The sequence below is a fragment of the Miscanthus floridulus genome, chromosome 16 (assembly GCF_019320115.1).
Source record: "Miscanthus floridulus cultivar M001 chromosome 16, ASM1932011v1, whole genome shotgun sequence".
NCBI lineage: Eukaryota > Viridiplantae > Streptophyta > Magnoliopsida > Poales > Poaceae > Miscanthus > Miscanthus floridulus.
Window position 1 is genome coordinate 113,654,262 of NC_089595.1, and position 144,179 is coordinate 113,798,440.

At 44.2% G+C, this 144,179-nt stretch overlaps 2 protein-coding genes, 1 long non-coding RNA gene and 2 pseudogenes across 4 annotated transcripts; 2 read left to right on the plus strand and 3 right to left on the minus strand.

Moving 5' to 3' along the window:
• The first annotated feature begins 9,012 nt into the window (after positions 1–9,012).
• Positions 9,013–10,259, plus strand: LOC136511321 (uncharacterized; annotated as a pseudogene).
• Positions 10,260–31,670: 21,411 nt separating this feature from the next.
• Positions 31,671–34,130, minus strand: LOC136513659 (uncharacterized). 2 transcript variants are annotated; one of them, XM_066507623.1, is made up of 3 exons: positions 33,831–34,130; positions 33,636–33,715; positions 31,671–32,018 (listed from the first exon to the last, which is right to left on the minus strand). In XM_066507623.1, exons 1-2 carry the CDS (start codon positions 34,032–34,034, stop codon positions 33,653–33,655), a joined length of 267 nt encoding a protein of 88 aa, XP_066363720.1. In that variant the 5' UTR covers positions 34,035–34,130; the 3' UTR covers positions 31,671–32,018; positions 33,636–33,652. The 2 variants fall into 2 exon arrangements, with proteins under 2 accessions (XP_066363720.1, XP_066363719.1); XM_066507622.1 differs by having other exon boundaries at positions 31,671–32,146; positions 33,831–34,127.
• A 1,181-nt stretch (positions 34,131–35,311) lies between these two features.
• Positions 35,312–39,818, minus strand: LOC136513875 (uncharacterized). The gene is made up of 4 exons (XR_010773464.1): positions 39,329–39,818; positions 37,123–38,184; positions 35,820–36,014; positions 35,312–35,704 (listed from the first exon to the last, which is right to left on the minus strand). It is a non-coding gene; the product is annotated as an uncharacterized lncRNA (long non-coding RNA).
• An 834-nt stretch (positions 39,819–40,652) lies between these two features.
• On the minus strand, positions 40,653–71,669 carry LOC136511322 (homeobox-DDT domain protein RLT2-like; annotated as a pseudogene).
• Positions 71,670–87,776: 16,107 nt separating this feature from the next.
• LOC136511323 (uncharacterized) lies at positions 87,777–88,283 on the plus strand. Its single transcript, XM_066505432.1, has one exon. The coding sequence runs from the start codon at positions 87,777–87,779 to the stop codon at positions 88,281–88,283; it is 507 nt and encodes a 168-aa protein (XP_066361529.1).
• Positions 88,284–144,179: the final 55,896 nt, after the last annotated feature.

A 144,179-nucleotide genomic window follows, 5' to 3' on the forward strand; every position in this document is an offset into this window, starting at 1 on the left:
ATGACATGACCGGACGCTCTGTCATAAGTGACCGGATGCCGAACACCCAGAGTCTGGTCATTTTCAGTAAGCTCCCAAAGATGGCAAAACTTGACCAGACATGTCCGGTCAACCTTGACCGGACACATCCAGCGTCCAGTTAGTTACCCTGACATTTGTGCAGGTACATCAGCTCTGACCGGATGCATCCTTCTAGCGTTTGGTCAGTCAGAGGCCCAGCGTCCGATCACATGACCGACGCCAGGTCATTACTATCATGCTTGACCGAACACGCCGGTCCCCCAGAGACCAGCGCCCGGTCAGTTGTAAAATAGCAAGACTGACTCTCTATCATCTCTATCTCCTTCACCCTTGCTCGAATGTGCCAACCACCAAGTGTGTCATCTTGTGCACATGTGTTAGCATATTTTCACAAATATTTTCAAGGGTGTTAGTACTCCACTAAATCCTAAATGCATATGCAATGAATTAGAGCATCTAGTGGCACTTTGATAACCGCATTTTGATACAAGTTTCACTCCTCTTAATAGTATGGCTATCTATCCTAAATGTGATCACACTCACTAAGTGTCTTGATCACTAAAACAAAATAGCTCCTACATTTTATACCTTTGCCTTGAGCCTTTTGTTTTTCTCTTTCTTCTTTTCCAAGTTCAAGCCTTTGATCATAACCATGCCATCACCATTGTCATGATCTTCGCCATTGCTCCATCACTTCAAATAGTGCTACCTATCCATGATCACTTTAATAAACTAGGTTAGCACTTAGGGTTTCATTAATTAAGGATGAGGAAGGGAAAACTTATAAAGATGATGTACCATGATTCCGACCGCATCGGGGGATGCCCCCGCACCGGGTACACAAAATCAAGGGGGGCGCCCGCGCTGTCCCAAGAAGGCTCCATCGCCTCCTTGATGTGCTGCGTGACTTCGAAGGAGGAGAGCGCCTCCTCGGCAAGCGTCATCTCGTCGAATGATGCCCCGAGCGCCATTGCGTATAGGGGAAGCACGCACCTCATTAGTGGCGCCACCATCCTCGCACGGTAGGTGCCGATGATGCCCAACCCTTCAGGCCCCTCTCCTTCAGGATTCAGATGGTGGTGAGGTGGTCACAAATCCTCTTCTTGTCCTTCTCTGAGACACCCCACTTCCTCCATGAGTCCGGAACCTCCTCGACTAGGCACCCGGTGAACTCTGGCAAGAGGGTGGCTATGTCGTTCTTAAGATAGAACCAAAGCGAATGCCACCCTTTGTTGGAGGTTGACAGACATATTGATGGGTATTCACTGATCTAATTGTTCTAGAGTTGGATGCCAGCACATCCCATCAGCGTGTTCAGCTCATGCTTATTCTCTTGCTTCTTCTAGAGGGTGACGGTGAAGAAGTACCACCACAACTCAAAGTGGGGACTGGTCCCCTAGAATCCCTCACACAAGGCGACGAACGCCGCCATGTGCTGGATTCCATTGGGATTGAGGTGTTGTAACTCAATTTGGTAGTAGTGCAGCAACCTCGGGAGAAATTTGTGGGTGGGGGTGGCAAATCCCCGCTCATGGAAGCACATGAACGAGATGATGTAGCTGTCGGGCAGCGACAGCACGTCCTTCTCACTGGGCAGCCACCACTCCTCGGTGGTGGTCCGTGCATAGAGAAGACCACGACGGACGAGGCCCTCCATACGCTGGAGGGTGATACCAGAATGGCACCACGGTTCCATTAGAAGATGGGGGTGGGTGGATGCAAACTCGATGGCGGCTGAGACGCAGATGCGGGGAGCATAGGCGATTGGTGATGGAGGTTGCAGATGCAAAGGCAAGGAGGCAAAGTATGAAACCCTGGGGGCGAACCTTTTGGTTTTATAGGGGCGATAGATGTGAGGAAACCAACCATCCACCTAGATCTCTGCGTCTATCATGATCCGCCACAACGTCACACCGTGGGATATGCACACGCAATCCCTATCCTTTTCTTCGAAAGATTCACTGGACGTTTTGCCTCCCCAGGCGGACCAGAACACATTACAAGTAAGAGTAATACGATCAAAATACACATCTACGGTCCATCTGGGCCTAGGAGTTCGATGGTTGGCCCATTAATGAGTCCAACAGCCGCTCCAAGCACCCTTACAATAAGGGATGGATAGGGCTAGGCCCCGCATGGGACCAGTGCCTAGGCACACGAGTGCCACATGCATCTTGGCCCATGATTGAGTCTCAGCCAGGCTAACCCTGGCCGGATCCCTGCGAACGGGATGCCGGACCCCAATCAAACTATCTAGCTAACAAACCACCAAATCTTACAACCATACCCACGAAGGGTCCGACCTCAGCAATAAGGAATCATCGTCTTCAGGACACGCCGTGGGCAACAATGGAGGGCCAGGGCTCTTAGAGTCCTCTTTTTCGGAAAAACCTCCAAAGAAGTATTCTACTCCTCCGCAGGCTCGGGGGCTACACCCACCGGGTGTGCTCGTGCATACCTGCTGGCAAGTCAAAAAAAAAACCCAAGCCATTCTACTCGAATCGCCTGGGGGCTTGGGGGCTACTGTCGAGGACCAATACTAGGGTACCTGAAGAGAAGGAGCTAATGACCATCAACATTGATTCGTTCGCGCGATCAAGAGCGTGGCCATGGGCCCTGCCTTGTCCGACCCTTGAGGGTTGGCTCTGCCTCTACTGACTCCCGAGGGCTGGCTCCCCTCGCCCGATGTCTGAGGGCTGGCTCCATCTCATCGAACGTCGGAGGGCTGGTCTCGCCTCGCCGGACGTCTGAGGGCTGGCTCTGCCTTGCTCGATGTCTAAGGACTAGCTCCGTCTCGCCCGAGCCCCGAGGGCTAGCTCCACCTCGCCCGACGTCTGCGCGTGACTCCTTTATAATGACGCGCGCAGATAACGCATGGCACTCAAGTCAACCATAATACTGAGGACCCTACCCTGCACACCTGTAAGAAAGTACCGTCAGGCCATGCCAGAAGGGTGCTTCGTGATCTTCTAGACATGTCAGAGCCCAAACAGTGTTGTAGACGCCGACATTTGCTTTACAGTGTTGTGGGCGTCGTCATTTGCCCTCGGGCATGGATTCTTACGGAAGCTCACGACAACCACTACGGTCCAGAAGGAAACTCGCATCATCCACAGTAACTGACGTGCAGTCACTGTGCTACCTGCTCCCTATATGGCCGTTGATCAGCACCCTGGTCCGCCGCGCCGTCCGCCGGTGCGGGATGGGACGTGACAACCCACTGACAATGCCAGGACATGGCATCATCAGCGGACAGACGCCCAGCGTGGCCCTGTCAGGGTTAGCGGACATGCGCCCGGCGTAGAGCTATCTCTGTCATCGCCTGCCTTGTCAGCGGGGCCCGCACAGAGGAAAAGGATGACCCGACGTCCTTGAAGGACTTCCTTTGCCTCTCATTTTCCTCTTTTCTCCTATCTGTAATCCATGCTCTCCCTTGGCCTATAAAAGAGAAAGCAGGGCACCCCACTAAGGGGATCGATTTGACCACATCACATATCACACCACATCACATCATATCAGAATCACTAGCATCGAACCTCGAACACATAGCTGAGCAGCGACCTAGCTCTCGGCATCTATTTAATCTTTTCATCAGAGACCTAGGACCTGTCCCTCTCTCGTCTGTTTGTGACTCCTACTACGAACTTTTCAATGCTAATAACACGAGCAGCAGCCATGAACTGGACGTAGGGACCTTGTGTCTTTTTAGCATACCATCCAGGCTAGACGCGCAATCACACAAATTCACTCGTTGGTGCTTACTCGAAACACCGACAGTATTATTCGTTGATTTGTTGCGAGAGAAAACACCGTTCGTTCGCTGAACTAATACGGCTCATAAGACCCGCTAACAGAGCCAAAGTCACAATGTAACTTTGCCTTGGTCTCCACTCTCCAACTAGCATCTAACGGCTGTACAGATTTCTAGGTCCACCAGCCCACACAGCATGCACAGTAGAGCAGCACAAAAGATTCTGACAGTTGAAGGTAAAGCAAAAATGACCGGCAGCAACTCGCTCTCAAGAATAAACTAGCAGCCACCAAATAATATTTCTAAAAACACAAATAACTTTCTACATTTTAGTTCACATCTATATCTACATTTTTCTTTTTTCCATATTATTTCTCTGTTCGCCTCCGCTTGATTTTTTAATTGTTTTTATTTTGCTGAGTTGAACGATTAAACTAATGGTCTAACTCATAAACCGGAATCCTGAACAGTTTACTGTCTAATCTAATCTAAATAAAAGTATAATCTCGATAAATGTTGACATGTGAAAAATCGAGAGAGGTCTATCATTTATCATGAATTTGACTGATGGTTTCTACGACTGATAAACCGACTGAAACTGATTTGTTGTGAGAGAAAAACACTATATCATAGCTGATAAGTTCAAACGAACAGACCATGCTAGTTATTATTAAACATGTAAAAATTCTCTCCACACATTTTTTTAATAATGAATACGGAGGGCTATTCCAATACATATTGGGTCATGCCCTACATATATCATATATGACTCCGACACATGACAATGCTTATTCAAGTTAAAACAGCTTGCATCTAACGATGATACAGAGTCTGGTTCCTAAACATGATTTCGTTGCATCGCACCGGCACATTTGCTAGTAAATAATAAATCTATAAACTAAGAGGGGTTTCTTGATCTTGATACGTTTTCAGAATTTTTTATCTTTTATTTTTTATTTTTCTTTTTCGTTTAGTGTAGTCCGCTTCATTTTTTTAGTCTTCATATTTTTTTCTATTCACTTAGATTAGGGAACCTGCCCTTCAGATTTATTGTATATAACTAACTTGGTGAACATAGAAACTGTCTCTACTCGTCTGCATACATCCTCATGTTTTATATATAACGTATGCAAAGTTTATTGAGGTAACCTAGATAACTAAAAATTCTAATACAAATAAATCTCTTTGATCCTAAATACATGAATAGTAGACCTGAGCATTTTGCGGGTCAAGCCAAAAAAAAATCCCGCCCATGACCTTTCCACTGGGCAAGTCGGGCCTAATTTTTCGCGCCAGGTCCGGGTTTGGGCGGGCTGCCCGTGCATTTTATATTGTAAATTAGCAAGAAATAGTGTTTCGGGCTGGGCTCGGGCCAAGTAAAAACTCTCTGGGCAACGAGATCTGTGCCCAGACCCTGTCCAGTAAGATTCGTGAGCGGGTTAAAACCCATCGGGCTCAGGCCAGGCCCACGGGCTAGGTCGGGCCGGACTCAATTTGCTCAGGTATAATGAATAGGAATCTATCCCAACAGAAAATTGTAAGAGTATAAATAATATAAGTCCATAAATAAATAGAATTTTTTTTATCTTGGTATGTTTTCATATTTTTTATTTGCTTTGTCGTTTTCCTTTCTTTCATCTGCTTCGGTTAGCGGAGTCGTTAATTTTCTAGTCTTCCTTTTTCCATCCGCTAAAATGTATAGAGCTATTTGTATTGTTTTTAGCTATATTACTTTGTTGGCTACCAGTTTTATTTTTGACAGTGAGCTGTTGCCGGTCATTTTTGCTTCACCTGCAAACTGTCGTAATCGTTTGTTTGAAATCGCTTGTGCTGGTCTACTGTGCGTGGCCTGGAAATATGTTCAGCCGTGAGATGCTAGTTGGAGAGTGGAGATCGAGGCAAAGTTACATTGTGACTTTGCTTCGTAAAGTCACTGAATCCGGCTTCGAGGCAGGGACGGACCATTAGGTACTTTTAAATTTTATCGGGGGCATAAACAAACGTCAATCAGGGGCATAATAAACAAACGTCAATACTTTCCCTATACACTACTTGAATAAACAAACGTCAATCAGGGGCATAATAGACTATTTACAGAGAAACAACATATTTCTGGAGCTAGAGCTAGACTGTGTGCCAAACAATAGCTCTACTATGGAGCCGTTCTATAGTGGAGTTAGTGGAGCATAGCTGTAAAAACGAAAGCGGAGTAATCCTGAACACCTCATCGATACTTTCCCTATTAGATCAGGTGAGTCCCACTTATTATTAGAAAAAAAAATACAACCAACAAATTCTCACGAAAATATGTGGGAGTCCCAAACTCTCTATACGAATTGTGGCACTAGTCAAAAATAGAAAAAAAAAATCTGCCATACCTGACCTTACGCCCAGACCGAGGGAGTATTTTTTTTTTTTTTTTTTTTTTTTTTGTAAATTTCACATCTGTTTCTGTCTAGAAATGCATTTTTTGTGGTAATGAGGAGGGAGTAACCGTTAGGCATTGTCCCTTTGCCCGTCTTCAGATGCAAACGGCGACAAATGTCTCAATAATTTTCCCTTCCAAAGGGAAAGGGCAACATTCAATCTGTTGTTTCATGTTTGGGCATTATCAGTGCTGCAATCTTTGAGCCTGAGAATACGAGGCAGTATCCTCCGGTTCTATGCACTGCACGTCTGCACCCATGTACCCTGTTCCATTTAACTTACTTTGTTTACAACTCGAAATGTTAACGGGGAATTCCCCGTCGGGGTTACTGTCCAATCCCCGTCCCTATGGGGGCAAATTTTCCCCGTCCCGGTCCTCGTGAAGGCTCATAGGGAGCACTTCTTCCCCATCCCCGTCCCCGCTCGGGGATTTAATCCCCGCGGGGATCCCTATCCCCGCAACACGTGAAGCACGCTCGCCGCCGCCGTCGTGGACGCCATCGACGAGCACCTAACAAAGCACGCCATAGTTCCACCTCGACTGCCGCGCTCGCCTCTGCTGCCGCCGAAGCCGTCGAGCTCGCCTCTGCTGGTCGGATTCGGAATAGAAAGAGGGAGAGCAAGACGGAAGAGGCCACGCTCGCCGAAGCTGCCGACGGCAGAGGCGAGCTCGAGGCAGAGGGAGAGCAAGACGCGGGGTGCCCTCGCCGTCACCGCCGCTCACCGCTCTGCTCCCCCGTTCTCCCTCAGATCTGCTCCTCCCCGTGGACGCAGGTCGCAGCGCCGCCGCACGGCCGGCCGAGCCGAGGCCGCTGCCGATGACGCCCCACGTCTTGCTCTCCACCTCGCCCCACGCACCTGCTCTGCCCTCTTCCCCTCCTCCGCTCTCTCTCTCTCCTCCGCGCTCTTCTTCTTCGCCTGGGTCACCGCAGAGCGAGAGAGCGAGATTGAGGACGGGAGCGTGCTGCGTGCGAGAGCGAGAGAGCAGCGGCGGCTGCGGCTGCGGCTGGAGGACGTGAGTGCCGGATAGGGAGTTGAGGAATTAGGGTTGGATGGCGCGTTATATATCTCCGTGACTTATTGGGCCTTTACATAGGCTAGCAAGCTGCCTGTTGCGTGCTTCACTGCTTCGCGGGGATCGGGGTCGGGGACCAGGCAACCATCCCCGTCCCCGCCATCCCTGACGGGGACAACATTCCTACCAAATTCTTCTCCGTGGGGATTAATTCTCCTCCATCCCCGTCCCCTAATGGAAGAATTCACCACGGGGAATCGGGGATCGGGTCCCCGTTGACATCTTTATTTACAACTAGGCCTGGATATAGCCAGTTCGGCTCGATACGACTCAGCTCGTTATAGCTCGTTATACAAACAAGTTACTCCCTCTGTCCTATATATTGAGTCATTCTGAGAAGTGGCGCTTGTACCAAGGACATGGATAAAGGACCTGCATACCCCTAGTATCCAATGATTCCATCAGATAAAAGAAGTGTGCTAGTACAACCGACAGCAGATAAATTAAATGTGCATGTATTCTCCACCACCGCACTGAGTTCTTGAAAACCCACTACCTACCGTGATCAAGGCCATCCACTATAGAATATTTATACATAAAAAATGAACCAACCCATGAAAACATCTCATTCACTCGTTTGAAAAACATATTACCACCAAATCATAGCGCCAAAACAAGAGGCGCTCTTTTTTTACACGCACAAGGCAAAACCAAAAATTTAAACCAGCAGGCGCCATTTTCACTTCTCTGGATATCAATCCACTGCCCAGGGCATCCCTTTCAACCAGTCCACATTCCACTTGAACCATTCTATTTCCATGGCCATAGACTTGAATGCAACACCAGAGGAGGAAGGAGAACAAATGCCAGATCTGGACAAGGCACCAGGCGAACAAGATGTCCATGATTCCTTCCAGGTAGCAGTCAGGTGAACATCATGAAGCTCAACTTTACCTCATGTCTCCCTTGAAGGTACAGGTCTGGCTGATGAACAAGTTGGAGGGGCCAATCATAGAGGAACAACAAAATGATGTTCAAGGTAAGCACATCTGGTTCTCTCCCAAATTAAGTTTGTACTTGTTCTAATTTTCTCTCTGATTCCTCTACTAAAATGAGCGTGCTTCGATTTTTTCCTCGTTTCTCTATCTCCTAAATTGAGTGCAGCAAGGTAATTTTATGACTTGTTGGATTAGAATTGTGTGTAGCAAAGGTTTCATGCCGTTGAAAAAGGTAGAAAAAAGTTTAATCTTGTATGACTATGAACTGTTCTCGTGTCCTAATTTAAGGCACTTAAAAGAAACATTAAGGTTGCACTTAAAAAAATTAAATTGATGAGCATGGCAGCAAAGGTAGCAAATAAAAGTAAATTTTTGTACCATGTCAACAAATATTGCACTGCTAAATCGATTCTTGTCCATTATTATTCCATCCATGTGAACCTAATTAATATTATTCCTTTCTCTATCATAATTCAAGTAGGGGTCAAGATTTTTTACTTTTTACTCACCTGAAACCACCAGACAGGTCAATATTTTTTATTAGTACAGTCCAATTTATAGGGGAGGATAACTCACAGGTGCACTTCAAATTGATAATAGAAGGTGACAATGTTGGCTACGCATTTGATTTAAATGATACGCAAGAAGGGGCACAAGACAACCTGCATGCGAGTGCATATTTTCATTAGTACCAAGGCATGTCAAAATGTATCCAAATCTATGTATTGACAATACGCACACATGATCAAATTTTTTTGGTAGGCGATGACGACATTCACTAACCGGATGAACAAGATGCCATGGAGTTTGGTGTCTACACAGATGGTTTTGACGTCATATTTGATGAAGAGGAGTTGCCCGACTCAGATGACGAACAAGGTCGGGAAACCCAGCAAGAAGCAGCATCAAATACGACCAAGAATTTGACACAAAAACAAAGGCAAGACATATATGAAGATTTGCTTCGGCATAGCAGTAATAGAAAATTAAAAAGAAGCAGCACAACACTTATTGCTGCAAAGTATGGTGTCCATGTGCGTACGGTACAACGGGTATGGCAGAGAGCTAAAAACGCAAGGCACAAGGCATACCAATAGATATCGGATCAAAGAAACCTAAGAACGGCGGTCGTAAAAAAATTGAAGTGGATCTCTCAAGGGTCATTGATATTCCCTTCAACAGAAGGGATACCATAAGGTCACTAGCCATTGCCCTCGATGTCAACAAAAGCACTTTACACATGTGGTTCAAAGCTGGAATGCTACGACGACACAGCAGCTCACTGAAGCGATATTTGAAGGAAGAAAACATGAAGGCAAGGCTACAGTGGTGTCTCTCTATGCTAGATAAAAGTACTCTGCCACATGATCCAAAGTTCATTGAAATGAAAGATATTATCCACTCAGATGAGAAGTGGTTCAATAGGACCAAGAAGAATAAGACTATGTACATGCACCCAGATGAAGATGACCCACATAGGACAGTGCAAAACAAGAATGCCATTCACAAAGTTATGTTTTATTCAAGTATTGCAAAGCCTAGGTTTGATGATGAAGGTAGATGCTATTTTGATGGCAAGCTAGGCATTTGGCCTTTTGTCCGAGAGGTACAAATCGTTGTCATTTTTTACTTTGGGCATGTAAAATAATTTTTGATGTTGCATTAATTGTCATCTAAATTTCAAGAACCTACACAAAGAAGGAGTGGCAACAGGCCAAGGGGCACTCCAATCACAAAGACAATGAAGGTAGATAGACGCACAATGAGATCTTACATGATCACCTACCTGCTACCAGCTATAAAAGCCCGTTGGCCTCAAGAAGATAGACACAAGACAATATGGATTCAACAGGACAACGCGCCTTCGCATGTACTAGCAGATGATGCAGAATTTGCTGCTGCAGTCGCCAATACAAGCCTTGATATACGCCTTTTAAACCAGCCTGCTAATTCGCCTGATTTGAATTGCCTCGACCTTGGTTTCTTCAATTCTCTCCGTTCGTTAACAGATAGAATCCCATCTAGAAATATGGATGACCTCATCTAGAATGTGACTACAGAATATGAAACCTATAACCCAATCATTCTAAATCGGGTGTTCCTGACACTCCAAAACTGAATGATAGAAGTTATGAAAGACAATGGAGGGAATAAGTACAAGATCCCTCACATGAATAAGGAGAGGCTAGAGACACAAGGCATGCTTCCTAAAGCTCTTAGTTGTGATAGGCACCTAGTTGAAAGGGCTTTAGAATTGTTGAGCAATTAATGGGGGCTTTCATGCAAACTAGCAGCAAGGATGCTTTTGCGTTGGTCAGCAAGTAATGCTGATGCAAACTAGCAGCAAGGATGCTTTTGTGTTGGTCAGCAAGTAATGCTGATGCAAACTAGCAGCAAGGATGCTTTTGTGTTGGTCAGCAAGTAATGGTGTTGTATAGATGCTTTTGCATTGCTCAGCAACTAAAGCTATTGTATATGTAACCATGGTTTACTTTGTGTTTGTTCATATTTGATGGATTTATCATTGTGCTATCCACTTCACATTGCAAGCATGACAAACACAATAAAATAAGGCACTGCACATAAACCATTACTCCTCCAGAGTACAAGCAACCAAAAGAGCATTAGTACGTTCTACATATTGTTGCAATCATGCCTAAACAACAGCAGCAAAACACTACTAGGGCCTATGTACAATCAAAAGACCATGCGAGAGACAACTTGTGTACAGCCTCCATCACAAGCAAAAGGCCTCCACTACGATCTTGGTAATTTACGCCTAGTGGTAATAATGTTTGCCACAAAACATCTGTTAACGCACACTTGAAGTAAGTGATCGGGTGTGTTACCTATTCTTCATAGTGAGTCACTTTCCACCTGCGAATGGCCACGCAAATCCACGCCATCATGCACCCAGCTTGCCCCATCGTCCGTTGACATATCAGAGATGCTAGCCTTTTGGTCTCCAAGTTCGTCCTTGGGGCTAAGGTTCTGCTCCATGTCCTCCTTGCCTCTATTGTTCTCCAACATTTGCTTAGAGGTGTCCTGCTGCTCCTTCTCCTTAGACCATGTCTTAGGATCCTTCTCTTCCTTGGTAACAATTTGCCTTGCACGTTCTTGCTCCTGCTCCTGGGATAAAATAAGCTGACGCCATTCATGAAGCATGCGCCTGCACATAGTATGTACAAATGGTTATTAGACAGCCATCCTGAAGCCCGAAGGCTAGCTGATTACGCAACAACTAGTATATTGCCCATGCTAACGCTACGACGATAAACCATGTTGACATCTTAAAAGAAAGCAGCACCGTGTAAATCTACCCCCTATAATATACCAGTTAGAATAAATCTACAGTCATACAATAAATGTCTGCTCCACAGTCATGACCTATGCTACATCCACACCCATGAATACCCATGTTTATGTTTATAACATGTGACTTTATAGTTATAGTAAAAAATTAAGATTGTAGGATAGTAGACTTTATATGAAAATTATTTTGTTGCTGAAATATGTTATATAGAAAAGAATTGATAAGATAAACATGTGTGAGTGTGTCTGTAAGCAAAAACTAAACTTACGTAACAGAAAAATATTAGATTTTCTAGAAGAAGGTAAAATTGCATTTACAAAGAAACAAATACTCAAACTAATTTTTTAGCTCAACTAAAAACAAAATGATTTATACGTAGCACACGCTACAAATTTGGTATGTGAAACCGCAGATAACAACACAATATTTAACAAGGAGTCAACAAGATCACTCATAATTTACAAATGGGAAAGCAAGTGTCAATAATTTCCTTAATCTCTGGATTCAGAGAGAAGAGGTTCCGGAAAAATTCAATGTGATATGAGCATAAAAACATAGTGTTTTGAGCAACATTGGTATACATTTACAAACTCAAAAATAATTAATAATTTGAAATTTCATCATCCCAATATTTCCTTATTTATGCATCTGGTCGTCTTATTGAACCCACAAGCCAATCCATTGTACATTTATTATTAGTTGAATCCATGGGCTCACATGTACCATCAAACAGAAATTTAATCGACCATGTTTTCATATTCAGTAAACAAATTAAATCTGCAAGGACAGTTACTCCAACAAGTTAGAAAAAGATGGGACAAAATCCAAAAAACAAAAATTAAATTACATTAAGGAATTATCCCATTTAGTTTGACCTGCAAATGGCATTGTATCAAAGAAAGTTAATCTTCCAATCTATCAAAGTTCTCTATAAGACTTCCAAGGAAAAAAAGGCTTGGGACAAATGCAGATACAGGTTAAGAAACATATTTTCTCTCACTAAGCCCGCAAACCAAGGCATCTCATGGAATATATATATGGTACTTAGCTCCCACACGTTCTACTTGAAACTACTGAGGTAGGGTATGCTGGCATCACTTGGCAATAAGACTGACCTCAAAAAATAATTGCTTGCTAACACATAGAGCATACCCTAACTCTGAACTGAAAAATTCAACATGTATCACCTATGTAGGAATTCAAGATAAGACTGATTTTCTATTTTCTTCACTTTAGTAAGATCCCGCTAGGTAGATAACATATATGATTCACCTTGTGTTTTGATGTGCTAGCATGAGCGGAACCGGACTATCATTAACAATTTCAGGCACGAAACCCCAAATCCATATTGCAGTAAGAAGGAAAACTCATCTTTCCTTGTCAGTATCTAAAAGAGCCTAATTGTAGTGGGTGGCCTTGATTAATGATCTCTAATTAAGCTTGCATGCTCACTATTTTTCCTGAAAGCAACAATGTTCTGGCTTTTCCAAAGTGCGAATATACAAAAGCTCTCCGAAAACACATTATGCAACAAATCTTGATTTACAGCTAGGCGTAGTAAGCATTGGCATAGTGCCAAAACATTCTTTAGCCTAATGTCACATCTAATCAGATGCATCATTAGATCACGCCTTTCCACTCTAGCTGCATAGGCATACTACCAAAACAATACATAATAGAGGATTGAGCAGTGTATAAAAAGAAGGAAAAAGAAAAGAGAGAAACATTCTCCCCACAACCCAAAGCAAAACATGCATATATATATCCTTTAATCAAAATTCATTGAGACATACTTTCGGTCCATAGTGTTTGAAAAAAATGGCTTTACATGATCAGGATAGGGTTATCAGTTACCCCTCTAAATAAAAAAGAGGTCATTTAAGTATGGTACAAAGTTTCACTCACATACTAAAATACTTTGAACCTGTCGATGGGGAACCCTATGGGCCCCCATAGACCATACTGCAAGGAGGTAGGCCTTGGTAATAAGGCCTACAGCCCAGTCACCAAGAAGAACGCGGAGCAAAGCAACGTGCAAAACCGAAACTCCAACTCAAACTATACAAGGAAAGGCGCCCGAAGCGTAGCTTAGGACTCTGACCTTGTATCCGAATAGGACACAAACAACACCTGGACTATAAAGGGCTGGCGAGGGTACCCATTGTAAAAGGAGAACGTATACCCGATACTCAGAGCAATACAACGCAAATAGGCTAACGCCAAAACTGGACGTAAGGTTAATACTCGACCAAGTCGAGGGCCTGAACCAGTATAAATCGTGAGTCTCTTTGCGTAACTGCCGAATTCCACTATTTGCCGAAGCCCGAACAACTATCCTGGGTACCCCCGTGGTAGGCTATCGGTGGTAAAACATCGACAGCTGGCGTGCCAGGTAGGGGCTTTCGATGAATTTTTTCTCGAGAGTTCGGCGGACCTCAACCTCAAGATGACCTTTTCAGCGAGAACAACCTTTGTCTTCGGATCCTAGATCTGCAAGGCTGACGGTGACGGCAAGCTTCGTACCCATCTCTGAGAAGAAAAAGAATTCGATGACGAAGTTCAATACAAACTCGCCGAGAAGATGACGAAACTCTCAACTTCGGATACAACTCAGAATAAGGAAGAAAGCAGATACGAAACCGACTCTGAAAAAGAGATACAACCCGATTCCAAGATAATCTTCACGACACAAGAGCCAAGCCTAATTGGACTCGGAGACACAACAACAATCGCGAAGGGATACGACCCGTACAACTCAAAGAAGAACTTGGAAACTTACGGACTACGCAACGTGGCATCAGTCTATCAACACTTTACCCAAAACAAGATGAACTCAGCAAGAAGAATACTCCTAGAGGGAGCACAAGAAGGGATGATCATGACAGTGACCCCGCAAGATTATGTGGTGCATTGGCCAGGTTCTTTCACCTCAAGCAAAGTCCAGACTGGCACGCGCGTTGAAGAACTACCTTATCAAGAGGGAAAAGAACTCGGATCTAGTTCATAAGCTACAGACAACTCAACCAAACGAAGGATGGAATACCGTACAAGAAGAGCTCGGAATAGGTATACTGTATACATGGCAGAGCAGTTAGAACAATCTTTGGAACCACCACAGATACCAGATATAAAATCTTCAGACAAATCAGAAGGCAACATCTCACCAGATGAGAAAAGCGACAGCAACGAAAATGATGAGCAAAGACTAACAAGGCTAAAGAAGAACAAATTGAAAGCTGGAAGGAGGAACCGGGCTAAACAAAGGAAGCAAGTCTGGAATAAATACAAAGCGGAGCTAACGGAATACAACAGAAAGAAGGTAGAAAAAGAAGCCACAAAAAATACAAAAAGGGAAAGAATTGAAGAATTAACAAAGGAGTTGTACACCCTCACGAATAACGAGAAAGCAAAGGAAGACCAGAAGAAAGAAGTTGGGGGATCAGAAAAATAACCCGGCGAAGAAATTCCACAGGAGCCACAAAGGGAGCAGCCACCCAAAAAATCGAATTTTCAAAGGATAGGACCAGTAGAAAGTGGTAATATCAATGGAAGGAAGGAACACTACTCAAAGCAACAAGAAAGAGACAAACCAGAATTGAGCCAACGCTACCAAGAAATATCAAGAAGATTTGACAAAGAAGATGACTACGGAGAGTCTGAGTTAAAAGAAGATAGGTCTTATTACAGAAGAGCAAGATCGCCAGATTACGGAAGAACAGAACCATACGACAGATTCCCTTGTTTCGTAGGAAGACTACAAACTTTAAAGCTACCGCACAAGTTTAAACCAGCAAATCATTCTAAGTATGATGGCAAAGTCGAACCAAGACAATGGCTAAGGGTTTACTCCCAATCTATTGAATTAGCTGGAGGAGACGACGACATCAAGGCTCTATTCTTCCCAATGGCCCTCGAAGCAATGCCGCTATAATGGTTTGACAAATTGAGGCCAAGATCAATTAGGTATTGGGAAGACTTGCAAGAAGCTTTCTACAACAACTTCGCAGGCATTATTACCCATCCAATGACTACAGCCGAATTGAAAAGAGTAAAGCAAAGGAGAGGAGAAAGTCTAAGGGAATACTATAGAAGATTTAGAGAATTCAGGGCTCAAGTCCACGACATTACTGATAGGGAGGTGATAGAGGCCTTTGTAGAAGGAATCTGGGCAAACTGGCAATACAAGGACTATTTCAATGAGAACCCGAGAACAAATGAAGACTTCAAGAGGGTTGTTGAGAAGCTAATTTTGTCAGAAGAAAGAACTCAGCACAGATTTGCTAGGGACAACCCAGAGAATAGAAGACCCGATTACAGACAGCAAGACAAAAGACCAAGGCAGGACAATATGGTGGCAACCATAGACAACAAAAGAAGATACAATGGCAATGGTAGCAATCACAATGACAACTACAACAATAGCAACAACCGTAACGACAGCGGTTACAATAGTAATAGCAACTATCAGAGTAACAACTACCGAGGAAGAGCACCGAAAAACATAGAAAATATGCCGTGTCACATACACCTAGGGGCGAGACACAAGTTAGTTGAATGCAGCACTTTTCAGCGGCAATTCATGAAGAGAGAAAACAAGAATCAAAACAACTCGAAGCCAAAGCAAGAAGAATCCAAGGAGGAAAAGAGAGATGAAGGAGATTATCAAAAACCCCAATGCCAATTAGTGGTGATATTTTCAGGTGTTCCTAACACACGAAGCAAAAGACTAGAGAAACTAGCTCACCGAGCCATCATGGCAGCTAAACCAGCCATCCCAAGATATCTAGATTGGTCAGAGTACTCCATCCACTTCACAAGAGAAGACCAATGGACCAGTGCAGCAAACGTAGGATGCTACCCGCTGGTACTAGGTCCAACTATCGTAGGAGTAGCAGTAACTAAAGTACTCATCAATGGAGGAGCCGAGCTTAACATAATTTTCACAGATACTCTCAAAAGGATGAATCTGGATTGTGAAGGTCTAATGACACCCACAATCACACCATTCTATGGAATAGTACTCAGCAGAGCAGCTATGCCCCTCGGACAGATAACCCTACCCATCACCTTTGGCACACCAGACAAATACCGGATGGAATTCATCAAATTCGAAGTTGCAGACTTTGAATCATGCTACCATGCAATACTTGGGAGACTAGCTTTAACAAAATACATGGCAGTACCACATTATCCATACCTACTGCTCAAGATGCCAACAACAAAGGGCGTATTATCATTGAAAGGAGATCTAAAGAAAGCACATGATTGCGACGTACAAGCAGTACAAGTATCCGAAAGATTACAAGATATAAAGGAAGGAAAGGAGATTGCAATGCTGGCCAACGAAATGAACCCAGATGAGATTAAGATACTGGCTAAGAAGCCAAGCAACTTCGCACCACCAAAAGAAGCCGCTACCAAGACTATTGACCTACTGACTGGTGATCCGGAGAAGACGGCAATCATCAGTGTAAATCTAGACCCCAAATAGGAACTCATGCTCACCAACTTTCTTCGGGACAACAAAGATATTTTCGCTTGGAAGCCAGCAGACATGCCAGGGGTCCCAAGGGAGTTGGCTGAGCACATAATTGATGTGAACAATGGGTCCAAACCCGTTAAGCAGAAGTTACAAAGATTCGCTCCAGACAGAAAAGCAGCAATCAAAAAAGAGATCACCAAGCTCATGGCAGCAGGATTCATCAGAGAAATAATCAACCCAGATTGGCTTGCCAACCCAGTCCTAGTAGAGAAGAAGAATTCAAAAGAATGGCGCATGTGCATCGACTACACAGACCTCAACAAACATTGCTCAAAAGATCCATATGTCCCACCAAGGATTGATCAAATCATCGACTCGATAGCAGGATCAGCTCTGTTATCCTTTCTAGATTGCTAGGCTATCATCAAATATCCTTAAGAGAAGAAGACCAAAGCAAGACTTCGTTTATTACACCCTTTGGGGCATATTGCTATAAATCAATGCCTTTTGGGCTAAAAAATACAGGGGCAACATATCAAAGAGCAATTCAAACTTGCTTGGGGAGTCAAGTCAGAAGAAATGCAGAAGCATACATTAATGATGTAGTAATCAAGATAAAAGAACCAGGATCATTGATAGAAGACCTCGAGGAGACTTTCAAGAATCTAAAAGCATGGTAGTGGAAGCTAAACCCCACAGTGTGTTTTTGGGGTACCATCAGGACAACTACTCGGGTTTCTAGTCAGTAACTGAGGAATTGAAGCAAGTACAAAGCAGGTTAAAGCCATCATGGATATGAAACCTCCAAAGAAAGTTAAAGACATACAGAAGCTTATAGGATGCATGGCAGCACTCAACAGATTTATCTCTCGACTAGGAGAAAAAGGGCTACCTTTCTTCAAATTATTGAAAAAGGCAGAAAATTTTGAATAGACAGAAGAGGTAGAAGAAGCATTCCAAAAGTTAAAAGAATACTTGGCATCATCACCAGTAATGACACCACCAAAAGACAAAGAGGACATGATGCTATACATTACAGCAACCAAGAACGTTGTCAGCACAACAATTATGGTTGAGAGAGAAGAACCCGGACACGCATACAAAATGCAAAGACCAGTCTATTACATAAGCGAAGTACTAACAGAATCAAAAGTGAGATACCCACATGTGCAAAAACTACTTTATGCAGTGTTGATATCATCAAAAAAGCTGAGACATTATTTTCATGAACACAAGATTACAGTGGTAACCAATTTTCCACTTCAAGACATTCTACGCAACAAAGATGCAACAGGTCGGATATCAAAATGGGCAGTAGAACTCGGTGCTCTCAACCTAGACTTCAAACCAAGAACAGTAATCAAATCTCAAGCATTATCCGACTTCATTGCTGAATGGACAGAAATCAGTCAAAAAGAACCCGAACCAATACTTGATCATTGGAAAATGTATTTTGACGGTTCCCTAAAGTTAGGAGGAGCTAGACCAGGAGTACTATTCATATCACCAGAAGGGAGATAGTTAAAATATATGCTACAAATACTTTGGCAGGCAACTAACAATAAGGCAGAATACGAAGCATTAATACACGGTCTAAGAGTTGCAAGCTCACTTGGGATCAAAAGACTACTTGTCTACGGTGATTCAGCTGTAGTAATCAATCAAGTCAACAAGGATTGGGATTGTACAAAAGATAATATGGATGCGTACTGTGCAGAAGTCAGAAAATTGGAGAAAAATTTCCAAGGGCTCAAAATTCATCATGTACTAAGAGATTCCAACATTGCAGCAGATGTGCTAGCCAAATTAGGATCAGATAGAGTAAAAGTACCACCCAATATATTTGTAGAAGAACTCACAGCCCCATCCATCAAACAACTCAGAAACATAGAAAAAGAGAAGGAGACAACAGATCCAATGGAAATAGATCAAGCAGAAGAACCAGACCGGTCAAGACAAATCATGGTCATACAAAGTGATTGGAGACAAACATACATTGATTTTATCAAAGAGAAGAAACTACCAGAAGACAAAGCAGAAGCAACTCGGGTTGTACGAAGAAGCAAAAACTACGTTCTGGTGGGGGATAAACTATACAAAAGAGCAGCATCATCAGGAGTACTGCTTAAATGTGTTCCGACAGATAAAGGAAAGGAAATCTTGGACGAAATCCACTTAGGATGCTGTGGAAATCATACAGTCTCTTGGACACAAGTCGACAAAGCATTCAGAACTAGTTTCTATTGGCCAACATCACTCAAAGATGCAGAAGAGCTCGTCAGAACATGCAAGAATTGCTAAATGTTTGCTAGGCAATCACATGTGCCAGCTCACAACTTAATATGCATACCGCCGGCTTGGCCGTTCTCATGCTGGGGGATGGATCAAGTCGGACCACTAAAAAAGCAAAAGGAGGCTTTGAATACATATTTGTGGCAATCGATAAATTTACAAAGTGGATTGAATACAAACCTTTGGTCAAATATAGTGTAGAAAAGGCAGTGGAATTCATACAAGACATCATGCATAGGTTCGGCATGCCCAACAGAATAATCACAGATCTTGGTTCACCATTTACAGCAAGAGAATTCCAATACTGGGCAAGAGATTGTGGGATAGAAATCGACTTTGCATCAGTAGCACACCCGTAGGCTAATGGACAAGTCAAAAGAGCAAATGGACTCATATTACAAGATTTAAAACCAAGATTATATGAAGATTTGAAAGATTATGGTGGAAAATGGATCGATGAATTACCAAAAGTAGTATGGGGTCTGAGAACCCAGATCAGCAGAGCAACTGGATACTCACCGTTCTTTTTAGTCTATGGATCAGAGGCAGTACTACCAGCCGACTTAATATGGCTATCTCCAAGAATAGAACAATATGAAGAAGGCGAAGCAGAAGAAACAAGGTGGTTAGAAATTGATTCAATAGAAGAAATAAAAGATAGTGCAATCATACAAAATACAAGATATCAGAAAGGGTTATGAAGACATTATGACAAAAGTACTCAACCTTGATCACTAAAGCCAGGGGACTCAGTACTATGACTAATCCAGAAGAAAGATGGACGACACAAACTACTCAGTCTATGGGAAGGACCCTTCATCATGAAGACAACAATAGGACCCGACACATATGAGTTGATGACTCTAGATGAAATACCTGTAAAGAACACTTGGCATATCAGCCAGCTCAAAAGATTCTACAATTAAGTACAATAGATTGTACTAAAGTTTCAAGAGAAATAAAATAGAGATTATTCAAGAAGAACAACTTCAAATATGAGCCCTGTCCAATGGACAGAACCAACCCATAATTAGGTTGGGGAAAAAGGGGCTTCCCTATTAATAGCCAACTCAGAAATAGTTGTGCTACACGGGCAATCTTGTCACTCAATCATATGGAGATGGTCTGACTGACGACCAACGACCAAATAGCTTCTTGGGTAAGGAGACCCAAGCTAGCATTTATCACTCTACCATAAAGAGATGGTACGACTGACAGCCCTGTCCAACGGACAGAACCAACCCGTAATCAGATTGGGGAAAAAGGGGCAGCCCTGCAAACAGCTCAACCTAGAAACAGTTATTGCTATACGGGCACAATCGCTTACCCCAAGAGCTAGTACGATTGCTTACTTACCCTACAAATAGCCAACCTGGAAACGGTTGTGCTATACGGGTCTGGTCGCCTACCCCAAGAGTGGTACGATCGAATACTTTGCCCAAGAAGCGGCACAAACACTCCGACAACTCGGTCGTCTACCCTAAGAGTGGTACGATCGACTACTTCGCCCAAGAAGTGGCACAAGCACTCCAACAGCTCGGTCGCCTACCCCAAGAGTGGTACGATCGACTACTTTGCCCAAAAAGTATCACAAGCACTCCAACAACTCGATCGCCTACCCCAAGAGTGGTACGATCAACTACTTCGCCCAGAGAGGGACACAAGCACTCCAACAATCTGGTCGCCTACCCCAAGAGTGGTACGATCGAATACTTCGCCCAAGAAGCGGCACAAGCACTCCAACAACTCGGTCGCCTACCCTAAGAGTGGTACGATCAACTACTTCGCCCAGAGAAGGACACAAGCACTCCAACAATCCGGTCGCCTACCCCAAGAATGGTACGATCAACTACTTCACCCAGAGAGGGACACAAGCACTCCAACAACTCGGTCGCCTACCCCAAGAGCGGCATGATCAACTACGTTGCCCAAGGAGGGGCACAAACACTCCAACAACTCGATCGTCTACCCCAAGAGTGGTACAATCGACTACTTCGCCCAAAGAGCGGCACAAACACTCCAAACAACTCGGTCGCCGACCCAAAGAGCGGTACGATCGACTACTTCGCCCAAGGAGTGATCTACAGTACAAATCAGTTGATTACCCCAAGAAAAGTATAATCAACTCCATCAACTCTACTACATCACAAGAAGAAACAAGCTATGGCAAAGCAGAAAAAAGCCACAAGGAAAGACAGGGTGAAACTTTTCCATATTATTCAAAGACATCTCAGAAGAAAAAGAAAGACAGGTCGAAGCCTACTCATTTCAGTCAAAGACAAATTCAAAAGTAGGGCAAAGCCTGATCATATTTTCAGAGACAAGTATATATTACAAGAAACCACAAGTTCATTACACAAAACATCTAAGGAGCTGGCGGCACAGCAGGAAGCACATCCATCTGTTCCAAGATTTGGTCTGTAAGACCACCAAGCTCCACCTTCGCCTCATCCCATCGCTACGCAAACTCTGTAGTCACGGAAGGATCTACAATCTGCTGAAGCAGAGCATCAGGAGTGGCAACCCGGATGAAGGATATAACATTGTTTACACAACGGTAAAAACCACCCTTGACAAACTCAAAAAATCGAGTTGACAACATCGGGATAATGCCTCTCAACCCTTGAGCAAAGTCCTCCTGGCGACAAACAACAGCAATAATAGGCTTCACAGCTTCATAAAGAGCCCAGAATTGATCTTGGGCACCTGTCAGCTTAGTTTGGAGAGCCCAAAATTGATCATGGGCAGCTGCTAACTTCTCCTACAAATCTTGCACTGACTTCAAAGCCTGAACAAGGTCACGATCAGCTCTAGATCTAATCAGCTTGGCCTGAGCAAATAAATCTTGGGCATCTTTCAATTTGATATCAGAAGAACTTACAGACTTGGCTTGATTTTGAGAAGTACGGAGGGTATTGACCATCTCCTCTCATTCTTTCTGCCAACTCTCCTTATCCTTAATAAGAGCTAAAAAGAAAGCAGACAAAGAATTCAAAGAAAGAAAGAAAAAATAAGGCAAAAAAAGCAAGTATGCAAAGAAAGGAGAACCCACCAGTTTTTCTTTCTTCAACACGGAGACCTCATTCTAAGCAGCAGTAACAGCCTGCAAAGATGAGTTGCGCACCTTCTTAGCCTCAAGCATCTTAGCATTGAGGGCGGACTCCATCAGAGCACGCTATGCCTTCTCATAAGTTAGGACAACTTCAGTCCGAGCCAGCTCATCTTCCTTTCTTTTCAAATTGGCTTCAACAATGGCAATAAATTGCGCCTCATGAGGACCGAACAAGACATCCTGGTCTTGAAATAAAGACTGCAAAGTAAAAATATGTGAGACAGCAGCAGAAAAAACCAATATCGAAAGTTAAAAAGAACTCGAATACCTTGAGTTTGGCGCCATACGCGCCTGAGAAATTCTCCCACAAAGAAACCAACTCAGACAGCCACTCAACATGACCGAGTTGGACCAACTCCTCCCCACCCTGAGTTAACAGGAGAGTACTTGGAGTAGAAGTCAAAGGCTGGCTGACACTAGAAGTACCAGTAGCATCCATAGCAGCAACAGACAAAGGATTATTATCAGCCAGCTCCCCATTCACTGCATCCTCCCGAGCAGCTGCTTCGAGGTTGTCCAACAGGGACAACCCGATCGGCAGAATAAAAGCAGCAAAAGGGTTGCCTAAGTTCACTTCAACTCGGTGCTCCATTGGAGGAGACACCGGAGTTCCAATAGCCTCCTCCTCAACACGCGGAGCAGGAGAGGCAATACGTGGAAGTGAAGCTACAAAGAAAACAACACATCAGATAGAAAAGAAAAAACCAAGAAAGTAAGCATAAACGGGAAAATAACTTACCAGTAGTAAAATCTTGTAGAGGTCCACCAGCATCAAGAGCCAGGGAAGAAGAAGTATCCTCAGAAGGCCTACATTCGAAAAAAGAGCTCAGGCCAGTCAGAGAAAAAAAGCAAAAATGGCGAATCAGAAGACAAGATAAATATACTTACTTGATAACCTTCTTAAAGTTTCCAGCCACCCCTGAGAAGCCAAGATTCAGGAGAGGCACATAGAACAAATCATACTCAACCACCTCAAAGGAGGGGATTGGGAGGGCCTCCAAGACAGAAGCAGATACAACTGTCATAGAAGGGGCACAAGGTGTCGATTTCCGACTATAATGAAAAAAAGCAATTCAGTTATTTAGGAAAAGAGCAAAAAGACAAGCACAAGAAAATTTACAGCAGAAGACTTATGGTCGAGTGATCAAGGGGACCTCATCCTCAGTCTCCACCTCGCTCAAGACAACAGACCGGCCTTCTATCAAGACAACAAAAGCTAGGATCAGTAAAACAAAGCAAACCAAAAGACAGAGGCAAAAACAACACAGGAGAAAGCACAAGCTCACCTACGAGAACATTACCTGTTGAGGTAATCTGACGAATTGAACGTTGCCTCTTGGGTAAAATATGCTTAGCTGCAACCTCTGACTTCTGCTTCCTGGATGACAAGATATATTGAGTAATTCGAGGATCGGGAACATACTCAACGTAGGAGTGGTGACCTTCAAATAAGCCAGTAATCAACCTGGCAGAAGAAGAACCTAGCCCGGTAGCAGCAACTACCATAGGACCGACAACAACATCATCATCTTCATCTCCTTCTTCAGCGGGCTCTTCAACAACAGCCCCGCCACCACCAGCAATAGCTATCTCAAGCTTAAAAGCCCGACCAAAACCCTGCAAGAGAAGAAGAAAGAAGTCAAAAACAGAATACGAATTACAAAAACCCAAAAGAACTCAGAGGAGATTACCACTTACCTCAGGAGGAGGATGAGCAGCATCATACTCTTCAACACGAGCGGGCATCACAGAGACCCCACCCAGAATACGCCCCAGGCGTTCAAGAATGACCTCCTCAGGCAACTCGACATCAGGAACAAGTCGGGAAGGATCTAAGGGCCCAGTATATTCAAAGCCGTAATGCACCCTCTGCATAAGAGGTTGCACCCGGCGACGCAAGAAACTAGCAACTATATAATTGCCACTTAAGCTTGCCTGTTTAAGAACTGCAACTCGAGCGAGTACAGGCTTTAGAGCAGCACGCTCAGCAGAAGAGATTTTATCTTTCCAAATAGAGAGGGGAACGGGAAGAACAGAAAGATCATGAGAAAAGGAAAGAGCAGGTTTTGAAATATAAAACCACTTCTCCGCCCAATTCTTGACAGAATCAGAAAGGGTAAGAGAAGGGAAAGAAACTCCCTGACAGGATTGGATAAGGCAGCAGCCGAGAAAAGGAGTATTATTTCTGTCTGACAAACGCACATGGAAAAAATGACAAAAAAGAAGAAGATTTGGAGGAATTCCAACGAAAACTTCGCAAAAATGCACGAAGGTAGAAAGAAAAAGAACCCTGTTAGGGGTAAGATGATGGATTTGAATCCCATAGGATCCAAGAAACTCAAGCAAGAAATCAGACGGGGGATAACAGAGCCCCGCCCGCACAAAAGGAACAAAAAGAACAGATTGATTCGGAGTGGGAGAAGGGACATCGTGTTCACCAGGACCAGAGAAATTAGAGAGACATTTCTCCTAAAGAAGGTCATGAGCAACAAGCAGATCCAACTCTGCCTTCGAAGTCTATGACTTGGGGAGTTGCCTCTGCATTTTCCGCATCGCAACAAATTCGGTGTTCTCGATCACCTTAAGCGACGCCTCCTCATCGATAGATTTGCCCTTATTCTTGCTCTTGTTCTTTGCCACCATCTTAGAAAAACAAAGACAAGATTTGGATGGAAATAGCAGGAGATCAAAGGCACAACGGAGCTAGGGTTTTGGCTGTGATTGGGGAATTTTTTACTGCAAAGGCAAGTTAAGCCAACAGTAACAGAGCAGTTATCTTTATACAAGAAAAATACGTGGCCCATGAGGCCCAAAATCACGCAGATTGCCCGAAGAGGCCCTTCAAAGTTACCGTTCCATAATTACCGTGCACACAAAACAAAAAGGCAACGGTCCGTTCAGACTATAACGGATACATGACGAATTAACACATTCACAAGGAGGCAACCAGGAAAGAAGGATGCAACAAGTCAGTCATGACAAAACACCACAGTACAAACATACAAAAGAGCTCGTCCACATCAATAAACAACTTGGTCACAGAGCAGAAAGGAATATTTTTTCATTTCATCAAAGGTACATTGAGATTACAACAAAATACAAGATCTGATGAATTCGACGAAGAAAGCAAAGGAAATCATTCAGCACGAGGTTGTAACCCTCGAACCAAGATTTGATATTACCAGGCAGGATAAAACAACTCGAACGTACTTTTCTCCAAAGGAAAGGCGCACATCCAAGATTGCTATAGGTGACAGAGAAGGCACCCACAAGTCATCCAAGATTGACAACGACAACCACGTCAATATGGAAGAACCCGGCACCATCTCTCAACACGTGCTGATCTGTATTGGACTGAACCTAAATGGCATAGCAGAAGAATGAATAATGGTTGATCTACAACGGAATGTCAAAGAACAAGCCAGAACACGCGCCAATCATCACTGTAAGAAGAACAAAAAAGAAAGGGCAGGCACTAGAAGATGAGGCAACACAACATGCATCACTCACATCACAAGTCCTACACCATTTGCCTCAATATCTCTTACAGCTAAATACCACCTCGAGACTAGCCTACTACTAGTCTCTATCACAAGACCCACAACATTTACTAGCAGAAGAAAACAGAAGAAAGAGAACAGGCCTAGAGGCTCGTCAAGCTCCCAAACTATAATATCCATGACTACAAAAAGAAGAAGAAGAAACTGCACAACAGGGTATCAGCAACAGGCCATATTTATAGCATAATTCAGATGCACATATGCCAGACTCATGGAAGAAAAAAGAACTCTAAAAGGACAACCATGTGAACCACTGCAGAGCCAGGACTTCAGTAAAAAATCAGATGTGACTAGACCATCACGAAGGAACAGTACATACCCAGAGCAACCACAGTACAAGATAAAGCATATCCAAGAGAATATCCCACAGCAGCAATACAACCCATGAAGACACATTGAATTCTCCAACAACCAGAATGACAGCAGCAATAAGCAGCCGAACAAACAACTCGGAGACGTGTGAAGGATCACATACAAAATTACAGTGTCAAAGGATTATAGTTGAAAAAGAACTCGAACGGAGAAAAATTATAAATCTCACTGATCGAAGACAAATACAAAGGTTATAGACGGCCAAACAGGACCGGATAAACTCAGACATAAGATAGAGACAAGATTCTTAAATATTGCAACAAGGAACCTAGTGGCGGCAGCAGCGGCAGCTCGAACGCAGAAGAACAGATAGAGCAGCATGATCATTACCAACCAAGCATAAGCCCGGGGGCTGCTCAACCTCACACACCAATATATCTACGAATGAAGAAATAATTGAAGAAGAATTTTCCTACTCAAGGCAGAACCACAACCAACAAAGAAGGTATTTATAGCAAACCAGAGGTAAACAAGGCTAAAGATCACAAGAAAGAGAGAGGAAAAGAACAAAAGAGCAAAACAACAAAGGCAAATAGTGCCCAAAAGCAAGATTCCTAACAAAAAGTAAAAGAAGACGCTCACTCATGGCTATACAAAACCCATCCGTGACCAGCAAAAGACAAAGACCAAAGGAGTACAAATCAAGACCCTTCTTCCGGCTTCTTTTCAACAGAAAAAAACCCGGAGAAGGCTCGGGGGCTGCAAGTACCTACCACAAAAAACATATTTTCAAATTTTTTGACCCTCCAGCTTTTTTGTACCAAAAAAACAAGAGGCTCGGGGGCTACACTCACTCGCTGCACTCAAAGGAAAAAGAAGCCGGAGGACATCAAGCAAAAGTGCACATCAGCCAAAAGAAGAATCAAAGAAGACCATCTCAAGATTTCACTTCAAGAAGGACCCGGATCAAGACTACAACAACTTGGCCCTTGAAGCTCAATCATGAAATGCTCGGGGGCTTATCGATGGGGAACCCTACAGGCCCCCCATAGATCATACTGCAGGGAGGTAGGCCTTGGTAACAAGGCCTACAGCCCAGTTGCCAAGAAGAACGCGGAGTAAAGCAACGTGCAAAACCAAAACTCCAACTCAAACTATACAAGGAAAGGCGCCCGAAGCGTAGCTTAGGACTCTGACCTTATATCCGAATAGGACACAAACAACGCCTCTCAGCGCCTGGACTATAAAGGGCTGGCGAGGGTACCCATTGTAAAAGGAGAACGGATACCCGATACTCAGAGCAATACAACGCAAACAGGCTAACGCCAAAACTAGACGTAAGGTTATTACTCGATCAAGTCGAGGGCCTGAACCAGTATAAATCATGAGTCTCTTTGCGTAACCGCCGAATTACGCTATTCGCCGAAGCCCGAACAACTATCCCGAGTACCCCCGTGGCAGGCTATCGGTGGTAAAACATCGACAGAACCTGAAACAGTAAAGCACAAACTCACCTGATGCAAGAATTTCATTCTTCAAGACCATTGCTCAACTTACAATTTCTTTATCAATGACTTCTCAAATGCCCTGGCATTAGTGTGGGAAACAATATGCTTTTAGTGTATTAGGCTATTAGCAGCAAAATGAAGGAGCAAAAATTGCCCATGAAGGGATCAAACCTAGTGTGACGGAACTTGCATAATTTGAAATATTGGCATTGTAGAAATATCCTACTCCTGGATCTGAACGGCTGCTAGGAAATTAAACAATTGAGTCCCAGAATTTCATTTTATATTAGTGAATGCAACTCTACTCAGATAACTCTCCGATACAATAATATGAGCAGCTATTTCTTCCAGGCAAATATCTAAGAAAATATTATCATGGACTGCATCCCATATTGCTTTGTCCTTTTCCATCTACAATTATACACATGCATGTTAAATAAGCAATACATCATTATCTTTATAAAAAATGAGCAATAAATCAGTAAAAGGATTACTGGGCCCAGTAGTTCCTGAATCCATTGATAGGAAGTCAGACAATTGACAGAAAAGGCTCATATTGAACATAAGAAAAAAATTACATCTCTTCTGTGCTACTATTTGCAAATTGATAAAAGTAATCACATCTCGCATTGAATTGAGTTGAACTAATAAAACAAGCATGTGGACGAGAGATCTACAACAGACCACATAATGCCATATATAGTGCTACCAAAGTGAAGATTGACATAGTGCAAATTGATTTTCTGTAAACTCCAATGACCAACAGTCACGAAAAAAAACCCTCCAATGATCCACAGACATGGAAAACTGCACATACGTGGAAAGATTATATTAGAGTACAGAAGAAAGAACAAACCTTCAATCAATGGGTGTAGGCCTTGGTACACTGGATCCCCACTGCTATGCGCCTAGGAAGATAAAGCAATCTACGGCAGAGGGAGAGAGATCTGGGTGGGGGAAGTGGTGGCCTGCGGACTCCGGGTCCGAGCAACGCGCCGCCGAGAAGTTGGAGTAGAGGACGTCGTTGTCGGGGGCGCGAGCATGATGTCATCGCGAAGTGCTGAACAGCCTCCTCGAAGCGGCCGGCTGCGAACGCCGCGTTGCCCTTCACGGCCTCACCTTCGCCTTGTCCGCAATCATGGCGGCGGCTGGTGCTTATTGGTGTGCGATCCGGCTCCAGACATCGACACCCGGCTGCGAACGTCGCGTTGCCCTTCACCTTTGCCTCGCCCGCAATCGCGGCTGCGGCCGGTGCTGTTTAGCGGGCTCCAGATATCGATACCGCCGTCTTCCTCATTGAGTCATTGGCGTGACCACGGGGCAGCGCCCGCGCGGCAACCCCGGCGGCGCTGGACAGGGTGGATGTGGATGGACGTGGGGCGGCGGGGTGGATAGTGGTCGAGGGAACAGAGGCGCGCGCAGATTGCGGAGGGAAGTGGGCGGACTGGCGGTTGCCATCTCTAGGGCTGAGGAGGCGACGGCACGGAAACTGCATACTGGCGCCGATCATGCGCGTGGGAGGTCCGCAGGAGGGCGATGGATGACAGACACACTAAACATGAGCCGTCGGATTTAGATGAGTAATGAGAGAGAATGTCTAAGAGATAATCTGGCGCATCTGTTTTAATGGTGTTATATTTTCTGGGTGCATTCATGGGCGTGGATGTAGCATAGGTCATGACTGTGGAGCAGACATTTGTTGTGTGGCTATAGATTTATTTTAATTGGTGTATTATAGGGTGGGGTAGATGATATAAAACTTTATGGTCTCGTACTCAGTGACGTCCAGTTAGCAGGTTTACATAGAGGTCATTATCATTAGCTTAATCAGATTAGTAATTAGTTGTTTAGAATTCTATACTTCTTGCTTTCAAATTTTGGTAGTATAATAAAATTTCTTCTTATTGTGCCCTTTCCAGTCGTTCGCAATGGTTCCTCAAAAGAAGTTCAGAGCATGTTCTGATATTATTTAGGTGTGTTTACCATAGTCTTGTGCGACTACTTTTTGCTTCTTAATTGCTACCAGATAAGCTCAAGCAGGTGATGCCGATTATTCTGGTTCTTGCTACTAGGTAAGCTCCAGCAGGTGATGCTGACCAAAGAAAATAATTTCATACACTGCTTTTTCCTCATCTCCTACTTTCAGAAAGAATGTTTTATATTGCTTCATTAATTATTCAATATTCATAATAGATTGCTGCAGGGATTGTAGCTTGCTCAATGGTATTTGGATGCTTTTCTCTTATGTCTCATACATCTTTTTGTATCAAGATCCAAGAGATAAATACTTTAATTGAAGATGTTTTGTTAGGTTCCTCAGTTAGTGAAGATGGATCATCGTCTTCCATGATTGGAGATTTCAAGACAAAATCAGGAAGATCCATTACTTACTGAAGATGCCACTACAAATTATCAGTGCACCAACTTTAGTATTTTAGTGCTGGCAGCATAAACATTCATAGTTTGCAAATAATTAGTGCTGGCAGCATAAAATGGCTTACCCCAAACCGCGACGACCTTGGCTCGAGCACACCCAGCAATGGTGCTCACAATAATAAGGTCTTGTGGCTCTATCTCGGGCACAAATTCATCGTCGCCAGCAAGTAAAGAAGAACTCTCATCACCTCCTTCTTCAGGCGAATCAGGGATCAACTCGAACTGATCAGCTCCGCCTTCCTGGGTATCTTGAGCAAAATCTTGACCTTCAATGGCAATGCAGTTCCGCTTTCAGTCCCACAAGTTCCAGGACGACGATCTCGGCCACGCATGCGAGTTGCAGGCCGCATCCCTCGGGTTGATTGGATCCCCAAGGCGCGCCTCATCTGCAGGCGACGGAGGAATCCACCGGTCCCGTGCGGCCCCTTGCACCCTGCCATCCGACGAACGCCTTGGCCGCACGCTGTAGCCCGTACGTCGGCAAACTGGGCGGGCCCATGCCGCCGCCGACGGACACGACGTGGATCTGAACGGAGGGGCCGCCTCCTGGCTCCCGGCTGCCGTAGCACAAATCTAGACTGAGGGTCCCAAGTCCTGACTCCCGGCTTCCGTGGCGCGGCGGAGGACTTGGCCGGAGGAAGCCAGGGCGGAGGAGACGAAGATGGCTTAGATTCGTCGGCTCAGCTCCGGCTGAGGAAGAGAGAGAGGGGCGAAGCCGGGCGGGACAGAGGATGGTGTCGGCCGTGTGGCGGTGGACGGCAGGCCCCAGCCGTGCCGGCGGAGGTGGTGGCAGACCCGGCGGTGACGTGGCAGAGGTGGCGTTGGTCGTTGGAGGAAGTATGTGCTGTGGCCAACACAAGTGAAGGGATAAGGCTGGGGGCGCTGGGTGAGTGGACGTGGACACGGATAGCTGTCGGTACGGTACCTATTTTTATACCTGTAAGGCTGACCTATATGGAGACCCAAACCCAAAATAGGTCATGAATGGTACTGTATCAGTCTCCAACAGAATACCTATATGCGAGACCTATTTTGAGTTACAGCAGAGGTACAACCCAAATATGAATATCCTCTCTCCTGGAGACTTATTTGCAGAAAGAGTTCTCTTTTATGTCCTGTTGTTGGAGAAGACCAAAAATAAGTATTGAACCCTTTACCTGTAGCGCTACCCAAATATGGAATGGATCTTGTATTTTAGGTGATGTTGTTGAAGATAGTCTAAACATACCTCAGCGACACCAGTTTCCGGACAAAATTTGAATCCTTAGGATGACTCTTTTTCTGAGACGGAGGGAATAGAAGACTAGCTCGGCTCAGCTCGTTAGCGAGCTAGAGGCTCGTGAGCCAAAGCATAAAAAATACAGTAACAGCAAACACATCACTTGCATGAATGAAATAAACAATGTAAAGATAAATTTAACGATGGAGAATATAAGATGCACTAACGAACAATTCCATTCATCCATACACAGCTTACAGCATCATTGACTGGTTTTTCCGAGTGCATATATTTTGAAAACCTTGACTGGTTTTTCTCCCCATATCTTCATTCATTGCAGTACCAGTTTGCAAACTTAAAAAAAAAATGATTGGCTATAACAAGACTGGAAAGGGCTATCTGAAGCTTCAGTTGATCAACCAGAGGGAAGATTTCTCACTCAAACTTTTTTCAGGAGGCCTCTTGAAGGTAATAAAAAAAAGATGCATTCATTCATATCCCCCATCTTCTGAACTTCTTATTTTCCAGTATAAGTCTGAATTTTTGAAGAAGCATTCATTCATGTTCTCCACCTGAACAAAAATCCACTTATGTAAGATTCAAGTTGATTGATGTCTCCAACAAGGTAGCATTTGTGAATCCAAAGGCACCAGTGTAGCCACGTTTGGCTCAAGGGAAGTCTTGGAGTGAAGTAGGCCTTCTGTCAATATCATTCCAAAATTGCGACAACCGTTTCAGTAAGACAAAACATTGCACAATGTGTATGTTTTTTACAAGATATTATTTTAGTATTCTGCTCTCAGCTCAACTTTGTATCGACAAAGGAGAACATACATTGTGGAAAAAATTAACTACAGTCACCAATATAAGAATGCGACTATTATCTTTGTTTTTACAGATGACAGTCACCTAGACAAGTAGCTATGATATTACAGAAGCAGTTCCGTTTGTTGAATGGGGTGAGGAAAGGAGATAACTCGTGCCATTGATTTCATTTCCGATTTCACTACTAACTTCCCTGAACTTAGATTTGCTCCAATTTCTTTAACTGGTGCGAACTCAATGTTATGCAGTGGCATAACTCATATTTGCATCAATTTCTAGACATGCCAATGTTATGTACTCTTTCCATTCCAAATTGTAAGTCCTTCTGGCATTTCTAGATTTCATTAAGCATAATCAGTCCAGAACAATAAACTGCAGATACTTTGGACTCCTTATTGCAAAAAAAGAAAAAGAAAAAAAGATACAGTTCCATGCTGCCACAGTTGTTCAATATCAGACATAGTCAAATGCAGCCAAGTATGTTCGATGTCATATTGTTGTAGCTTCTAAAGATTGCATGCCATAAACAAAACATACATTATTAGTTCTTACTTCACTGTTGCAGCACTTATACCTGTTAGGCTGTTACCTTCATGAGTCAGTTAATTAGCCATTTCCCCATTAAATTGTAAATGGTTAAATGTGGGGAGGACCTAAAAATCTATGACTGATACTGTTCATAAGAAAAGATTCATTGTCACAAATGAATCATAAAGAATAGCAGGTAAGGTAACAACTGTCACTACTAAGTCAGCACACATTTAACACTAGTACACTCCTGGTATTGTGCCACTGGTCCACTACACGGTGAAAGGAGTATTTGTGATAATTTAGCTGAGTTTTTCTCTTTTCAATTCCTTTTTTGGCTGTACCTAAGGATTTGAAAATCTCAGTTCTCACCACCTAATATACTAGTTTGAATGTTCTCAGTTGTCAACATTTTTTTTTTTTCATATGCCAATCTCATAAAGCAAATCCTATTATTTAGCATTATTCCAGAGTCTGGAACAAGAATGCTTTCCACAAAAGGGGTCCAACCATCAAGAAGACCCAATCTACTTAAGAAGAGCTGTGGCTATAGGTGTAACTCTACTTCTGCCAAATCAGGATCTCAGTCAGCAAATTAGCAATACTTAATGCAGTCACACATGAACTGCACCCAGAAGACACAGAAAAAAAAACATATGTCCACAAAATCTTATGATGATACACATTGGACCAATCAACTCCTCGAAGCTAGCCTTAAACAGAAGAAACCAAAGTATATTCGTTGCTAATGCTACAAAACTAAAAAAAAGAGTCCACAGAAGCAGAGCCAGGACCCAGAGAGGCAGAGATACACACTAGCAGCTATTAGTGCGTACCATTGGGTGGCGCGATCTTAGGGGAAGGGCGGCAGCCGCAGCATGGCGTGCTCGGTGTCCACCGGGTCCGACCGCGAGATCTGCAACAACACCCCAAAAATCCCAGAACCAGAACCCTCCCTAGATCAGCAACTTTGCACGAACAGGAGATGCAACGAGGAACAAGCACTGGCTTCGGCCAGGAGATGCACGAACCGGGTCGGGGAGGACGGGCTTTGTGTCGTCTGCGGCGGGCCGGAACGGCGGCTTTCGGCTCTTCGTCGGCGCCCCGGAGGAGGAGCACCTCCCAGTGCTATCCGTCGCGGCCACGGTGGGGTTGGAGCCAGAGCCACCGGAGAAGGGGCCCGGGACCGCCAAGGGGGTCACGAAGGCACACGGCCTCTCGCTTCTGGTGGACATGATCCGGGGAAGTGGTGGATCACCAGTTGGGCGGCTCACTTCGGTCTAATATTTCAGATCTGAGGATTTTGGTGCCTGAGCACAGCCGTCTTCAGCAGTTCAGCACTGCTACTGCCTGTTTCAGCAAGTCATACACAGCAGTCAGATAGACAGAGACTCGTCGTGCATTTGCTTCCTCTAGAAATGAACAAGGTTGGTTTCGCGAAAAAAAGAAATGAACAAGGTTGAGCTTATGCTTGATCATGTATGAACAATACACCAAATCTAAGTCTTACGGCAGCAGCACCATAAAATGCCCAGAGAGCACAGAATGTCCAGATCAAACTAGAAACAATAGCAGCATATTTATATAATTGGGCGATTCTGAAATCTCGAAGTAGCGAAGCACATGAAACAAAGTCATCTGGCTGTAAGGAGTGTAAGCTAATACTACCACATGTCGATCCTGTTCCAGGCATTTGCCCTCACGGCTCACACTGCTGTGTAGGATGACAAGCTAGTTTGCTTTTGATTTACCATTCCAATAGACACAAGCTATTAATGCGTACAACCCAATATGATACACAATTTATTATGCAAGTTACAGAAATATATCTCGAAAATCCACATAATACCAAAAATAATAGGTTGCCATTCTATAATTTTTGTTCTCCTGTAAACGAAATCTAAACAAAAAATAATAGGTTGTCATTCTATAATTTTGTTCTCTCGTGAAATGAAATCTTCTATGTTTCCATTCTTACGCGAAGTGAAATTTGAACGTCGTTCCTAGTAGAACGATATTTGTTTTAGGAGAATAATCAATTTCCATGAGAATAATCATTTTTCATGGTACACAAGTAGAACGATTTCCATTAATCATGTTTTAGTCTTTTTTTTCCCTAAAACAAAGAATCATGTTGAAAAAAACAAATTATTGCTCCACTGTGTGATTTATTTTTCATAGAAGAAAGCCACAGGCAAAGAATACAATATAAGTCAGCAACAAGAATGACATAGTACTAATTTTTTTGAGCAACTGTGACAGGCACTCTGCCCTTTCATTATAGTGTAGGGAAGCAGAAAATAGTTTATATACAGTTCCAACAAGTAAATTAAAGAAACCAACTAAGAAAACAGACAAAGTACTAGAAACTAATTGACAAATATATATTGCCCTGTTCGCTTGGCTGATAAGCCATGGCTGGCTGATTTGTTGTGGGAGAAAAAATATTATTCGTTCGCTGAAAAAGTACGGATTATAAGCAAGCAAATAGGGCGATAATAACACACTTTCTGCAATTACACATCCATTTCTCAGTACATGGAGAAGGTGTCCACTTATACAACTTACTAAAGTTACTACACTTATACAGCTTATCAAAGTCCTGATCCTCATTCTCGCAGGTGGTCCACGTTCCATCTCCGAGCAGCGTATGCAGAAAATAATGCATCCAGCTGTCTTGTAGTTCTTCTTCAATGAAGTACAAGTTGAAGCTTACAGTCACACTTTGAAGATCTGTGGCGTTTGCGAGCACGAACCGCAAGAAGCGGAGTTCGCAGCCAGTTCCCGTCATTCCCCTGAAATCTGCTTTGCGGAAGTTAGGTAGAGAGATATTGCTTGATTCCCAGTGGTCTGGATGGTTGCAGGTGAAACTGAAAGCTTCATCACCTTCTGAGTTATATTCATCCTGTTGCAACATGAAACCATGCATATTGCATGGTTTAGTGAGATGGAAACTCTGGATGAAACAAATATATGCTGCAGGCTTGTTTAATTTGGAGTTAGGATAATGTGCTGCTCACCGTCTTAGGGCAGATATCTGATGCGTCTAGCTGTAGACTGAGAGATTCGAGATTTTTGAATCTTGTGAGGAGACCTGCGACCCCATCTCCAAAGGAATGGCGCTCACATATAGTACCAATGCTAACCAACAAAGACGTGACTTTAGGAAGCTGTGGAATCTTATCTTTGATCAAGTCAACTTGCCGCTCATCTCCCTGACGATCAAATCAAGGGTCAGAAAAAAACAGATGCAATTAAGCAACACGAGAAGGAATATTATCAGCAATAGATCAGATTTGAACTTTGCATCTAGCAAAGCCAACAAATTGAAAGAGTGTGAAACAGACAGTGCAAATAAATGCCGCAGTCTCACAAGATATATACGTAACGATGGAACTAAAAGAGGATGCACGAGCAGGCATCTGACTGATGAACTACAACGCTTAAGGAGGCAGATACTAGAACTATTTGATCCGTCATCGTCATCGTCCTCGTCCTCCATATGGGTGAGCAAGTCGATCTTTAAGCGCCACACGCGCGGCAAAGGGTCGTGGATCAAGGCTCTGTTACAGACATAAGTGAGGTCCTCGAGCCTCGGTGCCGAGACCCTGAGTGACTCGTGATAGCAGCACTCGTCGTTCTCAAGATACAGGAGCTGAGTGACTCGTGATAGCAGCACTCGTCGTTCTCAAGATACAGGAGCTTCGGGGTCCTCAGTTCCAGCAATTTCATCCCCTCAACAGCCTCCATGGACAGCTCCAAGAGCTCACCGGTGTCGAGCACCAGCTCCTTGGTCCCGGCGTGCAACAAGTTGACTCACATCATGCGCAGCTTCTGCAAGCTTGGGCAGCACACCGATGACAAGAGGCGAGCAAGAAGGTGGCCACCGTTAAGTAATTTCCGTTAAGTAGTTTACTGCTCCCTAGTGTGAAAGCACGGTAGGGGAAGGCGACATCGAAAAGGCTCACTGCTGTGGTACTGTAGCCACAGCAGGGGCAGGCGTCGAACGGCTCTCCTGCCACACTATAGTCACAACAGGGGCAGACGTCAAAGTCAACCCTGCTATCACATCTAGTCACTGTAACAGCATGACGGCCTGACATGTCTGTATACTAGGATTAGATTGGTAGAGTTGTATATATAGTTTGCCACTGCAGTAAAGAGAGCGAGTTCAGTTTTGCTATTTTCTCTGGAGAGCTCCGGTCAACGATGGTGCTTATGTTGTGTGTGTGCTTTGTTCTCTCCCTTCTGCTACCTCTATCTATAGTGTATGCTCGGCAACGATAGTACGTAGTCGATAATGCTGGTGAGTGATCGGCTCACCTGTGCCGGAGGGGCTAACAGCCACTGCCCGCTGCTAACTCCACGAATTCGAGCTTAAGGTCCTTGAGTGATGTGAACACCGCGGTGCGTGGGAGTCGGACTTTTGCGCTGCTTAACCCCAAACGCATACACTCCAGCTTTGGGGAGCTAGGAAGAAGCCCATCAAGATCCATTACAGGCGTCCTGTTGTCTAGTGGCAGCAGGCGAAGGTTGAACTGGAAGCCCTTCACTTGGTGATGCATGGCGTACCGAATCCACGCCTCAGCTGCTTCCATGGCGGGCGTCAGGAGTTGTTTGGCTGTTGCCTGCGCGGTGGTTTCGGCTGCGGCTGCAGCTACAATACCCGAGTGCTGAAAAAGCCACCGCCGCAGCGGCTGCAGGCCATGGACAGCGGGATCTTCACTTCGTCGATGCGGGCTTCCGATGTCGCACCCGCTCGCTGCTCCAGTACGTCGTTGACGATGGCGATGCACTGTTGGACGTCGCCGGCCGACTTGAACTCCGGCCACCCGAAGAAGTCCAGGATGGGTAAGCGCTTCCAGAGGCCGCGCCACCGCTTTGACTTCCGATGTCGCACCCGCTCGCTGCTCCAGTACGTCGTTGACGATGGCGATGTACTGTTGGACGTCGCCGGCCGACTTGAACTCCGGCCACCCGAAGAAGTCCAGGATGGGTAAGCGCTTCCAGAGGCCGCGCCGCCACTTTGACTTCCGATGTCGCACCCGCTCGCTGCTCCAGTACGTCGTTGACGATGGCGATGTACTGTTGGACGTCGCCGGCCGACTTGAACTCCGGCCACCCGAAGAAGTCCAGGATGGGTAAGCGCTTCCAGAGGCCGCGCCGCCGCTTTGACAGCACGCTCGTGCGCACCAGCTCCCTCACGTTGAGGTGCGTCCACCTGAGGATGAGCTCACACAAGTCGTCATCCAGGGCGCTGATCCGATCGTCGCCGGCGCCGTCTTGGTCAGCGGTTGGGCTTGGCAGCGGCGGCGTTTGCTTCACCTCCTTCTTCATGGACTGCAAAGGCCGCCGGATGGGGAAGCAGGCAAGCAGTAGCGGACCCTGGATTTGAAACAAGAGTAGCCCTAGTCAAAATTTCATGTGCAATACCATTAAAAAAGAGTTCGGTGATACATGGCTATAAATTAACCAAATTACGATAATACATTTAAGACAAGGTTGAGCTTATGCTTGATCATTTATGAACAATACACCAAATCTTACGGCAGCAGCACCATAAAAAGCCCAGCAAGCACAGAATGTCCAGATCAAACTAGAAACAATAGCAGCATATATATATATAGGGAGAGGCTATTCAGTAGCCGGCTACAGAATAAGTTATTCTGTAGCCACCTCCATTTACCATAATTTTATATACTAATTTACCGTAATGTCAATACATATTTACGATAGTTGAGTTACTATAACACACGGGGGATATTTACCATAACGTTATATTAAACCACTTAGTAAGGAGTTACTATAATCTCGTAAATTAACATAGTAATTATCGTAACTCAAAGTGGCTACAGAATAAGTTATTTTGTAGCCAGCTACAGGATAGTAGTTGTATATATATATATATATATATATATATATATATATATATATATATATATATATATATATATATATATATATATATATATATATTGGGCAATTCTGAAATCTCGAAGTACATGAAACAAAGTCATCTGGCTGTAAGGAATAAGGAGTGTAAGCTAATACTACCACATGTCCACATGCCCATCCTGTTCCAGGCATTTGCCCTCACGGCTCACACTGCTGGGTAGGATGACAAGCTAGTTTGCTTTCGATTTACCATTCCAATAGACACAAGCTATGAATGCATACAACCAAATATAATAGACACAAGCTATTTGTGCGTCTGACCCAATCCAATCAAAACATAAGGAAACTCCTAGAAGGATCCCACCCCTGGTGCTCTATCACTATAAATTCCTAGAAGGATCCACCCCTGCCCTGGTGCTCTATCACTATTCACTCCACAGGAGTTTCGACGAACAGCTACCGTGCGCCCACGCAGCAAAGGCAATCCCGGTCTTTCAAACAAGCAAGCAAAGGCAATCGCGGCTCCAGTTGAATAAAAAACTGCAGCACCCAGCGAAAACTGGTGAACGGGGAAAAAACGGCATGGATTGATGAATCGATCGATACGTCGAGGCGATTCCTCTTACGGTCTTACCTAGCAGGCTGACGAACTGGTGGGAGAGGAGAGGAGCGCGCACGCGTGACTCCGTGTCGATGTGGCGAATTGGCGATCGGAATGGGAGAGGAGCTGTTGTTGTCTTGTTTCTTTCTCGCGCCGTGGAAAACAAACGGATTTGGGGAGGGCGGACGGGGCGCGCGCCTCTGGTTTTCTTTCTTGGAGCGTGGGAAAGATGGAAAGATCACGCACGGCACGACCAGGGGCCAAGGCAGGGACGGGCCAGAAGGAGGAAAAAAATTCGGTTGCAGTCTGGCTGCACCCTCCGGCCGTGCAAACTGTTTGGATCTCGCAATTTGGTCTGGAATTGTCAATGGTGGTTTTACGTTTGGGCCTAATTTCGTTGCGGCAGCTCGTGGGCTCATGGCAGGTCCATCGGCCATCGCCACCTGCCGACCTCATACCGCTGCACTGCACTGCTGCTATGCAGCAGGCCAGCAGCACGCGCTCCTCGACGCTCGCAGATGCCGGTGACAAAGGCTATGTTTGGCTGGGTTTTTGGCTTTGGCTTTTGGTCCTAAAAGCCAAAAGCCTAATTAAAGGGGCTGTTTTTGGAGGCTGCTTTTTCAGAAGCAGCTGCTTTTCTGTAGTATATTTTTGAAAGCTGGTTTGACCCCGCTTTTGGATTTTGGCTTTCTGCTTTTCAAAATTGGTGGAATAAAAAGCTCTTCCATAGTTGTTTCAAGAGAGATAAAGATAGAAGGTATATTTTATACTTGTTTAACCAAACAGCTTTCAGATTTTCTACAGCTCACAACCCACAGCAGCTTTCCCACAGCTCACAGCCCACAGCAGCTTTTTTCCACAGCCACAGCTCAACCAAACAGGGCCAAAGGATGCTCTCTCGTTCTGGACTTGTGCAGGTGACATGTGACAAGGATGGATGCTGCCTTTTGTCGGATGGCTTGTGGGTGCTCCTGCTAATAATAAGTGTTGCATGTTTTGCAGTACCAGTTGCAAGTTGCGTCGACGCCCTATTTCAATTCAGACCCAACTGTAAAACCAACGGTTTACTGAAATTTTTACTCCGTGGTAAAAGAAAGTAAAGCAAACGAACTGAAGTTAATGAACTCATTTACATGGGGTTCATCATTGTGAAATGTGAAGCAAGCAAATAAACCCCTCCCCTTAGCATCCAACAAACCATGAAAAGATTTGAGCGACCGAGCCAAGTGCAAATCAGACGTGCACTTTCCACAAACTTGCGACGGTAGATTTGAGCGACCGAGCCAAGTGCAAATCATCATTCAACGATCATTACAGGAATACTCAGCCACTGGAATCTAATCTAATCTATGATCATAACATCTCAATGAAAAGATGGATCACAGGCACGAAACACCAAAGTAACCAAAAGTTCGAAATCATGGCAAATGGTTGCGGTAAGGATTCAATTTCAGGCACAGATAGAGGTTCACATTCTAAAAGTTCATGACGAATTACTGGACCTAACCATTCTCAAGATTATGTAACTACGATAAGTCATCCTCAAAGCACAGCTAAGATCAGGAAGATGTAAGCTTGTGAGTATTAGGGTTGGTACCGACAGTTTGAGGTAACACCCACTGTGGGCCTATAATGGTCTTCCTCGCGTATTAGGGTCGTACGTTGTATACTGTTTTGTGACAACCGTAAGAGAACGCTTCCAATGTATAACAACGAAAAAAAGTAGCTGAAGAACAAAAAACAGACGGCTGATTGGACCATTCTTTTCAACTTTTGGTAGTTGGTATGTATGTATACACCACAAATGACCTGATTCATGTAGGCCGATCTTCTAATGTTGACTGGCTTCTATCTAATAACGAGCCACAACACAGTTTAGAACTGGCAGCCTCTTAAATAGTTTGTCAACTCAGCATTAGTGTTGGTGAGCCCACCAAAGCCTCCGTTACATCATTTACCACAAGCCTGCACAACTTCAATCCACTCTCATCATTCACTATACTCTGAAGAATATGATGATGTATCACCTTCATCCTCATCTGCGTTGGCTGCTCCATCTCCACCATCGTCATCGTCGTCGTCCCGAATGTCATCATCCCCACCCATCTCAACATCGTCATCCTCATCACCAGCAGGATCTTCAGCTTCATAGTCCTCTCCATCCTCCTCACCCTCATCTCCTTCAGCATCCTCATCGTTATCGTCACTCGCATCATCCATCATTTGTACAGGGCTGGACTCCGAACTGTCCCTTGGATAGACTGAAATCTGCTCATCATATTCCTCGTTCATAGGCTCACCATTTTCCTCCTCTGACTCATCAGATTGAGAGACCGAATTGTCATCATCATCCTTGACATATTCCCTTCTCTCCAAGGCCCACTCTTCTGCACCTGAGCTCTCAGGAGAATGCATAATGCCAGTGTGATTTGCCTTACTTAACATACTAAAGCTGCCCAATAGGTTTGCCTTTGGAATTGATCTGGCACTGAGCTCGGATGGTTGCCGAGGTCTAACAGTTCGAGGTCCACAGCCACGGCCACGGTTACGCCCACCGCGTGCATTCTTTCGAGGGACTCTCCCATAGGGCACACTATTGTCATCCCTGGACTGAATCCTGGAAGAGCTGCCAATACCCCTGGGAATCCTACCACCACGACCACGAGATCTACCTCCCTGTCCACGACCTCTACCTCCCCGTCCACGACCTCTACGACCATTGCTGTTAGTTAGCAACGCTCCATCCTGTTGATCAAAATCAATAGGTCTGAACTGTTCGATTTCTTGTTTGTTCTTATTAATAGAAGGGCGGGCCTAGTGCAAGCAGTAGTGTCTTACCTCCTGTGACCGGAAGGTCCCGGGTTCGAGTCGCGGTCTCCTCGCATTGCACAGGCGAGGGTAAGGCTTGCCACTAACACCCTTTCCCAGACCCCGCACAGAGCGGGAGCTCTCTGCACTGGGTACGCCATTCTTATTAATAGAAGGATATCTCGGTGGAAGCTTCAGCAAAGTGAAAAAGAAACAAAATCATGTCACTGATCCAGACATAGCAGATCAAGAGAATCAATTACCACATGTAGTCACCACTAGTCTTTTGATGCAATAATAATAAGCCATAGGGCTCACCATGAAATCTCCAGCTTCTTGCTCCTTATTTGAACCCAACTTTGGATGAAGTGTGTATGAGATGGAAGTATCCAAGTCTAACAATCTTAAGGCGACAGCAGCGGTAGTGTCAGGAACCCATGGAAGTACAGTGGCAGATGCAGAACCTCCAACTGAATTCTGGGTAGCATCTTGTGTTTTTGAATTAAGCAACTCAGTTGTCGTTTCAAAGTTAGATGATAAGTAATCTCGCTTTATTGCACCTTCCAGCACACTAAGCATCTGCAGAAATATGACATGGCAGGATTTAGATACGCACACAAAATTTATACATAAACTTTGATGATAAATTAAAATCAGGCTTCTTAAACCATGCTAATTCTCCTCTTACACAATAGCTATCCAAGTCTGTTCATAAGCGTATATAGTGGTGTATACAGTGGTGGAAGTTCAATACATTAACAACTTAGTAATAGGTGTAACAGTGGTGGAAGTTCAAAAGGGCCAAGGTGGACCATGGGCCACCTCGTCAAAAGAATTTTTTTTGAAAGTACTACTTGTACTCAATTTCACCATTCAATTGCCAAGAAAATACTAATTTGGGCCCCTCTTTCCTTTGGTCTTGTTATAAAATGGTATCTTCTCCAATCCTTTCCAGACTCCGCCACTTGAATTATACAGCAAACAAATATAGCAAAAAAAAACATGAAATGCAACCTGCAAGACTTCTTCGGCAGACGATGCAGAATACAACTTCACACCCCAAGATTTTCGATACCCATCCATCCAAAAAGGTAGGAGAGCTTCTGCCGGTACTGAAGCCTGTAACACGCAATCTAACAAGTCACACAAACAGCATTTTTTGCAACAAGCAAAATAAATGTCACTAATGAATGATCATAAAAATGTCACTTTACCTCAATGGTAGCTAAGAGCAGCCTCAGCAATCTCAATCCTACGGGTACAGAAAAGTCCACAATTTGCGTCTTCCAATTAGGATCTGTTCTCTGTTTTTCTTCACATTGTGATGAGTGCTCCAAGAAATTGTGAATGGGTTTGAATGCCTTGTGGCAAGAAGAACAGTGCCTTTCTTCAGCTAAGTATATCTGGTAGCAATGGTCACAAGATTGAATCAACTCAGGGCACCGCTTCTTTCCATATTTCATGGCGTATGTGGATTGGTGACCATAGCACTCTCTCCACATCCATTTCAGAAACACGGAAGCCCTTTTCGAGATAGAATTTTTCTCGGCTTCATTGCGCCCAATCTCTATCTTGAAAGTATCTGAATATGCCATAAGATTATCAGAAGCAACACCAGAAAGGGTACTGCATGGACTTCCAAACTCATTGTTGCAGTTTGGACTTTCATTACTTCCATTTTTCAAAGTCCGTCCAGTTGTGTGTTCTAAACTAGCACACTTTTTCCTCTCAACAGCTTCCTTAAAAGTTGGCTCGATACTTTGCAACATTGAGTGCAGATGTGACTCACGGATGCCACGAGTATCAAGGGAAGCTACCAAAGCATCAAACGCCTGCATTTTTAATCAGAAATCACGTTAAAGCACCAGTATAACAGGATCTCACATCATGTAGTCAGTCAAGCTAACTTCTTAGTAACCACTCACTATGTGTGTGTTCAATAGTCAACTTACTAACAGGTTTTGCTAGGAACTGAACGAGATATCTGCAGTTACTGCCAACAATTCAAAACCCTATAAACAGTAATCTTCAAGGACAACCAACAAGGAATCAGATATTAAAAGACATTCAGAATCTCGTATGAATCATAACTATCTGGAACAAGCAAAACTAGGCACATATAATTTCATAACCAGCGGAAACACAGGTTTCCCAATGAAATAGTGCTAAATGCCAGTAGTATGACCCAAACGTTGTGCCTAACATGACATGGACAAACAAGCACAAAATCTTAAAAGCGAAGCATTTTATAATATCAAATAAGAAGCAAACTTAAAATAAGAGAATGACAAGTTGACAATTAAAGCATTTCAACAAAATATAGATGGTTCTTGTCAGCTATCAAATACCATAACCCCTGATTCATCCAACTTCAATGTTATACCTTTGACCTTCTAGAAGAAAACAAACACCATAAATCCATAATCCCCACCATTCAAAGTTGATCTAGTGTCTAAGATTGCAGTTCCCGCCATTCAAACTAGATCTAAATACCTCCCAGAGGTTACATAAAATACAAACCAATTAACACATTGAAAGATCAAGAATCATCAGTTGAACTACTCTATTTTAGAGACCTCTTATTGAGAGTATTAGTTGATGAAATTGCAACTAAGATTGTTTTGAGGAAACAACTACCTCAGATGAATCAATGACCCTCCAGTATCCATCTCTAGATTCAAAAAAGATTCTTCCCGAACCAGGGTCATAGGATGATGAAGATGCAGAAAACTGCCAATACCGGTTCCGTCTCCGATCTTGTCCAAGGGGTAGCGATCTGTACACGTAAAGCTGTTCTGCCTTGTGACCTATTAAGGATTTCAACTGAGATCTAGTTTTCTCAGATGAAGCATATTGCTGAACAGACAAGCTTTCGGGGTTAATACTCAATTCTCGGCTTACACCATTCCGCTGATGAAATACATCACCAGTAATAAGCTGGTTCTGCTTGTCAACAAGCAAATCATTGTTCGTCAAACTGTCATTTCCGTTATTGTTTTTAATAGGGTTATGCACTGGCGTAAGGGTACTTTCAGCAGCATTTTCTTGATCTGTATCAACCTTAATACCCACACAAGAATCATACTGTGTCTTACTAGTAAAGTCAGTCCCTTGTACGCCTCTTATCAAGTTGTGCCTCAGCCCACATTTGTTTTTTTAAAGCACTTGCTGCTTCAAGGCGTTCCTGTAAAGTCCTCTTATTCAGATGATGTTCAATGGGAAAATAGCAAGATAACAAAATCATAATAGAAACATTACCTCCAGAATTGCACGGATAGAATTTCCTTCAGTGGCAACACCAATAAGCGCAACCAAAGCATTGAGGCGTTCGTCCACACTAAGATCACAGTAGTCACCCTCAGCTAGCCCCTGTACCCAGGACTCCCCTTGGTTACTTTCGTCTATCTCAGTGTCCTTAGCATCACCTCCAACTTCTGGATCAGTTGAACTACTTGCTTTACTGTCTAAAGTATGCAATGGTAAACTTTCACTAGATTTAATCTGAATGCTTGGTGACACTGATGTGTTCATCACACTGTTTGATTCTTTCTTTATGTCACCAACTACTGTACTTTGTGCACCATATTGAGCTCCAACTAGGGGAGACTTGGCATCCTTGTCCTCAATATTCACGTCATCACCATCAGCGTCATCATCAGCATCATCACATTCAGAATCCTCATCCCTTTCAGCCTCATCCACGTCCTTCTCCACTTCTTCACACTCCGAAAGCGCATTCTGAAACACCCTGATTTTTTCACGTGCTGCTGACAACACAGCCTCAGAGTCATCTGGGTCCTTTCTGTAAGGAGTTTTAACACAATATGTCGAAGGTGCCGTTCTTTCAAAAAGCTTAGTGTCTCTCGACAATGCTGCAGATATAGATGCCTCTGGTGTCTTACTTGTTGTAAGGTCTCTCAGTCCAGATTTCTGAAGAGAAAAAAGAACAAACCAAAATATGTTCCATTAGAAATAACAGGTCAGTACAATCTAGAAATTTGTTTGATGGGGATATACCTGGATCTTTTCTGCGACTTCCAATATCGTGAGACCTTTGCTCCCTTCAAGTGACAGTACATGGAAAGCAGCAAACTTTACTGTTCCAGGTGTCAGACGGTGTCGAGACCTGCGACGATTAGTATACCCTCTTTCTTTCATTAAAGCAGCAGCCTTTACAGCCGCTGAACCATTTCGCAGAATGGAAATGACATCTACACCATTACGGCCCTTTAAAAAAAAGCACGAATTGATTAGATATTTTGGGAAATTTCCATCTTGTTTATACGAACAGCAAAAGGAAACAGTTTAAAAAACAAGTCTGCTGCAAATATGCAAGATGCAGCTATACTTTTTTGAATTGTCATGAATGGAACACATACACCTGTACTTAGAATTGAATCCAGTCAATTTCAAGTAAATTAACCCAAAACCTTTCTTACCATAACCCTGCTACTACCAATGTTCAAAAAGGCGGTACTAGGCGCTCGCCCAGGCGCGCTTCAGCGCTGGGCGGAGGGGTAACGCCTCGCCTAGGGGGATAAGCGGAGAATAGGCGCTGCGCCACCAGATCCAGAGCCGCGCCGCCCGAGGGAGGGAGCTGCGCCACCGGATCCATTGCGGGCCGCTTCCTCCAGGCCTCCCTCCTCCCAATCCAGTCAGATGCGCATCCGTTTCAAGGAGAGGGGAAGGGAGCAGAAAGGAAAGGCAGGCCTTGGGTCGTGATGGCGTGGGGAGTGCGCGAGGCGAAGCTGCGGCAACGCTCGAAGGCTGAGCTTGCGGCCTGCCTGCCTGCAGCCGGACTCCACCGAGAGAGAGAGAGGTCACGGGAAAGAAGAGAGAAGAAGGTCACGGGAAAGAAGACGCACTGCTCGGGTTGTAGATGAGATGTGGATAAGACAGCGATTTTGTGACTTGCCCCTCGACTTTGTAAAAATTTCTGCAATTTTTCTTGCTATGATTTCCTTTACTGATTTCTTACATTCTAGTCCCTAGAACTTCTATTTTTTCACAAGATACCACTTCTATTGCTGTAGGAACTTCTATTTATTCAGTATTTCAGCTACTACATTTATATATTTATTCAGCTATACATGCTGAATGCAAATTTAGCAAAACACCTAGAAAAACACCTTGAAACGCCTAGGCTAGCCTAGGCTCGCTTAGGCTCTAGGCCATGGGTCATTGCCTAGAAACCGACTAGTGCCTTCTTGAACATTGGCTACTACTGGTGATCCACTTAACACCTATTCATTCCCTGGAAGTGCTAACAAACCCATTTAAGACCTAAATCCTTAAGGCAACAGATACCAGTCTCTAGTCAGCTTTAAGACTCCAAACAGTAATGTGTATAGTATATATGAGTTTCTCATAAAATGGTAGTTTTCGAGCAGATGCCAGTGGCATCGTCCAATTACACCTTCCCTCTGCATGGGATCACATTTTGGCCATGTAAAATCGAATGGACAATCTAGTCCGTCAACTATCACCCATGGACCAAATGAAGACTTGTCTGCTTATCAGTCCAGGAAGATATGCTAATTAAGCCTTGAAGCACTAATTTCACATGTTTTCAACAAAAGAAATTAATACATAAAGCAATGACATTAAAATAAGCCAGAATTATATAACCGTTTATTATTTCGCCTATCCACAATTTTATGATGCCCCTCAACATGGTGATTCCAGATGCCTAAAATACAAGCAGTGTGAATGTCTAACCCCCCACCCCACAGACACCCATTCTCAAATAGCTATCGTTTAAGAATGCGTACACTAACTTTTACACCTACTAGACAAGAGAAACATACTCTCAGATCATTATATGTTTGACATATCCTGCTATTATAGGATGTAGAAAAAGTAACTGTCAAAGGTGTGTCTTGAAGACAATGACATTGCCTAAACGACAAGTAAACAAGAATGGAGTATTGGCTAAGCAATACAATCATGTTTTCTCGAAATTACTCAATGAAATATAAATTACTCCACATGATTATAATATAACTGTCAAAGTATCATCGAGGTTCACAACGGAAACAATACCTCGTTATCTTCGCGATGATGGACAATTTCAGCATCGCTTTTCTTTAACTGAGGCCCGAAACCAGCACATAAACCAAATTGGCGCAATATTTCAGGCCATGTAAGAAAGTTCAAGTGGCGCCTGCCAGTTAAGTATGTTGATGCCCCAAGCATACGCCTAAACAAGAAATGTTTTTTCATTAAAAAATCATCACTATCCTTCAAAAAAGAAGGTTTTAGAGAACCAGCAATTCTGAACACATACCCCTTCAACAATTTGTGGGTGGCCACCTCCAGGATTAGCAGAACTGCTCTGATTTACGCCTAAAGCAACTGACGGAGTCCGGGCAACATCCTCAATATCTTTAATGATAGATTTCAGCAGAGCAACATGCAATTCACCTAAGAGCCTTGAATCCTATCAGATGAATAAGAAGAAGAATTGGTTATGGCACACATCTAAATCCATGAAATGGTATAAGAAAGGGTTCAAAGATATGATGAAACAGTCATGATCCAACAATCAAATTTTAGTTTAGTATGGAAAAGGAAATGTAAATTATATCACTCACAGGAGTTAAATGAGACAGTGCATGACATCATAATATGCTGATATCTTTACTCAATGAAACAAGTAGATGGTACAAATGAAAAAGCCTAGGACCATGTCCCTGTCCTAGTTGTCATCAAGATATAAAATGAACCAGCATCATGTCATCATATCAAGACTACCTTCAACATGATATGCTATATCAAGAACTTACATAATCATGAAGAGCCTGCACGAACTCATCCAATGTGAATGATGGAAGCCCAAGAACATCACCAAAGGTAACAAAAAACTTCCAAACCTGGATTTCATCAACAACACGTTCTATTAGAAACATAACGAATAAATTCTAAGACGTGATACACTCTTAAGATACGCAAATTCCATGATGCAGTAGCAGGATAGCCAAAAAGTAGCAACACAAGGAGAATACATGATCCAATAGAATCATAAATCACAGCAACAGAAAAATGTACTTTCAAAAAGGACAAAGCAGAGACATCAATAGGCCTATTGAACTTCTGTATTCTAGTTTCTGTCCACTGAATAATCTTATCTTAGGAAGGGAAGTACTTTCTTACAGAAAGAGCTATGTCGAAAATTATAAAGCTTTTCATAACCACTCATTGTTTCCAAAGGGGAAAATGTACATTCTAAAGATCAGGAGGTACCATCAAAAGGTTTCCAATAATATCCTCGGAAGCTGCCCATGGTTTTATTGAAAAAGGCACCTTCAGTCTCACAGTTTCAGGAGGAAACTTTCCCAGCATTCCTGCAAAATGGAAAAATCAAAATTTCTTACATCACATCAAGCAGTGTACGTGGTCCAGAAGCACAGATCCATGAATGTGGAGTGTACCTCTAAATGAATCAAGCTGCTGTAATGTGTCACTATCAAGAGAAACCATCGAGGGCAGCCCTTTACTACGAGAGGCCAGTTCTAATAGTTCTAAGCGCTCATCTTCCATCAGTTCCATACTCTCTCGCGCGATTCTACGTGCTGTAGCCCTCTCATTAGCAGCCTTCTGCTTCGCAGCTTCTTTCTCTCGTCGAAGCTCCTCTTTTTGTCTTAGTTTTTCAGCCTGTGCATGCAACAAATTGTGAACTAAACAGTGCCAGCGTACTAGACTTAAAAGTCTGCAGCTTACTCAATTTGTATTACAATAAGCTGCAGAAACTAGCGAAACTTACTCTTATAGATTGTTTCTGGCATAAACTTCTCCATACGCTTGTGTTCACGTCTTTGTTCCCTTTGCAATTTCTCTTCTTCCCTCTGTCTTTCACGCATCAACCTCTCCTCTTCCTTACGTCTCTCACGATCAAGTCTCTCTGTTTCCCTCCGCATTTGTTCTTCTCTCTGCAGAAATACGAAAAAAATTAATAATGCATCATGAAAGGTATGCATGAACTTTCTTAGTGCAACTAAGGAAGACCTTTCTGTTCAGCAGATCTTGCTTCTCAAGCTCCTTTCTGATTCTCTTTTCATGAGCCTCAACCTCCCTAGCAATCTTAGCTTCCTCATTATGCTGAAGTAACGATAGACAAAGATAAAATTATATAAAAACGTAATAATACAAAAGAAGACGTTTAGCTGAAATTTGGCTGCTGCTGCTGCTGATGCTGATTTGTTGTGAGAGGAAAACACTGTTTCTACGCTGAAAAGTACTGCTGAAGCAGTGCTGAAAAACAGGGCATATATCCACAAATGCAGCGAGAACATACCTTGCGCTTTCTGTCCACACGATATGTATCATCATCATGATATCCCATTCTTTCAGAGGATGCAAGGGAGCTTTCGAATCCGGGAACTTGAGGTATGCCAAATTGGCCGTGGATTGGAGCTGGGCTAACATTAATATTTGACAAAGCCCCCTCATGATCTGTCAATGCAGATGCAATGGGCGATCTGCCACGTTGAGCCAAATGGCTAGAACCAGATGATTGACTGTGAAACGTATAGCCAGGTGCCTGCTCAAGTCCATGTAGAAAGCGTGAACCTGTAGACAGAGGAGCTACCCTCAAGTTTGACGCCTCTGCTGGAGCATCATAGAAGCGCGACTGGCTTGCCCTCTCATATGTGTCACTTGGCTGCTCAGGAAGAAACTGGTATTCATGTACTGCCTGTGAGCCAAGATGAGAAGACCCAACCAAGGACTTTCGTTTCCCTGTATTTGGAAGTAAAGGGTCTGTGGTAGGCAAGAATGCCGAAGCCTACAAAGGGGAAACAGATTTTAAAGTTTAAACTGATCCATGATTGGATTATTTAAGAAAACAATAACCTCATCCAGAACAAAAAGCAGCGGACAAAAGAGATAGATTAGAACTCAAAAACTCCGAACAATGCAAATCCATGAGGTGTGATAAAGTATAATATAATCATGAAACCAATGTACAGTAACAAATCTAACGAAAAGACTATGCTCTATAAAGAGAGCATATGCACATATGGTGTCCATTCCCTTCAATGCAACAATATGCATGAAATGAATAAAACATGCAACACAGCAGCGCATGACTCGAATACCATTACAGCGCATATCTTATTAGAACAAAAACACTATTGCACAGCCTTGGCTTACGGAAAATGCCAAAAATATCATTAACTGCAAACTGCAGCCACTATTCCAGTGAAAAGAATCCCTATGAGAAGGCAGATTGATGGAAACAACACATAGAAAAATGGATAGAGTCTCTATTTATGTCATCTATTCAAAGACAAGGAGTCGATGAAGTGGTAAAAAAAACAAGCATTTGTCTGCAAGCAAACTAATGCATACCTTCATGGGTTTGGGATCATGCCCAGAAAACATCTTGGCCTCATATGATCGGAAGGGCTGCTTTGGTGGCTCAGGAACTGCTCCAAAACATTCAAAATAAATAGCAGAAAGTAAATCAGCATAATGTAAATAAGGCAAGAATACATCGGCAACAATTCAGATTTCAGACTCTACAAAACAATCTGCGTCGAAACTTTCCAACGCTATAAAAAGACATAGTAAAATAGAAATCTGAGTCTATATCCACTACATTTAATAATAAAAATATTTGAATGACAGTTGGGTGAGCTTGATAGGTCTACACAATAGGCTTCTAAATCGGTCTTATGTATGTATTGTAAATTGATTTGAAAAATATATATTAAGGCATCAAATATAACGCATCATGAGCACAAGGTTCTTACCGATAGGTGCGCCAAATGCACCAGGAGGAAGTGGATCAAATTCAATACCAAGCACTGGCCCATCATCCCTCAAAGGTTCCCCTATAAGTGATTCTACAGAATCGATCACCCGATGCTCCGCTTGCGTAAGGTGCACTGGTGCCATGTGAGGCAGCATAACTTGTGGTGGCTCATAGTATCTCCTCCCAATCTCCGGCACAGATAGCCTAGGCACAGCCGATGACCGGCCAGGCCCTCTCCTGGAATAGGGCGGCAGCTGCTCACCATAGGTTCCAACAGTCCCCAATATCATCTCGCTGGGGCAATGGAGGCGGAAGCACAGGCGGCGGCGGCGCTATGACTGGGACGCTAACCTCCTCGTCCCTCAGCTGCCTCTTGGCCGGCGGTTTCCGGTCCTTGAGCCGGCGGTGGCAGAACCACATCTGCAGCTGCCTGTCTGTGAGGTTCAACTGCACCGACAGCTCCGCCCGCTTCGTCTCGTTTGGATACGAATCCTCTACGCAAACAAAATCCCCATGAAAACCACACGCATAATTCAATCAAAAGCTCGCGAAAACAAACCCCCAAAACATTCAGAATCATCAGTAGTCGACGCACCTGCATACGTCCTCTCAAGAACCTCCAGCTGGTAGGGCGTCTTCATGACGCGCTTCACCGGTGGCTTCTCCCCGGATCCGGACGCGCCAGGTGAGCTACTCGCACCACCAACGGCCGCGGGGACCGACGAAGGGCCGGGACTTCCCCATCCCCACCGCCGCCGGCGGCCCGGAGCCCCCGTCGTCGGAGGACTCCATCTCCGACGACCGTAACCCTAGATTCGCCTCCACCAGACAACAAAACACACACGCGAAGACCAGGCCACACAGAAGAACAACAACCACCTAATCACACGCTACGGCGATTTCCCCCAATAAATACACAGGCACCGAGCCCGAAGCGAGTCCGCGGCTCGATCGGCGCCGCGAATTCCACCAACGAGTGGAAGCAGGTAACGTCGCAGCGCAAACGCGAAGTAAGGATCGGTGGACGCGCCCCAACCCGGACGCGGAGAGTAATAGGGACGCGGGCGCGCGCGACCGCGATGAGGAAGAGGAGCAACAGGGGAGGCCACAGATGCAACTCCTCCTCCTCCCGAATTGGTCAGGGGTTTGGATCGCTTCCATGCTAATAAAAACCTTTTGGATTTGATGCCTCCGACTTTTATTACTGCCTTGCTGCTGCTGCTGGCGTTTGATGCTCTTCCGTTCCGCTGCGCTGCCTGGGGGAGTAGTAGTAGTATCCTCCCTTTTTTTCCCTCGATGCGGAGTAGTCAGGCTCAGCAGCCAAGGAAAGAAAGGGAGCAGTGATGTGGATCTGTTCTTGGAGTGGTGTGGATTTCGTGCGTGCGCGTTGTGAATCTCGCGGCGGGCTGGGACGTGCGCGCGTTCATCGGTTGGGGGTGGTTGCGGGCTGCGTTCCTCGTTCTCGTTCGTGCGATGAGATCGTAGAACTGTTGGCGGATCTTCTGTGGCGTGGGGCGCGGAATGTTTGTGGCCTACGGGGCAGCGGGGCCCGGTGGGTGGCCGCGCTTCGCGTACCAAAGGGTGCCCGACCGGTGGACGAGTCTGCACTCGATGGTCTGCGGGTCTGGGCAGCCGTCGTGGTCCGTGGGACCCGGGGGCTGGTCGAAGTGGAACTTTCACGGATCGTGACTGTAGGAGTGGTGTTGTACGACTGTGTACAAAGCTTGGATTTGGTTGGGACGAGGAAAGGAAAGTACTCCATGCACTTCTTCTACATTTAAGTGCCTTTTCTATATTCGAGTGCCTAATTTTTTTTGTTGTGTTCAGTCAATATATTTTGTTGCTTTATCTCCGAGTCTACACTTGCGTGCTTCGTGTTCCTCCACCTTCATCCATGTTCCTCGCCTCTCTCCCCCCGTCAAATTCATGGCTGCCAAGGGCCCGAGGTTTGTGACGATGACCATTGACCAATAAACTAGATCCGATGACCCCGAACCTCCTCCGACGAGTCGTATTTGCCGACCCTAAGCCAGGAAGTGGTTAGAGTTTTGAGGCTGTGGGTTTTTATGTTCTACGGATGTAAAGGGAGCTTTGGGGAGATCAATTGTGATAGTGGTCGTAGGTAGTGGAAGAGGCTGGTTGGGCGGTGCTGGTAGCGGGGTAGTTGATCGGTAAAGAAGAATAAGATAATTGGATTAGTGATGATGGCAGCGGAGACGGCATGGGAGAGCGGTGGAGCCGAATGGGGAGAGGTGGTAGGGGGCACGAGGTTGAAGAAGGGTCGGTTGTGCATTAGTTGCATCCATTATATTGTGGTTTGAGAGCGAGGTCAAATGTCTAGACGTGCAAAGAATAGGAGGAAATAAGGGGCGTGAGGTGGAAATAATGGGCTATCCATTATTGTGCTTGGATTATACCAGGTCTGTAAGGAAAGAGGGGTGTCATGAATGCCGACCATGGCTAACTCCTTTAAAAAAGAGAGGGCGATGGAAAAAATAAGGGATCTCCTCAAGGACACAAAACGAAATATATAGGAGGAAGATAAGGGGGGTTGGGGGAATCCTTTTTTTTGCTTGGACTAAGCTAAGACCACGGAAAAAAGGATGTGTCATTGTAGTACTCTATTTAAGCAGGGAGGAGGATAGCTAGGGAGGTAGAGGAGAGAAAAAAATATGAGGACAACAACCCACATGCAAAAGAGAGAAAAGTGACCATGAATTAGAATCGGGGTTGCCAAATAGCTACGTTGTTTTTTAAATGTCTACATGAATGAAACAAGGCTAATGCTTAGTGCTCAAGATAAAAAGGATATGGCGTAAGGGTTTCCGCAATAAGCATTCATAAGCAGCTCATATACAACAAATACAATATTAGAATAGGTACCTATATAGTGTGAACTTGATTCCATGGATGTGTAGTTCCCTTGTACGGAACCTGCTTCAAACAAAAACAAATCACGCTTTATCTCTTCACCCTTCTTCTCTTTCTTGCCGTTGGCACTATCGTCACGATGAAGAAGTCATTGTCACTGTCCTTGCTTGGAACCCCAACTTCCTCTGCCCTAGCTCATCGTCAGTCGTCACCCCCATCCCTGTGGCTGAGCCCCCACCGAGCCCCTAGATCTAGGCGAAGGAGCCTATAGCCTAGGAGCTGAAGGAGCCCATGATGATGGTGCCCTGGGTGGACAAGTTCCTCACACTCGCGTGCTCCAAGTGGCCAGGTTTCCAAGGGCGGGGGCGAGGGGCTCCATGCTCGTACCAGATCTGGCGAGGAGGGAGTCTAAGGAGACAGCACATCCCTGCTGGCAAGGCGGGAGGAGGACGTGGAACCTTGGAGGGGGATTTGAGCAGGGAGGAGGGTATGAGCGGCGGAAAAAGGAAGGTGGGATGAGAGAGGGGCCAAGGGAGGAGATGAGTGTGGGAGAAAGAAGGTGGGTGAGGGACGATGTTTTTTATTCATGTGGGTCCCACCTATGGATTCAGGGTATATGGATCTATGGGCCTATTTGAATTCTAGTGGAGTGTAGAAGCTAGCTTCTAGAATCTCTTAGGAGCTCTAAACAGTCACAAACTTTCACTCAGCTTATACAATCTAGAGAGCTACAGATTCTACAATCTTGGAAGCTGGTCTAACCTAGCTTCTTGCAACTTCTGGACATTAAAAGATAATTCTACCCCTTCCTATTGTGACTACACAAGCATAAAAACAAAGAATAATGGTATTTTGGTAATCTAACCCTGTACAACAGCTTACCTTAGCTTTTACCAGCTATGAACCAAACAACCTTTTCCATCCAACCTTTATAATCCAGATTATAGCAATCTAGCTTTTAAAACCTAGCTTCTATAGTTTAGGTCTTGTTTGGATGCACACCTATCCACATCAATCCACATGTGTTGAGGTGGATTGGAGTGGAAATTAGTTTAAGTTCCACTCCAATCCATTTCAACACATGTGAATTGAGGTGAATACATGTGCATCCAAACAAGGCCTTAGGTGGTTACCAAACAAGGCCCATGCATTGTGACCGATTTGATCAGTTTAACAGATGAAGTCACACCGTTGTATATAAATAGAGGCGGTTCCAAAGTAACGTACTATATGATAAGGATACTTGAGTGAACTACGGTGGTAGATTTTCTATAGTGGAATCAGATATGAGGAAGGAGGGCAACTAGGAATCTACTCATAAGTAGTTGAAAATTGATACCCATAATATATGGACCTACTACTAAAGTGACATAAAGAAGTATTTGCCTACAATATATAGAACTATGGATTTGGATGGCCTGGTCTCAAATTTAACACACAAAGGGAGCTGATGCACATGCACATCTACTCATCTAGACATCTAGTATCCATCCCTGGTTTCTGTCGTTCGGGTTAGAGTCTTGCCTGCATTTAGGCTTTAATTTCTGTGAATGTGCACGCTTGACGCTTGTATTTGCCACAACTTTGGTCCAAAGTTCCTTCACTCCATTCCTCTCTAAATCTCAACCTCCTCATGTTTCATAAAAGGACAGTGTCATCATCACTTCTCCCTTGATGCCATGGCATGATTGTGCTCAAGGCTCGACACTAGGGCCCTTCATCCCATCATTTGCTTAAAAAAAGCTCTACACAGGTGCCGGCATTGCGTGCCGTTTGAAGTCTTGTACACTAACTTGGCGTCTGTCAGGTGGGCTTTCCAGTCTTGCTGCCCGTCAAGCGCTTTGTTGGACTGGGTTTGGCATGCTTCGATCCTTTTCTACGCGCTCCGAACAAGCACGCCATGGCGCTGAAATGGCAATGTGAGTGTCATATCTAACACGTACTTATCCTATCCTATGGTGTCACTCATCTAACTTATTTTACTTGCAAGTATCAACTTGTTTCTCGCTATTTTGGTGTGGTGTACAAATGTAGTACTTATTTCGCTTGCCCTATAACTTACACGCATGTTATCTATCGACCAAGAATTCAAAACATTAGGAGCACACATGCATTTCAAGCTCAACAAGTTGTAGCATGAAGTTGTTGACACAAAAATATGGCGATGTGATCAACACACAGGAAGCCAAAGGATCTGAGTGAAACAAGACCAGAGATCTACTTGGCTTCAACATAGAACCAGTCGATTCTGAAAACCCAACGACGTGCCAGTCAATTTGACTTGTAATTGACAAGAAGAGAAAATTTTATCAGTAATTTAAGGTGGAACATGTCGGTGTTGCACCAAACAGTTCCAAATATACGGCTAGATAGCCGATTCAATAAGGCTATCGACTAAATAGTTGATATATGGCGTATCCATGAAATGAAGATCTTTAAATCAAGGATTATCAGCTAATATTAAATGATAATGATATGAATCAAAATAACCAATGCTCATGGATCATAACAGATTTATGATGACTGATTAATCTAAACAAAAATAAGTATAATACACCCAAATACAAAATTAGGAGATCTTTGCTTAAAATTCCAATATATATGACCAAATGGTCGATTGATGTCATCGATCGATTAGAGAATTGATAATCAGTAAAGAAGCGATATAAGAAAGCATCATCAGCTAAATGGAACATGATCGATATAAAGCGTCGAGCCAATAAGTTTGATGAAAAGAGTATAACATGCGAACAAATCGACTGTCTAATACAAATGAATCTACAAACAGTTTGAATCTAATCTATTATCATCAACAGTGAGGTTCGATCGGATCAATGCAGCTATGATAATAATAACAAACTAAAGCCAAAGAATCTATAAAACCATCTATATATTGGCAGATTCATAAAAACATGCTATATGCGTGAGAGTATAGGCAAATCGGCTAAAATAGCCGATGCATGTAAGGAAAATAGACCCTAGGCCTATTTACTTTGGATTTTGGTGTTGGATGACCAACACAACCAAATTGAACTAATGAATTTGCAAGTAATTGTTTTGTAGTTCAATAGGGTGCAAGACGTGATTTGGACGAAGGCGATATGATGATCTCATGATTAACACCATAAGCAAGACCCTAGAAGCATAAGAGAAGACCCAAGATATCAAGCATAGATATCAAGCATAGTCTAAGCACAAAGGTAGAAACCAAGTCAGACGCAAGATCGCAAAGAAATGAGCTCGGCAAAGGCGACCAGATGCGACCCTTATAGGGGCTGGACGCGTCCAATCAGTTGCTCGGCAACAGCAGGCGTCAGCAGCAGCGACCGGACGCTGAGCGAGGTAGTGACCGGACGCATGGACTTCACTGTTTATCGTTGCGGCAATAATTCAGCGTGACCGGACGAAGCGACTGTGGACGACCAGACGCGCCAAGCAATGGCGTTCGATCGAGTCTAGAAAGGTTTCAGAGCAGCGCCAGCGCAATCGGACGCGTCCCATCAATGATGACTGGACTCAGCCCAGAGTCTGATCAAAGCGAGCGCTCTAATGGTCGGGACGACCGGACACGTCCGGTCAGGACGACACACGCGTCCGGTTAGTAGCAGAAAGCTGGGTTTCGTTCCCAGCGTCTACTTTCTCCATGGGGCTTATAAATAGACCTCCCAACTGGTCGTTTGAGATGAGAAGAGCTGAGGAAACATACCAAGGGTATTGATACACCATTTAGTGATCTTCGCTTGCATAGTGCTTAGTGATTCATTAGGTGATTAGCGTAGGTGCTTTGCGAAGTGCTTAAGTTGATTAGACCACCGCTTATGCGCTTGCTCTTGGTTTAGGCCTAGTGTTTAGTGAGGTTTGCATACCTCTTATCACTCGGTGCTTGCGCGCACCATTGTTGTACATTGGAGGGGCTTGGAGTCTTGTGAGATCACACCAACTGCGTTTGTGGTGTGCCCGCCACCGTGTACCAAAGGAAATAAGGCCTATGACGTTTCGGCCGGAAGCTTGATAGTGAAGATGACGGGGAGCATCCGGGAGAGGCTTGCCGGAAGGCACATCAGAGACCCACTTGCGTGTGGAGAAGGCCCGAGGCTATCCACAGAGTTACCCGACCAGGAGCTTGGCTCTTGCGAGGGATTCCTTGCGAGGGGCTCTCACAAGGACTAGGGAAAAGCTTACGCGCTTCTCGATACCTCGGTAAAAATACCGGAGTCGTCGACGGGATTTTGCATATCTCTACCTTACTCTTTAACTTCCGCATTTATATTGCAATCTTGGTGTGTGCTTTACTTTCCTAGTTTAGTGAGAGGCTAGTTGATAGGTTTGAAACCTAGGTTGCATAACTCCTTTTACGGTAGAGATAGCAACATACTAGCAAAACCGTAGTTGCACATTTAGATAGTTTATCTTTTGCATAGGGTTTACTAAGGGTAGAAAAGGAGGCCATAGTTTAGAGTTAGAGTTTTAAGTTGCCTAATTCACCTCTTCCCTCTTAGGCGTCATGATCCCTTTCAATTGGTATCAAAGCCAGTTGGCTCAATTTGGATCTTTGGCTTCACCACCGTTGAGCCGACGCTATTTAGAGTGGTTGGGATGGATACCTCTAGGCCTCCGCACTTTGATGGCACTAACTTCCCCTACTATAAAGCTAGAATGGCTTGTCACCTTAAGGCGGTAGATTTGGGTGTTTGGAGAGTCACTCATGACGGGATGAAACCCATTAAGAATCCCGATAAACCCACAAAGAGTGAAGAAAAAGAATTTTTTTCAATGCTAGAGCTAAAAATTGCTTGTTTGAATCTTTTAGCATGGATGTGTTTAACCAAGTGTTCACTTTAAATACGGCACATGAAATTTGTTTAAAACTCCAAGAGCTCCATGACGGCACAACTAATGTCCATGAGCAAAAACATTGTCTAGCTAAACAAAATTATGATTCCTTTAAAATGAATGATGATAAGCTTGTTCGTGATATGTATTCTTATTTGAATCTAATTATCAATGAGCTCCATTCAATAGGATTAACAAAGCTAGATGATGCAGACATCGTGAGGAAGATCATCTCCATGCTACCACAAAAGAAATACGCAAGCATCATCACCATCCTTCACAACATGGAGGACTTGAGCACCATGACCCCGGCCATAGTCATTGGCAAGATAGTGGCATTTGAAATGTCACGCAAGATGAGTCAAGAAGAAGCCTCTTTATCAAGCAAAGGCAAAGCTCTCACATGTAGTGAGAAAAAGAAGATGAAGGGCAAGCAAGTTGAGACAAGCTCAAGCTCAAGCTCCTTAAGTGAAGATGAAGAAGAAGATGAAGATGATAACGACGAAGAATCAAATGATGATGATCAATCTTTCTCCTCCACCTCCGACCTTGATGAAGAATATATCAAGCTTATCAACAAGGTGAAGAAGATGATCCAAAAACTCAATATCAAGGGTGTGCCCATCCAAATTCAAGATTTCATCTTCACCAATCAAAGAAATAAGCAAAGAAAGAAAGGATGCTATAGATGCGGCGAGTTGGGACACTTTGTGGAAGTTTGTCCAAATAAGACCACACCCAAGACAAAGAAGATGGTGTGTAAAGGACAAAGCCCTCACATCAATAAGGTCATGGGACGATTCTTCAAGTGAAGAAGAAGACCACCACAAGAGACGCGGGCACAATCACTCATCATCAAGCACCTCACGTGTGTGCCTTATGGCGCGAGGTAGCAAAAAGCCTATCCTTAGTGATAGTGATAATGATAGTGATATTGATGATGAGCTACCTTCATATGATGAAATTGTGCAACAAAATCTTAACTTTGCTAAAGTTTGCACTAGTCAACAAAAGAAGCTTAAAAATTAATAGAAAAACTAGATAGCTCACAACAAGCTTATGCTACTTTGCTTGAACAATATGAAACTTTTGCCAATCTTAATATGGAGCTATCTACTAAAATTGAGCAACTTGAGACAAGTGCAAACACAAAAAATTGCACAATCAATGATGAGCAACTTGTAAAGAAAAATGAAAAATTAAAGGAAAAGTTATCTAGCTCATAAGATGATTATAAAAGTTTGCTTGCTAAAATAGAAACCATGTGCAAACAATGTGATGAGCTAACTAATAAAGTTGCTAATCTTGAAGCTGTCGGTACAACCCCCACCGAGGCACATAAAAAGAAAGGTTCAATTTTTGACATGCCTAAAAAGGATGCCTCTACTTCTTGTAATGATTTATGTTTAGACTCACCCTTGTGCAACCAAGTTTGTGTTGAGAAAGTTGTTGTAGAAACATGCACATAAGAGGCCGCAATAGAGAATAAGCAACTCAAGCAAGAAATGGCTCGCCTCACCAAGGACTTGACTCAAGTGAAATGCAAGACAGAGCAAGCCTAACTTCATCAAGATAACACTGTCAAGGGAGTGAAGAAGCTAGATGAAAGACAAACCGTGGTTTGTTACGTATACCACAAGGAAGGCCACAAGTCCTATGAGTGTAAGGTGAAAAATGGGGGAGGAGAAAAGAAGAAAGAGAAAAATAAAAAGCAAACAAGCAAGCTCACCAACACCTACACCAACAAGGTGGACAAAAATGTCTCCATACCTTATCTCTTGAAGAAGAAGAAAAATGACAAGGTGGTGGCCATCAAGGTGAATAAGCAAGCCAACAATGGGGCCAAACGTATTAGAGTGCCAAAGGAGATCATTTCCAACATGAAGAGCACCAAGAAGGTTTAGATTCCGAAAGGGAAGTGAGAAGTCCGATGGACTTTGGGGAATTTAGAGACTTAGCAAAGTATGGGTGCATTTCATGGGGTGCATCACATTGGATCATGTCAATTGCTAAGTGGGTTAGTGAACACTATGGACCCAAATTCCTCTTCCCATGTTAGGTAACTAGATTTAATTTCTTACAATTTCAATTAGCATCTAGTTCCTTTTCATGCCTAGGTTTGCATTTGCATGCTTAAATCCTTTGTCTTGCATACACTAGGTATATCTTATGGTAGGCTTGCTTGGTTTCACTCTTAACCCTTGGAGCAAACCTACATGGTTTAAATTGTTTAGGAGCACGACACATAGCTTGTTTTACAATTATTCATCTAATATGTGCCAAAGTCCAAATTATAGATAATTTCTCCCGAATATCACATTTGAAAAATGATTCTCATATTCATGTGATATCATCTTTCAAGTGATATTTTTGATTCTAAAATAAATGTGCATATCTCCTACAAGTATTCCATACTTGTGTGCACAAACTTAGGAGGAGGTTACTCTACAAGTTGGATGCTTTGAGACTAACATATTTTCAAGCTTATCATGTGTATAGTAGTCTCATTGCAAGGAAAATGGAGTCCTCGGAGTTAAGCATCATACTTCAAATATCCACCACCTATTACAAGTGGTATAAATCAAATTGGTTTCCATATGTGGTATTTCTAAACCGATATCATCATGTTGATTTTACTTTGGTATTTATATGCTTTCTCCATGCGTTATATAGATTAAACTCCTTTGAGCATTAATTTGCAAATTATGCATAAACTATATTCTCCATCGTATGTATGCATATATTTAGGGGGAGCTTAGTCTATGTAATGTGAGAGTCAAATTTGGTGACCTATTCCACTTCACATACAAAGGATCACAAAGTTTGACCCTCCCTTGTGCTACTAATGTCTTTTTTTTCGGTGTTTGATTCCAAAGGGGGAGAATTTGTAGGACCAAAAGCAAGCTCGATCATAATAATTTACAAGTGATAATGATAATAATTTACAAGTGGTAATGGTCCAAGAAAGGGAGGATAGTGGATTATGGAGTTAGGGGGAGACTTAAATCCATAATGCCACATGAAAACATTTGTAAGGGCAAGATAAGTTTCCAAAGATGTTTACATGTGGTATCTTTTATCATCATATAACCTTGCCCTTTGCATTGCATCCTATCAAGTAAATAGTTTTTAAATTCCAAAATTTTTATTATTTGCTTGCTTTGGTCGTGTTTATCATCAATCACAAAAAATGGAGAGATTGTAAGGAAAATGGACCCTAGGACCATTTACTTTAGATTTTGGTGTTTGATGACCAACACAACCAAATTAGACTAATAAATTTGCAAGTAATTGTTTTGTAGTTCAATAGGGTGCAAGACGTGACTTAGACGAAGGCAACATGATGATCCCATGATCAATACCATAAACAAGACCCTAGAAGCACAAGAGAAGACCCAAGATATCAAGCATAGTCCAAGCACGAAGGTAGGAACCAAGCAAGATACAAGATCGCGAAGAAACGAGCTCAGCAGAGGTGATAGGACGCGGCCCTTATAGGGACCGAACGCGGCCGATTAGTTGCTCGATAACAGCAGGTGTCAGCAGTAGTGATCGGACGCTGAGCGAGGTAGTGACCGGATGCACGGACTTCACCATTCATTGTTGTGGCAATAATTCAGCGTGACTGGACGCAGTGGCTGTGGACGACCGGACGCGTCAGACAGTGGCGTCTGATCGAGTCTAGAAAGGTTCTAGAGCAGCATTAGCGTGACTGGATGCGTCCGATCACTGATGACCAGACTCAGCCCAGAGTCCGATCAAAGCGCGCGTTCTAATGGTCAGGATGACCAGACGCAGCCGGTTAGGATGAAAGCAGCGTTCGGTCAGTAGCAGAAAGCTGTGTTTCATCCCCAACAACTACTTTCTCCATGGGGCTTATAAATAGACCCCCAATCGGCCATTTGAGATGAGGAGAGCTGAGAAAACATACTAAGTGTGTTGATACACCATTTTCGTGATCTCTACTTGCATAGTGCTTAGTGATTCATTAGGTGATTAGCGTAGGTGCTTTGCGAAGTGCTTAAGTTGATTAGACCACCGCTTATGTGCTTGCTCTAGGTTTTTAGGCCTAGTGTTTAGTGAGGTTTGCATACCTCTTATCACTCGGTGCTTGCGTACACCATTGTGGTGTGGCCGCTACCGTGTACCAAAGAGAACAAGGCCCGCGGTGTTTCAGCCGGAAGCTTGATAGTGAAGACGGCGGGGAGCATCCGGGAGAGGCTTGCCGGAAGGCACGTCGGAGACCCACTTGCGTGTGGAGAAGGCCCAAGGCTATCCACAGAGTTACCCGATCGAGAGCTTGGCTCTTGCGAGGGATTCCTTGTGAGGGGCTCCAACGAGGACTAGAGAGAAGCTTACGCGCTTCTCGATGCCTCGGTAAAAATATTAGAGTCGTCGACGGGAGTTTGCATATCTCTACCTTACTCTTTAGCTTCCGCATTTACATTGCAATCTTGGTGTGTGCTTTACTTTTCTAGCTTAGTGAGAGGCTAGCTGATAGGTTTGGAACCTAGGTTGCATAACTCCTTTTGCGGTAGAGATAGCAACATACTAGCAAAACCATAGTTGCACATTTAAATAGTTTATCTTTTGCATAGATTTTGCTAAGGGTAGAAAAAGAGGCCATAGTTTAGAGTTAGAGTTTTAAGTTACCTAATTCACCCCCCTCTTAGGCGTCACGGTCCCTTTCAATACAGTCATAGCAAACAAACAAAGTACATATCTTGATCATGAACAAGACCACTAATCGATAATCTTTAATCTAAAGTCTTATCAGTGAGGTTTGACCGAATTGATGCAGCTATGGTAGTGTTATTAGATTAAATCTCATTAACTATTGAGTTTATTTAAGATTAAAACATGTCTTTGGATGCATACTATGTTTGATTGGAATAGAGATAAAACAGTCGATCTAGCAGAATTAAGCCATCAATTATAAGATTTAAAGCATGACCAAATCAAAGGACGACCAATTAAGATGATATGATGCCGATCTATCTCTATCCCAATTAAGGGATTTGTTATAATTAATAAAACATTAATTATAACAAGATCGATAACTAGTGAATCAACCAAAAACAGCAAGGAAAACCTTACTAACCTTAGCAGATTCGATAACTGGTGATATTGTATTAAACAACAAGTTATTTAACACAAGATCGATAACTTTGATCTATATTATGATTCGTAAGAGATCAATCAGCTAATGCGGCCTTACAAACTACGATATAGATCGATAACTAACTTATATTATGGCTCGTAAAAGATCAATCAGCTGATGCAGCTTTACAAGCACAATACAAGTTGTGACGGTACTCACAAGCAAACTGGAGATCGATCAGTCGATGCTGCCCTGTTTGCTGAAGAACTCATCGAGATCTTCAGTACTCCTACTCCTAATGCGATGACGAAAACCGGAAATATTGTATTGATTGAGTGTTCGTCCTTTGTACAATAACCAGGGTCTAATATTTATACCCGGAACCCAAATATGAATCCTACTCAAATACGACTCATTACAATTCTTGGAATAAAAGAAAACTTCCTAACTTAATAATAACTTGGACCCTAATTTTTCTTATTTGTAGAGTCCGACACATCTTCCTGGCGCCATTCAAGCATAGCCCATTAACGCCGTCTGCCGACGTCATCTATAAAATAGCCAATTCTGACATCATATCTAAATCAGCTGATACTGATTCACATCTAATTGATTTCTTGATGACACAATCCTAGAAGCTTCGAGTTCTGCGTTCTTCTTTTCAAATTTTAGTGTAAACATATGCCTCCAATTTTAGGATAAAAAATGATTTTATTCCAAAAAAATTTTATCTGCTCACCGTGTTGCAACTGCTCATTCCGAAATATACGCGTGACTCCTGATTTCTCTGGCCGAATACTATATAATACCCCAACAGTATCATTTTCAACTTGCTCGGCCTACTTACTTTCCCTTTTTATCTTGAGCAAGCATCAACAGTCAAAACCGCCACCACCAAAGCCTTAACCCTAGCCGATCTTCTGCTCTGCCAAACTACTGTTCAAGCCACCTTTCTACAATCTTCCTCAGAATCAGATCCATTTTGGCTATAATGGCAACCAACAATCACGTTCCTGAGACATGCCTTCAGATTTGTCTTTTAAGTATTAGCCACTACTCTGTATTTTCCTTTCTTCTTAAATTTATCTCGACTGGTTTCTAGGAAACGAGGAACAAAATTTTGATTTCATCAGCTGTTGTTCCTAATACCTATTATCTTGGACCTATGGGTGATCCTGATCCATCTGATTTTATCAACCAAGAAATCAACCGAATTCCCTTCAAACAATCTATAATAGATTTATTTTTCTAGAACACCAAAACTCCTTTTAGAAACTGGCTCAAAATGCCTAAAGGATAGAGAGATTGGTTCCATAGGGTATCAGAAAAGAAAGCTGGAGATTGAGAAATTTCTGATTTAAACCAATGCTTGACACTCTCACTGTCTGGAATGGAGAGAAATGATTCACTTCTGATCTCTGCATCTTATTTTTGGTCCAACACTTTGAATGCTTTTGTTTTTTGTCACGGTCCAATGACCATTGCTTTGGTCGACATCTATATATTAACCGGCCTTAGAATAACAGGATCAATGCAACCTTATGATTTCTTAAGTGCTGGATCCAAGAAATTAGCCAAAATATCGGACTGCACAGGATGGGCAAGTTAATTTTTAATCATATTGGGGATGGATCGACTATTGATGATAGAGAACATGTAGCTTTCTTAAATATGTGGCTAACAAAATTCATCTTTTATGGGTCATCCTGTGGTCTAACCTATAATCATAAATACTTGGCAGAGCGTTTAGCAACCGATAATGAAATCCCCCTTGGAAAATATTTGCTAGGATTTGCTTATCATCTGATGCACCAAGTAGCTACCCAATTGCTGAAAAATGATCAATGCATACCATCAGTGGCCCTTGATGGTTGATACAATTATGGCTGAATCTGTACATGCATAAGATTGTAAGACCCAATCTCAGGAATCTGAGCTTCACTTCTTTCAACTTTGCTAAAGATTATAAAGGAAAAGAAGGAAGAACTCAACAGTGTATGAATTATGGTGAAGCTGCATCAGCCATAACAATTGCCGTTGATGTAGCCCACATTTTCAAGAAATTTTATAGAGGGTTTGATGCAAACATCTTGGCTTGGCTGTCTTATGATGAAGATGAAGATAATGAACTAGTTCTACCAGTTAAATTCCAGTTTGAATTAGGCTATTCAGATAAAACAGCTGCTATAATTTTCTGTTGCATCATCAAACCATGCGTGTTGCCTACCAAATTTTGCCATGGTTGTGGCAAAGTGGCTACTGGTGCCTTTCTCCCAGATAATCTTCCAACTTATGAATTCTATAACCCCTCTTTTGTGGCCCATCAATTCGGCCTTGGTCAACTACCCCCTCGGCTATTCTTTAGAAATACTCTAAAGCCAAGAGAAGGTATCAGTGAAATAATGGAAGCTTCTAGAGTCTTTCAATTGGGGTCAGATCTTCCTTCTCTTTGTCTACATGAATGGACAAGAGCCACCTTCTCTTCAAACATGTTTTGACTCCTGGTGGCAAGAATGACATTTTCACCTCTTCTGCAACTCAATTCATTCTAACTGCTTAGCCCTGGACGACAACTTTGCTTCTGATAGTGAGATAACTCACCACTTTCCTTTTAGAAGGATTATCAAGTTCTCTCATCTAATAAATTTTTTGTAGGATACCGAATTTGATCCCTCAAATGTGGACAGGAAAGGGCATCTCATAAAATATTATCCACCATGTCCAGCCTCAAGATTGGGATCAACTACACCCACTCTGAAAAAGTTGATGAAAACCCCAGTGACCCCAGCAATACTCACGTATCAGTCTTCAAAATGCAAGGCAACACAAGGTGTAACTCAGAAAACCACCACTGGAAAGAGACTTTGTAGAATAAAATCATCAATTGCTCAGATAAATTAACTTATCTTCCCTCTTAAGATGATATTCAACTTTTAATTCAATTCCTTTCTTGCAGTCATAGACTATTGTATCTCAATCTACTTTGGGTGCTAAACTTCTGTCCTAGGCACTTAAATCAGCATCCGCTAATCTCTCATTGGCTAATCCTCCTAAGGAGCCGATTACAATTGAAGCAACTAATGTCCCTGACAGATCCCAAACGTAGAAGATGAGAACCTCTCTACTTCACCATCTGATACGACCAAGGTATCTCCTTAAGCCTTTAATCTTATGCACTCGTCACTCTTCTCTGATCCTTTTCTTTTACCAGACACCACCTAGGAAAACATCTCCACAAGAGCAAAAATCTGACAACTCACTAGTTGAAGAAGACCCTATTGACACTAATACTCAAACTGTCGATTCTTTAGCTTGATAAACAATCGATGGTAAGAAATTTATATGCTCATTTTATCCTTCTATAGCAATCATAAACTGAAAAGCTTCTTGATGCCTATAGACTCTAGCATTGAAAATCCAGAGCCGATTCATCCGGATGTCGACAAATCATCGGCTGTTCCTTCTCCTCAGCCAGGATCTCTTTTAGAAAAGGTACTGTCTCCCTCTCACCATCCACCTCATTGTCAACTCTTTTTCTATTTCTAATAAGACTCCTTTTGTTCACATAGAGGCAGTTAACTCTCTAGTTTTGAGCTATTCTTTTAACTTTGAGGAATATATAGATGAAGGCGAGATAAGCTCATCAGCCATTTCTTCTCAAGAAATCTTATCAGATGAGACAAAAAATCGACTAAAAGACATGATGCCAATGCTGATGAGGACATCGCCACACTGGACACACCGACGCCATGGTCTTCCCCAAGTTCCAATTCGTTCCCAACTCAGCTGCCATGTCGCCCTCGGATTCAGCAGACACGTCGTCACTGTTTCGGTCATAACTTCCTCATACGACATCGAAACGGGCCGTTCTTGGATGCGTTGGAAAGGGGACGACGACGCCGTCGTTTTGGATCTGGTCCCAGCTCCAGAAGGTCTGTGGATCATTCTGTGTGACCACGGCAAGGTGCTGCGTTACCTATTTGGGCCAACTTGGCCATGTATCGTGTCGGGCCTTAAGCCCAAGTTGTGGGCGCCCAACCCCTGGCCGTCCCCAACCCTAGGTCGAGTCTTAGACTATAAACACAGCCGCCGCCGCTGCTACACAATTAGGTTTTGTTTATAGTTTAGTTTTCCATCGAGAAACTGAATCGTTCATTATAACTGTGGTGACAAATCCTTTTACAGTGATCCAGGCCCCCCGTTTTTGATCTCCTCCACTGTGTCGATTAGTCCTTTGGAACCGAGTTCTTGAACCCTCTATTAATATTCGTGTCATTCATATTTGCAATTTCAGATTGCGTGTTTTACCTTCTTGCTTGTGCTCTTCGATTCGCTTACAGGAAAAGCCTTCTTGGCGAGGTCAATCAAGTTGTGCTTGGTTGATAACCAACGGAGCAGTGGTGTAACGGTTGCAGGGTTCGAATCGTGTCTGATTTGAAGCCGGATCGCCAACGTCGAGATCTCCACAAATCAAACTTACCGGCTACCTCTTGGAAGATCGGGCCTGTACTCATCAATTGGTATCAGATATTTCAGGTTTACCGCGAGGTATAATCTCGTTTGCCTTAGATTCATATTTGTTCATTACCTAGAGTCCACAAAAGCCCAAAAATATTTCAATTTCCGCTGTCCTATCGCCCTTTGTGCCTTTGCAATTTCGTTTCAGATTCATGTTGTTGAGTTTGTGTCCGTGGTCGAGTCTTGTTGCTGGTCGAGAGGAACATAGCCAATTTGGTCCAGGATGTAGATCCAATGAGAAAAATCTTCTTAGCCATTAAGAATGATCTGTCCCCAAATCTTGTTGAAGCCTTGATACCTCTGTCCAGGATCGAAGATCAAGCTCCCAAGGTGAAAAATGTTCAAAGAAATCTGACTGACCATGAAGCTTTGATGGCTAAGAAGAACTCTAACAAATAGGAAGCCAAAGAATTAGCACAATTGATCGATAATCTGAAGAATTCTTCTTCCAAAATTAAAACAGAACTGACTCAGCTGAGAATTAGGCGTGCTAAGCTCGAACAAGAACTAGAAAGTGTGAAAGCCGCCATTGACCGTCATGAGTCTAACTTGACTCAGATCCCAAAGGCCATCAAACAGAAGAAACAAGAGATGCTGACCAAGGTTAAGGAAGGCAAAGTTGTTCGCAACAGTCTTAAGAGCATTCCCAGATCAGCCGAGGAAGAGACACAACAAATTACAGAAGTTGATGCTATTCTGCTGAAAGCACTAAGAGCAATTCATGATGCTCTTAACTTGTAGTTTATGCTCTAGCACCTGTAATATATATTCTGTGTAAACCTGATGATAACTGTACTCTTCCTGCTGGTCTACTGTACTTCTTGGTTCAGATAGAATAACCGATTTAAATTAGCCGATTCCCGATTCTGACTTTACTCTGACTTAACTGAATCTGAAAACGGCTCTTATTGTAAAAACCCTTCAAATTCCTTCTTAGTCATCAACGCCTTGTTCCCCTCATTATTAGCGAAGTGGCGCTTTCCCTTCCATTAATTGTGGTTGCTTTCACACATTCCAAGATATCTACCATCTCGCCTTCGTGGCTATTAATACCAACCAAGGGTCTCAGCCTCAAACACATCTATATCTGAAACCGTTTCTCATTCTCTCACGTCGTTCTACCTTCAAGAACCCTATAGCGGTTTCTTCTTCTTCCCCACTCAAGATCCAAAGCGAAACCCATAGCTGGCGAAGACAACCACGACAAGCAGTGTGTTGACAAAATTCACAGTAAGTAGTATAAATATTAATAGGTTTACTTAAAAATGTATTACGGAGTACATGATTAATTTAATGATACTTATCCCATATCATAAATGTTAGTTGCAGTGTGTTGATATAAGGACTAGCTAATATGGTGCCCGCAGGCAATTTACTGTTAGATGCTCGCAGAGCAAATTTAAGGGAGATACGTTTGCCTCGTAGGTACCTAGATTTTTATCTTAGGCGTTCATATAAAGTTTAATTATAAATTACTATTTTTTTAGAAATACCAAAAATGACACTCGAGTGTTCCTTTCTCTCTCAACATTCGATTCCTCTCCCTCTCATTCTTCTCCATCTCCGGTCTCCCCCCCCCCCCCCCTTCTCCCGCAACTCCGGCGGGCCTAAAAGAGGCTCGGAGGAGGCAGGTCGGCCAGACGGTGGGGACGTCGGGAGGGCGACGGTTAAGGTTCTGGCGTCGTAGGAGGCGATCAGGCCAGCTCAGGGCACGACGCCCATGGCCATGACGGCGAGGGGAGGGGGGGGGGGCTGGAAGAGGAGGCCGCCGCGGCGGAGCTCCGGTGAGACCCTACCATGCCATGCGAGGCGGTGGGCGGCGATGACGCGTCGGGCTTGAGGAGGAAGAAGCTGTGAAGAAAAAATCTAGAGTTTTCGGCCTCCAAAACACTGAATGCCCTGTAGATAGACTTCTTTTTGTTTGTTTTTTAGTGTGGCCACACCCGCTGGCATGTACATAGATCCGCCCCTGGTGCGTGGTGTGTTTAGTTGTTTGTCCCACTACTAGTTGTTGAGTTTTACTTGTCGGTGGTGTTTCTTTTCTTTTCTTTTCTGTAGCCTCGCGGGACTGAAATTTCTGCTATATCAATATAAACATGTGGTGTCAATGCCGGTTCGTTCAGAAAAGGAAAAACATCAAAAGTTTGGCTAGCCAAATAAACGAGGCACACCCACTAATTAAGTCCAAACTGGCTATAGCAGCGCAGCGATCATCTGACGGTACATGCATGCATATTCACTGACGCGGAGCACGCAGCTCGCCTGGCCTTTTGTATCGTGGAAGTGGCCAGGAATCAGGATGATGATCGGTCGGAGACTCTGCTCCGCCGGCTAGCGCTGCGTGCTCGCATCTGCCTTGCAACACACTCCACGGCGACCTCGATCACATCTGAATCCATCCGCTCCCATCCAGCGCGCCCAGCAGCAGCACCCTCCCTTCCTCGACCGCCTGCGTGCGCGCGCGGTGGCACGTCGTCCTGCGAATCCATCGGGTTGCCCCGCCTCCACTCCACCGTACCTCCTCCATCTCCAAAGCTCCCCGCTCGCTCGCGAACGCACGACGTCGTGTCACGATCGGCCTAGCTTCTGGTGGGCACAAAACTCGCTCCATCGGTCCATCGTAAAATCATCGTAAGGTTATTAACGATCAGTGTAGGCGGTTTGCGTCATTGCAGATATAGCCTGAACCGTCCAAATCCTATGCAAGACAGACAGTACTCTGGACCCTGCTGCTGCTGATAACACGAGAGGCGGCGTCGCCAGAAACTCCGTAATCTCTCCGTTCCAAATTATAAGTTATTTCAACTTTTTTACTGAGTAAAGTCATTCCAAATTATGCAGTACGTATGTACGCACCTAACCGAGATCAATCGATAATTCGATATGATGTCAATTGTCAATGTATACGTACGTATTCTCGCTCGCTCCATACGTGGTCGATGAGTGAAGGGATAGGAGAATTGCTGATCTAGGCAACCAACCTGGTTCCAGATTTAGATATTTTCATCTCATCTGATCTCTACAGCACCCTGCACCTGCACCTCTGCATGCATGCACGGCGTCGCTGCTGTACTCAGATGGAGAAGAGAACACACGAGCGGAAGTACCAGGCCGGTACGGTCTCCAACAACTAACCTTGATCGTTTTTTTTATAACATCCATGATCGCATTCACGCATGCATATGATTCTACTATATATTTACCCACTTCTTCTATCTATATCTCATATGTGTAAGGAAAATAGACCCTTGTCCCATTTACTTTGGATTTTGGTATTTGATGACCAACACAATTAAATTGGACTAATGAATTTGCAAGTATTTATTTTGTAGTTCAATAGGGTGCAAGACGTGACTTGAACAAAGGCGACGTGGTAATCCGATGATCAACACTTTAAGAAAGACCTTAGAAGCACAAGAGAAGACCCAAGATATCAAGCAAAGTCCAAGTACGAAGATTGGAACCAAGCCGTGCGCAAGATCGCGAAGAAACGAGCTCACTGAGATGACCGGACGCTGGGCAGAGGATTCGGCAGACAGGCGACCGGACACTGGACCGGACACTGACGGCAACCGACCGGACGCAGGACAGCAGCGTCCGATCGAATACAGTAAGGTTCCAGAGCGGCAAATCTGCGACCGGACGCTGGCCAGCGTCCGATCAGTATATTGCTGACTCAACGGTCGGGACGACTGGACGCGTCCGGTCAGTAGCAGTTTCGCGGGAATTCGACCCCAACGGCTACTTTCTCAGTGGGGCTTATAAATACAACCCCCAACCGGCCATTTGAGAAGTGTGGAGCTGAGGAAACATACCAAGGGTGTTGACACGCCATTTTAGTGATCTCCACTTACATAGTGCTTAGTGATTCATCAGGTGATTAGCATAGGTGCTTTGCAAAGTGCTTAGGTTGATTAGACCACCGCTTATGCACTTGCTCTAGGTTTAGGCCTAGTGTTTAGTGAGGTTTGCGTACCTCTTACCACTCGGTGCTTGCGAGCACCATTATTGTACATTGGAGGGGCTTGAAGTCTTGCGAGATCACACCAATCGCGTTTGTGGTGTGGCCGCCACCGTGTACCGGAGGGAACAAGGCCCGCGGCGTTTCGGCCGGAAGCTTGATAGTGAAGACGGCGGGGAGCATCCGGGAGAGGCTTGCTGGAAAGGCACGAGGCTATCCACGGAGTTACCCGACCGGGAGCTTGGCCCTTACGAGGGATTCCTTAAGAGAGGCTCCAACGAGGACTAGGGGGAAGCTTGCGCGCTTCTCGATACCTCGGTAAAAATACCGGAGTCGTCGACGGGAGTTTGCATATCTCTACCTTGCTCTTTAGCTTCCGCATTTATATTGATTACTTTACTACGGTTGCGGTAGAGATAGCAACACACTAGCAAAATCATAATTGCGCATCTAGATAGTTTATCTATTGCATAGGTTTTGCTTGGGTTAGAAAAAGAGGCCATAGTTTTGAGTTAGAATTTTAAGTTGCCTAATTCATCCCCCCTCTTAGGCGTCACGGTCCCTTCAATATGCCTAATCTTTTTTTTATTGTTGTTTTGACAACATATAATTTTATCATTGTTTGGCTCTATAAAAAAATATATAAATTGTTTCTTGTGAGTTATCATTTTAATTGTACTAGTTGATTGTATAATAAGATGTTGCCTGAAAATTTCTAAAAAAATAAGGCGTCTCAAATAGAACAACTCCTGTATTTGCCACATGCATAGAAGTATGTTCAAGCCAAGAATAAGACATTTTTATAAACTCCCTCCATTCTAGAGAGAATACAACTCTAGCCTTAGTGCTAAGTCACAAACCATCTTCAGGTTAACTAAATCATAACACAAATGCACTAGATGATATCAAATAATAAGTATCATTAGATTCATCATACACTACTGCAAACCGAAATTTCTCTTTCGGTGCGAAACTGACAAAAAAATATGCAAACCAATTTTCCTGCCGGTTTACAGAGTACGGACAGAAATAGACCGACGAACAAAAGCAATAGAAATAGAGAAATTCCATGTTGTTGTACTAATATCCCTGTCGGTACACCAATTTTCCCCTCGGTATGATGCCGATAGAAAAATTACCGGCCACCGACAGAAAAAAAAATTGGCACCATGTCTAGGATTCTATCCTATCGGTGAAGGCAAAACCGACGGGGAAATTTCCGTTTCCAGTGATATGGAACATGGTATATTTTCATTGCAGAATTGCTATATGTCAACCGGTTGAAATCTGGCTTTGCCTCAACTGATTTCTGGGTCGTTGGATCTGACGCGTGTCCGCTAATGTGCCTCTCTGTCTCTTTCCGTCGTTTTGTTTCCTTTTGTCTGTTGATTTTTGGGACTCACGCTCGAGATTGGAGGGTCCGTTTCCCCCTTCTCATTCATTTCCTCTCGTCTCTCTCCTGGCGTTTCGTTCCCGTCGGTGGCGACCGGCGATTTATCTAGGGTTGCCAGGTTCGGCCGTCTTCCCCTCTTCTAATCTCTTGTGGTGCTTGTAAATGTTAGTTGTTAGGGTTCGTCGGATGATTATTGAGCTATGTGGTTGTGTTGTTCGTGTTTTTTTTTTTTTTTTTTGCATCTGAATCTCTTTTCTGTGGTGATGGATGCGATGTTGTTTCGTGGTATCTCGCCGGTGGTTTCATCTAGGGGGGATTGGGGGTTTGCGTTGCCTTTAGCCGGGGATGTCCCTTGTCGATTCGTTGATGGATGCGTCGTTGATTTCGGGGTTTCTCGCCGGTGGTTTCATGTAGAGGGGATTGGGGATTTGCTTCGCCTTTTACCTGGGGATGTCTCTAGTTGATGGATGCTGCTGTGCGGTTGCGGCATTTTTTGGCCTTTAGTGTTCGTCAGATGTGCCTTGTTTTTGTTTGGGGTTTTGAGCCATCTGCGATGTGGCATGTATCCTGTTGTGGTTTGTGGATGGGGCTTCGTCATTGTTGGGTTTGTTGTCAGTTTTCTCTCTCATGGCGGATGATTCGAGTGTAATCATGATAGTCTGTGTAGCAGCGCGCCGGCAGGAACATACTCCGTATGGTCACGGCCACACGGGCACACAGCAGGGTGGCAGGCTGCACCGCTAACAGATCGCCGTGACGCGAGCGTACGCACATTGATTGGCAGCACGCCGGCAGCCAGGAGATCGGCTGCCCTAGTAGTGCTGTGGCTGTTGGCTGTTGGCTGTTGCCGCATGTATGGACTGTTGCTTCTAGCACATTCTACTGTTGCTACCGTTCCTTCTGTATAGCACGTTTTCAGCGGTGGGACTATTTACCTTAGCTACCTACAGCTCCACACATGTCATTTAGTATTGCAGGTTTGGTTCATATACCCCGCTGGATTAATATTAGAATGTGTTTGCCTTCAAAAGTTTGTAAGATATCTTAGGTTATGACGCGTAATATATGTTTATATGTCAAAAAAGGAGAGCAAATGTTTTAAGTGTTTTAGTGATAAAGATAGTTGATGGTTTTATTCAGAAAAGAGCTTGTATTGTCATAAAACATGAATAGTGTAATTTGGCGCCAGATGGCCAATACACCTGTCGGCCTCTCGAGAGCCGATAGGACTGTCGGCACTCCCAAAGCCAATAGGGGCCGACAGGTCTATTATCAGCGCCAACAGACCGGCTTCGGCTGCCACGTCACCCCTATCGGCTTCTGGATTGCCGACATAAGGCTGTCGACCGTCCATGGACCTACAAGGCCTCTATCGGCTTCCCAGTGGCCGACAAAATGCTGTAGCTACACTTTTTATATAACAGCTTTTAGATTTGCAATTAATCATTAAAAAATATTATTTTTTAAAAAAATTCAGTTGCAAGCGTTGTATATTATTACTTAGTGGTTGTATATACTATAGGCATGAGAGGCATATGGAATTCAACATATTGTTATTTGCCATGTGAATGGCGCTTCCCTAATGGCAATGCACGCTTCGTTTCCGAATGCTTCCGTTTGGACATGCGTCGTGCATTAGTGGCCAGAGGCACAGTTCTTAATTATCTAAGTAAGAGCTTGGAAGAATAGACCAATGCATTATGTTTGTACATTATGTAGTAAAATAGACCAACACCTTATATAGACTTTTTTTCCTAAGGTTCTTATTACGTTAGCATGAAGTTCTGCTGAAACCTCATCTAGAATAAATATATATACTTGTGACAGCTAATAGCAGCATACACATGTGAACATATTATTTGAAATATATATTATTGTAGTTCTATCTGAATTGCAACATAATGATTAAACTAGTCAATTTACTTGCAAATGCACAGGCCAGACATCTATGTTTTGTTTTTTATGATGTGTACTTCTAGCTGTCTACATGTGTTGTGTGTTTTAGGTGACATCCAAGCAATAGTTGCGCAGGCGTCATAATTTATGTCCTTTAAATTGAGGAGGAGGCTTTCTACGATTTGGCAGATGCAAAGCATTTTGCGAAGACATCATTCATCTTCGTTGGATTTTTAGCCTGGAATCTTTAAAAGAAAAATAAAGCCATTCATCATAAGAAATACATGTAATTAAACCACTTTAAACGTGGTGGCTGCCAGTCTCTGATAATATATATTTGTTCATTAGCCTGGTTTTATATATCTAGCTAGACCTTATTTTCACATTACACTACATAGTAACTTGTTGCGGTTGGTGGGTTTGTGACAATAACTTCATCCAAGTGTACGAATTTATTCTTCCAATATATAGTGTATAATCTCTAGCTCCATCTTATTAACAATATAAGGCAAGCAACACACCAGTTACTCTTTTTTTTCACACACACCATTTTATATATATGGGCTACAATACAAAGAAGCAACTATATATATACCACCAATGCGAATGACACAAGTGCTTATATGTAGACTAGAGACTATAATCTATAGGCATGAGAGGCATTGGGAACTCTGCTCTCACATAGATCCATCATCACCTTGCGTGTAGTTGTAGATACGTACGGCCAACACCCAACAGTGCATCCAAAATAGGGACGCTCCTGCAGGATCCCATGTGCTGCAACCCTGAAATAGGCGCTCCTCCAAGACCATTGGCGTCCAGTGCGTTCACTGTGTGCTCCTCTATCAAATCACGTCAAAAACGATTATGTATAGATACAAGGTAAATCGTGGTCTGTCAATGCTAGTTGTAGTGGCCCCCTTTAATTTGCAGCAGGGACTCATCCGGCATATGGTTCTGTGACAGACAGTGTGAGGCTTTTCTTTGAGAAATGAGTTGATCCTGCAAAATGGCTTACCATGGAGTTGTTCTATGACGAACAGATTGATCTCCCGATGCAAACCAAACATACCGTTGCGACCAGGTTTGGAGTTCAGATCAAATCATTCCACGTCAATCCGTCCTGTATACCAAACAGGGTGTAGTGTTATCAACGTCGTCCTAACTGAGCCTGCACATGTGACGTGGCAAAGTCGCATATCTTGTAGCAAATGAATTCTAGTGATCTTTTTACCCTGAATCAAAGCAATTTTCTTGGCACCTTGTAGAATATATCGCATTTACATTATTACTTCTACAATATTGGAGACATGAGAAATGATTACTTATACCCCCTTTGTAAGTTCCACCTTTCCCATTACATTTTTAGCCAAATTTATAACCAGGTATGGGTGGATCCTTCGATGTGACATGAATGGTTACTGATCAGCTGGCTGTTCATGCTTTCTAGCTCTTCTTAAAAGATATATAAATAAAGCTTAGGGTAAAATCTATAAAAGTTCATATTTATTCGGTCAAAGAATATAATTTCCATGTGAATATTCCTAGCAAATAAATAATGTAGCGATGGCTTTAGGCCAAAGTGCAAAATAAAATAATAAAAAATGACACTAATGGTTTTAAACTTGGCATGGACATCCTTGCTGTGCTAATTAATCCCCTAGCTTCGTCCATCCGTGCAACTTGGGAACACGCCAATAACTGCTATGCTTCATTGCGTGACTACCATATCAGAGTAAAATATCACGATCCAATAAACTTTACGTTTACACCAACTCATCGGAGACTTAGGCTGTGTTTGGCATAGCTCCCAGGGCTCCGGCTCTTCCGTGAAATCAATGTAGCAGTACTGTAGCACAGAGCCGTTTTGAATTTCGAGACAGAAAATGAACTGAGAAGAGGAGGAGCCGTTGGAACCACGATTCCGAGCTTCCCCGGCTCTGTGCTACAGTGTCAGGCCGGGCCATGAGAAGCCCCTCCAAATGGGCTCTTATTCATTACCCTGTTTTTATAGATATCAATATCTCCTTGTTTTTGTATATGTCTCACCTACATTTATATAGTTGCCGGTCGCAGTTTAGCTATTAGTGACAATAGCAAAAAAAAAAAAAAGTGCAAGAATTTATCCAGCCAGCAATATAATGGCTGTCCAATCCTCCAGTGCAATTAAATTGCCACATAGCAACACAATATATATGCGCCACAATAGATGTAAGCAACACAATAGCAGCGTGTGAATGAGGAAGACTCTACTGGCTGTACTAATTTATATATAAGCAAGAAATGCATCAGGAACTCAGATCTTACTATGGTCTCACTAGGGCCAAACTTGGCAGGTGATTGCAGAGAGGCTGCTGCTACCAAGTCTCAAGCAATGTAATGTTGCTATCGAGCACCATTATGCTCGAAGCCTACAAGTTTTCACAGCATGCCGCTTCGCGGAAGTCAGTATGATGACAAATATTTCCACACTAGCGTCACGCCGTCACCTGCAAAGCGCCAAAAACGTCACCATTATGGCAAGCTTAGTATAAATTGCTGCATTTTTATTAACTTAATTATTTAAGATGAGAGACATGAGGAAATGCATGGTAGGATGGAATTAAAGAAATGTGGAATTGTTACTGATAAAGTACAATTCTTGTTCCACCATTTCTATGGTCTTTACAGCTGAAATAACCATGCCGCAGGGTCCTCGAAGAGGCACGAATCACTAATTATCAATACAGGTTGCGTCTTTGTCTTGTTTAGGGCATGTACATACAACGCGTCGCCGAGTGCCGTCTGCATCCTGTAGTTCTTGCACCAAACACCCTTGTATGGCGAGGAGATGGTGCCCTCGTTGCCTTGTGAGGCGACGGCAAGGGCTCATGCTCCAAGACCATATCGCCAGCTAGAGGACCACCGTGTACAGGTTCGTCGTCTCGAGTCGACGACGCTGATCCTACTGTGGGCGTGCTCGGATCCAGGTTTCGACGTGCACAAGATGGTTGTTGCGGCCCACAAATCCATCCCATCTCTCCGTCTGGTCAGTGGCAACAGAGGCGGCGATGGCGGCCCACACCCTTGGTCGCGGAAGGCAGCTCGGCAACTGGAGCAGCAATGGTGGCCTGCCCCGTTGTTCGCGGCTTGGGCGCAGCGGCAGCACCCATCACCGCCGGTGCCAGTCACGGAAACCTCATTCCGGTGACCCCGCCCTGTCGCGAGGACCGCGGCAACAAAGCCTCCCACCCTCTTGTTGTACCGCCGCCGCCTAGGCTGGATCCACGAGCTCGTGTGAGTGCACCGGTGGGACAACGCGGCCAGTGTCATCTCAACACTCCTCAGCAGTAACCGAAGGCCCGACTCGTGCTACAAAATGTTCATGGCCCCTTGACCCTTGTCGAATATATATTCAGCGTTTATTTCCTTATAGGAGATATCAGAAATTATTCCTTATACTCGGACTCTTTGTAAAGTTCCACCTTTCCCATTATATTTATAGCCAAATTGCTAACCAGCTACATTTGGGTCCTCAGCATGACATGAATGGGTATTGATAAATTTCTTGATGAGCTAATTAATCCACAAGATTCTTCCATCTGTGCAACTTGGGTATACGCCAATAATAACTGCCATGCATCATTGCACGACTACCATGTCAGTCAAATACACGATCTACTGATCTTTACACGTTTACACCAACTCATGAGAAAGATAATTATTGATTAGGCTGTTTCTGTACATATCCATCTTCTTCTTTTATATATAACTACTACTCTTTAGCTGGCTACAAAATAACTTATTCTGTAGTCACTTTGAGTTATGATAATTACTATGTTAATTTATGAGATTATAGTAACTCCATACTAAGTGTTTTACTATAACGTTATGGTAAATATCCCCATATGTTATAGTAACCCAACTATCGTAAATATGTATTGATATTATGGTAAATTAGTATATAAAATTATCGTAAACGGAGGTGGCTACGGAATAACTTATTTTGTAGCTGGCTATGGAGTATACTCTCCCTATATATATATATATATATATATATATATATATATATATATATATATATATATATATATATATATATATAGGGAGAGTATACTCCATAGCCAGCTACAAAATATATATGTGTGTGTGTGTGTGTGTGTGTGTGTGTGTGTGTGTGTGACTACGGGAATCAGGAGGTAGGAGGTGGCAAAGCCTAAAAAACCCTTGGCAAAGGGTTTGCCAAGTGTCAACACTCGGCAAACGACACTCGACGAATTTTAGTCGGCAAACAGACTTTGCCGAGTGTTTTTTGTCGGGCACTTGGCAAAGACTTCGCCGAGTGCCGAAAAAACAGTTGGCAAAATAAAAATGCGAAAAAACCCAAAAATAATAGCAAAAAAACCACAACATTTTTTTTTTCAGGGGAGGCCACCACCGGCCAGCGCGCGCCCGCCTCCATCGAAGTCGCTGCATTTTTTGCGCAAAATCCGCGGCTCACGCGGCCGGCGGGATTCGAACTCACGACCTCTCCCTAGCGTCTCTGCTGCTCTACCACTGCGCTACACTATCACTTTGTTTAGATTCCGTTATCTATCCTCATATATTATACTAAACCGAGAGTAAATTGTGTGTTTAAGGCCATAAACGAATTCAAATCAAAAAGTAGTCAACTACAAAGTTTTATAACTTTTCGAGATCTACAATTTTCATTTAGGAAGTTTTTCCATCCGAGGTCGTTTGAAAAATTCGAATTTCAAATTTGAGAGATTCAAACGTAGTTTTGCATGATAAGATGATTTCAAATCAAAAAGTTGTCAACTACATAGTTTCATAACTTTTGGAGATCTACAGTTTTCATTTAGGAAGTTTTTCCATCCGAGGTCTTTTGAAAAATTCAAATTTTAAAATTTTCAAATTCAAACGTTGTTTTTGTATGACAAAATGATTTCAAATCAAAATGTTGCCAACTACAAAATTTCATAACTTCTCAAGATCTACAAAGTTTATTTTGGTCATTTGTTCATCCGACATAGTGGTAGTAACATTGTTCATAAATCTTTTATATCTCTCTTCTACTTTGATGAAACTTATATGAGAGATATGAGAGATGTAGATTTTATGAACAACGTTATTGTCGCTTTGTCAAATGAAAAATGACCAAAATAAACTTTGTAGATCTTGAGAAGTTATACAACTTTGTAGTTAAATTTTTTTTCATTTGAATCCATTTAAGGCCTCAAAAATTAATTCAAAAAATTAATTTGCCGAGGGCAAAAAAAAATGCACACGGCAAAATGCCTCTTTGCCGAGTGCCAAAACAAAGGCACTCAGCAAACTCCATCTTTGTCGAGTGCTAGAAAAAAGATACTCGGCAAACTGAGAGTAAATTGCTTGTTTGAGGCCCTAAATGAATTCAAATCAAAAAGTGGTCAACTACAAAGTTTCATAACTTTTCGAGATCTACAATTTTCATTTAGTAAGTTTTTCCATCCGAGGTCGTTTGAAAAATTCGAAATTTCAAATTTGAGAGATTCAAACGTAGTTTTGCATGATAAGATGATTTCAAATAAAAAAGTTGTCAATTACATAGTTTCATAACTTTTGGAGGTCTACGATTTTCATTTAGGAAGTTTTTCCATTCGAGGTCTTTTGAAAAATTCAAATTTTAAAATTTTCAAATTCAAACGTTGTTTTTGCATGACAAAATAATTTCAAATCAAAATGTTGCCAACTACAAAATTTCATAACTTCTCAAGATCTACAAAGTTTATTTTGGTCATTTGTTCATCCGACATAGTGGTAGTAACATTGTTCATAAATCTTATATATCGCTCTTCTACTTTGATGAAACTAATATGAGAGATATGAGAGATGTAGATTTTATGAACAATGTTATTGTCGCTTTGTCAAATGAAGAAATAACCAAAATAAACTTTATAGATCTTGAGAAGTTATACAACTTTATAGTTGAAAAGTTTTTCATTTGAATTCATTTAGGGCCTAAAAAATTAATTCGAAAAACTGATTTGCCGAGAGAAAAAAAAATGCACACGACAAAATGCCTCTTTGCCGAGTGCCAAAACAAAGGCACTCGGCAAACTCCATCTTTGCCGAGTGCCAGAAAAAAGACACTCGGCAAACTGAGAGTAAATTGCTTGTTTGAGGCCCTAAATGAATTCAAATCAAAAAGTGATCAACTACAAAGTTTCATAACTTTTCGAGATCTACAATTTTCATTTAGTAAGTTTTTCCATCCGAGATCATTTGAAAAATTCAAATTTCAAATTTGAGAGATTCAAACATAGTTTTGCATGATAAGATGATTTCAAATCAAAAGGTTGTCAACTACATAGTTTCATAACTTTTGGAGGTCTACGATTTTCATTTAGGAAGTTTTTCCATTCGAGATCTTTTGAAAAATTAAAATTTTAAAATTTTCAAATTCAAACGTTGTTTTTGCATGACAAAATGATTTCAAATCAAAATGTTGCCAACTACAAATTTCATAACTTCTCAAGATCTACAAAGTTTATTTTGGTCATTTGTTCATCCGATATAGTGGTAGTAACATTGTTCACAAATCTTATATATCTCTCTTCTACTTTGATGAAACTAATATGAGAGATATGAGAGATGTAGATTTTATGAACAACGTTATTGTCGCTTTGTCAAATGAAGAAATGACCAAAATAAACTTTGTAGATCTTGAGAAGTTATACAACTTTGTAGTTGAAAATTTTTTCATTTGAATTCATTTAGGGCCTAAAAAGTTAATTCGAAAAACTGATTTGCCGAGAGAAAAAAAAATTGTACACGACAAAATGCCTCTTTGCCGAGTGCCAAAACAAAGGTACTCGGCAAACTCCATCTTTGTCGAGTGCCAGAAAAAAGACACTCGGCAAACTGAGAGTAAATTGCTTGTTTGAGGCCCTAAATGAATTTAAATAAAAAAGTGGTCAACTACAAAGTTTCATAACTTTTTCGAGATCTACAATTTTCATTTAGTAAGTTTTTCCATCCGAGGTCGTTTGAAAAATTCGAATTTCAAATTTGAGAGATTCAAACGTAGTTTTGCATGATAAGATGATTTCAAATCAAAAAGTTGTCAACTATATAGTTTCATAACTTTTGGAGGTCTACAATTTTCATTTAGGAAGTTTTTCCATCCGAGGTCTTTTAAAAAATTCAAATTTTAAAATTTTCGAATTCAAACGTCGTTTTTGCATGACAAGATGATTTCAAATCAAAATGTTGCCAACTACAAAATTTCATAACTTCTCAAGATCTACAAAGTTTATTTTATTTATTTGTTCATCCGACATAGTGGTACTAACATTGTTCACACATCTTGTACATCTCTCTTCTACTCTCATGAAACTAATATGAGAGATGTAGATTTTATGAACAACGTTATTGTCGCTTTGTCAAATGAAGAAATGACCAAAATAAACTTTGTAGATCTTGAGAAGTTATACAATTTTGTAGTTGAAAAGTTTTTCATTTGAATTCATTTAGGGCCTCAAAAATTAATTCGAAAAACTGATTTGCCGAGGGCCAAAAAAATGCACACGGCAAAATGCCTCTTTGCCGAGTGCCAAAACAAAGGCACTCGGCAAACTCCATCTTTGTCGAGTGCCAGAAAAAAGGCACTCGGCAAAGACGCATTTTGCCGTGTGCCGAAAAAAAACACTCGGCAAAATACATCTTTGCCGAGTGCCTTTTTTCTGGCACTCGGCAAAGATGTATTTTGCCGAGTGTTTTTTTTTTGCCGAGTGTATTTTATTTGGCACTCGGCAAAGACCATCTTTGCCGAGTGTCCAATAAAATACACTCGGCAAAACCTCCGGCACTCGGTAAAGTGCCGGTTTCCGGTAGTGGTGTGTGTGTGTGCGTCTCTCTCACCTGCATATATATATATATATAGTTCCCGGTCACAGTTCGCGGTTATTCTGTTACAGTAGCAGAAAGGTTCAAGTGTTTATACAGCCAACAATATAATGGCTGTTCCCATCCTCCAGTGCAAATTAAATTGCCCCATAGAATTGAAACACAATATATATGTGCCACATATATGGAAGCAATACAATAGCAGCGTGCGAATGACGCAAGTAGTCCTTACTGTATGCATATCTATTGGCCGTACTTACTATATATAAGCATGAGAGGCCTCAGGAATTCAGGTCATACCCAGGATTTTGATTGATCCATCCCACATGTACCAAGTACCACAGTTGGCCGGCAATTGGGGAGGCTGCCGCTGGCAAGTCTCAAGAATGTAGTGTTTCTGGTGTGCGGCTCGAAGGTTACAAGTGTTCATAGAATTGCGCTGCACCAAAGTAGTCATGATGGCAAAAGTTTCCAAAGTAGACACCACAGCGTCACATATAGAGCGCACAAAGCCCACATACATGGGAAGGTTAGAATAAATTATTGCATTACTATTAACTTACTCAAGAGGTAGGATGATTAAAGAAATGCGAAATTGTTACTGATATGCTACAATTCTAGTTCCACCTTTTCCATGGTCTTTACACAGCTGAAATAAATAACCGTGTGCGGGACCCTCAAAGAGACATGAATCATTATGTATAAATACAGGCTATACACTTGTTTGTTCTTTAGGAGCTAGTTGGATGATCTCCTTAAATAAAACCATACAAAGTTCTATGGGTAACAAGCTCTATAAACTTCATGTCATTTAATTTATTCAGTCAAGAATATAAGTCAGTACAGTTTGTCTCATTATTAATTGTTGGATTGATGGTGTGTAGTGTAGGATATATAGCATCCACGTGATGATCCAAATTATTTTGTAAATGTACTCATTCTAATATTATGGTTGGCTCATTCCACTTCATCAAGGAACCTATATAAATGAAAAACAAAGAATTGAACGTATATCACAGTAGCTCTACAGTTTGAAATAAACAAGAGGCGTAGTACTGATTAGAGAACCTGATGAGGTCACACTTATTGGCCTTGCTGATTGGCCCTTGTACAGAGATCAAGACTCAAAGTAGTGTTAAGGTTTCACATGCATGCAGACTGATTGCCATGTTTCCATCAAAGAAGCAGTCACAAACGCTAAGCTGCTGTTTGGTTCTACAAAGTCAACGTTAACGTAAAGATCGATGACCGTTCCACAGCGGTAATGGGAAGGGAATAAATTATTTTCTGTCTTGTTTGGTTTCACAGAATAGTGCCTATCACTAGATGCCTAATCGTAGTACCAACCAACCATGGTCTGTTTGATGTCAGCTTCTAGAAATGCTTTCTTGCCACTATGTTTTTTTATAACCAAAAAATCTTACTAAGCTTTTAAATGCAATACATTTTGTAATATTTACACCGGTAGAGAAACACCTTTTGATCCACTTCAAAATTTAGCTTTAGTCCTGGTATTTTTCGCGCTCGGAACTAGAGAAACCTTTAGTCCCGGTTGGTAGCTTCAACCGGGACTAAAGGTCCCTACCCAACGGTTACTGCGGCAGGTTTTTGCTGCAGGGGACCTTTAGTCCCGATTAAAGCTACCAACCGGGACTAAAGGTTAACTTTTACTCCCGGTTGGTCTCTCCAACTAGGAGTAAAAGTCTACCCGGCTGGAGGCTCCGTCCAAAATTAGAAAGGGAACTTTAGTCCGGGTTAATTTATCACTAAAGCTCTACCGGTCGATCGATCCCGCGTCACTTTCCCGGCAGCAACCTAAAAGCGAGATCAGATCATCAGATACATGTCCTGTCGCCTGTCATCAACCAGAAATAACACTGACATAACAGTAGTACCACTGTAAACTAAAAGCGAGTGGACTGTGGACCCTTACATCAGTGTCTCATTAAACTACACTGACATAACAGTAGTACCACTGTATGCAAACACCGACGTTTGTAGCTTCAGATTGCAGTAACTTCGTGAACAGCGGTCAATGACCAGCTGTTTGCAGTGACATTACCTTTAGTCCCGGCTGGTATTACGAGCCGGGCTGGTATTACGAGCCGGGAATAAAGGTAATAATTTCGGGCATTTACAGGAGTCGGGTCTAAAGGTCCCTCCCCTATATAAAGCGGCCGTTTCTTCTTCCTCCTCACTCTTCGTCTTCATCGCCCATCGCCACTGCCGCCACCGCCTGCCAAGACACCGCGCTCCATGCGCCTCTTCGACGCCGCGTTGGTGCTCTTCGGCGGTCCGCCTCCTCCTCCCGAAACACCTCGCCAGCCTCCTCCGCTTCGTCTTCCTCACGCGCGCGTGTCGCCCAGCCCCGTCCGGCTACCAAGAACCTCCGCCGCCGACCCCATCCGCCTCATCCGTCGCCGACACCGACGCCGTCGCCTCCCCCCCGACCGGCCATGCCTCAGGCGACGCCGTTCCGGCTGGTAATACCAAACGATGTGAAGTTATACTAAAACATGACACTTTTAATCTTGCCTATTTCCAGTTGGTGGTTGGAGATTTAGTTTTTCTCTCTTGTTTTTTTTCCTGTGCTGCAGGTTGAACGAGTTTCTCACCAAGACACGTTACAGAGTTTTGTTGTCAAGTCTGAGAACCTTGAGAAGCAGTGCCTAGCAGAGGCTGTCAGCGGAATCCGGTCTCCACCAACAGATAGCACATGACCAGGTCTTCACGGTTGGCACCACCTGCTCTCGAATCGCCCGAGGCTGTCTAGGCCATGCGCCCGAGTCATCAGCGCCATGCGCGCACCTCACGACTTCGGCGCCCACGCTCGAGCGGTCACCACGGCATGTAGATCCGCTTAGCACGCGCCCGCTCTCGCCTGTACGTAGCTGGCCAAAGGCCACTGCCACAGTTGTACTATATATGTAAATCACCTGAGAGCAATACAAGTTGTCCAGTTGATCTATACAATTCTACATGGTATCATCGTCCTAGGTTCCTACACCAAATCCGTCAACCACATCTTCTTCCACTGCTCCAATGGCGCCCGGGTCCAACCACTCTGGCGTCTCTAACTCCTCTTCTGATGGTGGGTTATCCGTCGCCCCCGCCTCTGCTTCCGCCATCTAGGGCATCTCGATCGGCCACCACGTTTCGATCATTCTCGACATGGACGACGCCAACTAGGGCCAGTGGCAGCTGTTCTTCGAGTCCACCCTCGGTAAATTCGGCCTTGAGAGTCACATCCACTCCACCACTCCTGCTGAGGACCACGATGGCGAGTGGCGCCGGGTGGATTCCTGCGTCGTCAACTGGATACTCACCACCGTCTCCAAAGGTGTCTTCGATATTGTTCGCCGCGACCGCCATGACGCCTTCTCCTTGTGGCACGTCGTCGAGAGCCTGTTCTAGGACAATGAGCTGCAGCGCGCCGTGTTCCTGGAGACTGAGCTCCGCTCTCTCCAACAGGGTGACATGTCCATCAATGACTACTCCACGAAGCTAAAGCGGCTTGCCGACCAACTGTGCGACATCGGTCACCCCGTCTTCGAGCCGAGCCAAGTGCTCAATCTCCTCCGTGGCCTCAGCCCCAAGTATCGCTACGTCAAGCCGGTGATCACGTCCAAGTACCCGCCGCACTCCTTCCAAAGCGCTCGCTTCTTCCTCATCCTTGAGGAGCTCAGTGCCCAGCATGACGCCAACACCGAAGCCGGTCAGGCGCTCACCGTGACCCATGGCGACAACAACAACCACGGCTCCTCCAACTCGGTGCACGGCGGGAACAAGGATGGGTCGTCTTCCTCCACTGCTCCTCGCACCAACAGCGGTGGCAACAATCGCTTCAACAGACACCAGGACCGGCAGCATGGCTGTGGGCACGGCAATGGCGGTGCGCTGCGCTCCAACAACCCCAATTCCACCACGCAGTCCGCGCCATGGGCCGTGGGCTACAATCCCTGGAAAGGCATGGTCCAAGCCTAGCCCATGCCCTTCCAGGCCTCGAGAGCTGGCGTTCTTTGACCGCGTCCGCCATTCAACCCGCAACAAGCAATGACCACCACGCACCCGACTACGCCCACGAACGGCGGCGCGTTCGACACCAGCGCGCTCTACGTCGCACTGCAGTCCGCCGGCGTTCCACAGCATCCACCGAGTGCCTCGGAGTGGTACTTCGACATGGGTGCATCGTCGCATATGTCCTCATCCTCTGGTAGTTTTCCTTCCTCCTCCCTTCGATCATCATCCTCCATCATTACAGTAGGCAATGGTGCACGGCTGCCAGTAACGCACCAGGCACATACTATCATCCCTACTGCTTCTACTCCTCTCCAGCTGCATGATGTTCTTATTTCTCCCCACCTTGTCAAAAATTTGATCAGTGTTCGCCGTTTAACCCGCGACAATAATGTTTCTATCGAGTTTGACCCCTCTGGTTTCTCTATAAAGGATCTTCCTACCAGGGCGCCGATGCTCCGATGTGATAGCGGCAGCGATCTCTATCCCCTCCGTCTTCCACATCATCAAGCTCTCACTGCTTCATCAACAGCAGCACTATGGCACCAGTGGCTGGGTCATCCAGGACACCCAGTCACCTCTCAAATTTTACTTAATTTTCCCTTTCAATGTAACAAGTCTGATGCACATGCATGTTCCTCCTGTCGGTTGGGGAGACATGTTCGCCTTCCCTTCACTGAGTCTGCATCACAGAGCTTTTTTCCCTTTCAGCTAGTACATTCAGACGTATGGACTTCACCTATTTTCAGTCATTCAGGGTATAAGTACTACATTGTATTTCTTGATGATTATAGTCATTACGTCTGGACAATTCCACTAAGAAATAAATATGATGTTTTAACCACTGTTCATGCTTTCATCTCTTATGTGCATACACAATTTCGTCTGCCTATTGTTGCCTTTCAGTCAGACAATGGCCGTGAGTACGACTCTACCTCCATGCGTCTGCTCCTCTCATCTCTCGGCACTCAATTGCGGTTATCTTGCCCTTATACTTCACAGCAGAACGGCAAGGCCGAGAGGATTTTATGAACTGTCAATGATTGCGTTCGTGCTTTACTAATTCACAGTGCAGCACCCCTACCATTCTGGGCCAAGGCATTGGCCACGGCGACGCGACTGATCAACCGCCGCCCCTGTTGCGCCATGTGCACTACGACTCCGCACCACCTGTTGTTCGGCGTCGCACCATCCAACGATGAGCTCCGCATCTTCGGATGCCTATGCTTCCCCAACATGATCGCCACTACGCCGAACAAGCTTGCAGCACGCTCCACCAAGTGCGTCTTCATCGGATATCCGGCCGACCACTGTGGCTATCGCTGCTACGAGCTATCCACGGGCTAGGTCATAATGTCGCTTCACGTGGTCTTTGACGAATCCATCTACCCCTTCTGCAACTCTGGCATGGTTGCTGCTCCAGCACCTCCAGCGGTGACTGACGATCCACCGTTCACGCCGTGCGGTGACCACGACGGGCACCGCTCGCGACACCATCAGACGCTGACTGTTCCGGCCACTGACGGAGCACCATCTTCTCCACTATCAAAAGGAGGAACGATGTCGCCCACCGCTTCAACACCATCGGCTATGACATTGTCCACGGCTACACCAACCACGGGCACATCAGCTGCGGCCCCCGTGATCGCCGCACCTGGTCATCCGATGGTCACTCGAGCCAGGGTTGGGATCCATAAACCCAACCCTAAATACGCCATGATGGCTTCTGAGGCTTCAACGACCATCTCTCCGATCCCTAAGAGCGTCTGCGGCGCCATCAAAGACCCCCATTGGTTTGCCGCTATGAAAACCGAATTTGATGCGTTATAGGCTAACAAGACCTGGACCCTCATACCACAACCTCTAGGCGCTCGCGTGATCACCGAGAAGTGGGTCTTCAAACACAAGATGAACCCCGACGGCACCCTAGAACGCTACAAGGCTCGATGGGTTGTGCGCGGGTTCAATCAGCACCCCGGCATCGACTTCGGCGAGACTTTCTCTCCGGTCGTGAAGCCGGCCACGATCCGCACCGTTCTCATGCTCGTGGCGATGTACAAATGGCCGGCACATCAACTGGATGTCTCGAGCGCCTTCCTCCACGGTAATCTTCAAGAACAGGTGTATAGCCAGCAACCTACTGGGTTCGTTGATCCTCAACGCCCCAACGATGTCTGCCTGCTGTCGCGCTCCCTCTATGGTCTACGGCAAGCACCACAAGCGTGGTTTGAACGCTTTGTCGGCCACGTGACCAGCCTCGGGTTCATCCAGTCGAAGGCCAATTCATCCCTCTTCGTCTACCACCGCAACAGGGCAACGGCGTATTTGCTGCTCTACGTTGACAACATGATCCTGTCTGCATCCTCGATGTCACTCCTTCGCCATGTCATCACACAGCTCCACGACGCCTTCGCCGTGAAAGACATGGGGCCAGTTCGACACTTCCTCGGCATCAACGTGCGACGCAACAACGACGGCTTCTTCCTCTCCCAGTCGGTGTACGCTGAAGAGCTCCTGGAACGTGCTGGCATGGCCAACTGCAACCCCGTCGTCATGCCCGCGGACACCAAGCCGAAGGCATCTGCTGCTGACGGGAAGCTGATTGCCGATGCCACCACTTACCGGAGTATTGCCGGGTTGCTGCAATATCTGACCATCACGCGACCAGATATTGCATACGCCGTGCAACAGGTCTATTTGCACATGCACGCGCCGCGAGATGTGCATCAGACGATGCTCAAACGCATCATCCGGTATGTCCAAGGAACAACAACACTCGGAGTTCAGCTACGCGCCATGCCGTCGCCGATGATCACCGCCTACTCCGACGCCGATTGGGCGGGATGCCCGGACACATGGCGCTCCACGTCTGGCTTCTGCGTTTTCTTCAGCAACTCGCTTGTCTCGTGGTCCTCCAAGAGGCAAACCACGGTGTCGAGATCGAGCGCGGAAGCCGAGTATCGTGCCATCGCCAACGCCGTCTCCGAGTGCTCGTGGCTTCGACACCTCCTTGGCGAGCTCCTGTGCAAAGTACCACGTGCGACAGTGGCGTTCTGCGACAACATATCATCGGTCTACATGTCTCGCAACCCCGTACATCACCGACGCACGAAGCACATTGAATTAGACATACACTTCGTTCGTGAGAAGGTCGCCATTGGTGAGCTCCGAGTCACGCACGTTCCTAGTGCGCGACAACTCGTCGATGTGTTCACGAAAGGACTGCCTTCGGCGCTCTTCCTCGACTTCAGAGACAGCCTCTCCGTCACCGCAGCCGACATCGAGACTGCGGGGGGGGGGGGGTGTCAGCGGAATCCGGTCTCCACCAACAGATAGCACATGACTAGGTCTTCACGGTTGGCACCATCTGCTCCCGAATCGCCCGAGGCTGGCTAGGCCATGCGCCTGAGTCATCAGCGCCATGCGCGCACCTCACGACTTCGGCGCCCACGCTCGAGCGGTCACCACGGCGTGTAGATCCGCTTAGCACGCGCCCGCTCTCGCTTGTACGCAGCTGGCCAAAGGCCACTGCCACAGTTGTACTATATATGTAAATCACCTGAGAGCAATACAAGTTGTCCAGTTGATCTATACAATTCTACAGAGGCTATCAAGTCATACTGCGAGCTCCGTGTCCTACCATATGAACTGAAGAAGACTGTCGTGTTCTGAGCTCCCTTTATTTTCTATCTTATACTCTTGTGGATTGGTGTGTTTGTGTTCTTTTTTCCTCACAGAACAAATGATAGATGATTCACTTTTTAATATATCTCAACAATCGCTTCCTAGCTTTGTATGATCATGCATAACTTACTCTTGGTTGATATCACGAGCATACTTGAGCTGTGGCAGCAGTTATTCATCGAATACTTGCTTGTTCGCAGCAGTTCACGGCAAGTACTTCTGCATCGTTTGAGATAAAATTAACTAATCATCAATTGAAAATAGAAACACAAAAAAAAGAAAAAAAAGACCGGGAGGCCTCTTTAGTCCCGGTTGGTATTACCAACCGACCTTTAGTTCCGGGCGAGAAACCGGGACTAAAGGAGGGACCCTTTAGTCCCGGATTCGTGCTCCCGGTTGGGGACTAAAGGGGTTCTCCAACCAGGAGTACAGCTTGTTTCTGTACTAGCCATACAGGAAGCAGCACATAGTCATTACAAACAAATAATCACCACACCCACACACTAACCATACTCTGTTTCATGTCAGGTTCTAGAAGGGATTGCACAAATGACATTGAGTAATATTTAGGGATGGAGGGAGTATCCGTCTCATGGCCATGCGATCCAGTATGTGGCATGACACGTCACCATCCAAGTTATGCATTGCACACGTGGATCAATAACGGAGACTGTATCCACCTAATTTTTTCTCCGAATTTACATCCAAAGTTTGAAAATTAGAGAGACGGACATTTTAGGCACAAGATAAAGTGGGTCCCAATGATCAATTAATAAGTTGGACTATACATGGGAAACTTATTCATATATCAGCTAAGTTCTATATATATATCTTCATCTCATTTTCATGTCTCTTATATATAGTTATCTGTTGCGGTCAGGTGTGGGGCAATTGCACACAGTAGAAGTCATGTCACTCATCAAGCCAACAGTGGCATTCCTCTGGTTCCGTCTTCCTGCCCCTGTTCGTTTGTCTTATAATCCGTATTTTTCGGCTTATCTTTTTAGCCGGAACATTGTTTTTCTCTCAAAAAAATCAGCCGAAATAGTGTTTCAGCTTATTTTTTCAACGAAACGAACGGGCCAAATTCCCGCAGAGCTACAGTGTGTAATACACCGTCTTATATGTACATACGCGTTATAATAGAAAGAAGCAACAATATATAGCAGCCAGCGTCGTGGATGAGAGTAGTGGTTACAGTATAGGCATGGAAGGCATCCGGAACATAGCTCTTAGTAGATTCATTCGTTGATCCACCGCAACGTACAGTGGGCTCGAGTGCCTTTCCTGCAGCTGCCCATCCACTGAATGCCTGGAATGGTCGTGCTTCCATGGTCGACGATACCTTGCTCCTCACTGCACTATCACGGCAATGGTGCATTACGTGGAGATAATGTCACCCTGTGGGTGTTGATTCTGGGAAGTAAGAAGGCCTGGCCGCCAGGGGCACTCTATTCTGGGACCCAAAGAAAAAAGAAAGTAGCTATGCCTTATTATATTCTATATACATAAAATTCATATATAGTCAGTTTAAAGTATATATAGTTGCCAAGTGAATATTATATGACTCATTAGTATTTTGATGTTTCAGTGTAGCATCATGACCCAAATAATTTTCAATGGCAATTTTGCTACTACCTATATACGTTGGATGCTAATCTGATGGCGATGGTTCTACCGAAATCAGGCTTTGTTGTGCTATCTCCAAATAACTATTAGCAGTTCATTTAGTGAGATCCGATGGTTAAGATCATCTATTACTTCCTATGAAGTAATATATGAAATATATATTTATTTATGAATTGATTTGTTAAAAATAGATAAATAATGAAAGTTTTAGATATAAAAATATTTTTTTGATCTAATTGATACATGTATGATCTCTTTAATATGTAAGCCTTTTTTACTTTGCAACTAAACATTTCATAATTTAATTAGTGTAATTAACATCTAATGTACGTGGAACCATTTGATTAGCATGCACGTTCTCCGGTACGTGACAGCTACACACGTTGTAGCGTTCTTCATTCTCAACGTCTAGTACCTGACATGCAACATGTTTTAATTTATAAGATACTCTTAATATGTATTTTAGCATCATATTGTATACATAACGAGCCTGCTAATTTTTTCTGTAGTAGTATCCTAACGTTACTGGTATATAACTTGACCTCATGATAGGTTTATATATATCTTGACATGAGAGTGATTATTAATATACCAAACCTAAAAAACTATGCATAAATATTTCAATGCGTACAATTATTTGTCAAAAATAAATTAAAATATCTAGAATAACCTTTTCTGTATAAAAATTGAGCCGCGTAAGCATGAAAAAGTGGCGTGACAACTTTCCGTGCCTTGTACTTGCATGACACACAAATATAGAAAGGGATGGGCCCCACTTCTGTGTAAATCACGGAGGGGGAAGGGTTCCTCTGATTACAGGATGTTGGTAGATTTTTCTTTATTTTCTTACATTATTTGTTTATTTGATGAATTTAAAAAATCTAATAAATCAATGGCTCAGATTGCTTTGAAGTATTACCTCTTACTAGGTAATGGGTGCAGTGTACCATAGCATTGCCCACTCATGGATCCACGACAACATAGAAGTAAGCTGTCTCTCTCCATCGTTAGCTTGATCCATCATATCCTAGCAACTATGCATTGTGCTGCTCCGTCCCTTCACAAACCATTTAGTGGGACATAAAAAATTAGAGCTTCGCTGGTGTTTTAATTGTAACGAGAGCTTCGATTGTTGGCTACCCCGTGCATTTCTACAAGCAAATTCACGAGTTTATTTCCTATTAATGTAGTGTATATTTTTTTCAGAGCTCTTAATTGACCCACTCCCAGATACGTTCAGCGATGATGGCTTTTGTGTCAGTGTAGAATGTGTCACTGAATCATAGGTGCACCACAACAACTCATTTCCATATTTTACATCTTTGGAGGCTGCTTAATTAATCTTCTTCTCCTGTACTCCTATTGAACCATAGATGGATGTCCAGCTGATCTGCATTATGCATGTTTACAGGCTAAGCATTGAAACTTCTACCAAGATTTCTTCGGAATTATTCCAAATTTGTGAGGAGAAATAATTATCCTATATACATTGGAGTACATCCGATTAACAATTTAAATTTAAGACAAATTTTCTTGGGCCGAAAATTGTTAGACAACATGGACTAGTTAGTCATGCTATATCCTGCTTAAAATACTTACTTTGAACCTGCGCAATAGAATGTGTCTGGCTTATTATTTACCCTGTGCAGGTAAACAGTTATCCACGTCAAGATTGTTGATGACTATGGCCCGACAATTCATGCCGTTCACCTCTCCTTTATAGTTAATAATTAGAAATCAACCATCGCATTCATGTCTGGAAATGAAGTACAGTATGCCAAAACAGCACAAAGGAGATACCTTAATCAGTGACCTCCAATTGAAACGCGTCACTAATGTCAGATAAGTGACGCGTGTAAGCTGAACGCGTCACTAGTTAGGTGTCATCCATCGTCAGGAAACAAAACGCGTCACTAATGACAAGATATCAGAGACTCTTCTCCACAATACGCGTCACTAGTAACAAGAGCTGTTATCATAGACTCGTTGGGAGGAAACTCGTCGCTCCTAAAAGATCTCGGACCTGAAAAAATTATCAAATATTCCTAAACTGAAGAGTTAAGTCCACCGGCCCCCCTCCCGTCCGGATCCGGCCCCCTTCCCACTCACGGACTCGCCCATTCCCGTCCTCTCTCTCTCTCACCTCTCCTTTCCGCAACTCCACGTCACCACGCCCCGCTTGCCGCCGCCGCCTGGTCGCCCCTTCTCCTCCGCCCGCCATCGCCACCCTCTCGCGCCTCTTCCTCCGCCCGCCACTACCACCTCTAGCATCTCCTCCTCCACCTCCACCGCTTCTCTTCCGCCGCCACCATCTCCCTCTTTCTCCTCCAGATCTGGTTGGAGCCTCCGCCTCCTTGTGCCAAGGACAATGGCTCAGATGGGGCTCAGGTCGGCGAAGGCAGGGGTCCCTACCGACAGCGGCGCATGTGCCTGGGCCCGTATTGGTGATGTTGTGCAGCCTCCTTCAGTGACAGCGCACACCCTACCAGCGACGGCGGGTGGGCCCCCGTGCACCGGCGGCAGTGAGCACCCTCCCCATCCCATCCCCCTTCCCCACAGCACCTGCTCATGCAAGGTCTGGGAGACCATGGACGTGCCTTCAGCCGGACTGTCTTCAACGCACATGCCTAGCAGGTGTTCGGCGCAATGCCTGCAAGACCACCTGACTTTGGCGTCGCAAAATTTTCTATAACTTAAATTTGTTTGAACTGCAATGTCTATGCTAGCTTATATTTAGATTTGTTTTCGCTGCCAATCTGGTCACCAAATAAATGCAATCTGTGTATGCCTTTGGCAGTCATGGTTTGATTGTGGTCACTCCTCAAATGTGTTTTATTTTTTACATGTGTGATGCTGTGCCATTATAACTTTTTTGCAAGCTATCTCTCACTCATAAAAACATCATAGTCTATATCTTTTTGTTTACACCAGGTCATGTCGAAATTCATATGGCTCCTTATTTTCACATATCTGCAACATTGTTTACATATTTTCACAATATCAGTGAGATTGGCAGTTTAACCAAACAATAGTGGTAATCCTCCGGGTGTAGTGTAGCTACAACACACACACACACACACACACACACACACACACACACACACACACACACACACACACTCTTTTCATATATGCTACAATGCAAAAACCGACTTGTGCAGCACATAGTAGCATTATGAATGGGACAAGTCCCTGATATAGACATATCTAGTGGCTATAACATAGGCATGATAAGCATCAAGAACTCATCATCAGCTACAATGTTTGTACATCTATTGCACTCCAAATAGCGTGTCTCAAGCGACTATCCTGATGTGCGCCCATCTGCTTATGAAAACCTGGGGTTGGTGACGACTGGCCGGTGCCTTCAAAGTTAACAATGTCCCGTACCTGCAAGTTGGCCAAAGGAGTGCGTATTGTATTGGATCCATTGTATCCATCTGAGCGGTTCTTATCAGCTCTAGACTTTAATGACATGTGATTCACCAATGGACTAAGCAATGCAAAATTCCAGAAAATTAATCAAAATTGAAGCTACCGATCTCAATACCCAAGCATGAGATGCATGTGCCAGGAAGTCAGCTCTTACCAAGTTTGCACATGGTGTGTGGTTGTGGATATCACCAACGGTTGTCCCAACCTACTATCCGGTGTTATGGGGACAGTTAATGTAGATAAGACGTTGACTATTGGTAGTTATTACCTAGAAGCTAGAGGCAGAGAATCCTAGACAAACCAAGACCTTATTAGTGTTAGCCCACCTGTTGATCATTCAATTAGATACTAAATGCTATGATGGAATTAGATGTCAAAGGGATCAGAAATTAGGAGATTTTCTTGACGGACAAAAGCAAAAAGTAATCAATAAATGGCACAAAGTCCTGTGGTGTTTATCATCTTACAGGCAACCTTAAAGTCCTAATATAATTCCCATGTTGCTTCTATCGCCTGAAACATAGGTACACGACAATAACTGCCATGAGGCGTTGCACGCCTGTCATCTCATCTCACTCATAAACATGATGATCAAATCTGTACAGCGTCAAAGTCCACACTGGCTGGGTGATCCGGCTTACCACATCAGCAAAAGTGACAAAAATGTAGCTGAGTTATTGTTTTCTAAAGTAATTTTGTATTTGGCACGATAAAGCTGGCAATTGGATAGTTGGTCACCATATTGGTGGCAAAATAATTAGAAATCCCTAAAAAGAATGATGTTCAAACCAAATCTAGTTTATCCAACGAAGCTAAAAAATAAAGGAAATTTAGTTATCTGGACAAAAAATGTACACAGGTTATTCATTGTTGTCCAAAAACAACATGAATGTATGTCTTAAATCTGAATTACATGCTACGGAAATATATGCGAGATAATTAGAAGCATTAAATCATTGTTATCATCTGTTGAAGTGCACTTCAATTTGTCATCATCTTTATGGCAAAATAGTATGCATTTTTCAATATCGTCCTAGTTAATAGAAAAGCATTTGGGGATGTTATGTGTTCTCTTCAATTATATTCGATCATGATCAGACCATCATGTGTAGGCAGGGTGGAATCAAGCTATACATTAGCTAGGCAGTTTATTGCTTTATTTAAAAAATGCAGTGCAATTACTATTTTATGTCCTCTCTCGGCTCCTTCTGGTCTGAGGATATATAAACACACACATCCCATCAGCACCTTTGCAGAGAAGCAACACATGCAACTCAATAATAGTGTTACAAATGAGTGGCGTCCATCAGTTGATCACACAGATCCATCAACACCTGATCTATAGTGATATAGGCATGGGAGGCACCGGGATCAGTGTCCAATGCCTAGTTACAATACATAGACACAAGAGATGCTAGAAACTCAGTTCTGACCTTGTCGGGAATCGATATTAGCGATACCCAAAGCAAGGAAGTTAGCACCCACATTGACTCCTCCGAATGGCTCGAGACGTATTAAAAGGTCTCGCCCAACCTCAAGGCCACGGGGCTCCATCTCGCCCGACCCCAAGGGCGCGGGTTCTGTCTCGCCCGACCCTTTGGGTGCGGGCTCCGTCTCGCCCGACCCCAAGGATGCGGGTTCCATCTCGCCCAATCCCTTGGGTGCGGGCTCCGTCTCGCCCGACCCCTTGGGTGCGGCTCCGTCTCGCCCGACCCCAAGAACACAGTTTCCGTCTCGCCTAACCTCGAGGACGCCTTCTTCTCTCTCTCTCTCTCGTTCTTCTACTTTTACTCCTCTGTAACCCGTGCTTTCCCTTCGCCTATAAAAGGGAAGCAGGGCGCCCCACGCTAGGGGGCGAAAAGAACATGAGATCAAAACACAAGAGCATGACACGAGCACACGGCTGAGCGGCAATTGAGCTCTCAGCACCCGTTCACTCCTTCCACCAGAGACTTGGGACCCTTTACCTCTTTCGCCTGTTTGTAACCCCTACTACAAACCAAGTGCCAGTACACGAGCAACAGTAAACTGGACGTAGGGACATTCCGCCCAAACCAGTATAAACCCTTGTGTCCTCCAAGCACACCATCTGAGCTAGACGCGCAAATACAAATTTACTCATTGCTGGTCCAAAAACACTGACAGTTGGTGCGCCAGGTAGGGTCTTTTTGCGTGTTTCGACGTCCACGTCAGGCCTCGGATGACTAGTCACGGCGTCAGCTGGGTCCCAGGCGCGCACGTGCGCTTCGGGAACCTGGACTTCATCATTATGATGGAGGGAGAGTTGGTGCAAGTTCCCGCCGCCGTCCAACCCCTCCACTCCACCGGCCTCACACACGATCATTGAGGCGCTTGAGGAGCTGCAGCTGCACGCACCGGAGGCCCGCACCCCCAGGAGCGACTAGCTCCTCGGCTTTGATTACGGGAGGCTAGAGCGCCAGCTCAGCGCCTTCCTGGGACCCCAACCGTCCTGGGAGGACCTGCACCGCCTCACCTTCTCGTTCACTAATGTCATGACGCAGCTTGCCAGAGGAGAGCTGCTCTCCTCGGAACACCTCATCCAGAGCACCTCGACAGCGCTCCCATTCGGTCTGCGCCATGCCGCAGAGACCGTTAGCCACCTTGTGGTGCAGAGCACGCCCCCATCTTCTATGAACGATGAGTTCATGGGGATGGCCGAATACGTCATGGAATCTTTCCACGACCTCCTTGTGGGAGAATTAGAGTCGCCCTCTGACTCTGACTCCAGCAGGGAGAGCCATCACCCCTCGTGTGAAATTTTCATGGCAGGTACCCCCGAGGGATACATCAAAAACATCCACGAGGGAGGGGCTACCCCAATAGATGACCTCAACGACAAGGTCGAGGGGGATACAGGGGCCCCACCTTGCCTATGGGTAGTGCAGCTAAGGGCGTGGCATTAAGAGCTCAAAGAAGCACGACTTCAGCTCAAGCAGGAATGCGTAGAGCTCGAGCGCCACGGAGACGGTGGGCGTGCGTGCACCGTGGCCCGTGACATGAACCGGAGGATCATCGAGGATGATGAATCCCTCCCACACTTCACCCAGGCAAGCCAGAATATCGCTGCTGCGATGGCCTTTCTCTAGGGGCTTCTGGGGCCCATGATGCTTGAGGATCGTCGGGCCCATCGTGAGATTCGCACGCTACTCGAGCATGCGGCGGCACAGCAGGCCAAGAGCTCATTGTCTCGATGACGTGAGCTCGGTGCCAGCCGGCGTGGGCCCTCAGAGCGACCTGACAGGGATGTATCAGTCCACCAGGTGTAGCGAGGTGACAGGGTGCGCGGCGTGATCCCAGTGCATGAGCGCCTCGGCCTCCACCATGACGTGCGCAACACCCTAGATGCCCACAGGCATTTCTGTGGTGATGAGAGGGAGGAGGCTAGCCACAGCTACCACCCTTATCGTGGCGGATGCTATGACAGCGGCGAGGATCGAAGCTCGAGCCCCAACTTGTCGGGACCTCAGGCCTTTGGCCGACACATCCTCCACGCCGTCTTCCCACCGTGGTATCGAGGGGAAGGATGGTGGATTTCCGATGCTGGATGGCTGCCTCATGATCTTCGGAGGATCGGCGGCCTATGACTCCAAGCGCCACCAGAAGCTTGTGCGCCGTGAGGTCTATATGACCAAGCTAGCTGTGCCTTTCTTCCTCTGATGGTCAGAGTCCATCATAACCTTTGATCGGACCGACCACCCCAAAAGCATCCCACAGCTGGAAAGATACCCGCTCGTGGTCGACCCGATCATCGACATGAAGCGACTCACCAAGGTGCTGATGGATGGAGGCAGTGGCCTAAACTTCATGTACGCTAAAATGCTCGATGCCATGGGCATCGACCGATCGTGCATCCGGCCAACCAGGGCGCCTTTCCGCGGCATCATGCCTGGAAAGCAGGCTGTGCCACTTGGGTAGGTCGATCTGCCCATCACCTTTGGGAATCCAACCAATTATAGGACGGAGACCCTTACCTTCAAGGCGGTCGGGTTCCATAGGACCTACCACGCCATCCTAGGACGTCCATGCTATGCGAAGTTCATGGCCGTCCCCAACTACACTTATCTAAAGTTGAAGATCGCTGGTCCATATGGGGTCATCACCATCAGCACCTCCTTGCAGCACTCCTACTTGTGCAAGGTCGAGTGCTGCGAACACACCACAGCAATTGTCGCCTCCAAAGAGCTTGCGGCCATCAGAGAGGAGGTCATCGAAGAAGCGCCCGACCCTAAGCGGTCGGCCAGGTCTTTTGAGCCTGTAGAGGGCGCCAAGGAGGGCCTCATAGACCCCAGCGGCTCCAAGGGCAAAGTGTTGTGCATCGACACTACGCTTTGCTCTAAATAGGAAAGCGTGCTCATCGACTTCCTCCGCACCAACAAAGACATCTTTGCATGGAAACCCTTGGACATGCTAGGCATTTTGACAGAAGTCACCGAGCATGCCTTAAAGATTAGGCCAGGCTCTAAGCTATTGAAGCAGCGCCTGCGTCGCTTCGACGAGGAGAAACGCAGGGCCATCAGCGAGGAGATTACGAAGCTTTTGGCGGTTGGGTTCATCAAGGAAGTATACCACCTTGAGTGGTTAGCCAATCCCATTCTTGTATGAAAAAAGAGTGGAAAATAGAGAATGTGTATTGACTACATGGGTCTCAACAAAGCGTGTCCAAAGGATCTGTTTCCTTTTCCACGCATAGACCAAGTAGTCGACTCGACCTTAGGGTGCGAAGCCCTTTGCTTCCTTGTTGCATACTCTAGGTACCATGAAATCATGATGAAAGAGTCTGACCAGCTCGTGACATCTTTCATCACCCTATTCGAATCGTTTTGCTACGTCACAATGCCGTTCGGTCTGAAAAACATGGGGGCTAAGTATCATCGTTTTATGCTCAAGTGTTTCAGTGACCTCATTGGGTAAACCGTTGAGGCCTACGTAGATGACATCGTGGTCAAGTCCAAATGGACTGACCAGGTAGTAGCCGACCTAGAGCAAACCGTCATGAAACTCTGAGCAAACAACATCAAACTCAACCTCGAGAAATGTGTTTTTGGGGTCCCAAGGGGTATGCTGCTGGGTTTTATCATCTCTGAGTGTGGCATCAAAGCTAACCCAGAGAAGATCTCGGCCATCACGAGGATGGGCCTGATTCAGAACATAAAGGGGGTACAGCGAGTTACAGGGTGCCTCATCACGCTCAGCCATTTTATCTCGCGCCTTGGCAAACGAGGTCTCCCCCTCTATCGCTGACCATTTCAAATGGATGCTCGAGGCCCAGGAGGCACTTGACAAGGTCAAGCAGCTCCTAATGAAGGCCCTGATCCTAGTCCCCCCGACCGATGGGGAATCGCTTCTGCTCTACATTATGGCCACCACACAAGTGATCAGCGTTGTCCTGGTGGTAGAGCAAGAAGAAGAGGGACACGTCCTCAAAGTGCAGTGTCCCATGTACTTCATTAGCGAGGTCTTCTCTGATTCCGAGACTCGCTACCCCCAAATCCAGAAACTCCTATATGCCGTCCTTATCGCCAAAAGGAAGTTGTGTCACTACTTCGAGTCACATCCGACGATGGTCATGATGTCCTTCCCTCTCGGCGAGGTCATCCAAAACCAGGATGCCTCTGGAAGAATCACGAAGTGGGCACTCGAGCTAGTGGGTCAAGGCATTTCATATGCCCCTCAGATGGCCATCAAGTCCCAAGTGCTGGCTAATTTTGTTGTAGAGTGGACCGAGATCCAAATGCTACCAGCAGTCATCGACTAAGAGTATTGGACGATGTACTTTGATGGATCGCTGATGAAGAAAGGCGCCAGTGCGGGGCTAGTCTTTGTTTCGCCCCTCGAGGTACGCATGAGGTACATGGTTTGCATCCAACTGCAATAGCAAACTATGTTGTGCATAAGCTATCATTTGCATCATATTTTACATTTCTGACACAGTATGCAGCACCTCATAGGAGCATGGATGTAGGGGGAGCCCCATCACTTTCACTAAAATATGAATCTTGGCTTCTTATGCCAATTTGAGAATTCAATTCTCTATTCACATACTTAGGGGGAGGCTTTACACCCATGGCTCAAAAATCTTAGTATTTCTTTCATATCTTTTGTAAGCTCTAATTGGGTTATCATTAATCACCAAAAAGGGGGAGATTGAAAGTGCAATCAAGCCCTAATTGTGGGTTTTGGTGATAATGACCACGCAATTAGAGAACTAATGAGATTTATCGAGATGACTGGCAGGAAATTCATGTTCGAGGATGCTACACAAAACAGAGGAGCCCCCAATTACAAATGTAGATGGCTTCAAACTCAAAGGAGGTTTAAATTCTTTTTATATTTTGAATTTGAATATAGGAAAAGTCATACTATAAAGGGGGACACAATGCTTAATTTAATATGTGCTACCAAGTGCTCAAACATACACATGCATCCTTAGATTCACAGCCAAGATAGTCTACACAACACTCTTACCCTTGCTATCTTGCGTGGTGCGACACTGCCGCACTTAAAGAGAGGCACTGCCACAGTGCGGCACTACCGCACTTGAGCCGTGGCACTGCCGTGACTTAAGTGACCGTTGGGGGCTGGGGGTATTTATACCATTCCCCTTCCTTCCCAATGGTACTCTACCTCTTCTTTCTCACTTTAGCACGCCCAAAATAGAGCAGGAGCTATCTCTCTCTCCCTCTATTGTTGACCTCAAGCCTCCAAGCAAATTCATTGATTTCCCCATCAATCCTTGAGGGAAAAGGGTCCAAAACTTGATTAGAGAGCTGCTCCATTGATTCCCCAACTCTAAAGAGCACTTGGTTCACGTTTTGGCCGATGGTTGTGTTTGTTACTCTTGGAGCTTGGCTCCTAGCCGGCTAGAGCATCGCCCGTGGAGCTTGCCAACTTGTGTGGTAGCCCTTGGAGGTTTATAACCATCTCTTGAAACTAGTAAACTCACCCCTCATCTCAAGAGTTAAGTCTCTTGACTTGAGAACGAGGAAGGGTTGGAAAGCCCTAAGTCTTAGTGGCTAACCTCAATAACGTGGAGGTAGGCAAGCCTTGGTGCCGAGCCAAACCATGGGATAAATCATTGTGTCACTTGTGCTTGATTTACATTACTTGCATGACATATTGTGGTTGAGGTGATTTCTAGGGTTTCTAGTTGATCTACTTGTGTGTGGTGTTCATACTAGTTCTAGCTCTTGATCTGTGATTGTCATTCCTATAGTAAGCTAGGAAATTTCTCCGATCTAAGTTTTTGTTCATGGATTTTAAACTATGACTCGAAGTTGTCTGCAGGTGTGGCAGTGCTGCTGTTCTAGCCCGATAGTGCCATCCTCTAGAGCGGTAGTGCCGCAGGGTGAATTTGATAAAAGTTTGAGTGTTTGTTTTGACATACCTATTCATCCCCTAGGCCAACTAGAGATCCCACAAAACGGTATCAAACTCAACCCCGAGAAGTGCGTTTTTGGGGTCCCAAGGGGTATGCTGCTGGGTTTTATTGTCTCTAAGTGCGGCATCAAAACCAACCCGAAGAAGATCTCGGCCATCACGATGATGGGCCCGATCTAGAACATAAAGGGGGTACAATGAGTTACAGGGTGCCTCATCGCGCTCAGCCACTTTATCTCATGACTCGGCGAATGAGGTCTCCCCTCTATCAGCTTTTGAAGAAGGCCGACTGCTTTGAATGGACGCCCGAGGCCTAGGAGGCACTTGATAAGGTCAAGCAGCTCCTGACAAAGGGCCTGATCCTGGTCTCCCCAACCGATGGAGAACAACTTCTGTTCTATATTGCGGCCACCACGCAAGTGGTCAGCATTGCCCTGGTGGTAGAGCGAGAAGAAGAGGGACACGCCCTCAAAGTGTAGCATCCCATGTACTTCATTAGTGAGGTCTTTTCTGATTCCAAGACTCGCTACCCCCAAATCTAGAAACTCCTATACGCCGTTCATATCGTTAAGAGGAAGTTGTGTCACTACTTTGAGTCATATCTGGTGATGGTCGTGATGTCCTTCCCTCTCGACGAGGTCGTCCGAACCCGAGATGCCATAGGAAGAATCATGAAGTGGGCACTTAAGCTAATGGGTCAAGACATTTCATATGCCCCTTGGATGACCATCAAGTCCCAAGTGCTGGCTGATTTCATTGCAGAGTGGACCAAGATCCAAATGCCGCTAGTAGTCATCGACCAAGAATACTGGAGATGTACTTTGATGGATCGCTGATGAAGAAAGGGGCCAACATGGGGCTAGTCTTTATTTCGCCCCTCGCGGTACGCATGAGGTACATGGTACGCATCCATTTCCCCTCCTCCAATAATGTGGCCAAGTATGAGGCACTCATCAATGGCCTGCGCATCGCCATCGAGTTGGGTATCCGACGGCTTGACATCCGGGGCGACTCCCAGCTGGCCATTGATCAAGTCATGAAGGAATCAAGCTGCCACAATGCCAAGATGGTTGCGTATTGCCGAGAAGTCTGCCAGTTGGAGGACAAGTTTGATGGTCTCGAGCTCAATCATATCCCGAGGCGTCTCAATGAGACGACCGACACACTGGTGAAAACGATGTCCGACTGAGAGCCGGTGTCGACGGGCGTCTTCCCTAGCGATCAGTACAAGCCCTTGGTCTGCTACGAGGAGCCAAAATAGATCGATGATGGGTTGTCTGCCCTAGGCTCGGGGGCTAACCAACCGGTGGCTCCATCCGACCCCAAAGTCATGGAGCTTGATGAGGATCCAGTGACAAAGCCCGACCCTCTGGCTAACTAGAGAACACCTTAACTCGACTACCTCCTCCGTGAGGCGTTGCCGATGGATAAAATGTTTGTCGTTATTGAGGGCGAGCTCTATAGGCGAAGCCACACCGGGATCCTATAGCGCTGCATCCACATCGAACAAGGGAAGCAGTTGCTAAGTGATATCCACGGTGGAGTCTGCGGGCACCATACCGCACCTAGGACCCTAGCTGGAAACGCATTTCAACAAGGCTTCTACTGGCCGACCGCAGTAGCCGACGCTAAACAGATTGTGTGCACCTATGAAGGGTGTCAATACTACACTTGGTAGACCCACCTGCCGGCCCAAGCACTCCAAACGATCCCCATCACGTGGTCGTTCGTGGTCTAGGGGCTCGATCTGGTCGGACCTATTAAGAGGGTGCCCGGAGGCTATACGCACTTGCTTGTCACCGTAGACAACTTTACAAAGTAGATAGAGGCTCGACCGATCTCCGCGATCAAGTCCAAGCAAGCCGTGTTGTTTTTCCTTGACATCATCCATCGCTTTGAAGTCCCGAACTCTATTATCACGGACACCAGTACGCAGTTCACCGGGAAAAAGTTCCTCCGATTCTGCGATGAATACCACATCTGTGTTGATTGGGCCGCCGTGGCGCACCCCCGCTCGAATGGGCAGGTCGAGCGCACAAACGACATGGTCCTACAAGGCCTCAAGCCTAGGATCTTCAACCGGTTGAACAAGTTTGGCAGACGATGGGTCGCGAAGCTTCCCACAGTGCTCTAGAGCCTGAGGACGACCCTCAGCCAGGCCACAGGCTACACACCATTCTTCATGATCTACGGTTGTGAGGCTATCCTGTAACACCCTAAAATTAGCTACTTTCTAAAAGAGTAAAATAATTTATGTTAATTGTTTTGTGCTCATAGAAACATAGGTAAAAGAAAATTCTTTTTAAATTAAAATCCAACATAAGGGTAGCAACATATTTGCGCATACATGCCGTTGCATTGGTACTTTTGTGATGAGGGTGGAAAATAAATTGAAATCTCAGTCTTCAAAATATTATTTTCAAGTAGTGGTCTAAAAAGAAATTAAAAACTTGCAAAAACAAAACTTAGATAAGATGCCTTGTTTTTTAAATCCAAAGGCTTGGAAAAGGTTTTAAGACGCGTTAGAGCGATGCCTTTCTTTTCAGGAATCTTTTTGATCTTTTTCGGGATTAAATTCCTATTTCTTGGAGCTTTGTCTTTTTTCTCGATCAATGCAAAAGTCTTTTTCGGGAGCTAAAACCACTTTGGTTGTGTTCCTTAACTTTCCATCTATCCTAGGAATTTTTATAGTATTTTTCGGAGCCTAAATAGTAATTTCAGATTTTCTAGAATTATTTTAATTCCGAAAATCAATTATTTCCTAAAATATCACGGATTTCTAAAATATCCAAAACCCTGCGTATATATATATGCTGGCGTAGCCCTCGACGCGAGGATTCCAGAAGTACAGCCCGTTTTGCCAGCCGCCACTCGTAGTCCCGCATATTGGACGCCGAAGTTCGGAAAAGCTAGGTTTCCGGCGAACTCTTCGGTGAGCTTTTCCGGCCAAATCGTCGCGTTCCGGCGTCAACCACCACCACCACAAGGTAGATCTCGTCGTCCTCTACGCCGTGTTATACTTCTTTTCGCGAATCCATCGCCGTTTAATCCCATCCTAACCTCTCTTTTTCTTTTCCGGCGAGCTCATTCATGGCCGGCCATGTTCTTCTTCGTTCTCCGGCCGACTCGGCCTTGACCGCGCCTCCCAGCGCCCCGACCCCGTGCCCCCACCTCACAGCCGCCCCGGGCCGTGCGCACCGCAAGCCAGACCCCGTCCGCGCCCTGTGTGCGAAAGCACGGCCAGGCAGCCGCCGCCGCCATGGCTCTTCCCAGTCCAAGAGAACCGCTGCAGTACTCGAGAACATCATCGGCGTCTGAAGCACCCCAGGAGGCCATCTCGATATGTCTCAGCCTCGCTAATCCACTCGTCAGAGTCATCTCCTTCATCGTTCGGCAAAAGCAGTTCGCCACACATCTGCCAATTCGTGTTTGGCGTGGATGCGTGCTGCTGCCAGCCTGCTGCTGTTGCGGGACTGAAGCTGCTGCTACCGTCCAATCCGAGTCTGACATTATTTCTGTATCAAGCTGATGTCTGCAACGCCACCACCGTAATCAAAATTTCATACCCATTGACGCACTTCTACCGCACAACTGGCTTCTTCATTTTGTTTTGGTGAGAAACAATTTCCATTTATTCTTTCTGTCTTTGCACATATGCTTAGGGCCGGCTACATCTGTTCGTCGGTAGACAATAGCAGCAAAGGTGTTCATGTTCTACTTGTCTCCACAGTACAAGCTAATAAGTTCATACATCAAAACACGATCGGCTACAGCCCAAGGATGACCATATTTACATTTATGCCACTGGTTCGTTAAATCTTCGCCGTGTCTTTGTTTTAATTCCGTTTCAGTTCGTTCCAGTTGCGTTAGTTTCATGTCGTTGAGATCTACGCAGTAGTGCTGTTAGTTTACATATCACATGTTTATGAATTTATTTTATTAAAATATTAATTGTGTCCATAATTAATTAATCGCTAATTAATTAAAGTTGATTTAGGTTTTTGATTTCGATTCGATTACGCGAGTTTCATCGCAATGTGTGATAGGTGTTAGCAGCGATGTTTAACATGTCTCACATCTTGGAAATTTATAAGTTAAATAGTAATTTGATTAATGATTACGTAAACTTGTTTTCAAATAACAGCAATCTAGGACAATATCTACCTTTTATAATTACTTGTTAATTAATGTCAACTTAAATATGTATTTATTAATTATAATTTGCTTAGTTTCAACATGATTTATATAAAGTCAGTTAAGATGCTTTCACATGCATTTTTCTCTTGCAAAGTTAAAGTTAATCTGATTAAATGATACGTGCACGTTTATGTACAAAATATGACTAGTTCAACTCGGCTTTTAAAATAAAATATGATTTTATGTAATCTGAATTAATATGCTTCATATAGTTTTGCTCAATTAAAATAAATCAAGCATATAGGCTTTTTCTCTCTTTTGTAATATAAAATCCCGATAGTCGTTTCTTTTTAATGATAGTTCTGTTATCGGTGATTCTTGCGTTCCCGTGATTGTAGCGATGATCCCACTATTTTAGTATATTATTTTATAAGCAAAATCTTCCGGTAGATGTATCTTTTCAATCTAGCTCCGATTAGCATGCCTCTCAGGACTGTGTGTTCGTAGCGATACGTAGAATTGTATTTCAAACTCTTTTACTTATTTTTCTATGATTGGTGTATTGTTCTGATATAGATGCAATTGTATGCTATGCATATATGTGTATGGATGTTGTGTGGTGTTCTACGATTACATCCAGTCGGTGAGATACATGTGGTGATCAAAAAGAAGGACGTCGAAGATTAAAGCTTACCGAAGGATCGATTTTTAAGGCAAGTGTACCAAAGGCCCCTTGTACATATGAACAATTACTATTCATACTTATGCATGTGTTTAATTTGATATACCCTTAATGACTTTACCTAGATGATTACTTGTACCACATATCCTTGATACCTAGGGTTTTTGGGTAGGTATTTTGGATAGATGCTGCAGTGCTGAACATAAAATAATAGCTAAACATGACTAAAGACATTATGTAATATGATAGCATGAAGCTTTGTAGCAACAGATAGGGGGCTAGAGTACGGGGTTGAGTACTCTAGTGCCTCTCCATAAAAACTTAATCCTGAAGCGGCTACCCAGGAGGTTCTGTACAACCTCGAGTGTCATATGGCTCTGACTTTAACATGTTAACTAGATTGTACTAGCTCGTTTGTAGCTCCAGTAAGGGTAAGAGGGTATCTTTCCTTTTTATGCTAGGATGTGTGTACCGTGCTGCGATGCCCACGTGTGCCACTCCTTAGTAGTTATGACTTGTTAGTGTGACTAGCTAAGGGTTTCATAGTGAAACCCTACCACACTTCCTAGGTAGAGGTGTAGTGGGCCTTGCAAATCTGGCATTGGGTATCATGGCTTAGTGGGTAAAGATGTATAATTTTTGCAGAAAATATTTGACCTGTTATAACAGCCGTGCTCACGGATACGAGCGGTCTGGATCCTTCAAGATTAGTGGTTACTGTGGATGGTGGATGATTGGGAATTGAGATAAACATGACTATACTATAATATCACTTGGGAATTGGGACTGTTCATTAAAGTAGTGATTCAGGATGCTAAAAAATTGATTAACTAAAATTGTGAACTGCAGTCAAACAGTGTCAAGCCTTTTGAGCCTCATAGATCCCTTTGATATACTTGCTAAGCATAGTGAGCTTACACTTGCTTTACATCCAATGAAAATCCCAGATGGGTACCAGATTGCTGGTATGGAGGAGTTAGGCTTGTGGTCAACCCGTTAGTCGTCTCTGTGGATTTGGAGTCTTCGCTTGAAGATCAGAGTTATTTTTCTGCTGTCTATACTCTGAGGTTATATTCTTTTTACTAATACGTTATGTAATAAGTATTGTCTCTTGATATTACCCTTATTTGTGGCTATATGTGAGATTTGACTTTCTAGGCTCACATATAGTGTGTATCTAGTTTTGTCTTTAAAACCGGGTGCTACATATCCTCCCGACCGACCTCGATTATGGAGCGCTAAGGGTCAGGGCGTACGATGAATAGAGAGCCAAGGCATCCCTCAAGGATGCCATGGACCAGCTAGATGAAGTGCGTGACGTTGCCCTCCTCCGCTCAGCCAAGTACTAGAAGCATTGCACCGGTATTATAGTCGTTGAGTGCAGGATCGGGTCTTCAACGTCAGGGACTTGGTGCTCCACCTCGTCCAAAGCAACAAGAACCACAACAAGCTCTCTCCGCCGTGGGAGGGACCATACATCATCATGGAGGTTCTCTGACCAGGCACCTACAGGCTCAAGACCATCGACGGCGAAGTCTTCATCAATGCCTGGAACATCGAATAGCTACATCGTTTTTACCCTTAAATCTACGCACACTTTCTCTTATCGGTTTCGCTACCGACTCCTCGATCTTTAGTGACACCCAACCCCAGCAACGGCAAGGGGCCAAGGACCACCGACGATGAAGTCTTTGTCAATGCCTAGAACATCGAACAACTACATCAATTTTACCCATAATTTATGCACGCTTTCCCTTATCGGTTTCACTATTGACTCCTCAATCTCTAGTGACACCCGACCCCAGCAATGGCAAGGGGCCAGGCCTCACTCGAGGGCTGATAAGAGCATTTCTATCTAGTAGACATTCTCTATGCCTGACCCTTTCTCATGTTAAGATCTAGAAGCAAGGGTTGTAGAAACGAACGCTAAGTAAAACTGGTCGGACTTCAAGAAACCTACGCCCCAGCGGCTACGGTGTTCTTGCTCACCAGCGTGATTAGAGTTTTTTCACCCGTACCCTGAGCTTTATGGCCTTAATGATGGAAAAGGTCAGAACGCATTAACTTTTTTATACAAAATGGGAGAAGAGCTAAAAATCTGTTTGGCCATAATAAAATTTAAGAGCTTGTCCACTTATTTCAAGTTCGCCGCCTGGCTTATCCACCTAACTAATCTCTTGAGGGGATGATCTCATCCTCTATCTCTGTAGGTAAGTCCTATGCCAGAGGGACCACCTCCTTCTAGATGTCATCTGGCTCGGCGTCGGTATAGATGGGCGTGAGAACCATCACAGGTAAGGTGGGAAACGGAGCTAAAAATGCTCCTATGGCCCATTCAGGCCCAGGAGTTCGAAGGCTGGCCCTCCGATAGGTTCACAGCCGCTCGAGGCACCCTTAGAGTGAGGGGTGGAGAGGGATGGGCCCACTAGCGCCAGTATCCAGGTGCACGAGCACCGCGGGCATCCCGACCCATGTTTGAGTCTTGGTCGGTTCCCAATCCATGGTTTTTCCTTGAAGAAAGGCAATGAGCCCTTAGGACCGGTCGAACGGACTCGAGAATTATATGGATTGGCCATTGAGAATCTTGAGTCGGTCACCAGCTGACCCATGCTAGACCCCCGTGAATGGGAAGCCAGGGCCCCACTCGGACTAGCCCATTAATAGCTCATCGAGCACCATGTTTCGTCCATCGAGGAAAAATATGGCACGGCTCAGCCCCTCCGTTTTATCAAAAAAAAAACGCTTGAGGAATGACGATCATAAAGATGAGCTGCCCCTCGACCGGACCCCTACAACATGCGGGGGCTCGAGGGAAGTTGGACTCATAAGGAGACCGAATGCGCGATCATAGGACGATGACTCGGATCCTAGGGAGGGGTACGTACAAAAACTAAGAATAACTTTTTTAAAACAAAAAAACGCTTCCTCTTACTAGTTTCGCTATTGTCTCCTCGATCTTTAGCGAAGTCTGACCCCGACAACGGCAAGGGGTCAGGCCTCACTCGGAGGCTGATTAGGGTATATATATATATCCTTTCTGAAATAGTTGCCGTGCCTGACCCTTTCTCATGTTAAAAACCTAGAGGCAAGGTTTGCGGAAACGAACACTAAGTAAAACTGGTCGGACTGCAAGAAACCTACGCCCCAGCGGCTATGACACTCTTGCTTACCAGCGTGATCAGAGTTTTTTGCCCACACCTTGAGCTCTACAGTCTTAACAACAGGAAGGGTCAGAACACTTTAACCCTTTTTACACATAAAAAAGAGAGAAAGAACAAATTTGTTCAACCGAAACAAAAGAACAAGCTTGTTTAAACGAAACAGAAGGGTTGGAACATGTCCGCTTATTACAAATGTGCCACCCGACCTATCTGACTAAACTAACCCCTCAGAGGGATGATTTCATCTTCTATCTTGGCAGAAAGGTCATGTGCCAGGGGGGCCACCTCCTTCTTAATGTCGTCTAGCTTGGCGTCGGTATAGACGAGCGCGAAGCCTTAGCTCATCATCACTAGATCGATGTTCTCGTAATGAGAATGGGCAATCGCAAACGATCGATGAATGCCAAAGCGAAGCACGCCCCTTGCCATATCACGTGCCTGGTCCATGATCTAGGTGGCGCGAACCGCGAGCGAGATTGTCTCTTGCTCCGGGGCTAGCTCGAGCTCATTGTAGACCAGCTGGACGGCGACGCGCAGGTTGTCATGTTCGTCGCTCTCCTTCTAGAGGGTGTCCTTCACCTCGCTGAGCTCCTTCACTAGGCCATGGCTCTTCACCACCTCGCCCTAAGCTTGTCATCGAGACCTGCCCAAGTCATGTACCGACTGTGTCAAAAGGCTTACCACGGATTCTAGGGAGAAAGACAACAAGGGAAACTGAAGACTTACCGTCCATGTCTGTCCGAAGCTTGCGCATATCATTACGCTGCCGGGTCACCTTGGCCTCCAGGCACCGGATCTCTTCTTGGTGCTGACCAACCACCACGGCAATCCTGGCGGACATGCCCTTGGCCGCAACCTTTAGGTCCCTCTCCCCCTAAAGCTCATCCTCGAGATGGCCGATCCACTACTGAGCGTCGACGCGCTCCTGAGAGCCAGGTCAATCCCCGTGTGGAGCTCCTCTATGGCCCGAAGCAGATCGTCCTGCTCCTTACGTAGCCGCTTGGCCTCTACGACGTCCATGCGTACCCTCTCGATCAGGGCCATGAGCTTCTCCTTGGCCTCACGGGCATCGTCGCGAGCATCCTTCTCCCTAACTCAGAGGTTGGCCACCTCCTAGGTGGCAGGGCAAGCTCAACCACCTCCTGACGGGCGACAGCGAGCTGTGCGGCCAGCCCCTCACTCTACCACATCTCCTTAGCAAGGACTTAAGACTTCTCCTGGCTGTGGACCATAAGGATCTATGAAGAAGACATGACTCAGAGGCCCAGGAAGAGAACATGAGGGTCAGAAGCATGGTCATATCATACCTGGCCAACCGGGGCGACAATGCTGTGCATTGAGCTCAGCATGGTGGTCAGGGCCCGAACCGCATCCCTAGCCTCCATGTGGACACTCCCCCATTCCCTCTCCTCTGCTGCTTCATCGAGAGCAGCCACCCAGACCAAAGACCGGGACATCCCTACACCGACCACAAGCACCGCCAACCTCTCTTATGGCGGTAGCTCCTCTAGAACGGCTCCTCTAGCGATAGAGGGGGTGGGTGATGTAGACACGGAGGCCTGCCCTATCGCCATATCCATGAAGGATGCCTCGGATGTGCCCCCTTCTGTCCGTCCCGCTGCGGACATGGCCACCTGCATGGACGATGACTCCGACCATGCCGCCTTCACCTGCATCGCCGAGGACATGACCGGCCACGCCGCACCCACCATGGCCACCCAGGACATGCCCTCCTCTGCCTACTCTCCCAGGGACGTAGCCATCGACTGTGCCTTCCCAGTCGACACTATGGCCGCCGCAACGCCACTCACACTCACCACCGGCCTAGCGCTAGCCGGCTCCTAGCGTGTTTGTTGGAGAAGGATCTTTTTTGGAGCGAGCCATAGGAGAGTCCCATGTCCTCCGATGCTGTAAGGGACATGGCGATCAGTTCACGATAAAAATTCGCTAAGACAAAAGGACAAAAAAACTCTTGACTCACCCTGATGCCATCATGCAAGGATGTTTTGGGGCCGGCTTGCCCGACCCCAGCTGCTCCTTATCGGCATGTTGCCGCTTCGAGCCCTCCCTTGGCTCAGAGGGCTCGGATGAATCAGAACAGCCACCTCACGCTGACTCCGGAAGTGCCACCGAGGGCTCAAATGGAGCGGGGTGACCTATTTCTACTGGCTCCAGGGCCACCGTCGAAGGCCCAGACAAGGCGAGGTGGCCTGATTCCACCGTCGAAGGTCCGGGCAGGGTGGGGCTTTTAATTCCGCCTGCTCCGGGGCGCGTCCTCCCCCTCCTGCCCCATGGCATGCCGCAGGAAGGGCCCCGCCTATGGCAAAGATGGGTCCTCATCCCCAGTGGCCAGATTGTCCCACGGGATGGGCGACATGGAGCCATCATCCTCATCCTCTTCTTCTTCTTCTTCTTCATCCTCTTTTTCCGATGAACCTTGATGCCGCTTCCCTCGCTACAGCTTCGCTCGCTGCTTCGACCGCCATTTGCACTTCTCGTCGTCCTTCTTCTTCTTCCTTTATTCATTCATGGCATGGTTCGCCGCTCTCACGGTCACGTGCTCTAGCAATGGCGCGACAGAATCCCGGAAGACTAACCTCGCCGGTAGCTCGATTTAGCTCATGTCTGGCCACATCACGAGATGCCCTAGGATCGGGAACATGGCGTCGGCCTCCCTCGTGGCCTCCTTGATGTGCTGCACGACCTTGCTATTGTGGAGCAGCCCCTGGGCGATCGTTGTCCTAACGAGCAGTGTGCCAGGCGTCATCCTGTACAGTGGGAGGACACGCGACATCAGCGGCACCACCCTCCTCGCGTGATACCCCCCAATGACATTGGCCCCACAGAGGCCGTGGTTCTTTAGGAACATGATGGCCTCAAGGGGGTCACGCATCCTCTTCTTCTCCTTGACGGGTGGCCCCCACAGCCATGATGGCGGTGCCTCTTCGACCAGGCGCCCGGAGAAGACCGGCAAGGGAGCGGCTAGGTCGTCCTTTAGGTAGAACCAATGCGAGTGCCACCCCTTGTTGGATTTGGAGAGCTGGCAAGGCATGTACTTGGCCGCCCGCTACCCCGGAGGTGGATGCCCACGCATCCCATCGGCATCGGGGTCTCTCGGCCTCTCTCCTTCTTCTTGATCAAGGAGATGGAGAAGAAATATCTCCATAGCTCGAAGTGGGGCTCGATCCCTAGGTACCCCTCGCACATCACGATGAAGGCCGTGATGTGCTAGATTCCGTTGGGGTTCAAGTGCTACAGCTCGATCTAATAGTGGTGCAGTAGACCCCGGAAGAACAGGTAGGGAGGAACCACGAGTCCGCACTTGTGGAAGGGTGCAAAGGAGACGACATAGCCGTCGGGCGGCACCGGCACATCCTCATGGCCAGGCACGAGCCACTCCGCCACATCGGTCCTCCCGCGGAGAAGACCATGCTTGATGAGTCCCTCCATGCGTGCATGGGTAACATCGGAGCGGTACCACGAATCCATGGAGGATGGAGGCGGCTGCGGAGAAGCAAAGGCGGCAGTGGAGAAGCGAAAGCTATAGATCTAGAGCTCCGGCGGCGGATTAGTAAGCACGACAGATCCGAACGGCGATGGCGGAGAAACGGAGAAGGTAAGGCTATGGTTTTAGTGTGCAGAAACATGAAGAGGGAGGCCACTATTTATAGGACAGAGCGGGGCAAGAAGGTGAACCGTCCACCTAGATTCACGCGCCCGCTGCGCCATGTCACATCACCTCCCTCCGAAGATCATGCGCACTCTATCTCTGGCCGCGCCCTCAAAGGACACGCCGGATGACGGTTCGCCCGGTCGATGGGTCAAGAACCGTCGCAAGTAAGGAGAGATACAGAGCTGAAAATGCTCCTACGGCCCATTCAGGACCAGGAGTTCGAAGGCTGGCCTGCCGACGGGTTCACAGCCGCTTCAGGGCACCCTTAGAGCGAGGAGTGGAAAGGGATGGGCCCACTAGCGGCTAGTACCTAGGCGCACAAGCGCCGTGGGCATCCCGGCCCACGTTCGAGTCTTGGTCGGTTCCCAGTCCATGGTTTTTCCTCGAAGAAAGGCAATGAGCCCTTGGGACCGGCCGAATGGACCCGAGAACTATATGGATTGGCCGCCAAGAGTTTGGAGTCGATCACTGGCTGACCCATGCCGGACCCCCACGAATGGGAAGTCAGGGCTCCACTCGAACTAGCCCGTTAACAGCTCACCGAGCACCATGTTTCGTCCATCAAGGAAAAACGTGGCACGGCTCAGCCCCTCCATTTTGTCAAAAAGAAATGCTTGAGGGATAACGATCACAAAGACGAGCTGACCCTCGATCGGACCCCTGCTACGCACGGGGCTAGAGGGAAGTTGGACTCGTAAGGAGACCGAACATGCGGTCACAATACGACGGTGGACCAATCGGATCCTAGGGGACCAGAATAAAAAACAATCTTTCCGACCTCCTGAATCCTATGGTTACATGTCCCCTAGAAAACCGATCGTGACAAAATAGAATCGCCGTCCGACCAGGACATGCCACGGGCTACAAAAAGAAGGCCAAGGCTCTCAGAGTCCTCCCGTCCGAAAAAACCTCCAAAGGAGTATTCTACTCCTCTGTAGGCTTGGGGGCTACTGTCGTGTATCGATATTAGGGATACCAAAAGCAAGGTAGTTAGTGCCCACGCTGACTCCCTCAGATGGCTCGAGACATATTAAAAGGTCTCGCCTGACCCCGAGGCCGCGGGCTCCGTCTCACCTGACCCCAAGGACGCATGTTCTATCTTGCCCGACTTCTTGGGTGCGGGCTCTGTCTCGCCCGACTCCAAGGACACGGTTTGTCTCGCCCGACCTCAAAGACGCGGGCTCCGTCTCGCCTAAGGTCCAAGCGTATGAGCCTGGGTCAAAACTCTAACGTCAGGGAAGAGGCTGGCACGCCTCGATGTAACTCGTGGCCATGACGGGCCATACCTGGGGATTCACATCAAGAACAGTGCCGGACGTGCCGGTGCTGTTCTGCCTAATCCTCGTACGGACACTAACAGGCGCGTCAGTTCACCACGACGTCCGCGGGGACGGAGTGGAACGCCATGACCGGCAGATGATGGCTGCGCATGGCACCAGTGACGAACAGGACCGCGACATGGAGCCGTTCCTATTGACATCTACATGATCAGCGGGACCCACATGAAGGAGAAGGAGGACCTGGCAACCCTGGAAGCCTTCTTCTCTCTCTCGTTCTTCTACTTTTACTCCTCTGTAACCCGTGCTTTCCCTTCACGTATAAAAGGGGAAGCAGGGCGCCCCACGCTAGGGGGTGAAAAGAACACGAGATCGGAACACAAGAGCACGACACGAGCACACGGCTGAGCGGCAATCGAGATCTCAGCACCCGTTCACTCCTTCCACCAGAGATTTGGGATCATTTTCCTCTCTCGCCTGTTTGTAACCCCTACTGCAAACCAAGTGTCGGTAACATGAGCAGCAGCGAACTGGACGTAGGGACGTTCCGCCCGAACCAATATAAACCCTTGTGTTCTCCGAACACACCATCCGAGCCAGACGCGCAAATACAAATTTACTCGTCGGTGGTCCGAAAACACCGACAGACCTGTTTTTGTACCTAGTGGCTATATATCTGGTGCATGACCTCAGATCCTGCGTGGATGACACAGTGGAGTTAGCCCAAAAGGAGGTCATATGGCATCTACAGGTATGCTCTCGTTTGGGCATTTGCGGGAAGGCTGGAGTATTCACAAGAGTTGGAACAGAGCAGTGAACTCGGGCCAAGAACGGCGCGCGGCAACTCCCAGGAATGCTGAGCAGCGACAAACTCAAATACAGACAGATAAACCACACGAGACAAGATCTAGCTAGATAGTGAACACATGCACACAGAGTTTGGAGTGGAACAGGAGAACACTCGCAAGAGCACTGTGGAAATGGAACGAACAATAATGCACAGACACAAGAGCTCTGCTGGCAACAAACCCCACGATGTCGAATGCCTGCCTTTCTATGCTCTGGCACTGACCAGAAACAAACTGATACATGCCTATAAGTAGCCTTACATGCTTGAGCAGCGACTGCTTGACCGAGTTTTCGTGCGCACACACACTTCCATACGATCTCCATCTGTACATGAGCGGCTCAATCTTGCACACGTTCCAAGTAGTCATCGCCCTCTGCACTGATCGAAAGCCATGCTCCTCCTCCTCTTACTCATGCATGCAGCTCCTATTACACCGCTACGACTTGCATCAAATTCAGCTCATAAAAGCTAGCTAATCAGCCTAGAAACGTGCAGCACATGCACAGCCTATTAGTAAACAACTAACATGACTGACACACGTACTGGTATCTAGTAACGAAAGAACTTTAAATGTACAACTAAGATGACTGTCAACAAACGACAGGCCAGTGCTTCCAAAGCTGCGGAGACGACCGTGTACCGGCATGAGTTGGTAATGAACTTGGGCCTTTTTTTTTTTTTTTTTTTTTTCTCTCTCCTGCGTATTCGAGAGAAAAAAAATCCCAAACAACAACATCTTGGCGCTGCCTGGAGGCAGCACTTGATGATCCGGGGGAATTCTTCAGTGCCTTCCTGCTTCCAGCAGACTGCCCTGGCGCCACCACATCATCCGCCTAGAGTACAAACTAAGTCTGCAGAGCCTGCTAATGCTTGCATCATTTTTGCAAATTGCTTCTGGGTTTTCCAGCAAAGTAATCAGCATGTTGCAGACAACTTGCCTGCATCTGCATGCCAAATACAACATGTGAATGCTTTTGGCTAATTCTTTCATTTGTTCCAATTACAACTCGTGCATGAAATTGCCGTGAACATGGATCGAAAAGGGATACAGGGATATTGCTATTTTGCAATCATGTAAGCCTGTGGACATCATGGTTGAGAACGACAGGAGTAGTTTACATTGTCAAGCGTTTTGGGGGTGAATTTACAGTTATAAAGGGTAGCTGCAACATATGTTTTGTTCTTAATCTTCTGGCTTTCACTATTTGCCATGGCAAAATTCACCACCTCTATGTTTAAATGAGCAAAGGTAAAAGAACTATTGGGATTTTCCAATCCATGGTTTTTGAAGTATTTGTTTAACCAATCCGACCTTTTTTCTCGAAATGCAAGAGAGTTGAGTATATATCATTTCATTAAGAAGAATAACCAACCTGATCTTTGAACGTCCAGATGTACAATATAATAAGAACTCATTTTGTTTTGTGAAAAGTCCAAGATAACCAAACAGTTTTTGGACATCAACCTTTTTTCCTTCCTCTCTACAAAATTATTTAAAAAGCATAGAAAAATTATTGAAACATTTAGGTGTTAAACAAATACTGCATGCAAATAAAAAAGAGAAGTAAAACATCCTACCATATGCAATCAATTACCATCAGCAGCGAGGAAAATTTCACGCACTCATGAACGATTGTGATTACCAGAGTCAAAGAGTAAGATCACTCACCCAATAGTTGCCATTAAAATGCCAGCCATGCTAATGAAAACAGAAATAACTTTTGCAGCATTTATGGAGTCCTGACCAAGTAAAACACCAATGAATAGAGTGAGGAGTCTTGACAATCAGTCTGTTCGCTGGTTCATTTCTAGGTTGATAAGCTCGGCTGATGCTGGTTTGTTATGAGCGAAAAATGTTGTACCATGGCTGATAAGTCCTGGTTGAAACCAACAAGCGAACAGGCTGAACGAAGACAATACTGTTGTACCAGCAACTCTAGTGCTTGCAAGCGCTGCATTCGTAAATGCTGCATTCATTCAGTATAAGAGAAAAATGGTTAATCTTTACCTATCAAACTATTGCTTTTATGATTAAAATTTAGGTTTTCTGAAACATACATCAATAATATTGATGTCTTTTAGAAACAACCACCACATCATTATACGGTGACATAATTTACATGAACAAGCTAAGCACCGGAGACTGATAACAGGCACGTTGATGAGGACACGCCTACGATGCCTAAAAATTGTCCCAATCTTTCACGGTACAAAAGATTAATTAGCACAGCCGGAGTTAAACTGTTGTGTGCCAAACAAAAGACCCAGCTTTCGCAAACGAGCAGACTAGTGCAGTATCTGATCAATTGCCAAGGATTCTCACGACAACGATATTCAAAGACAATCAGACTATCTCGCCGCACAAATGAATATAATATTTTAGATCCAAATCAACGACTAAGAGCATTCTCAATAAAGGGCAAAAGTGCTGAGTACAGTAGCCAAAAGTAATAGATGGAGCACAGAATTCACACGATATATAATAAGATATTATATCCACAGGTGAAAAAAAATTCCTCCAAGAAATCAAATATGAGCAGTAGCAATGATAGATAATAGAGGGATCGGCTTATAATTAGATGCAATCCAAACCCTAGATAACTTCTTCCACCCGCAGCCACGATGAACCACGATCAGAAGACGGGGATTCCACAGAAATCCAGGATGCACCCAAGACGAAACTTGATTGCGCACAATTCTCAATCCGGACGGATCAGCAGGGTACACTAGTAGAGAAGTGGGCAACAGTCCTGGTTGGGAACTGGCTTTAGTCCCGATTTTTCAACCGAGACTAGGGATACAGGACTAAAAACATTGTCCTTTAGTTCCGGTTGCCTCAACCGGGAGTAAAGGTCCTCCTAGGATAAAAAAATAATGCCTTCCACCCATGCAGGCTCGTGGGATTCAACCCCAAAACCTCATGCATGGCCTCACGTGTACCTTTCCACCCCACCTACAAAGCACATGTAAACTTAGGTAGGATGTTTTTCTTTTGTACTGGCCCATCGGAGGACCTTTAGTCCGGGTTGGTAACACCAACCGGGGTTAAATAGTCATTTAGTCTGGGTTGGTAACACCAACCGAGACTAAAGGGTCAACTTTTAGTCCAGGTTAGTATTACCAACCAGGACTAAAGGTCAAGGTCCTTTAGTCCAGGTTGGTAATACCAACCAGGACTAATGTAGACCCTTTAGTCCGGGTTGGTATTACCAACCGGGACTAAAGGTCCTTTGAAACCCAGGAAACTTGGACCCGGGACTAATAGTCACATTAGTCCCGGGTCCAAAGCTAGCCGAGACTAATGTGCTGAACCAAAAGCCTGTTCTCTATTAGTGCTAGATGAGAGGAGATGTCCTCTCGCTGTTTGTAGGAGGAACCCTAGGTGAAACTCTCACAAAATAAAATCCAATCTAATCTCTAGTACAAGGCGACCTTGGCCTTTTAAGTGCACGCAGGCACGACACACCGAACCAGACATGGACCAGGACAGCTTAAACCAAGTCCGAATCCACCCTTTTAGCAAAATAGGACTCGTACTTGACTAGACCACATCAGCCCTAGCCTTAAACTAAAATAAGCAAGAAACAATAATAAAGTAAGGCGGCCACATTGCTAAACCAAGCCACTAGCAACTCGCGTCAATAAAATTGGAGCCAATCGTCAACTTGCTTCTTATATCCTGTGGTTTCTTAAATTGGCAATTCATTTTCTTTGGATAAATTAGCTCCACGAAACATAATTAAGGTTGGCATAGTAGCAGTAAAATCTATATTTCCTGCCTTCGTCACAATCAAAATAAAATTCACCAAGCTTAATAAAATAAGGATCCTTCTGACTATTACTTGATGAAATAATTGAATGCTTGTTCTCATCCAAGGAATTGCCAGCTGAATTACTTTGCTGAGCCATGGGCTCATCATCCTCTCCCTCTTGAGATAAAGCTGCCCTCAGCTTTGACATGTTTAGCGTCTACTATCCTGTGTTCAATCATTGGTGCAATATTAGAATACGGACTCATACAACAATCTTTAGGAACCACAGATCTCGCTGTTGGAACCAAGGTTTACTTTACCGGTAGCAAAAAAAATACCGGAGGTCACCGATAAACGGGTTTATTGGGTTTATTAGATTTATCGGAAAATTTCTCGGTCAAAAATAAAAACAAAAAATACCTAATTTCTCTAGAAAATTACATAAGTTGTCTCTAAAGCATTTAACATTAAGAACTAGCACATAATAGTATTGATATAAGATAATATTACACTTTCATGTAGGTGGACTAGTGAAAATTGGAATCTCGGTGATAAATAAAATTTATCGGACCTCAGCGATAAACGGGATTATCGGGTTTATCGAAATTTTATCGCCGATAAATTTTTCCCTGGTTGGAACATCCTGAGCGACAGCATTTGAGGTCGTATGAGCAATGCTTTGAGAGTTTACTTCCACATCATTAGCAGATCACAATATCAGATCATTTGGTATCACATCATTACCCAATGATAAAGCATTCACAGCTGATCGAGTTGATGTATATAAATATGAGCATACATGCAATTTTTGGAGCATTAGCAGCTACTGAACTAAAGATCTGGATTGCAGGGTAGTAAAACTAGCAATAGTAACAAAGGGAAGGATTGGAGGACCCACCACAGAAAAGCAAGTTTACATTTCATTGCCCACATGGGAGAAGATATGTGAAGTGCAGGGAAAACAAAACCATCCAAAGCTAGGTTAGGGCGTTGTACCAAGAAAAGGAGAAGCCGATCTAATTCTTGGTATATCACCGCTTCCCACCAGTCTGATAGTAGGGTGTAGGGGAATGCGAGGGGCTGAATCGCTCCGAGGTGGGCAGCATGCTGTGTCTATGGAAGGTGGAGAGTTGCTGTGCTTTATACTGCCGAAGCGGGTTGCAGGCGATGGAGAGATAACAGGGCTGGCAGGTTTACCCACTTAAGCCCATTGGACTTATTAGCAGGTTTGTCCGTTTAAACGCACCTGCAAATCGCAGGTGCCTCCTTGAACCCAACAATAGTTATTTGCATGATTGGCCGAGGGTGCCTGGTAGTATTCCTAGACCTAATGGTATATGACATTGGAGCCATTGATGAGTGCAAAGTTTATGTTAAATTCATGCTTCATAACAAAATAGATGGTTTCAAATAGGCGTTATTAGTGTTGCATTGTCCTGGACAACAACAACATATGTACAATTTCTTAACTGGGATATCACGTACTTGTAAGGCTAGTCTCAGTGTCGTGTTTTTACTTTTCTAGTTGATGATTCATAGCCCATCTGTCGAGTGTTGCTCTTGACTGAGGTCTTCAAGCCACGAGAGCCGCTGAAAGTACATGTAGCCCTTTAGTGGGTTTTAGATGATTGAATGACAACGTGATTAAAGGACTAATTCGTTTGCTAAGTGTGAACAGGTAATAGGTTATCTCATAGGTACTAAATGAAAGCCAAAATGATGTGCTGTTATGTAAACAATCTAGTTCAAGCACAAGACAACAATGCAAATGGAATTCATACAAAGACTTAATTATTGTGGGATTTTCATGTACTATGTGAAAGCAAGCTTGTAAAAATTAATTAATGAGACATAAATGATTGCATATGGATTGGTCTCATATTTGAAGCTTGCTAAATTGAAATGAAAAAGATAACAATACATGAATGGATGATTCAACATAAGATGTGATTTGATGGCTTGAGATGGTGAAGATAGCAAGAAAATGCTTCGAGGTACTAAGCAAGGGTGAAGGGCAAGCGACGGCTTGGCGGCCGAAGAACCTAGCTAGGGTGAAGAAGGAAGTACTTGTATTTAATTGAGGTACTAATCAAGCTATGATGTCCATGTTTATGTGGATGATCAAATCACTATTGGAGTGCTTGATGGAAGTGACTTGATACATTTGGGATTATTCAAATTTGATGAATGGAATCAAGTCACATGCTCAAGATGGCTATACTCAAGTGAAAAGTTCAATATCAACATGTTAGCACCCTTACTTGATGAAGATTGAAAGGGACGGCATCAATTCAAAAGAAATCAACTTAAGTGGTATAAATTCATTTTTCCTTTGATCTTGAGTTTAATAGGTATGCCGTACTATTAAGAGGGATGCATCATGTTGATAGATAATGTTTCATAAGTGCTCAAGCCAACCCATGTGAGTTTTGAGTATTTGAGAGACAAACGAGCTAATTTGTTTTTGCTGGTCTGGCAATACCGGACGTGTCCGGTATTTACCCAGCAGTGGTAAAATTATTGTTCTCGAGTTGGTTCGTCAGGAGTTCCGACGTTAGTCGGGAGTTCCGACGGTCGGGAGTTCCGGCAAGGGTCGGGAGTTCCGACGTCTCGCACTTTAACTGACTTGGAGGGTTCACTGTCCTGGTCATACCGGACGTGTCCGGTATGGACGACCAGAGGCCAACGGCTAGTTTTCAAAAGCCTTGAGGATCAGGAGTTCCGACACCTCACATACTTTAACTCAGTTACATGGTTTTCAAAATATGCTGAGGGTCGGGAGTTCCGACATGAGTCGGGACTTCCGACGGTCGGGAGTTCTGGCTTTCATTGGGAGTTCCGACGCCTCACATTGTCACTGTAACTTAGTTACCGTTGGCGCAGTGTAAGTCATACCGGACGTGTCCGGTATGCACGTGTCCGGTATGGCAACGGCTATATAACGGCTAGTTTGTCCAAGAGGGGCTATAAATACCCCCAAGCCTTCACCTTTGGAGGCTGCTGATTCTGCTGGTTGCTACACACGTTCTTGAGCCTTGCCAACTCTCCCAACCCTCTCTTAGTGAGCGGTTGATCATATTTGCCAAATCAAATTGTGGGTTGAGTGAAATTAAAAAAGAGAGCAATCCAACCACTTGAGCACTTGTGCATATTGTCAATCTCATGATTTGCATTTGTTACTCTTGGACTCTTCGGTCCTAGACGGTTAGTCGTCGCCGGAGAGCACCCGAGAGATTGTGGTGTGCCTCGGAAAGTTTGTAACGGTCGATTCCGCCGCCTCGGAATCAACTAGTGGAAGGAAGAAAAGGAGTTAGAAAAGACTCCGGCTAGAGTGACCTTCGTGGTATCCTCTAGGGCTGACCTTCGCTGGGTCGCCCGCAGCCCCCTCAACGGAGAGTAGGACTCGAACGAGTCCGAACTTCGGTAAAACAAATATCGTGTTTCAATTTGCATTTCATTCGATATTTGTGTTGCTCTAGCTCTTGTGCAGGTTCTCTGTGTATATTGTCATCTCTTGTAGGTACCTGCAGTTTGGCTTGAAAATAGAAATCGAAAGGAGCAAGTTTGGGGCTGCTTTGCAGAAATCGTGTATACCGGACACGTCCGGTATTGATCACTGTGCCAGGCTGCTTTGCAGAACACGTTCATACCGGACACGTCCGGTATTTGAGCTCAGTGCTGAATTTATTTGATCCTTGCACTAATCGTTGTGATGCAGGATTGTGGCTCCTAGATTTATTTAGTATCTTTTACGTACTCTGTGGCTAACTTGTGAGGGGTGGTATTACTCTTATTTGGAGTTTCTATTTTAAACGTGTTAATTTTCAGAAACGCCTATTCACCCTCCCTCTAGACGACATCCTAGGTCCTTTCAGCCACCAACTCTCAAGCGAAAGCAAAGGGCAAAGCAGCAGGGGCTAGAAGTTGGACAGGGAACATCACTATTATTCATTCCTCTCATTTCCTGTTGTACAATCAAAACTATTTATAGGTTTCCGTTTACAACATAAGGACCATTATGGCCCTGCACCTACTCTAGATACCTAGAATATTCCCTGAAGGGGTGTGTGTGTGTGTGGGGGTGGGGGTGGGGTGGGGGGGGGGGGGGGGGGCACCAAGGTCAATCTAAATGCTGGTGTAGCAAAAATGATATACTCAGTCATTTATATATGTGTTGCAATAAAAAGAATCAACACTAGCCACAAATTATAATAGAAGCGTCATGAGCGACGTATATGCCCCTGATCTACCCATACCTAGTCGTTATAGAGTAGGCATGAGGGGCTATAGGAACTCAGCTCTCACATATCTTTTGTTAGGACTGGTCCCAACCTCAATACGATCTCCGATGCGTCGTTTTGAAGGCCTCCACCGCCGTGTCCCAAAGCAATGTTCCCAGCTAATCACCACATCATACTAGAGTAGCAGACTACATAGATAAAGCTTGGCACTCTTAATAGCAACTATACCCAAAGAATTGTCCTCCATCACTAATTCGCTATGAGGTAGCACAAGTCACCGTTCTCAGTTGGTGGGACGGGCACATTTACAGAAAAGTTGTTCCCGACACGGTTGTACTTGACAAGTTTGTGGTAAAATTTGGAGAAAGATTTCATTTCCATGCGATCAAGCGCAGACCTTACAAGGAGTAGGAACTTCAAGTTCAAGTATGAGAGGCAGGCTCAATCCACATGCTTGTTGAGGACGAGTACACTAGATTGTTTCCATCTTGTATTGCATACAAAACATTGGAGGCAGAGGCCGATCATGCTATGACAATGCATCAATGATTATAATTATTAAAGTGTCTTTGACCATTTATTTTCTCCATTATTATATTGAAGACTTGACCCTTATACATAGGCACTTCTTTATTCCTAAGCATCTCTTGAAGCGGCGTTACATTGTATATACACCCTGAGAGGCTGAGGCATGGGAGAAACCATTCATTTCAACTATATATAAACCTCTGTACACGTGTAAATCTATATGTTTGCAGTATTTAAAAAACATATTCACAATTAAACTTAGTCGTACAGAAGAATATCTGTAACCTAATTGATACAACAAATTGTTTGTCGCGTGCTTGTGTTCAGAATTACTAGAGAAGTCCAGGAAAAATGTGTCGCATGCATGAAAGCGACATGCAACAAGCACATGTCAGGGTGGGTGGTGCAGCATTCGGTGCGTCTACATGTGAGGACTGAGAGGACAGAAATTAAAAGAAAGACCTAGCCACCATTTTCTGATTCATTATTTTGTGGCAAAGGGTCCGGTCAGGTCCCACCTGGGGCACGTGTCAGGTGGTACACATGCTGGCTGGACATCATTTTCTATCCTCTCGGCTCCTCCGGGTCCAACAGATATTATATATACACACATCTATTGTCGTCTCTAAAAAGAAACAACACTCACATACAGCTCCACACAGCATATGTGCATATATATGTACTCCAAGGTTGTCAAGGAGACATAACCAGCGGCTACTATACAGTAGAGTATAGACATGAGAGGCACCTGGAATTCAGCTCTCACTCAGCCAGTGAGTACCACTGTGTGCACAGCCAAGTCAGCTCCTTTGAGCTCAGCACCACATCTGCCGTGTTGTTACAGGGGCCGCCACACAGCAGGTGAAGTCTGGTTTGAAGCCTAGACCCCAGCGCAATACAATATTATTGTTGCAAATGAGTCAATTGACAGGCGTTGGAAAGTCAGGTCTCAACATCCTTGTATGCCGAACATGTCAGACCTCATTACCACGCCCTGGGTGTCGTCTAGAATGCCGTCGCAGGCACGCCAAATGCTACGTTCTCATTACACAATAGCAGAAGGAGGTATAGCCAGTGCGGAAACATTGTATGACCATGGAAGGTTATCTGTTGAAGTCAACTTCATCAGTGGCGAGGCAACCGAAGCCAAGGCTTGCGATAGGAAAAAGTACTATGTCTGATTATTGGCGTGTTTTTACTTTGCCTGTTGATGGCTCATGGCCCATTTTTGTTGAGTTCTTCTCATGGATTATTTTTTCTGTTCACTGGACCTTGAAATTTGATATTAATTAAACATAGAAACTTAACATCAACTGCAGATTTGTAGTGCCTATACAATGATACACATTGCACCTGTATGGACATGCTGTATACTGGCACATAACAGCCGTTTCATCGATAGTCTCCAGCACATTGGTAGAGCAAAATAAAGCAACCTGCTATTGTTTGCCTTGGCAGAGCACTTTCTACGAGTCTGTGTCTGTTGAGCATCAACGCTAAAAAGAGCTACACTACATCGGTGGCGAGTCTACCAAAGCCGCAAGTCTACCAAAGCCCTGACTTGCGATAGTAAAAAGTACCGAGTTTGATTATTGTTGTGTTCACTACTATAGAATGGACTTATTGTTCCGGACGGTAACAGCCTTTAGTCCCGATTACCGCGCCGGGACAACGATCCCGGGACTAAAGGTGGAACCTTCAGTCCCGGGTCATCGAGCCGGGACTAAAGAGGGACCTTTAGTCCCGGTTGGTAACATCAACCGGGACTAAAGGCCCTCCAGCCGAGTGAACCTGGCGCATCAATCGGGACTAACGGTTCACCCTTTAGTCCCGGTTGGGAACCCCAACCGGAGATTCCTTTTCTTTTTCTTTTTTTTTGTTTAATTTGTTTTCAGTTCAGTTACACGTATTTGTTTAATATATAATATGTTTTTATGTACGTATTCTACGCTGCTAATATAAATACACGCATGCGTATAATTACATCTAATTATCATCTTGAGCATTATTATATTCGAATAAAGTATGAAACTATATATATTATAGATATATATATATATGTATATATACAACACTTTCATAATCTTGTTCTCGAAAATAACGATATCAATAAACATTTAATTTACATCATTTATTCCTTAAGATCAAAGTAGAACTCGCCGTTGGGATTTAGCACTTTTTCTAGAAGATATCCTGCTATTGACTCTTGAACTGCTTTCAGATGGTCTTTTTGCATGACCCTTCGTTTCAACCATTCAGTCTTGCATTTGAAATAAAAGGAAAAGTATTAATACACATATATGTATATATATTCATTTAAAAATAAATAAAAATTGATATATACGTACTCTGAGGACATCTTCAGGAGTTCTTCTTATGTGCGCAGTGATAAATTCACAAACGTAGTATCCACACAAGTTATTATCTGGTTCCTGCCGCAAACACCACTGTACGAGAAGAAGATTATTCTTATCATCTCACACGTAAATTGAAGTACGATATAGTAATTAAACACGTGGGAAAGTGTATATAGTACAACTTACTGGTATTTCAACTACATTAAGTGGTGCCTTGCAATCCTTACGATGTTGCCGAATAAACTCTTTCCAAACCCTGTGCGACCAATAATGTACGATCGTTAATAAATTATGGCAAAGTCTATTCAATAATAGTTGTGCGCCAGAGATCGAAATTACCCCTGGATAATGTCTATCATATCTTGGTATAGTGCCCGTTCTTTTCTCAACGAGTCAAAGATTAGTAACCGACTTAAGTTTAACTCAATGACAATGAGTATCCAGTGAAAATTGCATTGGTTTATACACACACGTACATGCATATAAGTTGTATTGATATTACATAAAATGTGTAGACTACATTATTATTAACACTTACTCAAAGTTGTACGGGAAAAGTATTGTTGTCTTGTCGTGCTGCTTCACAAAGAACATCATGATATTCTCCTGTGCTTCAGATACCCATCGCTCCTTGACAATAATACCGGTTTTGAATACGATATAAGGATCAATGAAGCCAACACTGGTGTCTTGTATTCTTTGGAGCTCTGACATCTGGAATCTGTATATAAATATAAGTTACATGTGAGGATAATTATATACACGTATGCATGGAAGTGAATTTATTAAATAAAAGTAAGAATCACTTACAAACAAAAGGAGCTAATGATTGATTTGTCCAGAGCGTCCATGTGGTATAGTTGATGCAATTCTTCGAAACTAATATGTAAGATGTCATCGCCACGGAAGTAATGATGGTCTCTAAATCTGACAAAGATCCACTGCTCACCCCTGCCACACGCCTGCATGTACCACTTGTTGAGCAAGTACATTTGCGTACCCAATTCATTCAGAGCCGCAGGATTATACAGACTTTTGCCATATTTATAAGTCTTCTAGGTATCAACTTCCAGGTTCTGGATTGGAGCTTTGCCCGTCAATTGATCCAAGGTTAAACCAGTATCTTGAAAAAAACATTAAGGGCTTGAACCGACACTTCTCCAGAGTTGTCTGGTCGATAGACTTCTATGTTGGAACCATATTGATTAGCAACAACAAGATTTTGCATTGGTTGCTTCTGTTGTCTGAGCTGTGGGACATCCTTCCCTGATGCTCTTTTCTTTTTCTTATCTGCATCATGTGACTTTACGAGGGAGCGGTCATAGTCTGATAGTGGCGAAGGCTTACGAAGTTCAATCATCTTTTTCTTGTGAGCATCGACCTTCTGCCTCAGCACCTCTCGTGGTAGGTAAAAGTACGGCTTCTCCTTAAGCTTCGCTTGACTCTTCTTTTTGGTATCTATAAAAAAATCTTTCACTTTTTTGTCTTCTTCAGCTGCTATTTGCTCATCAGTTTTTTCAGAAAGTATTTCTTGAGAAATAACTCTTTTTCTCGGGGTCTTCTTTGCCGCCGGGACCTTAGACGTCTTTGTAGTGCGTCGCTGTGGAGGGGGTGGGGGCGGTGTTGGAGACCGGCGTGGAGGCAATGTGGCCGGTGTTGGTGGAGACCGGCGTGGAGGCGTTGGAGATCGTTGTGGAGGCGGTGGGGCTAGTGTAGGAGTTGGAGATCGTCGTGGAGGCGATGGGGCCGGTGTAGGAGTTGGCGATCGCCGTGGGGATGAAGTCGTCTCGCCCCCCGCGACGCTGTGATGAGATGGGGAATGAATGATTAGGCTAGGCTGGGGGGAGACCCTGCTACAAAAACAAGTTGTGTGTCAATTATTTTTTAAGCCAATAGAAAATTAATGGAAAATAATATTTCATTCACTTTCATTCGTACCTAGGGTGAGGTAGGGGAAGCGGTGGCGCCCTAGGAATGATGATGAAGCGTTTGCGCCATTGAATAAATGTCTTTTCTGCTTCTCCTAGTGTCTTCTCCCCATCACCGCCTTCAATGTCAAGAGGAACATTGCTGTAACCTTTGAGCACTCTATCGACCGAGACGCTAGCATATCCAGGTTGAATAACTGACCCATGGATTCTTGGTGTCTTCGTTCGGTCTATTGGAGATACAACCCCGACAGCCACCATGATTGATGCATTATTACCATCTGGAATGTGCAGCTCACATGTTGTTAGAGGCTCGGTAATGTCATCAACAGGGAAGCGCAACCTAGCGTCGTCTTGAATAACTGGCAGCTCCGTAGAAGCACAACTACTTTTCATCTGACCAACGGGGCTAATAGTGACTCCCGGCATTGATTGCGATTGCATTTGACTCATTGCTAGCTGCACTTGCCTCTTGATCTCCTCCTGCATTCTTGCCTCAAGAGATTTTTCTCGTTCACGTGATTCAAGCAATGCTTGTCGTGACTCGTCAACAAATTGCTCCAATGCACGGATTCGTTCTGCCTCCTCATCCTTCTTTCTTTGGCGGCTTCTGTAGGTATCCTTGTCTGCTGGGAATGCGTGTAGCCATGGAACCGCTCCATAGCCTCTTGTTCGACCACCATGTTCGGGATTCTCTAGTGCATATGTCAATTCATCCTTCTCTCTGTTGGGCTTGAAAACACCACTATCAGCTTCTTCCCTAGCACGAGCTAGTCTCTGTGTTGCTCTCTCAATTTTTTGGCCGAAAATTAGCTTGCTAGTGTCTAGGTCTAGGCTTCCCCCATGAGCGTAGAACCAATTCTTCGCGCGTTGAGGCCAGTTCTTCTCTATTGTTTCAGGTATGATTCCCTTGGCAGTAATCTCTGCTTCTAGGTTCTGCCACTTGGGAATAGCACTCTTATAACCACCTGATCCCATGCGATGATGGTATTGCTTCTGTCGGGCATTTTGCCGATTCCTCATCACATGTTCCTCACTGTCTTGGGATGTCTTGTATTCTACGAAGGCATCCCAATGGGACTCCAACTTGACAAACGCCTTAGCATTGAAATTCGGCGTAGCATTCTTCAAGATAAACTTTTTATACAATGTCTTCTTCCAACTCTGGAACAATGTTGCCATCTTCTTTATTGTCCAATCCCTCACTAGCTCCTTCAAAGCATCATCTGCTTGTAATGTGAAATGTTGAGTGATATCTCTCCAAGCTAGGTTCTTGTCACGATCAGATACAAAACTAACATTAGGAGCGGATTTCTTCTGCTTCTATTCATGAGCACTAACCGGGATCCTATCCCTTACAACGAACCCACATTGATTGACATATGTCTGAGCATGTGGTCCCAATGGTTTGCCGGTGTCGGTGTCGAATTCTGATATTATGAAACGACCCTCTAATGGCTTTTTTGGCCCTCGGACTTTCCTACTTTTGTCGGTGGTTGATGTAGATCTAGAGACCGGCTACATGAGTAGAAACACAACGATTAACAACAAATATACGTACGCATGCATCTATAAGAGATGATAGATAATCGAATATACCTCGCCAGTATTTTCTTGCGCGATAATTTGTTGATCTTCAACCACCGGCATATTCAGGATATCCTCATAATCAGCAAAGTACTGACTCGTGTCATCTACATCCACATTGGTGCCGGCGTTGATAATATCCGCCATTATGTCATCACTCAAGTTATCATTCGGAGCAGCCATTTGTATCTTCAAGATAACACATAGATAGAATTACTATGATACATAACATAAGTACATGTGATAACACATATAGAATTACTAAATCCAATTAAATATAATAACACATAATATTTCATCAACATGGAAATAAGTACATGTATATATATACACATAGAATGATACAATATATTTTCTCTCTCTCTCAACACATAGAAATAAGTGCATATGTCTATATCTCTAGATATGCATGTGATACACATAGAATGTCTCTCTAGATACAATTTTCTCTCTCTCTCAACACATAGAAATAAGTGCATATGTCTATATCTCTAGATATGCATGTGATACACATAGAATGTCTCTCTAGATACAATTTTCTCTCTCTCAACACATAAAAATAAGTACATGTATATATACATATAGAAATAATTAAGTACATATGTATACATATAGAATCTATCTCTAGATATAATATATATAGAGAGATAGAATATGTAATTACTAAATCCAATTAAATAAATCTAATATGAAATTAGATAAACTAGTAAGATAATACATTTTAATCTAACATATATCAAAAACTATAATAAAAAACTATCTAAAAAAACTATCTAAATAAAATACTAATTAAATTTTAATACATTTAAATCTAATATATCAAAAACTATCTAAAAATAACTAAAAAACTAACAATAAACTACATGTACTTATTTTAATCTAACATATAGCCGAGACTTTGTAAAAAAAAATCTAAAAAAAAGCCGATCGAGAGCAGCAGATCATATCGAGTTCGACGGAGGCCGTACGGCGTGGGCGCGTGGAAAGCGTCGGCGACGGATGGTGGGGTCGGGTGCGGCGGCGGAGACGGGATGCGGCGATGCGGGCCTGAAGAATGGCGCGGCCGGGCGGGGGTAGACGACGACGGCGGTGCGGCAGAGACGAGCTCGACGACGGCGGATGGCGTGGCCAGGCGGGCGGCTGAGCGACGGAGGCGAGATCGAAGATGAACAGAACAGACGTTCGATATATATAGCCTGCGACCCTTTAGTCCCGGCTGGTAACACCAGCTGGGACTAAAGGGCATTTAGTCCCGGCTGGTAATACCAACCGGAACTAAAGGTCCAACCCTTTAGTCCCGGTTGGTCTTACTAGCCGGGACTAAATGTCCTTTAGTCCCGGCTCGTGTTGCCAGCCGGGACTAAAGGTATTTTTTGGCGGGCACCGAAATTGCCGCCCACCCTTTAGTCCCGGTTCTTGGTCTGGGCCGGGACTGAAGCCCTGAAAAATTTGCCAACCCGCCAGCGTAATTGGAAAGGCCTGGGATTTTGTTTTTGTTTAATACTAGGTTAATCAATTAATTCCATAGCAACTTCAATACTTTGCAATATTTATTTTAAAAAATACTATTGATTAACTAATTATTTATTGTAAATAGGAAAATTTTGTAACCTAAAGTTTTTAATTTCTTTTATGAATATAGAATATAAATGTTACTAATACTAAGTATTTTGTTAATGCAAAAATATATTTCTAACTTAAAATTAATAAAACTAATATTATTCGATAGGAAATTTATTATCACATTATTGTAACGTCAATGTTTCAATTTTTTCTCGGGTTTTGACCAAAATTGACAGGAATTTTTTGTTGAACCTATAAAAATAGAGAAAATATAGTATTTTTTGTTCTACAGCTTTCTCAAATGAAAAAATGGCCTATATAAGGATTGTATATATTGATGAGCTTAACAAACTCGGTATTCAAAACTTTTCAATTTGAGACAATCTAGGGTCCCGAAAACTAGTTTGTAGGTGTCGAAATTTAAAAATCACAAATTTGAACCGTCCAAACTTTCTCAAATGGAAAGTTGACCAAAACAACAATTGTAGATCTTTTTGAGTTTAACAAACTTGGTATTCAAAACTTTTCAATTTGAAGTCATTTAGAGTTCATAATACTAGAGTCAAAGTGTTGTTTTTTTATTTGACCAAATTTGACTTGGTCAAACTTGCTCAAATGAGACACTAAATGACCTCAGATGAAAAAACTCTGAATACCAAGTTTGATCATCTCAGCAAGATCTACAATTGTTACATAGCTCATTTTCTCATTTGAGAAATTTTTATCAAACACTAGTCACAACTTCTTGAATCTCATATATACTTTCTAAAACTATGTCACACACTTGTGAAATTTGAACTACATTTTGTTCAAGCTTTCTCAAATGAAAAATGGCCTATATAAGAATTGTATATATTGATGAGCTTAACAAACTCGGTATTCAAAACTTTTCAATTTGAGACAATCTAGGGTCCCGAAAACTAGTTTGTAGGCGTCGAAATTTAAAAATCACAAATTTGAACCGTTCAAACTTTCTCAAATGGAAAGTTGACCAAAACAATAATTGTAGATCTTTTTGAGTTTAACAAACTTGGTATTCAAAACTTTTCAATTTGAAGTCATTTAGAGTTCATAATACTAGAGTCAAAGTGTTGTTTTTTATTTGACCAAATTTGACTTGGTCAAACTTGCTCAAATGAGACACTAAATGACCTCAGATGAAAAAACTCTGAATACCAAGTTTGATCATCTCAGCAAGATCTACAATTGTGAAGTCATAACATATTACATAATATCCGTCTCTGAAACATAATATATTAAACATGCATCGTTGTATCATGCGGGCACAACAGTGAATTTCTTCTTGACGTATGACCCTTGGTTATGATCTTGTCGTAACCATGGAGTGTCTTCATCATTTAACATGATGCTTGGATCTTTCTTCACTATGAAGGGTGGAATTTGGACATTTCTTTCGTAATCTTCTGACATGTCTGACTTGTCTTCAATTTCCACTATATTTATTTTCCCAGAAAGAATTATGTGGCGCTTTGGCTGATTGATCATTGAGTTGATGTCTTCGTTTTTTCCTCTCTTTAATTTTGTAGACTTGTCTTTCACATAGAACACCTGACTCACATCGGCAGCAAGGACGAATGGTTCCTCTTTGTACCCAATATTGTTGAGGTCCACTGTTGTCATTCCATACTCTTTGTCGACTGTTACCCCTCCTCCGGTCAGCTTCACCCATTGGCACCGGAACAAAGGGACTTTAAAATTAGGTGCGTAGTCTAGTTCCCATATCTCTTCTATGCGGCCATAATATGTTTGTATATTCCCATTTGGATCTGTTCCATCTATGCAAACACCACTATTTTGATTGGTGCTCCTTTTATCTTGGGCAACTGTATAAAATGTATTCCCATTTATCTCGTACCCTTGGTACGTGAGGATATGCCACGATGGCTGCCTAGCCAACAAATACAGTTGCTCATCAATATTGTCATCGCCTTGACATTCTTTTCGCAACCAACCACTGAAACTTTCCATGTGCTGACGCCTAATCCAAGCTTCAGTCTTCCCTAGAAATTTGGATCGTAAGAACTCCTTATGTATCTCGATGTACGGATGCACCAATGATGAGTTCTGAAGAACTGTGTAGTGTGCTTTATTGAAATAATCGTCTTCCATGCCGATATATGTTTTCTTCCCTAAAGTTCCTTTACCACTGAGTCGCCCCTCGTGTCGTGATTCGGGAACACCAATCGGGGCAAGGTCAGGAATAAAGTCAACACAGAACTCAATGACCTCCTCTGTTTCATAGCCCTGGGCGATGCTTCCTTCAGGCTTAGAACGGACTTTCACATATTTCTTCAAGACTCCCATAAACCTCTCGAAGGGGAACATGTTATGTAAGAACACAGGTCCAAGAATACTAATCTCCTTCACCAAATGAACTAGGATGTGTGTCATGATATTAAAGAAGGATGGAGGGAACACCAACTCAAAGCTGACAAGACATTGAACCACATCATTCTGTAGAGTAGCTAGTTCCACTAGATTGATTGCCTTCTGAGAAATTGCATTGAGGAATGCACATAGCTTCACGGTGGCTAGACGTACATGTGGAGGTAGAATTCCTCTTAAAGCAACTGGAAGCAATTGCGTCATAAGCACGTGGCAGTCATGGGACTTTAAGTTTAGGAATTTCTTATCTGGCACATTTATTATACCCTTTATATTGGAGGAGAATCCCGATGGGACCTTGATGCTGCTTAGACATTCGAACATGTTGTCCTTCTCTTCTTTGCTAAGCGTGTAGCTAGCAGGACTTAAGTAATGACGTCCATCATCTATCTTCTCTGGATGAAGATTGTCTCGTTCTTTCATGCCCTGCAAGTCCTGGCGTGCTTCAAGTGAATCCTTTGGCTTCCCGTACACACCCATGAATCCTAACAGGTTTATACAAAGATTCTTTGTTAGGTGCATCACATCGATTGCGTTGCGGACCTCTAGGACTTGCCAATAGGGTAGCTCCCAAAAGATGGACTTCTTCTTCCACATGGGTGCATGTCCCTTAGCATCTTTGGGAACAGATTCACTGCCTTGTCCCTTTCCAAATACTACTTTCACATCCTTGACCATTGCGAGTACATCTTCCCCGATTTGGTTATGAGGCTTCTTCCGATGGTCTGGCTTACCTTTAAAATGCTTCCCTTTCTTTCTTACTTGGTGATTCAACGGAAGGAATCGACGATGGCCAAGGTACACAACCTTTCGACATCTTTTCAAATATATACTGTCAAGGTCATCAAAACAATGTGTGCATGCATTATATCCTTTGTTTGTCTGACCTGAAAGATTACTTAAAGCAGGCCAATCATTGATTGTTACGAACAACATTGCTCGTAGGTCAAAGTGTTCTTGTTTGTACTCATCCCAGACACGTACACCTGGTTTGTTCCATAAAACTAGAAGTTCTTCAACTAATGGCTTCAGATAGACATCAATATCGTTGCCAGGTTGCCTCGGACCTTGGATGAGGATCGGCATCATAATGAACTTCTGCTTCATACATAACCATGGAGGAAGGTTGTAGATACATAGAGTAACTGGCCAAGTGCTATGACTAGTGCTCTGCTCTCCAAAAGGATTCATACCATCTGTATTTAAGGCGAACCTTAAGTTTCTAGCCTCATTTGCAAACTCTGGAAATTCCCTGTCTATCGCTCTCCACTAGGACCCATCAGCTGGGTGTCTCAGCATATTGTCTACCTTACGGTCTTCTTTATACCACCGCAACAACTTTGCATGGTCTTTATTTCTGAACAAACATTTTAAGCGTGGTATTATAGGAGCATACCACATAACCTTGGCAGGGATTTTCTTTCTAGGACGTTGTTCACCCTCGACGTCATCAGGATCATCGCGCCTGATCTTATACTGCGATGCTTTACATACCGGGCATTCATCCAAATTCTCGTATTCATTGTCATGGTAGAGGATGCAGTCATTAGGACATGCATGTATCTTCTGGATTTTTAATCCCAATGGGCAGACAACCTTTTTTGCTTCGTACGTAGTGGTGAGCAATTCATTTGGCTTCGGAAGCATCTTCTTTATGAGGTTCAATAAATTCCCAAATGCCTTGTCGGATATACCATTCTTTGCCTTCCACTGTAGCAATTCCAGTGTTGTACCCAGCTTTTTTTGCCCCTCTTCGGCCGTCGGGTATAGCAACTTCCTATGATCCTCAAGCATGCACTCGAACTTAACTTTCTCTTTTTCACTTTCCCATTCTTGTTGTGCATCACGAATGGCATCGCCAAGAGCATCACCGAGATCATCTTCTACCGCTACCTCTTCTTCATCTCCCCCCATTGTAGTATCATCAAAGGCACCATACTGAGCAATAATGTCATCAATGTCTAAATCTTCTCCTTCACCTTCTTTCATCATGACCCCGCTTTCTCCATGCTTAGTCCAACATATATAGTTTGACATGAAACCTGACTTAAGCAAATATGAATGAAGACTCATTGAGCTTGAATATTCCTTTAAATTCTTACATAGGGCACATGGACAGCACATGAAACCATTCCGCTTATTTGTCTCGGCCACACCTAAGAAATAGTGCAAGCCCTCAATAAAGTCTTGGGAGCGGCGATCGGTATTGTACATCCAATGGCGTGACATAATCTGTATTACACGACAAATTATGAAAACCTTGAACATAATTTAGTATTTTATTACACAACATAAATGACACACACACGGTTGATTAATTAACTAAGTCTGGCTACAACGTAAGCAATCCCAACTATCACTAAACAAACTAAAACTACAATGCACTTCAGTAACATAATTATTTCGTGATCGTACGCAACTAAAACAGACAAATCATTCTTCTGTTGAATATCAATAAGCTTCTCCTGCTGGCTCACTGCCTCATCAGCAGCAGCCGCTACCTCAAGCGCACCCAAATTCTGCACGTATGTAGCATAATCTTCCTCCCAGTACCAACCATCGCATCCATTGCCCTCCCACTGTAATTAAAGCCAAAAAATATTTAGTCAAAAATATTCAAGAAAAGCAGGTCAATTAGCCATAAAGATAAAATGCGTAAGAAACTCACATCGCGATCCGGGCACTTGTAGAAAACACGGCCCTTGTTGGGTCCCTGTCTCTTGACTCGGTACTCTATCACAATCTTCTGCTTACACTTGCCGCAGATAATGAGAGGGAGTTCTGGCCTCAGTCGTTTCGCAACCGAACAAGAAGCCGATGATCCGGTACCAGTTGTCATCTACTTTCTATACTTATTTTTGCAAACTAGTGTAAATTTCATATTTTCTAAAATGATATATTTAAATAAAACTAGTACGGATTTCACATGTTTCAATAAATAACCATCCGTACTAGTTGACTTTGCTTACGTGATCATCTCGGCCAGCATTTCTCTACCGGACGACACCGTACTTGGCCAAGGAAGAGCTCCGATTCTACGAGAAAGGGAACACGGTCTTCCACGACCGTTGCAGCTCTCCCTCGTAGCATCAAAGTTTCTCCTTGACGTCCGTTACCGCTCGGCAGAGAACATGTTGGCCGAGCTGAACACGGTCCGCAAGTTCAACTAGTACGGATTTTCTATAATTTTCTAACTATTTACTAAGTTTTTTATTTCATGGAAAATTTAATTCTAAAAAAAGCATGATTTCTAAGTAGTTCATTTCATGGAAAAAATAATTCTAAGTGACCTACTCGATATCGGCGAGCTCGCGGACGTTTAGGTTGCCGAGGATAGTAACATTTGTAGATGACATTTGTAGGTCTGAAGTTATCAAATATCCATCAAATTATAGCTCAAAAACATGTTTCAATAAATAACCATCCGTACTAGTTGACCTTGCTTACGTGATCAACTCGGCGAGCATTTCTCCACCGGACGACACCGTACTAGGCCAAGGAAGAGCTCCGATTCTACGAGAAAGGGAACACGGTCTTCCACGACCGTTGCCGCTCTCCCTCGTAGAATCAAAGCTCCTCCTTGACGTCCGTTACCGCTCGACAGAGAACATGCTCGCCGACTTGAACACGGTCCGCAAGTTCAACTAGTACGGATTTTCTATAATTTTCTAAGTTTACATATAAAATCATAATAAAGTCCAACATATAAAGTTACACATGCATCTACATCGCAAAATGAGATAAGCTACTGATAAAACATAAGAGGATTAAGTTTGTTACCTCCAAAATCGAAGAGCAACACCAATGGAGGGAGAGAGAGCAAGAACAACAGCAAGCTGAAAAACAGAGGCAGTGAGTTTGAATGGAATGGCTCGGGCTCGGGGAGGAAGAAATGAGCTGAATTATAGGCCGGGATTATTAGTCCTGGTTAGGGGTCCAAACCGGGACTAAAGATTAATCTTTATTCCCGGGGCATCACCCAAACCGGGACTAAAAGCTTTAGTCCCGGCTGGTATTACCAGCCGGGACTAAAGGCCCCTGCCCCGCGGACGACCGTTGGGCAGGGACCTTTAGTCCCGGTTGGTATTACCAACCGGGACTAAAGGGTCCTTTAGTCCCAGGGGCAAAAAATGCCGAGGCTAATGCCAAATTGGCACATCGTTCTAAAGTCTGTTCTCTAGTAGTGGTTGTTATTTTCTCGTTGATAATTCATGGCCCATTTGTTGAGTTCTTCTCATAACCTTCTCCTTCTAAGACTATTTTTTCTGTCCATTGGACATTGAAATTTTCTGTTAATTAAGCATAGAAAATTAGCATTAACTGCCGATTTGTAGTGGCTGTGTACAATGATACACTTTGCACCTATATGGACATGTTGTATATTGGCACATACCAGCTGTTTCATTGATCGTCTCCACCACAAAGGTAGAGCAAACTAAAGCAACCTGCTATTATTTGCCCCAGGCGAGCACTTTCTATGGGTCCGTGTCTGTTGATCACTGCTAAAAGGATATACACAGTTCCAGCTCAATGCAGCGGTATATGAACGAGAGAAGCCCTTGATGATCTATGCATGTATGCCAACAACCAAATAAAAATTGGTAGTATATGTGCTTTATTAGATGACGAATAATCCCCTTCCAAAACATACAAAACTCTATGGGTAAGATCTATAAGCTTCATATATATGAAGAGTAATATAATTGGTAAGTGTGGGTGCAAAAAAGGCACTACCTACATAAATGGCTTTTACAGCCACCACATAACAACTAGCAACAAAGGTACCCGTATTCATGATATATACACTCGTGGTTTATATTATAAGCCGGTAGTGATATTTTAGTGAGTATCAGTCCCGGTTGGCTAGTTTGTACTGTAAACCAGGACTCATGCCAAATATCTTTTTCATGAATGAAAACGAGTACAAATTAAACATTACATAAAAAAATAGGTTTCGATGAGATATCAAATTTGCTATCTCAATGTTTTTTATCATTCATTTAGATGCCTAAATAATTGACTAAAGTTATAGGGCAAGAAGGTTCAAAATAAATAAACTCCATGTTCCCTTGGTGATGCAGTACAAGTGGTATGCCATGGATCCGGCTGTGTTCAAAGTATAGATAAATCACATGCAAGAAAAAAATGTGACGGTAGCTCAGGGTGCTCACATGTGTGATATATCTTGCATCAGTTCAAGTTCTTGTTGTGAATATGAACTCTTGCGAAGGCAATTTCCATAGTCGGGTTCATAGAAAAAGATCCCTCCATTGAAAAGGTTCGATGCTGATACAGTGTTTACATTATCCAGGGTAGCTGAAACTAAAAAGAATTCAATTATGTAGACTAAAGTTTTTATTGTGGTTATTCATTATTGTCCTAAAAAGCGACTAGAACATTAAAGTATGTATTGAATCACATTTAATTAAAAGCACAAAACCATTGCTGCTATCTGTTAAAGAACATTTCAATTTGAAAGCATCTTTATTGCAAAATGAATTGTTTTATCAATGTTTCCTCACAGCTGATGGTACAAAAATGCATTTAGGGGTTTTATGTGGGCCCTTGATCTGACCATCATGTGTAGGCAAAGCAGAAACATATTCTTAGGCAGCTTTAGCTTAAAAAGAACCCAGTGTAGTTATTCTTTTTCTGTCCCTCTTTGCTCTTTTTTGTACAACAATATGTTTCTAAAACACACATCCATCAGCGTGGCTCAAAGAAGCAACACTGTGCAACTCAATTGTAGAATTCTGAATAAAATGCATCCCTGATCTAGGATTATGTCTAGTGCTTGATGGTCGTTATAGTATGGGCATGAGAGGCATGAGGGAATCAGCCCTCATCAGTTATTTAGCACTTTGATGGCTATATATCCTGTAGGTGACTTCAATTTCACATCACGCATGGTTGCACATAAGCTGGAAGCCTGGAACATAAAGGGTGTAGCGAGCATGAGGACTATGTGGCAGCTACAGAAACACTCTCAGCAGCCTGTTGTTTCCTTGAAACCTGGAATTTTGGACAGCAGGTTCGTTGCCAGGTTGAATGGAACACTACTCTCAGGAGCAGTTCACCTTGTACTGGAGAGCTCAGTACTATCGTGCCATTGGGAAAATATTTATCTTGATTACTTTTGTTTCTCTTTACTAACTTGCTTGTTGATGACTCTTTGGTCATCGTTTAATTTTTTGTCTTCCTCTCTATTAACACGGACAGGAGTATAGCTCATGAATGCACTGAGAGATAAACAATTGATGCGCTTTTTTGGTTAAAAAAATCTATATGATACGTTCTTCATAGCTAATATCTGTTCGTCGGGTGCCAGAGTTAGGCATTACTGGAAAAAAACGAGGAAAAATGTGTTCCATGCATATGAAAGAAACATGCAGCCGTGGTGGTAGTTCAACATGCGTCCATGTGAGAGGATTGAGAGGACATAAAAATTCAAATAGAGCCGTAGCCACCACAGCTGGTTCTATAATTCGATGTGGATGTTACATCTGTACGTGAAGCCTGCACATGCTTTTTTTTTATTTAGACGCCCATGCTGGCTGGACATGGTTTTCTGTCCCCTGTGCCCTCCTGGACTGACATATATACATACACGCATCAAGTGACACAGCTAAAGAGAAACGAATGACCCTCCGCGGTCTGGCATACGACTATATAAATGATATATCAAGATTGCCAAGGGACGTGCATGCATGTCCTTACTATACCCATATCTTGTGACTGCTATAGTAGTATAGGCATGAGAGGAACCTGGAACTCAGCTCTTAGCATGATGTGAGTAGCATTGTGTGCACAGCCACGTCAAGTCCTTTGAGTTCAGAACCACATCCGCCATGTGGTCATAGAGGCCACGATGGAGAAATGCGAAGCCTAGTTTGAAGCATTGGAACCGGTCTACCATATAGGCCAGAGACTCGCTTCCACATGACGATTTCTCGTGCTGGCAGCTTGTGCGTAGTCCAATCCAACAACACCAAAAAAGGCCACGTGCTTGCTATAGACAAACTCTAGCTAGTGCGTGCCAAATGCCTCAGTAAAAACTTATCCCTGCAAACTAGTTAAAAATTCATATGTATTTCGGTCACCCAGAAAAATTAAAATAATGCACTTATCCACATTGCATCCATACATGTGTTGTTGCAAAAGTTAAGATGCAAACTCATATTGTACAAATTCATAAGAGTCGATTTGCATGTGTGAATGCAAGGTCTAGCCACTTATGTTTTCTTTTTTACGAACTGTTATTTGGTAGCTGTGTTTTAGACATTTGTAACTAACATCCAATATAGTTGCGTGTGATAGGTTTTGCCTACAACTCACACCAATCAAAACGTTTTTATAAATGGATCATCGCCAGCATTAGTTTTTCCTGATTATTTGGTGGACATATTAAAAGTGCAGTTGAGAGTACAAATAGACCTAGCTATCTGTTTTTTGCTTTAAAAATTTAATGCAGTATATATTACATCTCTTATTCTTTCCTTCTTTACAAAAGGTACTTATTATTGTTTGTTTCAATTCCCTTGGAAGTGCTAAAAAAACCTTCAATACATCACCATA

Bases quoted from the DNA above. Each gene is read 5' to 3' on its own strand.
- LOC136513659 (XM_066507623.1), bottom strand. From the start codon at position 34,034: ATGTCCACCAGAAGCGAGAGGCCGTGTGCCTTCGTGACCCCCTTGGCG. The intron at 33,716-33,830 runs GTTCGTGCATCT...GTGTTGTTGCAG, and splicing joins AGCCCGTCCTCCCCGACCCG to ATCTCGCGGTCGGACCCGGT.
- LOC136511323 (XM_066505432.1), top strand. From the start codon at position 87,777: ATGTCCATCAATGACTACTCCACGAAGCTAAAGCGGCTTGCCGACCAA.